The sequence below is a fragment of the Argiope bruennichi genome, chromosome 9, assembly GCF_947563725.1.
Source record: "Argiope bruennichi chromosome 9, qqArgBrue1.1, whole genome shotgun sequence".
Taxonomy (NCBI): domain Eukaryota; kingdom Metazoa; phylum Arthropoda; class Arachnida; order Araneae; family Araneidae; genus Argiope; species Argiope bruennichi.
The window spans coordinates 120,084,354-120,194,807 of NC_079159.1; the positions used below are offsets into that span (position 1 = coordinate 120,084,354).

The window sequence follows — 110,454 nt, forward strand, 5'->3', positions numbered from 1 at the left end:
GATAGATAGATAGATAGATAGATAGATAGATAGATAGATAGATAGATAGATAGATAGATAGATAGATAGATAGATAGATAGATAGATAGATAGATAGATAGATAGATAGATAGATAGATAGATAGATAGATAGATAGATAGATAGATAGATAGATAGATAGATAGATAGATAGATAGATAGATAGATAGATAGATAGATAGATAGATAGATAGATAGATAGATAGATAGATAGATAGATAGATAGATAGATAGATAGATAGATAGATAGATAGATAGATAGATAGATAGATAGATAGATAGATAGATAGATAGATAGATAGATAGATAGATAGATAGATAGATAGATAGATAGATAGATAGATAGATAGATAGATAGATAGATAGATAGATAGATAGATAGATAGATAGATAGATAGATAGATAGATAGATAGATAGATAGATAGATAGATAGATAGATAGATAGATAGATAGATAGATAGATAGATAGATAGATAGATAGATAGATAGATAGATAGATAGATAGATAGATAGATAGATAGATAGATAGATAGATAGATAGATAGATAGATAGATAGATAGATAGATAGATAGATAGATAGATAGATAGATAGATAGATAGATAGATAGATAGATAGATAGATAGATAGATAGATAGATAGATAGATAGATAGATAGATAGATAGATAGATAGATAGATAGATAGATAGATAGATAGATAGATAGATAGATAGATAGATAGATAGATAGATAGATAGATAGATAGATAGATAGATAGATAGATAGATAGATAGATAGATAGATAGATAGATAGATAGATAGATAGATAGATAGATAGATAGATAGATAGATAGATAGATAGATAGATAGATAGATAGATAGATAGATAGATAGATAGATAGATAGATAGATAGATAGATAGATAGATAGATAGATAGATAGATAGATAGATAGATAGATAGATAGATAGATAGATAGATAGATAGATAGATAGATAGATAGATAGATAGATAGATAGATAGATAGATAGATAGATAGATAGATAGATAGATAGATAGATAGATAGATAGATAGATAGATAGATAGATAGATAGATAGATAGATAGATAGATAGATAGATAGATAGATAGATAGATAGATAGATAGATAGATAGATAGATAGATAGATAGATAGATAGATAGATAGATAGATAGATAGATAGATAGATAGATAGATAGATAGATAGATAGATAGATAGATAGATAGATAGATAGATAGATAGATAGATAGATAGATAGATAGATAGATAGATAGATAGATAGATAGATAGATAGATAGATAGATAGATAGATAGATAGATAGATAGATAGATAGATAGATAGATAGATAGATAGATAGATAGATAGATAGATAGATAGATAGATAGATAGATAGATAGATAGATAGATAGATAGATAGATAGATAGATAGATAGATAGATAGATAGATAGATAGATAGATAGATAGATAGATAGATAGATAGATAGATAGATAGATAGATAGATAGATAGATAGATAGATAGATAGATAGATAGATAGATAGATAGATAGATAGATAGATAGATAGATAGATAGATAGATAGATAGATAGATAGATAGATAGATAGATAGATAGATAGATAGATAGATAGATAGATAGATAGATAGATAGATAGATAGATAGATAGATAGATAGATAGATAGATAGATAGATAGATAGATAGATAGATAGATAGATAGATAGATAGATAGATAGATAGATAGATAGATAGATAGATAGATAGATAGATAGATAGATAGATAGATAGATAGATAGATAGATAGATAGATAGATAGATAGATAGATAGATAGATAGATAGATAGATAGATAGATAGATAGATAGATAGATAGATAGATAGATAGATAGATAGATAGATAGATAGATAGATAGATAGATAGATAGATAGATAGATAGATAGATAGATAGATAGATAGATAGATAGATAGATAGATAGATAGATAGATAGATAGATAGATAGATAGATAGATAGATAGATAGATAGATAGATAGATAGATAGATAGATAGATAGATAGATAGATAGATAGATAGATAGATAGATAGATAGATAGATAGATAGATAGATAGATAGATAGATAGATAGATAGATAGATAGATAGATAGATAGATAGATAGATAGATAGATAGATAGATAGATAGATAGATAGATAGATAGATAGATAGATAGATAGATAGATAGATAGATAGATAGATAGATAGATAGATAGATAGATAGATAGATAGATAGATAGATAGATAGATAGATAGATAGATAGATAGATAGATAGATAGATAGATAGATAGATAGATAGATAGATAGATAGATAGATAGATAGATAGATAGATAGATAGATAGATAGATAGATAGATAGATAGATAGATAGATAGATAGATAGATAGATAGATAGATAGATAGATAGATAGATAGATAGATAGATAGATAGATAGATAGATAGATAGATAGATAGATAGATAGATAGATAGATAGATAGATAGATAGATAGATAGATAGATAGATAGATAGATAGATAGATAGATAGATAGATAGATAGATAGATAGATAGATAGATAGATAGATAGATAGATAGATAGATAGATAGATAGATAGATAGATAGATAGATAGATAGATAGATAGATAGATAGATAGATAGATAGATAGATAGATAGATAGATAGATAGATAGATAGATAGATAGATAGATAGATAGATAGATAGATAGATAGATAGATAGATAGATAGATAGATAGATAGATAGATAGATAGATAGATAGATAGATAGATAGATAGATAGATAGATAGATAGATAGATAGATAGATAGATAGATAGATAGATAGATAGATAGATAGATAGATAGATAGATAGATAGATAGATAGATAGATAGATAGATAGATAGATAGATAGATAGATAGATAGATAGATAGATAGATAGATAGATAGATAGATAGATAGATAGATAGATAGATAGATAGATAGATAGATAGATAGATAGATAGATAGATAGATAGATAGATAGATAGATAGATAGATAGATAGATAGATAGATAGATAGATAGATAGATAGATAGATAGATAGATAGATAGATAGATAGATAGATAGATAGATAGATAGATAGATAGATAGATAGATAGATAGATAGATAGATAGATAGATAGATAGATAGATAGATAGATAGATAGATAGATAGATAGATAGATAGATAGATAGATAGATAGATAGATAGATAGATAGATAGATAGATAGATAGATAGATAGATAGATAGATAGATAGATAGATAGATAGATAGATAGATAGATAGATAGATAGATAGATAGATAGATAGATAGATAGATAGATAGATAGATAGATAGATAGATAGATAGATAGATAGATAGATAGATAGATAGATAGATAGATAGATAGATAGATAGATAGATAGATAGATAGATAGATAGATAGATAGATAGATAGATAGATAGATAGATAGATAGATAGATAGATAGATAGATAGATAGATAGATAGATAGATAGATAGATAGATAGATAGATAGATAGATAGATAGATAGATAGATAGATAGATAGATAGATAGATAGATAGATAGATAGATAGATAGATAGATAGATAGATAGATAGATAGATAGATAGATAGATAGATAGATAGATAGATAGATAGATAGATAGATAGATAGATAGATAGATAGATAGATAGATAGATAGATAGATAGATAGATAGATAGATAGATAGATAGATAGATAGATAGATAGATAGATAGATAGATAGATAGATAGATAGATAGATAGATAGATAGATAGATAGATAGATAGATAGATAGATAGATAGATAGATAGATAGATAGATAGATAGATAGATAGATAGATAGATAGATAGATAGATAGATAGATAGATAGATAGATAGATAGATAGATAGATAGATAGATAGATAGATAGATAGATAGATAGATAGATAGATAGATAGATAGATAGATAGATAGATAGATAGATAGATAGATAGATAGATAGATAGATAGATAGATAGATAGATAGATAGATAGATAGATAGATAGATAGATAGATAGATAGATAGATAGATAGATAGATAGATAGATAGATAGATAGATAGATAGATAGATAGATAGATAGATAGATAGATAGATAGATAGATAGATAGATAGATAGATAGATAGATAGATAGATAGATAGATAGATAGATAGATAGATAGATAGATAGATAGATAGATAGATAGATAGATAGATAGATAGATAGATAGATAGATAGATAGATAGATAGATAGATAGATAGATAGATAGATAGATAGATAGATAGATAGATAGATAGATAGATAGATAGATAGATAGATAGATAGATAGATAGATAGATAGATAGATAGATAGATAGATAGATAGATAGATAGATAGATAGATAGATAGATAGATAGATAGATAGATAGATAGATAGATAGATAGATAGATAGATAGATAGATAGATAGATAGATAGATAGATAGATAGATAGATAGATAGATAGATAGATAGATAGATAGATAGATAGATAGATAGATAGATAGATAGATAGATAGATAGATAGATAGATAGATAGATAGATAGATAGATAGATAGATAGATAGATAGATAGATAGATAGATAGATAGATAGATAGATAGATAGATAGATACCAACTTGGGAAATCGGTTAGTTGCTATAATTTTTATAATTGTCATACTTCAATGAATATTGGGTATAATCTTTTTAATAATGAAATTACTGAAATTTTAAAAATAAACCTATGAAAATTTTGAAATGGGAAAAACTCTTCAAATCGATATTTTTAGGTTGGAGGTCTTCCGTCCTTGAATTATTTTGATAATCTTGCCCTCCACAACCAGAAGACTGACTACATTTACAACTCATTCTTCATGAATTGACGCAATTTATGTTGTATGCAGGAAACAGATGAAACCGAAATAGAAAAACAAATACGGTAAGTTTAATGCATTTTAATAACAAAACATGGTATTCTTAAATGTTTAATTTTATAGCTTTGAAAATAAGTTCTTCAAGCAAATTGAAGCCATAATTATTTGGAGACATTTATCCTGAAAGAGGCAGCATTTCCAATCGCTTTTCAATATAGGAATCAACGAATTGAAGCGCATTCATCGAGATTAACTTCTCTATATAGGGATAGAATTTACCAGCCACTTGAGAATGCCACAATCGTTTGCACGTCGTTGCCTTCTATAGGAAAATATCTAACAAAGTACTCTTCAGATGAAGAATTGTTAACGGGTGTAACTTTATTTCGTCTGTTTAGTCTTCCAGAAATTTTTCAGATAAATAAAATATTGTACTATTCATAATTAAAATTTTGTATTTACAATTCTTTTCTAATTGTAATAACTAGCAAATTTATATTCACCTATTGTAGGTTTTTCCAAGCGTCTCAATAGCAATCAAAATATTATATGGAACTCGGGGGTAACGAAAATAGTGCTCCTCCAATATTTTTTTCATTAAAAGTAATGATTTCTCTTTGGAAAGCACTTGAACTGTTGGCGAAGAAATCGTATCACAATGCTAACCCTTGCATTCTTGTGAAAACTCGTTTGTATTGTTTTTATAACCGTTAGATCCACATCAATCTTTTTAGGAATTGTAACAAATCGGAAAATGTTTCTAAGCCATCAAAAGGTTTCTTGTACTCGCATATGTATAATCTCATCACTTTTAGAATACAAAGGGTTGAGTTTAATCATTTTTGGATGATGGAAGATTATTAAAATAATTGGTAGCCTGTTCTTTATAGACTTAATGCACGCAGAACTCAGAAAATATGCAAGATCTGGCTCTTGAATGAAAACAAAAGGTCAGTTAGATAATATTTTTCAAATGAATTTCAAATACTGCGAATATTTTTGCTATTAGATAATTCAACTGTCGTGAGCTCTATTCATTTCCTAGTTAAAAAGTAGATTTAATTCCGTATATAACGTAATGAAGCGAATTCTATTTTAGAATAATCTACATAAGTTTAAAGAGCAAAATAAATTATGAATGCTCTCGCATTTCGTAATTTTCTTGACAGATGAAACTGTATTTAATTTGTATTATTTCAGATGCCTTTTAACAACCATTACAACGGAAGAATCGTGAACCTTCATCGAATGCATTTTTGAATTCGCCCACACTTCTCCTGGAGGAGCTTTGAAGATGCAGGTCATCCATTTGAGCTCTTGTAAAGCTTGCGATTAATTTCAAGCACTGTGTCATCAAAGATTAGCATAAAATTACAATCATCTGAACAGTCTGCACAGGAGAAATGTTATTGCGATCTGCGTTATTTCTGAATATCCATAATTCTTTAAAATGTTTGCTCCTGTATTAAGGTAAAAGATATTTCAATATTTACTTTTAGAAGAATTCTATTGGGAAATGCTGAAATTCTTGGTTTCAAATTTGATGTCACAGTTGTAACTTGCTTATGTTCTGTATTGCCATTATTTGACATTCAAAACAATTATTTGAAATATCAATCAATACTTGGCATTTAAATGATTGATAATGTTTTATTCAGATAAAACTAATTATGAATATTGAGATACCTATTCAGTACTTTCGAAGTGTATTTTCTATTCTTTCAAAAATAGGCCCAAGAAATGATGTTTAGATCGTAACAATTCCTGGTAATATATTTTGTTTCACCATTTTGATAGCATCTTAAATTTTTTCTTAAAGGATGAACACTTGCTGCATTTTTTTCGCTATAAAATGTAGAATATTAAACTGCATTTTATTCTTATGGTCATATCTATTAAAAGCTAGATATGTTGGTTAGCATATCATAATAAGCTCTGAATTAATAGAAAAGGGTTTTAGGGTTGAGAACTGGAGTTATCCCAGCTATTTTTACTCATAGTATTTCTTTGTTGCCTCTTTCGACATTAAACGGAATTTATCATTAATACTATGGTGTTAATGATTTGTTAATTTTAAATGACGGACTGCCATTGTATAATATTCAAAATTGAGCATTTCTATTCTCGAAATATTATTAATTTTAGTTATATCGGTAGAATATCTTGTCTATCACAAATTTTATAAATTGTTGCCCTTTTTACTGCAGTATCAAGTGAATTCCCTGATCTTCATTTCTAAACTTCATTTTGGTAATATAAAATGATTATCAAAGAATACTAAATACTTAAAATATAATATGTATGATTCTAGTATCTATATCGAACTTCGAATCTTTGTGAGAATCTTGACATTCTCATTTGTAATATTGACTTTTAACTTAGGCATTTGTTTATTTTCCGTTATTGAAAATTTTGATTTTTGAGAATAAGTGCTTTGTTCCGAAAGATCTCTAAAATATATGTGTATGTATATGTTTATATGCAATATGTTGTATAATATATTCATGTTTGTTTTTATATAATGCATGATTAGTCTTTCTCATTGGAAGAAAAATCAATGTACTGGGTATAGAAGACGAGGTAAAAAGATGCACTGCCAACGTTCAGGCTTGTTTTCCTGAAGATTGTTCAATACGAGATTGATCGAAATTACAAATATTCTGAATTGTATTAGGGAGCCGATAACAATGCTGAGTTTTGATATTAATATTTTTGCGATTATAGAATATTTGAATTATACTAAATATTAATTTCCCAATTTGAGAATATTTGACCAATTTTTATGTAATTATTTTAATATTGCAAATCTTTCGTGTGTTTCGACTTCCCTGTCTTAATCTTAATAATTTTATTTCTGGATGAACTTTTAAACTATGCTCATTCATTTACTTCTAATTTAATTGGTTTCAGAAATATTTTTAATGGTTCTCTAAATATTTAAATATCATTTTATTGCATCCATTTGCGAATACGTTTAATTTTTATGTTAAATTTAAAATGGTTAAACTTAGTAATATTTGTCTAATAATTAGTAACTGTCTAAATTCTTTTTATATACATTTCGGTTCTTAATTTATGTAAATGTTCATATTCGTGAGCGGATAAAGGATATTTTTGTTGGTTCGGCCGGCCAACCAATAAAAATATTCGTTAACTCTTAGGAAGCATTTGATCATCGTGCCTGATCAACGCGATGATTAACATGCCTTAAGAGTAAGTGATGTGCTCACATGATGAGCCTAACAATTTTAATTCATTTGGCAAGTTTTGGAAATAAAATATCTCGCTCGTTTTTTGAAAAATGGTGAATGGATGTGATGAAAAGTAAATGTAGAATAAACTGCTTTTTAATTTTATTTGAAAGTAATGATAAGAGGACAAAGGGGTTTAGAAAATAGTGAGGGGGGGGGGAAGTGAATTTATTTTAAGGAATATTTTTAATATATTAATGGAATATCTATTTCTGACTTGTACATTTAAATCATTACATTCTATATTAAATTCTACATTCAAGTAAGCACTAATTAAATGTATTAAATTAGTTTATGCTATGTATTAATATGATTGTAATTTTTTCTTTTCCATTGATGTGAAACTTTCTCTTTAAAATTCTTGTATGTAATAACATCCCATGATGAAATATGCAAGCTTCGCATAAACTGATTGATATTATGAAACTTAATTTAAAATCGTTAGATATATTTTGAATATTACATTGAATTCTTATTTCCAATACTTTCTTATGCTACTTGTGTTGTATTCATCTTGTAAACCAGTCGCTTTGTTTTATGCATGACAAACTTGCAAATAAAGTTCATTTATTTCAGATTCATGGTATATTTATTCGAGCATTCGTAATTACTCTATTTGCATGATTTCTATGAATTTATAGAAACTTATTTTTACACTGAATTTCTCCTCAGTGACTTTAATTCATTTAAGGATATTTTAATTTAAATTAAAAATAGAATTGCATTAGAATTTCTTTGAAACTTGTCATGCTATCTAGAAATTAACAAATTCATCCAATATTTTGTTCTTTGCACTTCCTTTTAACATAAGTTTAGAATATCATCTATTATTCTAATTTAAAATGAAAACATTTTAGGAAATATTTTAGTAGTTAAAGAACCTGAATCGGAAAAATCCTATCAACTTTGTATTCCACTTCAATTTGTCATAGTATTAAATTAGCTTCTCAACATGCCAAAAACCATTAAATTTCAATGAGCGTTAACTCGGATCTCTTTTTGATAGCCGATTATTGTAATTAAAGAAAATTGAGATACTTGAGCTTACAGTTTGGAGCCGAGATTTATCAAATATGAATCTTTATTTCAGCTTAATAATCTCGTTAGTCTCGCCTGTCATGATCATTAGGATATAAATATTCTGATCTTACTCGTATATTAATGCTTTCCCAAAATTGAATGTGTAGAAAACATTATGTTGCTTTAATATCGAGTTCGAAGCTTTTCTTCCGATACACAAAATAGTATCATGAATATTCATAACTAACTCTTCATGAAATTTTGCTAATATCTTCCCCAGTTCATTCCCAGATCTTCCGCAATTATTATAATTGCTTTCACTTACTGTTAATTCTTAAGAGACCAATAGAGGATATTTTACTGTTGAATATGAATAAATAGTAAAAATCTTACTGGAAGAGACGGCTAATTTTAGTGAAAATAGGAGGAATACTGTGTAAAATGGGGGGAAATATAAGAAAAAGAAACTTTTCGAGACTTAAAGGGCATATTTTACTGTCGAATATTAATAAACTGTAAAATTCTTACTGGAAGAGAGGGTTAATTTTCGTGAAAATATGAGAAATGCTGTGGAAAATGGGGGGAAATGTAAAGAGAGAATTTTGGAGACTAATAGGGGATATTTTACTGTCGAATATGAATAAACTGTAAAACTCTTATAGGAAGAGATTGCAAAGTTTGGTGAAATTAGGAGAAATACTGGGGAAAATGGGGGGGGAAATGGAAAGAAAAAGAGAAATATTTCAAGACTATTCTTATTCGACAGTAAATTATCCATTATTAAACTGGAAAAATCTTACTTTAAGAAAGGGCTAATTTTGGTGAAAATAGGAGGAATACTATTAAAAATGCGCGGAAATGTAAAAAAAAAAAAAAAAAAACGATAAAATTTTCGAGACTAATAGGGAATATTTTACTGTTGAAAATGAATAAATTGTAAAAATCTTACAGGAAGAGATTGCAAATTTTGATGAAAATAGAAGAAATGCTGGGGAAAACGAGAGGAAATGTAAAGAAAAAGAATTTAGAGACTAAAAGGGGATATTTTACTGTCGAATATGAATAAATTGTAAAAATCTTACAGGCAGAAGATTTCAAATTTTGGGGAAGATAGGAGATATGCTGGGGAAAATGAGTGGAAATGTAAAGAAAAAAAACGGAATTTTCGAGACTAATAGGGGATATTTTACTGTCAAATAGGAATAAATAGTAAAATTCTTAATGGTACAGAGGACAAATTTTTCGGAAAATTTTGAAATACTGCAAAAAATTGGCGAAATGTAAAGAAAAAAAGAGAAATGGGGAATATTTTACTGCCGAATATGAATAAACTGTAAAAAACGTACCAGAACAGGCACATTTTGGTGAAAAAAGGAGAAATGCCGGGAAAAACAGGGGGAAATGTAAAGAAAAAAAGAAGAGAAAATTTTAGAGACTCATAGGGGATATTTTACTGCCGAATATGAATAAATTATAAAACTCTTACTGGAAGAGAGGTCAAATTTTGGTGAAAATAGAAGAAATACTTGGAAAAATGGGGTGAAATGTAAAGAAAAAAAAAAAGAGAATTTTAGAGACTCGTAGGGGATATTTTACTGTCAAATATGAATAAATTGAAAAAATCATACTGGAAGAGAGTTCAAATTTTGGTGAAAATAGGAGAAATGCTGGGAAAAATATGGGGAAATGAAAAGAAAATAAAGAGAAAATTTAAGAGACTTATAGGACTTTCAAAGAATTCTTAAAACGCTTCAATTTGTCGCTGACTGACAGGTCTTCGTACTACAGTGGTACAGTCCAGGATGCCAAGCATCTGATATTTGAATGCACTAAATGTATTCCCTAAAGCCTTAAACTTAGGAATTACCTTCTAAAGAACAATATAATCTGAACTCTTCATCAATCTGCCTTTGTAAAGGTCAAATCATCTTTCATTTCCTTTTGTACATATATCAATAATTTTTTATCTGTATTATTTAGACTTTATTTCTGTATGTTTACCTGTATATATACTTTTTGTATTTGTATTTTGAATATTTTATTTTTATTTGATCCTGCTTCACCAATTGTATTATATCATTTAGTGTTTGTTTCCGTTAGTGTATGTGAGCAATTTTGTTTTATTTTTTGTTTGTATTTGTTATTTTCTTGTTTCCCCCAGTTTTTATTTACATTTGTGCCTGCGTCCTTTATATTCGAAATTTCCTCCGCTATCGGTTGTGTACTGTACATTTGTAAGTCTTCTGGCCTATTTGTTGGCACACCAGAAGTTTATACATTGAGAATAAAAAATTAAAATAAGCCCTGAAACCCATATTTCTAAGAGCTTACAATATTTTCTTAGAACTATCAGTTTGTTAAAATCTCGAGTTCGAATTTTTTACTCTATATGCCGTATAAGACATAGCAAAAAAATTATTATTGATATCTTTCCAAGTATGCTATTTATTGAGTAGCCTCTTAGCCACTTCTGACATAAGCCAGAGCGTTGCCCGAGGAACACCACGAGGAGGTGGGCTACCATCGTTCCTCGCCCCCCTCCCGTTTACCGAACCCCGCAGAAGAAATTTGGTAACCGATTATAATCTTGTTGTTTAATATCATCGTTGCAATAAATGGCGGTATATTTTTTTTAAAAATTCGGGAAGAATTTCTAATTTGCAAAAGAAATATGAGGTTTCATTACAGTTCTCTATTAGCGCATTTCAAAATTGTACTCTAAACATGAAAAAAAAAAATACATAGAAGCAATATTATTGATTAAAGTTGTTGAATTAGCCGTCTAAACAGGTGATTATATTTCAAACCAAATATTCGACGAATAAACTGCGGCAGAAATGTTGTAACATTGGTTTTCCACCCTTTAATAAAAGGCTATTAATCTACGAAGAAAAATTCAAATTCATAAGCTACAAATATTAAAATTATCCAATACGAAAAATTGAATACGAATTGTTAATTGAATACGGAAAGTTAAGATAAATTCAGTGGAAAATAACCAAAGTTTAATAAAGGATTTTTTGGGGGGAAATTTTGATTCTTTTATAATTGTTCTTACGCATAGAAAAAGGAAAACCTGGAAAAATTTTCAGCGCCATGTCCGCATTATTTTTTTAATGAATAACTTAAATATAAAATAACAGAGTAGTCAAATAATTCTTGTAAAATCTTTTCTACCTTCCGGACTTTAGAAATCGAAAAATAAATCTTTTTTTATAAATGTTGTTCCACAATTTCAAATGATAATACAATAGCCGTTTGTTTTTTAAGAACAAGTAGTCATGAAATAAGTTTTTTTTGTTCCATAAATTTAATTTTTATAATATTTTTGACATAGCCATTATTGGGGTACATAAAATTGTGGATTAACACTTTTAAGATGAAATCTTTCCTCTGTTGACGAGTTAACATTGACAACAAAGCACATATACGCCTTTGTAATTTTGTAAAAACTTGAATTTTTCAATAAACAATGCAGATATTGATTTGGAATTTTTTATAAATTATTTTTTTTCTGATTTACACTTACTCTTATGAGCAAGCTAAAAAAGATTTAAAATATTTTTATAAAATTATTTATTCTAAAAATTTACTCATCTGGTCTATAAGCTACATTAACTATTGTCAGCTGTACGTAAAAGTTTTATCGATAATTATAAATTTCCTATTTGATTTTTTTTCCTCTCATATTAATTCCTTTTCATTTAAGACCCCCCCCCCCAAAAAAAAAAACCGATGGCTCAAATTTTCCAAAGCCAACCGCCGTTATCCAGAAGCAAATATAGTCAGCGATTTTGGAAGGATAACTTAAGAAATTAAAAGAGTAAAATTTCAGCTCTATTTCAATTCAGCTATTTTTCAACGTTTTGATATCTTTTATGCCATTCGAATACAGTGATAAAGAAACTTTAAAGCAACAGATAAGTAGTTAATTTTAAAAAATTTATTCAGATCATAAAAAAATTAATTTCAAATAAATTATGCTTTCTACAATATAAAATAACTATATATTTTGAATGTTGTATTTCGTATAATTGCATAATGAATATCATAATAATCTTCAACAAATGAAATCTGCAAATTAGAAAAATCAATTATATATTATAAAAATTTTTGTGATGATATCTATTCAGGATAATTCTTAATATAGGATTTACTTAAAATATCAAACATAATTTTGAATTTTGAACAGAGTGGATTTAGATCAAACATTAATATCAGTTAAAAAATGCCTTTAGTTATAACATGAAAATAAAACTTTTTCTGGTTTTATAGGAATTTAAATTTTACAAAATGTCGTTTCATTATATTTATTATCAATTATGATTTTTAAATGACACTCTTGCAACAAATTTAGTATTTTCAAGGATTTTATAGGAAAAATAATGCTCTAATCTAACTAATGCTGGATACCAAGTTTTTTCTGCAAAAAATAATTATTTAATTGTCGTTTAGATTTATTTCTTTAAAAATCTTCTGAAAAGTGATTTTATATTTTGAAAATATGAAATCACTCTTCAAAAGCAACTTTTAATTCGACCCTGTACTAGAAGTGCAATCAATATCTATACAAACGCGGTCCCCCGTTTTTTTTTTTTGTTTTTTTTTTGTGGTGTGAGTAGGATAATTTATTTCAATGCTGGGTATACTTGCATGAAATTGCGCTTTGGATATTGAGCTTGATGGTATTTTACTTTGACAGATTTTTGCAGAGTCAGCGGCAGTGAGGTCGGGGATCTGGAAGTGGCATCGATGCGAAGATGGTAAGTTGCAGATGGCATTAGCGGCAGAGATGTGGAACAAAGAGTGGACACAGGGCAAGACGAAAGCTGGAGGAAGAGGCAGCAACGAAGACATGGAACTAGTGGAAGCTGAATCAGAACAAACGCTAAATAATTGGGAACGACAAATCTGCTTATAGAATAGAAATCACGAAGAAGGAAAGAAGTGGCAATGGAATCAGAAAAATATCCCATGAAAAATCGAATGAAAGAGCAATCTGAAAATGAGGAAACCATGGTGATGAATAAAGCGAAACTGGAATCAAAGATGAGAGAGGTGGATGAGGTACCAAAAGTAAAAGCATTCAGACATTTGAATTTGAAGTAGAATGGAAAAGAAGAAAAAAATAAAGATGGAATTATAAACGAATTATGATTTTGAGCGTTTGATGTGAGCTGACGTTATTTTCTGTAATTGCTAGATTGAGATGAAAGTATAATTAACGGAATAAAGTTAAATGTGCAATTTAATAATAATATTATTTATATATAAATAGAAAAAAAAGAAACTTAATATTATTTCGAAGCTAATAACTTATACATAATCTTAAATGTAAAATTCCTTAATAACTAAATATTCTTATAATCTAAATGTACTTAAATGTAAAGTCTGATTATCACGAATTTTGATTTCTTTCTTTTCCAAAACAGTTTGCTGCAGCGATATGTATAAATATATGATTAGCCAAAAAGAGTGCAGCAATGAAATTTCGCTTAAAAATTTAACTTAGATTCTAACTTAACTAATAAAATGAGTTCATAATAATAATAAAAGATATTGCCTGCTGTAGGTATCGTCTAGTGGGTAAACAGCTCTCCTATAAAAGAAAAGAAAAAAATTATTTATGTGTGCATTTTAAGAAACAAATTACTAAAGAAGATACAAATTTATATCCCTGTATGATTTGGATTTCAAATTTAAAAAATGTTTCGGATGAGAATTAAAAAAAAAATTTGGAAATGGAGCTGTTTATGAAGATAAGTATTTCCTTGTCTGCATTAATCAAAATTATTTAAAATACAAGAAAACTTCATAATCGATTTTTAGTCTTAGAAAAAAGTACGCTACAACATAAAAGTGAGAAGCATTCCGAATAAAGAGAATTTTATGTAGATGAAATCTTCGTAGTTGGAAAATAATTCAATCCTAAGAATTTTATATATTAAATTGATAAATATCTTAATTGATACTGATTTGAAATGAAAATTTCAATAACGTGGAAAAATAAAAAGATTTTTCTTTTTAATTTTAGCTAAAAAAAAATTCACTTGACAAATTTTTCGAACATTTATTAATTTTAATAAAATATTTTCTTCCACAAAGTAAATTTTTATTTTGATTTTTATAAACAATAAAATTTAATATAAAATACAGCCTAGAGCAAATGATAATTCAAAATTGTTCCATATTGCCATTGTTGACGATACTTCGGTAAAAAATTAAAACATTTGGTTTGAGTCATTGTTACTTTAAAATATTTAATCAAGTTAGGATATGATATTCATCGTGATTTTTTCCTTTAATTTTAATAAATAAGCGTATAATATATTCAGTTGATATAAAGCAGAAAATATGAAATATTTGCTTACGCTTATTAAAATAAATTTGCATTTCTTATTCAAACAGAGAAATGTTTCGCCTAAATTTTATTTTTAAAAAACTTAGAAGCTTTGCCTTTACACTGATACATGAGAAAATTCAGCTATTTTGAAATATTTTAATTGTGCGTTTTAGATTTTTTATTTCAAGAAGCAGTTAATTGCTTAGTTTTCCTGTTTTTGAAAATCAGTAATAATGCTTAACATCTAAATGATTATCTTATCAGAATTGTTCTTCAACAAAACTGGAACTTTCTAAAAAATCTGATAATTTTAAATTATTTCAACTCGCTTATGAAATCAAACATAAAAGGCTGGTTTTAAGAATGAAGCGATCCTGACGTAAACTTCAATTAAGTTCGCCATTTGTTTCACATTTGGAACTGTTGCATATCTCTGTAAGAAATTTTTATCGCCGATTGAGAAAAGTCAGTTGGCGTAGAAAATAAATAATTATGATCTTGAACTTCAAAAATTTAAATCTTTTTATTTTTTTAGATATTAAAAGTTGAGTAGATTTGAAACTTAATGACAGAAATTGAACCAAAATCATTGAAATCTCTCCTGTATTAATCTTTTCACTGAAGTAAAATACTGACAGGCAAATGATAAATAAAAATGTTAATATTATTTACCATTATACATAATCTTTTAAAATTTTAAGTTGTATTATGCCACGTTATTTTTAATTATCTGTTGAAACTGTAAGAATGTTGGAGTTTCCACTAAATGACAATTTCATATTTTATTATGGGAAAGCACGTCGATTTCTGATGTTTGCTGTCATCATGTTATAATAAAATTTTATAAATGCCGATGAAATCAAAATTCCTACATTTTTAAAAGTCTTTTTAGTCATAAGACTCCCAAGACGAATACGGGTGACAGCTCTGAACGCCTTTCAGTGATGACGCGATGACTATACATTCTTTTTTGTATTCTGCTATTGAATAAACAGATATGATGGTGACTCAAGCCAATATATATATATATAATATATCATCTCACGGGAGAGCGGCTTGACATTACAGCAAATATCAGACAGATCTGTTTTCTTCACTTTTGAAAATAATAAAAGCTTTGTTTTATTATTTCAGAAACAATGTCTTCGATAAAAAGCATCACAAATCCTACTTTTGTATAAAATGAATCGAAAGAGAGCACTTACGTTTTCTACACGAGAGTCTGTCTTTCCCACCGACCCTCCTGGACGTCGTACACGAAGAAGCTCCCCGGCCAGTAGGGATCCGGAATCTGTGAAAAGAACGAAATAAATCTCTGTGTTAGATTACTGCATCTGAGATGTCAACAAAAAATTTAATACTAAAAATTATCTATTATTGCACAGTTTCTCTTAAACCTGAATGTAATTAATTCATGTGTTTTATTTCGTATTTCTGTAGCAGATGAATATGCAATTTTTTTTATGAATCATCAGAAACCACAAACTATTTTAGTTACCAAGGGAGTGATGGATATAAAGTATCCTGCTGCCTAATCAGCTCGTTATGTTTTTCCAATTATATTAGTCGAAGTTCAAGTGCATAACCAAATATATTATTTTACTATACAGAGATAAATGGTAGTTTCGAGCCTCAGTCCTTTAAAATAAATAGAAGGACATCCGTTCATTTTCCATAAAAGGCGCTAGATATAATTTCTGTATTTAAACATTTTAATTTCTTTGACACAAAATATTTTCTGTTTATCATCCGTTTGCAATTTTGCGAGATTCATTAAAATTTAACTTTAAATAAAGCAGAATTGCCATCACGATCACCAGATCTGATTTTCTTGGGGAAACACCATAGAAATTATGATATCGGAGCCAAGATACTTCAGAAAGTGATTTAAAGGCTCGATTTCTTTCTTTTCTCGACAGTCTTATCATCTTTTGTCATTAGTATGATGCTTAATCGATTGCTAACAAATACTGCACGGCGCTCTCAGATACCAGAATATGTAAAATAATAATTTTGAATTGCCCTGACTTTAGCGCAGTATCATATTACATTACCACTGTTTCTGTCTTCATCAAAATCTCCTTTTTTTTTTTTTTTTTTTTTTTTGCTTTAGAAAGAGCATTTCATTTCTTGACTTTATCTCGGACGATACACAGCAAAATTGTACTGTTGGATCAATCGAAAAAGTTAATGAAAAGATACAGCTATACATCATTTAGATACTCAATTTTTTCTTTGCGCTCAAATTTGCTGGTGATATCTCAAAGAATACTTTGTAATAAGATACTATGTATTGAGGGTCAAGAAAAATATACTTACTCAGTGACTTGTGTATAAAATGAAATAATTTTTTGCGAAAATCACGACAAATACCTGAATACCAACTATGCATACTGGATACATTAGAGGAAACTGGAAGAATAATACTGGAAGAAAAAATCTTATAGGACAATGTATTATTAAATCCGTAGCCTGAAGACCATTATATTTACATGAAATCATTAAATATGTTACTCAAAATTATAACTCTATTGTTAAAGTATGTAATTATTTATTCTAACAATAATTTATTTTTAGAATTGAAGAATGAAAAAATTAAGTGAATATCTATTTTGCATCACAAAGCCTGTTCCAAGATCTATTTTTCCCACCAATTGGCAATAGAGCAAATGAAATAAAAAAAAACTGTATTGTTTTTTACAATTTTTTTTATTTCTATAATCTAAAACATATTAATTATGCAGTAAATATTGAAGTTACTTTATATCTCAAACATTTCGAATGCCTTTCTCCGATGGAAGCAATTATTGCCAAACATTACCGAACGACTATACTTATCAAGACCTGCTTTCCTAAGTAAATCCTTATAGAAAAACATCCGTTCAAATTTGTTTTTCGGCATCATGAAAAGGAAAAAGGCAATATGGATGCTCAGTATGCACACATAATGGCAATTTTCATAGTATACCTATGATTATTGCCGTGCACTAGTTTCAGTTATGTTTTTAAGTGCAATCTTATTTCTTCATTGTACTTGCAATAATAAAAATTCCCAATAGCTTCATGAATAAATTTGAGCTTTAGTTGATTGAAGTAATGCCAGTAAAAATATGCAGAAATTTTGCTTTTGTCTGTTAAATCTCAAAGAAATTCCCGATTCAATTTCATATAGTATTCAGTTCTGCGATTTATACCATCATTGAAAACTATACTTAAGATTACATTTAAATTAAACATATCGCCTTTTTTTAAATCTTTCTTTATAATAATAATTATTATTTTGCAGAAAACTAAATTCTAAACAAAATAATGTGAATCAAACACATTTTATTTTTTACGTTAATTTACATACAATTATTGCAGGAAAAATCACGATGATAAATGCATATGTTAGTATATATTTTTTTGAGCTCTTACCTCGTACATGAGGTGCTGATTTCGGTCGAAATCAGCAAAGTCTTCCTGGTGGAAGACCTCCTCCTTCTGCTGTCGGCGGAAACGGCGGCGTAGGTTCGACCTGCAAAACATTAAAGGGAAAGACGCCCGAAGACATGGTTAGCACATATTAATAGATGGTGACAGAATCGAACGATAGTTTTAAAGTAGAATATTAGTTTTGTTCACGCCCCACTGTATTAGTAAATGTAGAACAATGTCCAAACAAAAAAATTATAATTTGTAATAAAAATTAAGATAAAATATTCATTTTTTTTTACAGAAATTATTACTTTGTAAATCCCCTCTCCCCTTTGTTGTTAGTTTTCTGAAAATAAAATTGCGCTTTAAAAGTTATTGGAATTAAGGCAAAATCTATCGGAAACAGAATAAGCGAAAAAAGGTGTTCAACAAATATAGATATCTGAAGAGATGTTAATTGATTGGAAGAAACAATTGATTAATAAAAATTCATTGTAAAAATATTATTTTAATTTTGAAAATTCGGTATAGACTTGTAATAACTAATATCTCGATTGTGTTTCTCAAAAATGCATAAAAGTGACATTAATAATGAAGCTGAATAGTGAGCATTGGCTTAAACTGATTCTTCAGACTAACCAGCGGGAATCGCTTCCCCAAAACTTTATCTCCTACTTCTAATAAAGACGTTTTGCCAATGAACGCTTTCAATGGCATTGACGTACAGTAGTTGAGAAATATTAAACACTGAGGTGAATTAAGCATTTTTTTATTGAATCTATCTTGAGATAATTGTCGAATGCTGTGGGTGATAAATCCTTGCAAGGATAAAAAGCATAAAAAATATTGTTTCGGTTTTAGATGATCTCTTCTCACCCGTTTAAAACAAAAATTTGACTCAAAATGACAATTAAAGTTACAAAAACCACTAACCAAATTTTATATGCTTAAGTCATTGTGGTTTTGTGTTATCGCGTTTACGTGTTTCTGAAAATGCGGACCGACAGATGATCGACCACTCGTTGGATTTGGCTCAAAATAGGATGGGCGTCTACACTAATGGCGTAAATATGTATTCTGGATTTTATTTTTCTGGCTCGCTTCGTTTTGAAGTTATTGTATTAAAATTTATTCGAACAGCCGGAGAGAGGAGTTAGTTCAAAATTTGATAAGACCTATACCAAATTTCATCCGTCTTGTTCAAATAACGAGGCATTTTGAAACGAGCTACAGTTAATAAATCAGACCAATAAAGAGGAAAATATGGGACTTTAAAATTATTTCCTGTGCAAAATAAGAAAACAATGTTTTTAACGTGCATTTGGATTAATGTACAGCTGAACATATTAGATTATTCCTTTTACTCTAAATTACAATATCACAAAACTTTTCATGCAACTTAAAATACCTTTTTTTAAATCTTTGAACTTGATAGAAGCAAAATAATTTTTCTACTTACTTTCGTATTTCATAGTTATAGAAAGAAAGATAATTGAAAGCAATAATACTATGAAAGAAAAAGTTCATTTCAAAAGATATAATGAAGTGACTAGTTAAAAAATTATTTTAACATTGTAATTTATATTGATTACTCACAATTTTCAGTTCTTTATAACCGTTAAACTAGATACATTTTCACCATCAATATGACAGTAATATCATTTTATTGGAAATTATTTATCTAAGAGAGTTATAAAAACATTGTTGAAATGATTGAAAGATGATATGAAATACTAATAAAAAAATACACAAAAAAAGAAGCATCAAATTTCTATCGTTGTTTAAATTTGCCAAAATATTATTGTATTGGCTTTCTGTGTGTCAGGTTTATTACACAGGATACAGTTTCTTCTTAAATTTAATTTTTTAAAAAATTTTCATCTGACTTTTTAATACATTTTCGCATAAAGTCTTTTTCATATTGTTTAAGTATTAACGATAACGAAATAATTTTCAACTATAATGAGCATAGTCAAAATTATTTTTACTCGATAACATTTTCATTTGATCATTATTTTTTATATCCAATCAACATGAAGAGAAATTAAAGCTTCAAATAGTAAATGTAAAAAATAATCATTTCCATGTTTCCAAAAAAATTTATTTGGTCGCGAAACTTCAATTAATCCACTCAAATTGCTGTTGTACAAAAGGTGGAATAAGATTTAAATTTCCTAAATTAACAACAATTATGTAAACAAATGTAAATATTAAAAAAAATTTGAATATTTTCTTGTATTTAACTCAAGACAGCCAAATGAATAGATACAGAAAGTAAAATATGAAATAACTATTTTCAATTAATTCGAATGTATCGGTTAAAATAAATTTGTTTAAGTATCGTTCTTAAATACACATGAATCTTTGAAACTGAGATATTCGTGAGAAAAAGATCAATGTTTAGTTTAATCTATACTTATATATAAAGCTGTGTGTGTGTGTGTGTGTGTGTGTGTGTGTGTGTGTGTGTGTGTGTGTGTGTGTGTGTGTGTGTGTGTGTGTGTGTGTGTGTTGGCGCTCTACAGAAAAGACTATTTGACCTACAGCTACCAAATTTGGTACGTGTATACCTTGGAGGTCGGGAATGTGCACCTGGGGTCCCTTTTTTTGAAATTTTAATTATAATTTTAATTATTAATTAAAAACTAACTTTCCCGCCAAAAAAATCCGTTCATTTTCCCCACCGCCAAATGAGTAAGGCTTCAGTTTTTTTTTAGTTTTTTTTCCCAACAGCAATGAGGCTAGGGCTAACATTTTTTGGCCGATTATTTCAAACGATTCTGTTTATTTTCTTAATGTTTTAAAATTAAACATTGTTAATTAATCGATCTTTCAGATTCATTCTGAAGTACTTTTGAATTAAAATAAAACAGATTAAAGGAAATTAAAAATTTCTAATCTGCATAGCGTTACCCCAACTGGCGTAGAAAAATTCACGCATGCGCATTGTATTCTGATTGTTTACATTTCAACGGAAGTGGACTCGATTTAAATTATTTTTAGGTTAGTTGTATGCTTTTGTAATTAAATTGTATTTATGTCAGTTTAAGTTCATCGTTTTTTAAGTAATTTTTTAACCTGTTTTCGACCGATTATTTTAAACGATTCTGTTTATTTTCTTAGTGTTTGATGCATTTAAAATTAAACATTGTTAATTAATACACTTGCTCAAGATGAATCTGAAAAATTTTGTTGGCAAATTCTTGAGCTATTACATAAATTAAGAAAGATATTTTTTAGTGCCCATAAGGTCTAAATGCTCAGTGACTCTGTTTTCAGTAATCATATTACAAAAAAAATGCTTTGTTTCAGTAAAAAATATTATTATATTAATTGCAGATTGATCGTTTCCACTTTAGTTTAAAGCATAAATTCTACTGGAGCTAACAGGAAATTGTAGAGATACAGATTACGTTATGACTGAAGGCCTTTATAATATTCTGAGTGAATTGAAATTTGAAGTTTTAAAATATTTTAATGAAGAAGCTATTAAAGTAGGATTTACATAAAATAGTTAATTATTAAAATTTTAACGAGCAATAAGATTGGCGAACCGGCTGGTAACCAAAGGCGGCTAGTACTTAATATAGTATAGCAATTTTTATTTTTCTGTAATACGATATGGGCTTGAATCCTCAAAACAGAAGCCAATTTTGAAACTTTTCTAACTACATCTCGTCAAATTTAGTGACCAAAAAAGTTGCTTTTAAGACCTAAAGAGCTCGAAATCTACATAAATGTAGTTTGTAGACGGCAAAATAACCCACAATCAAGCATTTTCTACTGTTAGCACTTCTTTGAGAGCTATCACAGCATTATTACCTTAGCAGACATCTTGATCTTTTTCATATTAGTGATTTAACATCATTAATATTAACATATCAAATTTAAACCCTTAAAAAATTTTTGAAATCCTCCAACATAAACACTTGACAACGGACGAAAATTTTGAGATTTCGCATCTGGACAATATTGTTTTCTGAAATTTAACCTCGAATTAAAGTTACCGGATGTCTAAATAAAGTTCACTAGATGTCCAGTGATAGTAGTATTTTTATTTTGCAGCTCTCAGGACATTGTCAATAGATATTTCATATAAAATTGGGATTAAACATCGATAGCTCAGATACGGAAAGATCTTGCACAAAACATTCAGTTATTTACAGGATCTGCATTTTGAAAAAACAAAAGTATAGTATTTAAAAGTTTCTTACTGTACTTTTAAATCTTATTTATAAGAATGGATTTTAATCAAAACTATTTTAGTACAAATCTAGACGCGAGGGGTGAAATTTAGTCAGTTTCCAAAACAAAATAAGAACCAATATTAAATTACAGATGCTTTTTTTTAGTAGAGTGCCATAAAAAACTATCAAATTTAATAGTATTTTTAATGTGTAAATATTTAATAATCATTAGAATTTCATTTATAAAAATAGCTTTTGGTGCTTGTCAATTGTAACGGCGACCAAAAAGCGCCAAGAAAAAATTTCGCCAATTTGGCCGTTTCACTCATTAAACTACAGCATGTGATTATATAACTTAATATTTGAGTATATTTTTATAATTTGGCGAAATTTATTCTTGAAACTTTTTGGTCACCGTTATAACCAAATTGTACCAACTTTGAAATTGGCAGCTAATGTTTTGACTTTAAAGGATAAAACTATTAACAAGCGATTTCCGCTTTAATAAGAAATAACAATTATCTACAAGCAAATAATGTAATCATCAAGCGTAAATTGGTATACTTCATCTGACGGAGTCAATTGTTCAGTTTTGCCAAAGCAAAAGAACTTCATTCTATATCTTAAGCACCTCTATAGCGGTTAAAATGGTACATTAAATATAAAGAATCTTTAAAAATACTTATTAAACGCATGCCAATGATTAATCGCCAAAGATGGCTCGCTTGTAGATTCTTCCGTAATTAAATCTGACAGTGTCAAACAATAGATATCAACATCTTTTGGAAACTGGCGAGACAGATTTTACATCCCTAAATTAAATATTTCGATAGTAAAAATATATAAGATTTCCAGTAGCCCAGAATTCGACAATAGTAGAAAAAGCTTTTACCACTTTATATATGTAAATGTTCTCAAAATTGCCTTCGATAGGATTTGAGAATAAGCAAAGCATACCAAAATCGTGACAACTATCTGCTTCAGATATTCACCATTTTGAATATCCACAAAAATTTTAATAGACAGTTATAACTGCAATAAAATTTGACATATTTGGCTAAGAGTTTGTAAGCATCGGAGGTAATATATATGTACTCTCTTTTTTTTAATATCCAATAATATTAACAGTTTAATTCGATTCATTTCCGGTTTAAATATTTAGTAATGATATTAAAATTATTTCTGTTTAATTAATTCAAGATATATGCGAGAATTAATAATAAATTTATTATTAATTTAATAGTTAAATACGTGATAAACATTTGAATTTCATTTAAAAAAATCCTTTCCAATTAGCAACTAATGTTTTTGCTTGAAATGATAAAACTATTTGTCATCATTATTATCTGATATTCGTTTTTTGAGTGGACACACGAAATCTCTCACTTTTCAACACGGACGGAGGATCTTTGCTGAATGTCCTTGGTGCAAAGTAAATCAAGCTCCTCCAATCATATTCTTAAATGTTTAAATTTTATTATTTTTGAGATTTTAAGGGATCCGATTATGTTTTTGGACCTTTTAGAGATTTTTGGTTTCATAGAGGTGGTATAGCACAGCTATACCACCTGGGATCAGAAACAACAACATTATCTAATATTTTTAATCCTTATAAATGAGTGATATTCTTTTAATAAGAAATAGCAATTGGCTGCAAACAAATAATATAATCAGAAAATATATATTTTGCCATACTATCGGCGATGAGGAAAGTTGTACAGCTCTGCCAGAGTCGAAGAACTTGAATCTCAATTATTAGCATAACTATTGCGGTTAAAATTGTACATTAAATATAAACAATATTTTATAATACGTATTAAGTGTATGCCATGGATTAGTCGTCAAAGATGGCACGCATGTAGATTCCTTGGTAGTTAAAATCTGACAACAGCAAAACATAAAAGTGTACGTCTTTTGGAAATCGCAAGAGAAATTTTTATATCTAAACCATTCGATAACAGAGATGCATAATTAAAAAGGTTTTCAACAGCGTTCCTCGTCGGTGGTCGTAAAACCATGGGAAACTTATGTCTCTTTATAAATGTAAATTTTCTTCTAAATGGTATTTAATAAGAGTTAAGAATAAGCAAATTGTGCCAATATTGACACCGTCCGAAAATGCGCCAAATATGCGCTAATTTGAATATCGACAAAAGATATGACAAACTGTTGTAACTGTAATAAAAACTGACGGATTTTATGAAAAATCGCTGCACAAACGAAATTTTACTGCTTACGAATGCACATTACCTTTAAACTTCTCTGTTTTTAGTTTGAAAAACACATCAAAATCATCGCAATTGACCACTCAATGCAATGTTAAGAGCTCGTCAGGCTAAATCCTAGGGACGGGTACCGCCAAATTTGGCGTCAAACTTTAAAGATAAAGTCATAATATTGAGAAATAAAATTCTGAAGATTACAACGTCCGCGGGGCTTGGCGAGAAAAATTTGGCGGAAAATCTCCAAATGGTACCCGTCTCTAGAACTATCCCAAATTTCGCCAAATTATAGAAATATACTCAAATACATTATTATGTACTATGAAAATTTTTCAAGTTGGAAATCACATGCTATATAGTTTGATGATCGCAATCGCCAAATTGGCTAAATTTTTTCTTGGCGCTTTTTACAAACCGTTACAAACAACAAGTACCACAATGACAATCAAATCAAATAATTTAACATTTAGATTGAAATATATTAATATACTCCTCAATAAATATCTGAAATGAGATATAAAAACATGAAACCAATTAAAGCATGAAGATATTGGTTATTAAAATATGAAATGAAAGTTATAAATATACGAATGTGAATAAAAGGATGAAAAATATCCGTAATTTTATTCATATAGTTTTATTTTTTACAAGATGAAATCTTATTCAAAACGTAATAGATTTAAAAGTTTTGAATTACTTACAATTTCTTCCTGATCCACTGTAGACCCATGTCCTAATTCTATCTGAAAATACACTTAAAACAACTAACAATAAATAATAAATCAAAGTAATAAGATCAAGAAAGTAAAATAAGTTTTAAAAAATCAGTCTTTCACCACAAAATTTGTCGCTTTCTCAGAGCACACAGCACAAGTAGTGAAAATTTTTAAAATGGCGGATTTTATGATTGAAAAGAACATTCTAGAGGGGAAAACGTCATGCATGACGTCATAATATCATGCGTCAACAGTACGAAACTATAGTTTATTAGACTGATAAACAATAACATTAACAATAGTACTAACAGTTAAGTTTGTATTGTTACTTTTCAAATTAGCCTTTGAATACTGACTGATTATTTATGTTAATATATTTCCCTTTCACTTAATTTTAAAATAAGAAAATAAATGTTGCAATAAATTAGATTTTTTTGTATTAGCTTTATTAGGACTAAGGCAGAGATAATTTTAATATCTTATCCTCACACTTTGCTTAAATATTGAATACATGAACACATATAGTTTATCCATATACATGATAAACTATATGTGTTTATGTAGAAGAAAAGTACATTCATGCAGATATAGAAACTTTTCATACTACATACTCGGGCTCGAAAACTCATCACAAAATAAAAACACAACAAACCAAAAGAAAAAATGGTGAAGTAACTGCGAGGTTAACCAATATTTTTGTGTTAGTGTATTCATTGTGCAAAAGTTCTGTTTCTGCAGTGTGCTTCAGGTATCATCGAAAAATTTATTACGCCAAGGATTATAAGAAGTTCATGGATGATAAGTGTAGTTTAAAATAGTGTAATGTCTTGATCTAGATTGATCAAATAACGAAGCAGAATTTCCAGACAATTTTTTTATTTTACAGCCCTATATATACAAAAAAACAACTTGTTCTAATCTTGGTTAAATAAATAGTTATTTACACCTGTAGTAGGAGACACAACAGTCGAAGGTTTATCTTGAAACTCAGTTCTCCATCAATACGGAGAAACAACACCACAGGGGACTAACAGGTTGCTAGTCAACACGACCACTCCAGGGGTAGTTCTCGGACTCCGAACTCGTGGGCGTAGTCCAACAGTTTGCCTGCAATTAGTTTCTTCTCCTCTCCCTAAAAAAAAAAAAAATATCCGCACTTCATTTCGGCGCAATCTCCGCCTCTTAATTTACATTGGTCATTTGAGCTCTCTTTCGGCCAATCGGGGTTCAGAAATAGGCTCCCTCAGCGGCACCAGTCGGTCGTGGGAAGGTCCTTTTAGTGATGTACCTTTCATAACTGACTATTCTGGAACGCGGAGTCCTTTCACAATGAGAAACATTTAGCATCCAGATGTCTGTACACCCCTTTCTCTTTGAAGGTACTATCAATATCTCTTGAACGAGTAATTCCCACATGTGGTCTTTCACTGCAGTCGCTAATGAACAGATGCGAAACCACCCAGGGGAAAAGATCCACCATCTAACTATCTCGAGGAGTTTAGTAATTAACAATGATGACACAGCTGGCTGTAAATGTCTTATCAGTACTGGGAAACGAGGAATGTTACAATAGCTTCAGGTAATGGACTTGAGCATTGTGCAAAGATAAGATATCAAAAGTATTCTACTTGATCAGATCCAGTCACTACTCTTGCTACATTGATCCGTAAACCAGACTGCTGCAATTTCTCCAACATCAAGCATAGATACCGTTTTATGCTCGTCTTCTGTAAATTATGCTAAGAACACATCATCCGGATTTGGAGAAACAAAATCCATTCCTCATAATACATGCATTATGAAATGTTGAAGGTTGAATGCAGTATATTTCAAGCCAAAATGCAAAATTTTAAATCCAGAAAGCTCAAATGTTGTATTAAGTCATTTTGGTTTGACATCTGTTATAGCCATTATGAAGTAATTAAAATTGAGCAATGAACTTTAAACAATTCATTAATATTAGGGCACAATTGGGCCTACAATTCATTTTGCAGTTTGAAGGAGGATTTATTAAAAAAAAAACTGTGCAATTATTTTATTCTGAACGATAAATAGAAAATACAGACCTTAATCAAAAATATAAATTAAAATAACAGTACATTTTTAAAATGAAAATGTTTATGCCGGGTTTACACTAGGCCAGTTATAAGACGGCAAATAGGCAGCGCATTCGTAGAAAGGTTGAAAAATGTTGTTCGGTCGATGGCAAGCAATTGTCTCGACGGGATAACTACAAGCCACTGTATTATATTCTTTTATACTGAGCATGCGTTTTAGAATTTGGCGGGGGATTTTTGGTGTGAAAAAATTAATCACTTATCGTAGATTATTTCGGACATTTTTTGCTCTTTGTTCTTTCTGAGGATTAATTGTGTTTTTTTTTGTGTGTGTGTGTTTTATTTGCCACTAGTTTTCTATAGTTTCCCTAATTTAATTAATTTAGGTATGTTGACCTTTTGTTTTACAATGTTTCTTTGTGTAAATACCCATCATTTTAATACGATACACAGTGAAATAGAAAAATTCAGAGATGCCAAAATGGCAGTTTATACCCAAGCATGGAATGCCTGAATCTATCTTATGAAGTTGTGGCAAACATAAATCAGTCCCTTTCTACACATGCGCTGCCTACTTATAACTGGCCGGGTGTAAACCCAACATTACATTTAATAGACATCATATAAGTCACGAATGAGCTCACGAGAACTGGAAATCAGGTTTGTTTTTGCTATAAAATAAAAATTATAAGTTTTTAAAATAGACAATACTTTTTTTACCATGACACATTTTTAATTATTACTAATTTAGTGCATTATATTTGATATTAAATTGTTTTCTATTTCAAACAAATGTATTTCTATTATCCTGAATTTTAAATTTAGGAAAATGTTGTATCTTTACATATTGAGCAATTACCACTTTTTTAATATAAATTCAATTCATTTCTTGTGTTTATAACAGTTAACAAACGCCTCATAGAAGAATTATCTGCAGAAGGCAGTAAAATAGAATATCACATCTACGTCACATCTTCCTTTCAAATAATGAAATAAAGGCTGTAAAACAAAAATGTGATTTTATTTTTAAATCTGGCATAGCAGTTGTAAATTTTTTAAAAGAAGGGAGGGGCCGAGTGAAAACTCCTTAGGAAAACTGCGACATCTTAAACTATGATTTTTACGATTTAAAAGGCTACAATAGAAAAAAGAATTAGAACTCTAACGAAAAATTCGAAAAGCTCCCTTAAATTTTAGCATGGGATTTTGAAGAAGGACTGGGCAAGGTAGAGGAATATTTTTAAATTCCAGCAATTCAGGAACATATTTTATTCAGGAAAAATCATATGATGCTCAGTTCAATATAATTTCATTCCATTTTCTCTCACCATCATACAAAGAAGTAAATGGGATTTACCAGCTTGCATATGTCACATCTTCTAATGATTTAGTCACTGCACCTCTTTGGAAATTCAGAATTGAACCCCTTTGGAAATTGAGAATTGCACATTTTCCACCCTGCGAAAAACAAATGCCACTAATGACCATATCAGAAGAACAAACTTGTAACTTTATTAATTATATAGATATATTTAGGTAAAATTTTATTCAAGGTGTAAAAAAACAAATTTTTTTTTTTGTCATAGTAACTTTAGAATTCATCTAGATTAGGGATGACGAACCATTGGCACGCGTGATATTGATGGCAGGGGACACAATATTTTGGGCACGCCGCCGATCAAAACGGTTTGCATTTTAGTTCAAAATAACAAAGTTCACTATGAAGTATTACAAACAAACGCGAGTGTTTCTATTCCATTTAAAAAAAAAAGGCCCAGATATTCGTACAGCTGTTAAAATGCGCTTGCTGAGAAAGAAATTCATTTGAAAAGAATTGTTTCAATAACTGATGGTGCTCCAAATATGGTGGGCAAAAAAAAAAAAAAATGGTTTCATTAATTTATTTCAAACAGACGTAGGACATTCAATTATTGAATTCCACTGCATTATTCACCACCAAGCCTTGTGCTCTAAAAGTGGTTTAACATCTCTTGATAATGTAATGGCGTTAGTCACAAAAATAGTCAACCTAATATCGTCGCAGGCTTTAAATAAGCGAAAGTTTGAGGCTTTGTTGGATGAAATCAACTAGATGAAAAATGACTTTTTAATGTATAATAATGTTCGCTGGTTGTCAGCGGGAACATACTTCAAAGATTTGTTGACTGCTTGGAAGAAATCAGACTGTTTTTCAAAATGTGTGTGGGGGGGAGGCGGGATTGAACAGTATCCACAGTTGTTGGATGTTATGTGGCTCTCAAAATGGATGTTTTTTACGGACATATGCCAACATTTCAATGAATTAAACGTAAAGCTACAAGACACAAATAAAACAATTATCGTTATGATGGATCACATTCGCGCCTTTGACGCTGAATTGCATGTTTTAGGAACAATATTATTAAAAAATTACAGGTACTTTCTAAATGTGAAAAAAAAAAAATCAAAGTTTTAGATGCACATGAGAAACCAGACAAAGAAAAAGTTATTGAAGAATTTATTTCCGTAATTAATTCATCAATCAAGGAATTTTCAACCAGATTTTCTCAGTTCAAAGAATTATCGGAAACGCTCAAGTTTATTATGCACTATGGTGCGATTTCATTTGATAAACTGAACTTGTCCAAATTCGATTAGTTGCAAATTGAAATGCAACTGATTTATTTCCAGTCTAGTTCAATATGGATTCAAAAATTTACTGAAACAAGAAAAAAGGTGGGATTGATTGAAACAAAAAGATTATCAAGCAATAGAAGCAAAAATGTCAGGAACGAAATTTTGGAAACTCATTGTTGATGCTATTTTAAACATATTTTCATCTATCTGTGCCTATGAGTCATTATTTTCAAGATGAATAACATTAAAGATTCTCTTAGAAACCGTTTGGCAGATGACTCCAATTCAGCATGCATTCTGCCAAAAGTAACATCTTGCAATCCTAATATAAGTTATTTGTCATCTAATCTGCAACAAAAGACGTCACACTAATGTTACTTTAATTTGAACTACACGTATAACTAAAACCTTTACTACTTTACTACTTTAAATTTAGATCAGTTATCTAAAGAAACTGTAAAAACTTTAGGTGTTTTGTGGAATAGTTCCTCAGACACCTTTTGTTTCAAAGTTTCTCTTCCTACCAGTTTGATCTTCACGAAGAGAAATGTCTTTTCTCAGATCGCACGCCTATTTGACCCTCTTGATCTTTGAGGACCTGTAATAAGTAAAGCCAAATTCTTCATGCAAAAATTATGGCTATTTAAATTAGATTGGCATGAGAAACTACCTATAGCAGTTTCCAATGAATGGACTTCATTTGTCCAATCCTTACCGGATTTAGAAAAACTTAAAATCCCAGGATTTGTCCTATTAGAGCATCCTGAAAGAATTGCACTTCTTGGATTCGCCGGTGCCTCGGAAAAGTGATTTGCAGCTGTTGTATATGTTCTGTTCACGCAAAGACTGGTAACAAAAACTGTCACCTTCTTTGTAGTAAATCCAGAGTAGCACCGCTCAAGACTCTATCCATTCCCTGGTTAGAGCTTTCGGCCTGCCTCCTGCTATCCAAGCTACTAAACAAAGTTGTGACTACATTTAAGACTGATCTTAAGGAAATAACCTTGTATTCTGATTCCACAATGTCCTTAAGTTGGATAAGGACTTCTCCTCATCTTCTCAAGAAATTTGTAGCTAAAAAAGTGGCAAAAATACAAGAATTAACTAAAAATTTAACGTGGCAACATATATCGTCTGAAAATAATCCAGCTAACTTCCTTTCCAGAGGTTTGAATTCCTCAGACTTGGTCAAGAGTGAACTGTGGTGGAAGGGTCCCGATCCTTCAAAGCTTATACATGCTGAATATTCTCAGAACTGTACTGATACTGATGACATTAAGAAGGAATTTAAGACTTCTGTAGCGACGACGTGATGGGTGTTTCAGCGGAGCACCTGGACTCATAGGTCCTTAATCTCCGAAACCTTATGACATTTTAAAATTTAACCTGGGAATTATGATTTGAACCTAAATGTTTAAATGCCTGGATAACTATTGATCTGTATGGGAATTGGTTAATAGAAAAAAAAGGATAACATACATAAAAATATTAAATACAATATAAAACTAATTAAATTTTGATTAGGCAATGGTATGATATGATTAATTTCTTTGTTTAGGTGTGTGGGTGATATTTTTTAGCTGCTGTTGGCACGCCTTCGTCGTATCTGTCCGGTCCGGTTCGGTCCGGTCCGGTAAAGTAGTTCCAGGGTAAATGATCATGACTTTCCTTATTAGCCCTAATAAGGGCATGCACGGTCAATGATCATTAAATATCATCAAGGAGGAATGTCCTTGGCCTTCTCTTCTTCCTAGGGTTTCTTGGGTTGTATGTAGGTATATTTGCTATTGCTGGGTTGTTATGATTATCTATTGTATGGGAAAAGTTTATTGCTAATTTTTTAAAGTAATCGGTTATTGTTTGCATATGGAGTTCCTTGAGGATTTGCTTGTTTCTGATGTACCATGGTGCTTGGGCTATTTGTCTGGCTATTTTGTTTTGGGTTGTTTCAAGTTTATTTATGTGTGATTTTGCTGCAGCCCCCCAAACTGGTGAGGCGTTGCACAAAATTCACCTTATGTCAGCTGAAATTGATTTACTTTATAAGATTGTTTCTGTAACTTTTTTTTGTCCCTATCAGACTTTTGTAAATTAATTCGTATTCTTAGTTATATTTTCAGATTCATCAAAAATGCCAAGTCACCAAGTGACATACGCATCACTGGGCCTTTAACTCACAAGGAGCTTACTGGAGCAGAGATATGGTTATTACATACTGTTCAAAAAATAGAATTTCCTAATGAATTTAAAAATTTATTCAAAGGTGAACCTGTACCTTGTAATAGCAAACTTGCTTCTTTAAATTGTTTTATTGATGAAAATTATATTATTCGTGTTAGAGGTAGATTACAAATCTCTTCTTTGTCTTTCAATGAAAAATGTCCTATAGTGTTACTAAGTAAGAATGCTATAACTTTAATGATCATAAGATATTATCATAATAAATACTTTCATGTTGGTACTAACAATTTGCTATATCATGTTCGTCGTAAATATTGACCACTTAATGGTAGAAATCTGACACGCCAAATTGTTCACGATTGTATAATTCGTTTTAAAAATAATCCTGTGATATCAAATCAATGAATGAATAATTTACCCAAAGAAAGAGTAACTCCCACTTTTCCTTTTAACAACTGTGGAGTAGATTTCTGTGGTTCATTTTTGGTAAAATACAAAAACCATTTTAAAGGTGTGGTGAATAAAATTTATGTCTGCATATTTGTATGCATGGTTACGAAAGCGATCCATTTGGAATTTGTGTCTGATCTTACTTCGCAACATTCATTACCTAAATAATTTACAAGAAAGGAGCAAATGGAAATTTAATAATAATAATGTTGAAATAGACCTCTTGTTTTAGTTAAAAATGAATCCCTTCCAGGTACCAAATGGATCACTGGTAGAATTACAGACGTTTTTCCTGGGAAAGATAATAAAATTAGAGTTGTGAATATTAAACTTCCTGATAGAAAAATGATTAAAAGAAATATCACAGATGTTTACCTACTGCATAAAAAATGTGTTTTTGCTTATATTTCATTTGATTTAACATGTAATATTGTATTTTTTTGTTCTCAAATTTGTATTCCTTTATCTGTCGAAATTAGTATTTCAACGGGGGCCCGGATGTTCGTACCACCTGCCACTTCCTGCTTCAATGTATGGTGTCGCCCCCTATATCCTGTTAAAAAATACTTCACTCTACCAGTCCTACTCATACTGAGTAGACCTGTTTTTGCTTTCCTTGTAATTGTTGATCCTTTATTATGCGCGTTAATAGGAATAAATTTATTTTTATAACTAAGATGGATTAAGTCCATTATTCTCAAATAGTTCACTATCGACGAATTTATTACTTGCTGGCATACCGCCAGAATTAGGCCTATCGCCGCCATAACAAGCGGCGTATCATCCATTATACAACCATTTCTTGCCACCCTTTCTGGTATAAGTTTCGAAATATTATTAATTATTCCTAGTTAAAATACGCATAATTTCAATCTACAGTCACAATTCTGTGAATTGGAGAGATTTCTGCGCATGTGCAAGATCTTGACATCTCGAAATTGTATTAATTATATAGATATATTTAGATAAAATTTTATTCAAAGAAGAAAAACAAGATTTATTTGTCTTAGTAAATGTAGGTTTCATATGAATAATAAAATTCATTTTTTTAAAAGAAAATTTGAAGAATATTTCAAATTATAAAATAGCTCCGAGATTCGATTTGAAAACCTGCAAAACACTGTAATAACATGCAGCGGCGTTTTATCTATTAGAGCATAATTCCTCGACTCTCAATCGCACGTATAGGTTTCTAAATATTATTAAGCATTCCTGGTTAGAAATACGTGGGTTTACAGTCTAAAAGCCCAATGTTGTGGATTAGAGCTACTCCTGCGCATGTGTAAGCTCTTGACTAAGGTAAAATCTTATTCAAAGGGGGGGAAAAAAAGAAGAAGTTTTATTTTCATAATAACTTTAGAATTCATCTGGATAGTAAAATTGAATATTTATTTTTTTAAAAATCGCAAACTATAAAATGAATCCAAGGATTGAGCTGAAGATCCTCAAACCACATTAGTATATGAAGCGTCGTTTTATCCATTAGACCACTATTCCTTGCCACATCTTCAGGTATATGCCTTGTTTAAAATAGGTTGATTTTCAGTCTAACAGCACAATGTTGCGAATTGGAGCGACTCCTGCACATGTGTAAGTTCTTGATATTTCGAAATTGTATTAATTATATAGCTATATTGAAATAAAATTTTATCCAAAGAATAAAAACAAGTTTATTTGTTGTAGAAACATTAGAATTGACCTCGATAATAAAATTCAATAATTATTCAAAAAAAGTTTTAAAAAATTTTATACTATAAAGGGGTTTCGAGGATCTAACTAAAGTCCAGCAAAACAATGTAACACACAGCGCCGTTTTATCCATTAGAACACTATTCCTCGAATGTCTTCGCACGTATTTTGATTTATTCTGATGATTAGGCATGTGCCAAAAGTGACGTTACACCAGTAAAAAGCTCATAATTAAAATTAAAAAATTAAACAGCTATCAGTGGACTAGCTATTCAAACAAATCTTTCATATATCATGTGTACAATAAAAGGTCAAGCCGAAGGCACTAGGGTATAGTGTCATCGAGAGGTTTAGAGTATGATAGTGAGTCAACGGCGGAATAGTTGGATCAGTCCAGCGAAGGGAAGGCGTTGAGCGAAGCTCAAGCATTTGCTGAATTAACCTGTGTACCGTATCCTAGAATTTATTATACAAGCAGCATCGAATCTGAGGAATAGCCAGTCGTGTAGTAGTGAATCGGCAGCTGGATAAAGTTAGAGCGAGGAGACAGTGGAGAATTGTAGGTACATTGTACCTACAGTTGTACACGTGTGAATGAATTTACAGCCCATATGAGCAAAAAAGTTTTCAATGTAACAAAAAGTGCATTTTTTTTTTTTTTTTTTTTATCAAATCTCGCCGTTATTTTAGCCAAAAGTGTGCTTTCATTTATTTAGTTCGAATTTAAAGAAAGCAGTAAAACAACCTGATAGTATTATATAGGAGGTAAAAATAAAGTTCATCCATTCGGGCTAACAGATTGCAAATTATAAAAATTCTTCAGAAGACTTCGAAGAATTTTGCATAAAAAAAAGAAGAAAAGGAAGTTTATAGCGCTTGCAGCGAAATTCGAAATTATGACCAAAAAAATTAAAAAGCTCATTCGGCATTCTACCCATTATATAAAATTCATCCCTAGTTTGGTAAAATACCCAACAACAACTTATTTCTTATATTCCAGATTGGATCTTGAGTATAGTCGCAATTTAATATTTTGGAGAAGAGTTTAATGGAATCGGAATTCTCAGAGGTTTCTCCACAAATAGCGATTCCTACTTAAACATTCAAAATAAATAAATAATCCTTTTGAAAAGACAAAGACTTTTATAGTTAAAATAATAATTTTTTTTTTTTTTATGTCTGAAGCCGAACTTGATAACGGACTGAAAAATTTGGACTGACTTCTAATATAAGGAATTCTAATATAACATTTTGGTGCACTACTGCTTAAGATTGACATATAACATAGAACTGACTTTCAAATACTACTCGCGATGTTTTCGTATTATTTATCCTTCCATTTGAAGGAAATCTTCAAACTAATTAATAATATTATAAAAGAAATGAAAATACACTTATTAATGAAGCTGCAGCTCATTTGCTCTTTCAAACTTCAATACAGCAGAAGGTAAGTTTTTTTTTTTTTTTTACGGATTGCGCCATGTTTTGACTAAAATTGCCCTTTTTTTAGTATTTTTCAAATTTTTTAAAGTTAAAATCGCTTGATATAATAGGTTAAGTTATACACATTTTTTAGCTTAATTGGTCTTATAAATGACAAGATTGTGAAAGGTTTATTTCAGATCTCACAGTGTGATGGAGAAATTTGGAATTTTCTTTAATAATCTTCCATTTTGAAAACAACGTACAAACACCTTAATTAAAGAAGATAAAAAAATACTTACCGTAGAAGATTCGGCTAATTCACTTCTATAAATTTTTAAGAAAATAAAAGATGTTTATTTCTCTCTGTGAAGTGACAAAAACTTGTCTATTTCTTTAGTATCCTTCCAATTTAAAGATTAAAAAAAAAAAAAAAAAAGTGAGACAGCATGGTATAGAAGATTAAAATATGCATATTTTAAAGGTTCAGCCTAATCAGAATTATAGGTTACAAGATAATAAAAGATTCATTTTTCGATGCACATCTTACAGAATTCTGGCCGAAATTGGGTCTCATTAATATTTCCCATTTTGACGAAAACCTTCAAACAGCTTATTAAGATGTACTAGAAATAAGCATCTAAACACGTTTCGGCTCATTCGTTCTAATGGATTCAAAAAAAAAAGATTATTACGCTATTCTATGACTTAAATTGGCCTTTTCTCTAATATCTCTAATTTAAGGACAAATTTGAAACAATTTGATTGTATGTCTGGGTATGCTATGGATAGTATACTATCAGATATTAATGTTCAATAAATTTCATTTTATATGGATGTATTTGGAATGTAGAGTTTGGGAAACCACAAAGATTTTTATATACAAAAAAAAAATGGTACTTATTGCGTAGTTTAAATCTAAGGAAGAAACTGAGCTTAAAAAAAAAATGAGGAATGAAACTGAGCTGTCCATTGAAGAACTGAGCTTAAACAAAAAAGTAGTTTAAACAATTCTTTGCTTAGATATCATTTCTTCATGTCACTGTTTCATTTTTTTATTGCACATTCTTCAGCTTGCTGTTCCTCCACATTCCTTACTACAAAAACAGCATTCGGGTAAAGCTAATCCTTGTGATATTTGTAATGACACCAATGGTTTAATAATTTTCAGACAGGTTAGGTTTCCCTATATACCAGAAGAAACTATCAGTAGTAATATTAGAAAATAGGGATAAAGGTTAAAACTTTTATTATAATGTTATATTGTGTTGACCTCAGCCATCAAATTTGTGGGAGTAACCATAAGCAGGATCAGATTAGAGTCGGATTATGCCTGGCCTGTGTTCATGTTTTAGATTTTTAACACTACAGATATAATATAAAATGCAATATATAAGAAATGTATTTATTGAAAAATTAATAGTTTTGTGCAGAAAAAAGTTTACTATTTTATGTATAAATTTTATATGAAAAGTAAATAAGAGAAAAACCAACAACAAGTTATGTTAAATTTTCTTTAATTTAAAATTGGATTTCTATATAAAATACAACTTACATGCATGAAAAAAAGCATTTATATATTAAGATAATTTTTTCCACTCCACCTGACTTCCTGTTTCTTTCTGAATACTTAAAAAAAGAAGAAGAAGAAGAAGTGACAAATAATTTAGAATCTAAATAATCTCATATGTACATTTAGATTCTAAATTATTTGTCACTTCTTATGTGCTGGAAGATCTATAAGGATTTTTTAATACATTCTAAATTAATTATAATACATATTTCATTAAGCACTTCAGAATTTTCATTTTTTTTAAATCCTATTTTCTGTGAAAGTTGTTATCTCAAAGATTTCATTCATTTCAAACATTAATCAGAAGTTTTATTTCATCATATGAGCAATGAATGTAATGATATTGCAAAGAATGTAATGACATTGCAAAGAGATTCAAAATAGAGCTATTCAAAAAGAAAAATACAAATAAGTATATTTAAAAAAAAGAAATAATATAAATTATTTTAATGCATTTGTGTAAAACAATTTTAAATGCACATTTATCACACACAGCAGAAAAATACCCATGAAAATTTTTTTTACAAAACTACATAATAACAAGCAAAGCTATAAACAAACTCAATATATAACAAATATCTACACATTTCAAAGATGAAATATAAAAAATGATTTACAAAAAAATTCTTCAGGCTGCATTTCATACATTTCTTTCATGTGGCTCCTTGTAAGGATAGTTTATATAATCAAATATGTCTTTCTCTGATGTAACTTCTAATGGTTCCCCAGGAGTTCCTAAGAATCAAATAAGCAGACATAAGTTAAAATTTAAGGCAATAAAATAAAACTTTCAAAACACACAAATTTCTTAATTTACACTAAATTTTAATAAATAGACAGTTTAGAATTATTATGTTGAATCCATGCCTAAAAGTATCCAACCACCATCAAGCAAGTACAGAGTTTTAGCAATGACAGCATTTCCTGCAATAGGCTTCTCTGATCAAGCAGAATTCGCATTATCCTCTCAATTTTCGTAGGTACATTTTTATTAATTATAAAAAATAATGTACATGGTGCATGTTTGCTCTATAGGAAAGACGAAGAGTTGAGGAATTTGGCACAAATATATGTTGGCAATTTGTGAAGTTAGAAATGTGAAATTCGGTGCAATTCTTTTTATTTGAAATATTAATTAAAAATTAAAAGAGATTTTAATAGTTTTTCTGACTCTAGTTTTTAATTAAAGCTTTGAAGCATTTTTTATTTTATTTTATTGTATTATATTGCATTTTAAAAGCAGTTACATGTTTATAAATCGACGGAAAAAAATAATTTTAAACTTGTATTTTTTAATGAGAAAAGGTCTAAGTTATAAATCTCAATGTCAGCTCACTCCCACCCCCTCTCCTTTTTTAATGATTATAACTTTTTTCTCTTTCTTTATTTGTATAAAAGAAGGAAAAATAAATTCATTCTTTATAAAGCACTGATTTTTAAAACATTCATTACATACATACATTATTACATTACATTCATTATATAATATCTTTAACCAGTTTCCATAAATGTACACAGATTTATTATTAAAGACAGAACTGGCTTAAAAAAGATTGGACTATGTAATGGCTACTGTGAAGCCAGGAAACCTTAATGAAAAAGAAACAGTAGAATAGTATCAGAAAATGAGATCTTACAATGAGGTACAATAAAGTAGTCTTACATTTAAGGCCATTTATGGAGTTTCTTAAAACACCTTCTATTAGAATTTACTATTTTAAGTATTTATATTAATTCCAATTGGAAATAATTGTTATAACAATGAGTGCATATCAGTTTCATACTTTTTAAACAGGTTAGTTATTCAGTTCTTGAGTAGTGAAAAAAAATGTCCTAGATAGACAAATCTCCCCTATATATTTCTTCGATAACATTCCTAAAATAGAATCAAATGTAATTACCTCTAGATCCAATTGGGCGAATGCTATATTCATTTATTGTGAAATTATGTTCTACGGCATGCTGTCGCATCTGCTGATTGAACAAACCACTGCCAGTAAAATACAGTGTGGCACAATAATACTGATCATGAGGAAAAACCCTGAAGAAAAAAATTGCTCAGATCATTATATTTAATCGACGGTCATCATTATATTAACGGCTAATCTTTATATTAATTGGTTGATTATATAAATGGCTAATATTATCTCACTTCTATTAAGAAAAACAGACCTGATATCAATTCTTCGAAACGGATATCCTTCTTTAAGGCGGCACACTCCCTAAAAAATTACTCAATTCATTAAAAAGACTGTAAAAAAAGTACTTTTTTCTAAGAGAAAAATACATTACTACAAACATTTATTATTATAATGAAATGAGTAAGTTGGATTTACATTTGGAAAATATTTCAGGAATTATAAAAAAATAGGTAGGGAAAAAACATCTTTTTGGAAGAAAAGTATATAATAAAGAATGAAGTTTCCATACATCTATAAAATGAATTAACAAATTACAAAATCATAAATTTTTCAAGAAATTGTGGTGAAGGAGTAAATTTTTTAAAATAATATATTGATAAACATAAGTAATTCAAAAATATGGACAAGTAATGAACTAGTTAGTTGATCTCAAAATTAGATGTGACATAAACTAGAAACATAACAGCTATGTTTAGAACTGAAAACACTGTAATTCAAAATTTCTTCTCAATTACAGCTTTGATGGTCTTACAGTTTTTATTTGGTATTTTCAGTAAATTTAAATATACATATCCTGCCATTTGAGGAAGAAATGCGGAGGAACTCCATTACTGACTTTTAATAAATTATTGGTTTTCTTTTATTTTTATTTCACTTATGAAAAAAAAAATTCATAGAATTGTCATATCTGATACAAATTATCAATACAGAAAAAAACATAGTAAAAGAATAAATTTCTCAAACTTTTCCCTTATTCTCCCTATCTTCCAGGATTTCCTGACTGCATTCGACTTTCCCAACTAGCTGGCCAAGCAATTTCTAACAATTTCTGTAGCAAAAAATGCAATCTGAAAGCTCATTTTAATCGTTTTTATATGTTACAGCTAGGGATTGCAATACCGGACCAAAAGTTCAATACCGGTATTCGGTATTTTTTAAATCTTAATACCGGGATACCGGTTTTAATACGGTATTAGAAATTTTTGAAAAAGAAAGAAAACACAGGTGTTTCTTTGTTTTATTTGCCTGTTTTATTAGAGAGTGTAAATATCACAAAAAATAATTTGTAACTTATAAATTATAACAGTATATAATCACAAAAAAGTAAAGAAACATTTTATTTATTTAAATCACAAAAAAGTGTAAATATCACTATTCAGTCTGGGGTACTATTACAACTTTTTGAAATGTGATTTAAAAAAACATAATGCATCCATTGTACTGTCATTAAACCTGAAAAGTAATTTTGTGTAAAAATGACCAGCTGTCGAAAACGCTCTTTCGGTATCTACGCTAGTTGGTGGTACTGTTAGCAATGCGCGATATACTTTTTTTCCAAGTATTTACCTCTAAATTCCTGATCTTCAAATAAATCGATTTTCCGTCGGATGGTTTTGGATATAGCTGATTTCTGTATTGTATTTTGGTTCGTTGAAATTTTTTTATTTATCGCTAGTTCTAATTTTTGTTCAAGAGACAATTCCTTTTCACTATCGACAGTAGTGACATCATAATCTTCGATAATTGAATTCGAATTGATAATTAATTAGCTAATTAATTGCCCCCGTTATGGAGACATAAAAACAAAAACGCATACTATTTTGCTATGTTCGCGATACCTGAACATATAGTGGAGAAATTTTTAAAATTTCCAGTAAATACCGAAAAACCGGTTTTTAAATTTGTGAATACCGGTATTACAAAATTGTGCAAATGGCTCAAAATACCGGTATTCGGTATCCCGGTATACCGGTATTGCAATCCCTAGTTACAGCTTTTATTACTCCACATTTAGGATTGAATGCATCACAGAAAGGAAATTTAGAAATGCAAGAGAGATCATTTAAAAAAACTGAAAAACAACTCTATCCACTTCACTTTTTTATCATTAATAGCCAATGCTCTGCTTACCAGAGGAGAAAATCTTGAGATAATTATACTGGTCTAAATAAAATGACTAAAGCAAAAACACCTTATAATTTTTTTTAAGATTAAGCTTTTCAGTACTGGCCTATGCCAAGAAGCTAAAACATAATTTTTGTCATTAGCACAATCCCCAAACATGGGAAGAGTCTAGAAGAATGCCAGGGACTTCTGAGATATCATTTATAATAACATAAACAATATTCAGTGAAAAAAATCTAAAGAAAAAAATGGGTTTAAATTATTCCAAAAAAAAATGCTAAAATCACTGAACTATACAAAAAAAAAAAAAAAAAAAAAAAAAAAAGGAAATTTATTCTTAGAATATTTATTTTTCATACAAAAATATTGTTAATTTTGATACATGTGGCATCAGGTAATAAATAATAAATGGAGAATCAGAAATACCTATGGCAATTGTTATCAGAAAGTTAAAATATCAATACCATATACTTAGCTTCTCCGAGAGATAATGTATCAGTTATCAATCCTTCTTTCTCAAGCTTTGAGATAACTTGCTTCAAAAGATGAGGCTGAAAAAAATGTAAGAATGAATAACTCATAAATACTGGATAAAACTAATTCATAACTAAGGATAGTAAAAATAGTAAATATTGTGCATACCTGCTTCGGATCAGTTGATGAATAAGTGGGATGTGTCAGCAAAATATCGATATCGCCACTTTCTAATGCTCCTTTTAAAATAAAACTAATGTTTTATACTTGAATATTGATTTAAAATTACAAATACTGCATTTCTTATTTCATATTTGAGGTAGAACCTGCTTCATCTTTATTTCAATACCTACAAATCACAACATTAAATACAAACAAGCCTACATACAGATATAACACAAAAATCGTTCTCATTATTTAATATCGAATGAAACAGTGGAATATAAACAAACCACTGTAAGAATTTCAAACAGTTTCATTGAACATTTTTATAGTTGCATTTAATGCAACATTTCCCTTAGCTAAATAATGAGATACAAAATACTCCATTCATTCAGAAAAAAGATGTAAAAGAGCAAGAAATAGATGTTAAACAGAAAGTTTAATCCAATATAAAAATACACTTAACCATTGTCAGATGGATAATCACTATGACTTGTCAATGAAAATTGATGTTCATATCTTCCAAAATTATTAACTCACAAAAAAGTGATTTTTTTTTTTTTTTTACTTATTTTAAAACTTAAAAAAAATTATCTTTTTAATGATATAGTTAGTTTATTATACAATTTTTTCTTCATTTTAACAGATTTTTAAGATTTAATTTGTTACACAATCTAATCTGCAACAATGTTTATAATGTGATGATAAAAGTCAAATACATCTATCAAAAAATTCAATCTCTTATTTTTGTTAATCATTAACTCTCATTGTCAATCAAGTAGTTGATCAATCAATTTCACTTCTGCTCTTACTTTGTAAAATATACACCTTTTAAGTTGCACATGCAGTAATTTGCAGTTAGCCTGATTCAATTAAATTCATATTTTTTAGTCATATGAAAAAAGCAAGATGAAATTTAAAAAATAAGAATACATTCTCTCTATATATAATTTATCATTTTAAAAAGATTTTAATTTGGATGAACAAGATGATAGCTAAAAGTGGCTAGTTTTTACTTTTATACATATGAAAAATCAGAAAAATACAAAATGATAAGCAAAGTATAAAATTTAATCATAACAATATAAATACAGTCAGACCTTGCTTAATGAGTAACTCTCGTTGCAAATGATTCACATAAGGAGCAAAACAAATATAAAAGAGTGGCTCACTTTACAAGCAGTGAGGAGATATCGTGACATCATATGCTAGCTTGGCCTTCATCAGCTGTTAATGAAAGCTTGTTTGAACAGAATCCTTATATCCTTATTCTTATTACATTATCCTTATTATCTGTAAAGCCAGCATTGTCAAACATGCCTCCAAGGATTTTCAGCAAGTGTCTGAGGAGCTTTAATTGAGGAGAAAATGTTTCTGGCAAATATTATAAGGATAAAAGAAGGTTGCAGTGACAAAGATGATTTTTTGGGGAAAAAGATAGCCAGAACTACCAAAGAACTTATCGATCTGCATTCTATGTCACAGCATAAAGCTGCAGAGAAGATTTAATCAAGAGAGGAGGAAATAGCAGATTCAATGGAGCAATAGCTTTCTAGTAAAATACAACACATGCTGAAGGCATGGAAAATCATTACCCCAATCGTTGAGAACATCCTACTAACCAAGCAGTAATTATGTTCACATCAAAATCATTTAACAAAAGAGATGTTTCTCATATTCATCAAAATTTGAAGCATAGTCAAAGACAAATAAATGTCTTTAAACAATTTTCTTGTAAAAAAAAGCATGCTTTATAAATGAATTACATAACTATAAATTTGAATATTATTTTTTTTTTTAGAATGGAACACATTGTTCTTCTTTACATGGATTCTTATGGGGAGAAAATTGTTTTGCTAACAGAATATTTATATTATGAGTTAAATTCAAGAACAAATTATGCTCATTAAGCAAGGTTCCACTGCATAAAATATAAATTAATGAACTGTCTGAATATTATAGAAATATAAATTATTGAATTTTTTCATGAAACTTTACTTACAAATACTATAAAATTTTATTTTTAGAGAATATATTAAACAGTTATTTTTCAATTATTAAATAATTATTTTTACTAATAAAAATGCATTTGAAGTTTCAATTAAAAATATTTAATTAAATTTTCTCATTTTTCAAAGTATAATTAATTTATGCAAAAAATTAGTTTTCAGCAGTTTTTTTTTTAAATTTTATTATTATTATTATTTAGTTCAACAGAAATTCTTTTTAAATTAAAAATCAAAATTTAAATCAAAAAATAAATGAAAAGAAGGAATTAAAACAATGAAAAATAAATTTACCTCTTCTATAACTTCCACAAATTGTAACTATGTATTTTTCATCAATACCATGACAAATATTCACTATTTTTTTCTAAAATGAAATTCAAGTTTATAAATAATGTACACATAAATTTCAAGTTTTTAGACAACATACAACATATTTTTACATACGTATCATAACAATAAACAGTAAACATACCTCAAATTCTTCCATTTCTGCATGAGGTATCTTTTTCTCAAAATCATCAAAGTATCTGAAATGCGTAAGTCTATAATATAATCTATTTACACATTATTATTTCTAAGAGAGTTTGTGCATTGATCGTACAGAATATCGGTTCTTCCAACTTTTTTTAGAGTATGAATAAACTTATTAATTTATATTATTTTTCACATAATATTTAAATGTATCAATAATTTAACATAATTTTTTTTTGAAATTTCCATATTGAAGCATACAAAAGGGGAAATGGTATGCCTCTTTTCATAGAGAAAAACTTTTTTTGAACTTTACTTTAAATAATTCATATGTTAAATATCAATGCTTATTTTCCCATCTTAAACTTCTCTCCTAAAATAGAATCTGCCATTATGTAAGCTGTCAAAGCTGTGCATAAGTCAGACACAAGACTATGATATATATTACCCACTTTTTCTTTCGTACGAATGAGATATCTTTTGACGATCTTCATGTGTGTACCAGGGGGTGTTTGTGGGACCCCAAAAAATCCCCTGAAACTTTTACGGACTTACTACCGACATTTTGGAGTTTCGAGAAGGCGGGGGGGGGGGAATGAAAAATTACGATTATGAAGTATTGAATGACCTAATTATAAAAGTTCAATGAATTACTTTTTTTGCAAAATTAAGACCTTTGAACCCAGGTCACGTGATCGCACATCTGGTCGAACGAAGTCTCTCCCTTTTTTTTCTGCCGCGCCTAATTGCCGAAAAGAATCCAGAAGAGAATGTCCGAGAACCGGGGGAATGAGTCATAACTCGCAATAAGGAAAGAACAAAAGAGAAGTTTTTCCCCCCTTTTCACGCATTATCACTGCCTTTGGAGAAAGAAAGGAAAAGTTTTCACCACACACACTGACCTTGCATTTTCTGCTTTCAAAGCAAACAAAATTACCCAGATCAAAATAAATAATTCATTATTATTCCTACTTCCTTTTGAACGACGATCCCCGGAATTTCCGGGTATCGAAGCTCAAAATCCCCGGAATTCCGGGGTTTCCCCGGAGCACAAACACCCCTGGTGTACTGCTGTATAAAATAAATGCTTCTAATGTTTTGCAATATTTATAGAGATTACATATATGATTATCTCCAACATCACATAGTTATTTAATTTAAGTAATTTATTGCAAAATTTAAAAAAAAACATCTACATTTTTTGAAGAGATGAGGGTATGTTTAGAGATGAAATTGTAGTCAAAAATACAATTTTAATACAACACAAGATATGTTACAAACAGGATCTGAAACTTTTTTTTTTTTCAGCATGGAAAAATGATTTGCAAACCTAAAATTTGAAAACAAATAAAAAAAATGAATAATTAATAATAAATAAAATTTAACTCTAAATAAATATAAAAATAGCACATCAACACAAACTTCCTCTCACAGATAATTTAGTCCAACTACTAGGGTTAAGTTACAACTACATTGCTACTGCCACTGCCACCACATCTGCCACTGATAATTATTTCATCTTATTATTGGCAGTATCATTATTGTCAGTCTTAAGTATTGACAAAAATTTTAAGCAAGTCTGAAAGTAATGAAACAAATGTACTAACTTAAGACCAATTTTCTGCTGGTGATTTAGTTTATCCACATTTTTCTTCAGATCTGAAAAAGAAATAATAATAATAATAATAATTCTATAAAAATAATAAAGTGCAGAACATCAAATACAATAATTGTATTCAGGAATTTAATTAATAATAATAAATAATTAATAAAATAAATTTATAGTCCCTGCTTCCCATGAAGAGGAATAAAATTACTAGTAAAGAGACTATTGTTTATTTATAACTGCATATATCAATAAAAACATTTTAAGATGCCTGGGATTTTTTCAATTAATTTCGATTATCTTTAGTCCATAGATTGTATTAGAATCAAATTTCTGCTTCAGCTTTACTTTTATTAGCAAGTGCAGCTAACTATGAAATATTTTAAAATTTCAAGAACAAATTATGCCTTAAATAAATGAGGCACATGAAATCATCTTGAATCCATTGCAAACAAATAAATAAAATTAATGAAGCAGTTTCATTAATTGCTATTCAAAATTTATTAAATAAAAGTTTTTCTTAATTATGTAAAATAATATGATTACATAAATAAATGCAACTGTTATATGTCATGAAAAAAGCTCAAAGATTAAAAAAAAAATGAGCATGATGCTTGTTTCTAGAATAAGAATTGTGCATAAAATTAGCTTTAAAAAATCTTGGCATCAAAATATATGTCAGACTGTCTTATTAATAACCACAAATTAATAATATATTGCAAAGAAAGTCAAATAAAATGCACTTTAAAGAAAATCTTTCATAAAACGAACCTTTCTCATCATTATTTTTATTGGACTTTTTAAAATCATGGTCAAGTAAATTTAAAAATTTTATATCTGCATAAACCTTTATAATTTGTTACTTTAAATGAATATCTGTAACAAAATGACTAAGCAGATACCCTTCGATTACAGGAAAAAATTTGACTCTTTCATAAACTTGCAAAGCACTTCATCATTTTATAAACAAGTGATGAAAATTTAAAAATCTCTATTTTATATGCAAATTTAAAATTCCTTATTTTCTTTCCTACTTTGAGAATTTCACATCATGATTGAAAATACAGATTTCAGAAAAACATATATAGAAATAAAAAGAAAATGTATCTATTCTTTTTTAAGAAATTTATTAAATCCTCATATAATAAAAGGAGTAATTGATCTCAAAAGGTATTTTCAATCACTATTCCCTATTACAATTTGGTCTTCCCTTTTTTCAAAAAAATAACTAGCAAGCCTTTTTAATTTGACAAATTACTTTCATCAACCTGATACAACTGTCATTTAGCAAAACTTAACTATTCTTTCAACATTAGTACATAAACATAGTTTGCAATGTCTGCCTCTCTTTATTGATGGAATGGAACCAAGATCACAATTGGTTGGATTTTGTCTGTAGATCTAACATAAAAATTTGTTTGCACAAAATGTGCGGCTTACAGAATTGATTAATTGCAACCTATTATTGATTTTATTACACTTGTGAGGGTCTAATAATTTAATGACACAAAATCATAACTGAAGATTCATGCAAAAAAGGTCAAAAAGTTGTGAAAGAAAAATCCAGCAAGCATTTTTAAATTAGATATGCATCATTTTGTAATGATATATATGAAAACTACATTCTTTATTAGGTACCTTTTAACGATACATTTGCTTTCATAGTTAATTAAAAATTCAAATGCATGTATGTATTAAGTTCAGATAATAAATATAAATTACCTTGCTATTTCTCCAAAATAACAATGTCAAACAGGACTATTATCAACTAGGCTAAGGACACAAATTAAAATGCATTTGAGAAACAAAATTATACATTAAAAAACTAATAAAATTTTTACTCATAACATTACCCCTAAATTTTATTTTTTTTGTTATAAACAGATTTTTCTTCACATTTAAAAAAATACGAGGCTTTGATACCATATGGCAGAATCAAAATGTAATTAAATTGATAGACAGATTAACAATTAAATTATGAAATCTTCAACTGCACTGTTTTGTAATCAAGAAGTGATAAATGCAGAAAATTTCACAAATCTAGCATAACAGAAAGTGAATGAAAAAATGATTACAAAAATCCATCTTTACAAACAAGCAAAATTTAAATTTAAAAAACCAAAAGTGAAAAAATAAAAGAGTAGGCATTTAATTTCATTATTAAAAAAAAATATTACTAAGATCAAATCTGAAGCATGAAAGTGTTTTAATACACGTATATAAACTAAAATGTAGCATATTGAGTAATGTTAACAAAACAAATTATTTCAATATCATACCTTCAATAGTTGTTATTCCTTCTTTAACAAATTTCTGAGCAGCAGCTGGTCTATATAAAACAAGATTAAAATCATTTGTAAATCATAATTCAATAAATCATATTAGAACTATTCAGTAAGATAGGACGCTACTTACAGCCAAGCTTAAATACGGTCATTTCTTTGTATTAAGCTAATAATGAATTGCAAAATAGTTGAATGTTGCTCTAAAATTTGATGAATTATCTAAAAAAAATGTAGATTTTTGTCTAGAAACCTAATGATGGAACTGTATCATCACATTAATTTAAAAGTATTCATAAATATCTGTATAGTTACATTTGCATACTTTACTGGGAACCAAATGAGATTTTGCATACTTTACTGGGAACCAAATGAGATATTGTAATATAATTTGGTTTGTAGAAGGTCATAAATACTATATCATTTCAGCTTCTACATTATTTCAGGGAGGAAATAAAAATGCCTCAGCTTAAAAAAACTCATTGAAAATTACTTGGGAGCGCACAAGCGACAATTTGTATACTTGAAACACAAAAGCTTTTCAATAAAATGCATAGTTTTGTTTCTTTATGTACAATTTTTTTTTTCTTTCTTTTGTTCTTTCCTATTGTCCAACTTAAAGTTAAATATTACTCATTTTTTTTCTTTCCACATTTCCTTTTTGTAACAATTTAAAGTTACAATCTACATATTACAATTGATCACTATTTGTATAAACAATTACTATTTGTTTTGTATAGACATAAAATAAGATAAGATATATAGTGCATCTAAAAAAATTAATATTAAATGTGTAATCTCATGTTTTGATCTTCCTGAATTTAATTTTATTTATAATTATATATAATGAGAATTAAAATAACGGCATATTAATTTAATAGCATTTGAGACTTTTGCAAGAAATTACACAATTAAAATACAAGAAAATATAACTTGAAAACATAAAACAAATAATAAATACTAAATAAATAGAAATGGTCTTTTTCTTTTTATAAGATATAAAATATGTTATGCATTAATTATAACAAAAAAGTATAAAGTTTGAAGTTTGTTTTTATTTCAATATATGGATGGTCCCTTATGAAATTTTTGATTCAAAAATATTTAAGAATAAATTCATTCTTTTTTTTAATACATTTTTATAATGATATATAATGAACTATTCTAGAGTAAAGCTGAGTCATTCTGTCTTTTCTTGTGACTGTAGGATTCATTATGACATTAATAACAATTAAAAAATGCCTATGTGAACATGTCTGAATTGCATATTAATTGGTTTGAAAGATGCTGATAAAAAAATTAGAGAATAATAGATATAAACTTTCAGCTTATAAGATATAGAATTTAAATCTTGGAGTATTATATTAACAAATTCTACAAAATATTTGATGAGATAAAATTTAAAAAAATTTATTATGGCGTTGTCAAAAATTATGAAAAACTAGATAGAACTTTCATTTTTTAGTTTTAAAAAAATAGAAGAAAAATGTGACTAACTATATTTGTAGAAAAAAAAAAGGAAAACCAATTGAAATTCATTACTGCAATGAAAAGGATTGCTGCAGATTATGCATACAAATATTTTATCAAAATTTTCAAAACTAAATAAAAACTGCAAGACTCTTAAACTGAAAAAAAAAAAGTTGAATTTTATGACTATGAAAATAATTTTTGTATGATAATATTTCTAAGCAAAAAATTGGGAAAAGACCAAAATTTTGCTTTAATTAAAATCCTAATTCATACGTAAAAGAAAAATCTTTTCCAAATGTGCACTCCATTATATTTACATTATATCCGAAAATATATTGGAGCTAAATCTGATATTTCTAAGTCCAAAAACTCCTTAGAATAAAATAATATCATACACATCTGCATGAGAAGGGCAAGCAAACTTGCTGATTAGGAAAATTTATTACATTTCATGATCAATTAAAGAAATATTGTACTTCTAAGTTGTTTGAGCAAGGTTTTTGAAAGTTCAGGCTGTGATAGGTATTTAAAATGTATGCTAATTTTACAGTCTTTGTGGCTTTTCTATTCATTGTATCCATGCACATGTCTAAATTTTGATTATGTAACTTCTAAAATTTGAGTTTTGATATAAAAGTAAAAACAATATAAAATTCAAACAGTGTAACAGCTGTTAGTTTAGTGTAAACATGCTCATAAAAATATTAGAATAGTGTCTTGATTTCAGATATTTTTCATCATTTAATTAGTATTTTTCAAGAGTTTGAATTATTTAGACAATAAAAAAAGTCAATTAAAAATTATAAGAATGTGATACATTAGGTTGAAAGAGAGCTGAATATTTTGATACATCACATTGGGCAGGAACAGTGACAACTTTCATTTCAATTAAATTAAACCTTTACATGATTATTTAACCACAATCATGTATTTTATTTTAGGAGATATGATGGAATTTCAAAGCCATAAGATTTGAACTTAAATTTAAAACTAAAAATTCAGTGACGTTCCTTTTAATACAAATTCAATTCATTCAAAAACAAGTTAGTTTGTAAAAAATTATGAAGAATGTAATATATGCTTTTTAATTTAAATATTAAAAAGCATATCTGAAGTGTTTTTTTTTTTTTTTTTTTTTGTTGTTGTTCAGTTAAAAGAACATAAAATATAATGGTCTGTTAATTGGTGTACATGATTTAAACTATTTGACTATTTGTAAACATAAATGTCATCTATCTTGAAAGTCTTGTCATAATAAAGCATAATATTTTGTCTCCTCATATAGAATAACAATGTAAATATGTGAGGATAACAAAATAGCAACAGCTTGCTTTACTGCAGAAAATCTCATTGGAAAGAAAAGTCTTAAAATTGAAAAAGATATACTAATCAGAGAAGACAATTCTAGGCAATGGGGAACAAAGTAAATAAATATTTTTTAATTAAAGTCTTCCATAAGTCATTTTGTCACAGCAGGTCATACAGGAAGAGATTTAATAATGATTTTATTAAATATTATTTGAACCAATTATAAAACATTTTATTGCTACCTTCCATAATTATGATGTATCTGTCTTGCAGATAATTCCAACTAATCCATATTCATGGGCACTTTTATAATTACAGTGCAGATGTAACATATAGTTACAGAATCTTAATTTTCAGATAATACATCTAATTCTGAGTGTCATAATTGTTATATTAATTAATAAATAAACTTATTTTTAAAAAATTCCTGGAATAATTATGAAATGTAGAATAAAAAAAACTAAAAACAACTTTACCATAATAATCATGCACAAAATTAATAATTATATGAAAAGCCTTACCCAATTCCAATAACTTTAGTCAGCAAATTTATTGCTTGAGAGGTATCATCTTTTCTAATCTAAATTACAACAAAGATTAAATGAAAATTTTTTGTCTACTTAATGTAAAACAAATTTGTTCAAAACCAAAATATTGAACTGTTTACTTTTTCAAGCTTTTCAAGTTTCCCTGTGTCAATGAATTCATCAATTTTGTCAGCAATTTTCTTTCCAACACCCTTCTAAAAAATAAAGCATTTTTTTTTTTTGTTAGAATTGTAAAAACATGTATGCCATAAATTTAAGCTTTGGGAATACAAATGCATTAATAAAATTGCAGCTGCCACCAAGTATGATCTTGGTGTTAATGTGAGTAAATTAGTACCTTTCCATAAAAAAGTTATCACTACAATTTGATGACATATTATATGAGAATTGAGATTTTGTGAAAACTGAAGAATTTTTACATTAAAAATCCATCATACCAATGCCTGAGCTTCTTTACCACTTTTTATTCTCACAGGATGTCGAGCCAATGAGCTTGCTGCAGTACTATAAGCATTGTATTTATGGATATTTCTATTGACATTCTTTTCATAATCAGCAAGCTCTAAAAAAAAAAAAAAAAAAAAAAAAAAAGAGAGAGAGAGAGAGAGAGAGAGATAGAAAAAATATTATATATATTTATGCATATATATGTGTAAACATTTTTTTTTAAATGTAAATATATTTTTTTAGCAGTTTCACGGCCAAAAAGAAGAAACTTATTAAATTTAAAACTTCTATTTATTTCACCACAAGAGGTATAATTTATGTACAAAAAATAAGTGGTAAGAAATATGTCAGTCTACATCATAGTACAAGAACAAAATGTTTCCTTTCAGTGATTTTACAATGATATTTTAATAGGGATTTCTTTGACATGCATAGACTTAAGAAAGGGAATTTTAGGTATCTTTAAAAGAACATTGTACGCATTAAGGATTTTTATCCCTTCACTCGGAATGGTAGAAAATGCTGAAGTGAACAGTTTTATAGAGAGCATGTATAATTAATTAAATAAAAAGTGGAAATTGGATCAGAAAGAGACCATTTTAGAATGAAGTTAATATAAGGAAAATTAAGATAAATATTTGGAAATGAATTAAAAAATCAAATAAACCAAATAAAAAAGAATCCGGAAAAGATTTTCGGGTCACAAGGAATCATTATTAGACCTTTGTCTGGATTTCCTCACAGAAAAAAATCCCTTTCTTTGAATCCCTGCCTGAGGGTGACCCTTGAAAAAGTCTTCAGGCCGGATTCTTTTTTATTTGGTTTAATTTTATTTGGTTTATTTGATTTTCCTATTAACTTGATTTTTATACTTTTGTATCAATTCATCTGTGTTTTAGAAGTAGCTGCAGTTGCGCTCTCTAAATACTATGAAGTTTCTTTCCTTTTCCGGTTTTAGTTTGAATAGGTAATAATTTTTAATTGTAATTTCGAAACTGTTTTGTTTCCTTTTCAAACTATTCTTACTTTAGATTGGTTATATATATATATATATATATATATATATATATATATATATATATATATATATATATATATATATATATATATATACATACTTAAAACTATACCACTAATTGTTGACCAAAATTATTTTGGCAACATTCACTTATTATTGATTTATTATCACTATTAACAAAGCAGCAGGAAAATAAGGAAGTCATTCCAAATAAGGAAGTGTATATATTCATTGACTCTACAAACCTTAATAAACCCCAGATAGATGGTGTTACAATTACATAGGCATATAAAAGTTGCTACTATCTTACCCTAAAATTCCGAGGGACGGGATTTCACTGAAGAGATCTATAGTCTATTTAAACCACAGAACTTATATTCCTTTCGTACATTATGTCAGTGAGTACTTTTTCTAAATATTTTAAATTAATTTGGAGGACATTCACAACTGATTAATAAGATTTAATATGAAAATTTTATGACTATACATGTTTTAATATAAATAATTTTGGGTAAATAAAAAAAAATATATATACACACATTTTTGACTTACAAATAAATCACATTATATTCAGAAGTATATGGTAGTTATTTCTGATCTTTGTCACATGCAATCATAAAACACCTGTCATTCCAAAAATTATACCTTAAGTATGTGTTGAAAAACCAAATATTTTATACTGATTATGATATGGTAATAAACAATTTGATTATACAGTAAGACATGTTTCAATTCTAAAAGACCACTAAATAATTCATTTCAGTTATAATTTATCTTTCTTTATTATATAAGAAAAACTTTCAAGACATGATATTTTTTATGGCCAATGACAATTTAGGATAACATAATGAACAAAGAAATTTATTGTAGTGGCTAGTTAAAGAGTCCCAAATAAAATCTCAATGAATTTAAAAGTATCTGGATAATTTAAATTTCCTTAAATTAATAAAATTGATATTTTTATAAAAACATTTAAAATAAACAGTTTTAATGTCCTTTATCATTTACTTTATAGATACATGCATCAAGACATTCAAAAGCAATACAGCACTGTATATATTTTATAAACTATCACCAACCACAAATATACAAAGATAGTTTTTCATTGCTTTTCCGCCATTAATTAAAATGTTCAGGAATGCAAGAAATGATATGAAACATTAGTGGGATTGCTGCTATGGCTAATGCCAGTTATCTTGGTATAATTATTCAAGAACCTGAGTTAAAATAGAAAGTTATGTTAGCTAAGCAAAAAGAAAAAAAAATCCCATCCCATTAAGCAAAAGCTTTTTTAGCCACAATTTATAGAAAAAAAGCTGATTTTCTTTAAAAATTTTGGTAAAAGTAAAGTTTAAGGTACGGACCCTCGCCAAATTCTACAAAATTCGCCAATTGTCCTCCATCTTAGATTGCTCCAAAATGGCGCTATTTTTACTTAAAAAATGATTCTAATGGGGGGGCCAGTCCCCCCAACCCAACCCCCCCCCCCCGACACAGAATAATTAAAATATCATTAAAAAGACTAACTAAAGCAATTTTTACTTAAAAAATGATAAAACAGATAAAAAATTTAAACTTTTAACGATTCTAATGGAGGGGCAGCCCCCACCAATCCCCCGATTAGCAAATATTAAACATATTTAAAGCACAAAAAGAAAACATAAAAATGGTCAAGAAATCCATCCATCATTCGAATCAATCCTTTCAACCAAATTCATCTTTTTCCCACATTTACAACACACATACTCATTAGCAATCAATTTCTCATTCATACACCATTTGAAAATTTTAAGGAGAACTAGTCCACATTTGTGTTGCCCAAACTTAGAAGAAAACTTCCAACTGTCAATCTTACAACAGTGAACAATATGTGAGTTAATAGAAGACATTTATCTACCAGTTTCTAAATAATGTTGATTGAAAACATAATTTGAAAATAGAACTAATCTTCATATTATAATTCTTCAATCATGGAATGCTTGACTACTGATGAAGAAATTGTGTGATAGTTAAGAGGACATTAAATCTTTATTTGTGTATGTGTACTGTTTAATGTTTATTTGCTGACTACAAGATACGACAACAAAATACAGCATGAAATTTTTTAAAATGTAATGATATTTATTCTTGGATAAATGGATTTAAATTCAATTGCAACAACACAAACCTTATAAAACATGTCATAATATGTAAACTTAATGGTTTATATATAGTTAAAGTAAATATTTGACAATAAATAGAATTAACAGAGGATATATCATTTAACTTTTTATTAAAACATTGAATAAAATTAAAAAATTAGAAGCTTGGAAGACAAAGAAAAAAATTACTGTTCACCTTATTATTGACATGACAGGATAGCACAAATGGTTAACTTGAAAGCACTATGTGACATCATTAACCTTTTGGTTATTTTTTTAACTGTTATATGGCTACCATCATAAAAATACCAATTTTTTACCTGATACCTAATTTTAATGCCAATTTTGGCAAGTTATCCTTTGAAAAAACAATTAATATTTAGCAATGATATGATGTTAAAAAGTCTAACCAGTTAACACATTATTTTTAAAAAATGAAAATTAAACAAAAAAGTTTTCTGTACGCAATAAGTGTTTTTATGAATATGCCTCTAATTGGCAATAACAAGAGTTATTATTATTTTTTTAATCTTTGAATTGCTACATGTTCTGGTCCATTATTTTCTTAAGTAACAGTGCTACATAAAATCTTATAAGCAAAAAATTATTTTTAATGAAAAAGTTTCGCACTACGTAGTTATTCCAAAAAGTATTAATTCTCATGTATTACCAATTACAATTTTATATAGTATTCCATGTACCTTGCAGAAATTCGCAAAAATCACTGTTGGGGCCTTTAGATTCTGCAGCTTTTCTTTTACTAGTCATTATCAGAAGATAAAGGTCACAACAAAAATTTAATTTTACAGGTAAGAATATTCCTGTGCCAATTAGCTAAAAAAGAATTCAAAATTTATTCAACTAATGTTCCTTTACTCTACAAATAAATAATTTTAAAAGAGAAATTTTTAAATCGTGCCGCACTTTGTAAATAAACAAATTTATAATAGTTGTTGCCAATTATATAATTACATATTTTAAAATAAAAACAATTTTGTTTAACATTATTTGTTTTAATTCTAAATAAAAACTATTTTTGGAGGAGATCAGAAAGTTTAACTTAATAAAATTTAGACAGCCGATGTTCAGAATGCAACAAAAATTAAATTTCAATAATTCATACATTTCTCCCCGGACAGCAAAACGGAAGTAGCCCAAAATACCGGACGTTACGAAAGTGAGCCACGCAGCAACAAACAGTACTTACATTTTCAGTTTGTTTGTTTGTTTGCTTGGATATGGAGTATTTTAAGAGTGGGTTGAAGTCCGTCTTAGGTGGCCCTCAAGATGCCCAACAACCTACTGCTGCAGAAACTGTATGTAAAATCTGATATTATTACTTACTAATTGAAGCTAAATAGTGAAATACTATCATATTTTTTGCTTAATTAATTAGAAGCAGAATTAGCTTCAATGTTCCATTTTTTATAATACAAAATTACGTCTTTACTTACGAATAATTAAATCATATTTGATTAGAACAATGAAAGAATTAGACGTATCAATTAATACCTGAGTTTGTATTCTGTATGTGATGCAATATACCGGCTCTTAATTCACCACGTTCTAAAGTGACGTGTTCAAACGTTGAAAACATTTAGATGATAGCAACTGTCACCCTTGCATTTTTTTAAAATATTTTTTTTATTAACTGCTGATGAATTCTTTGATTTAAAGTCCGAAGTAATTTCAAAATGCACATCTAAGCATTCAGACTCGTTTTGCGATTGCAAGACGGTCTTTAATTTTATTTATTTGATTGTTTTAGCCACAATCTATCCTTATCAGAACCGAAAATTTTTTATTGCTTGTATAAATGTCAGTTTTAATCTTATGTAACATTGCGCAGAATTGTTTTAAATTATATAATTTAGGCTGATATTTACTTCCAACATAAATGGCAGAACTGAAAGGTTTTATACACAGAGAAAGATTTAAGTATGCATATATTACCATTTTTTTAATAAAGGTTTTTTTTAAAAATCATTTAAAGAAACAGAATTTGATTTAAAAATCATTTAAAGAAACAAAATTTGATGAATTTAGTATAGTAAAGATTACTTTATATTCAGTTACTAAAAGGCCTATTTTTATTTACTTTAAACTTGTCAAATATATGATCTTTATAATGTTTAATCTATAGAATTCAAATTGAAAAGCATTTAATTATTTCTCTTTCATAAAGAAATTCTTGCTATTTTTTTCTCTGTTTACTCTGTTCTATTGACCATTTGCATTTCAAAAGGACCTATTAAATTTTCTTCAAATAAATCCATTTATTTTATTTTGATAATTATAGATTGATTTTAAGTATTTGAATAAAATATTCTTAGTGAGATACAAAAGTTTTCTGAAGGGGGGGGGGATCCAGAAAGCTTACTTCAAATCCTAATAAGAATTTTGGTTATTTACTATTAATCCTAAAGTTTGATGTTTTGCATACAAAGTATTGCGATCATCAAAAAGTTTGATAAATTTCTAGATTTCAAACCTTTTATAAATATGAAAAATTTATTTTTGGCGTTATGTCTGTTTGTGTATTAGATAACTCAAAAGTGTTTTAAACTTGGCAAAATGAAACTTGGATAACTATAAGACAGATGAACTCAATAACTATAAGACATAAAAACCTAGATAGATAAAATTTGTTACACAAATTTTGAATCTAAAATGTAGATTTTTTATAAAATTTGGAACTAAATTTGTCAAGTTGACCATCTGTTAAATCTATACTTTTGGATACTTTAATGTATATGCAATAACTCGCAAAGTATTAAATTTTGCCTTTTTTTACCATGTCAACTTTTTGTTTCAATCAGTGAGGAAAATGGTGTCCATTAGTATGATAAATTCAGTAAACATGCTTGCTACATTGCTAAAATTTATATTCATAAATATTGTTTGCGAATGTCATACAAGACATTCACAGCTTTATCCAAGATCTAAAATTTATTTGTAAGGAGGATCAGACCTTTATTGGAAAGTGTGCAAAATTTTTTTAAAGGAGACTACTTCAGTTGTTTCTTTTTGGTATTCTTTGCTTGGATTGATTTTCAGTTTCTTTTTTAATTGTACTATTTTATTTTAATTTAACTTGTGGAATGTTTTTGAATATGTTTAGTAAAAAAAAAAATCTGAATGTTTTTTTACCCACATACTGTATAAAATCAAAACTGGCTTATGTCTATTTAAAGGATTTCCACGTCTGAAAGTAGACTACACAGAAAGCTGGAATTTTATATCTTTGTCTTCATAGCATAAAAACAAAATCTTATATTCATTTGAAAATTATAGATGTATTGTTAGGTTCCGAGATTCTCCACACTTTTGTGCATGTTTTAGGAGATATTTATTTCACCAAAACAGAAGTAAAATGTAAGAAAATGCATCAAATGCCAGGGAAATTAAGGTAAAAGAATTCTAAAAATGTGCATATCTTAACCTTTTGCATAGTTAAACTGTCTGAAAGTTTTGGAATCACTAATGAATATGTCTCGTTATATATCATTTCTACTGTAATCATTAATAATTATAATCATAAATTTCTGTAGTATGAACTGCTGTGAACATATTCCAAAGTTTCCAAGAATAATCTTATGATAACTTTATAACATAAGTAAGACAAACAATTTTTAAAGTTTTAATGTCTGTAAAATCTTAAGAAATGTGGATTAAAACGCAAGATTTAAATATAGTTTAAATTATAATAAATACAGATTTTGTAAAAAGTTACTTTTTAAAAACTGAAATCTTTCCCCTCTCCTTTCAAAATTTTGAATTTTTTTTTTTAATCTAAAGCTACAAGATCATATCAAAATACAAATTTGTCGCTCGTATCATTTATATTTTTTCATCATTGTTCAGGCATTTTTAAATCGTACAGCTAAAAATTAGTTATTTAATGTTATATATAAATTCTATAATTTTAGATAACAGCGCCATGTATGATTATTGATTTAAGCAACCGAAATTCAGCAGTTTGGAATCATTTAAAACCTTATTTCCATAGTATTCAATTTTGGTACATCAGGAAATAACTGCAAATATTCTTACTAATCACATGAGTGTCTGCTAGCTTCACTATATATCTGATTCTCTTTCTATAGACAGCTATTTCCCAGCTTTTACATGTTAAGAAAATCATTTACATTTTGTTATACATAAAAGGAAAATTAATCCCAGGAATGTCATTAACTTTTGCTGTTTCCGGTTATTTGCAGTTAGTCTGTTTTTTCTGTATAAAGATATATGGCTTTTATATATCCTAACAGTAGTGATTTATTACCCATTAGAACATACACCTGTGTTTAGAATATGAAGATATAATGGTGTCATTTTGATCTCATAAATGGATTGAATAAAAAAGACAGTTATTATTTATGTTATCAGCTTTTCTCAGAAAGAAATATTGACAATAATATATTAACTTTTTTCAAACAGATAAGTTGAATGGAAAATAGTTGTAATTTTTAACAGGAATAAAGGAACTGGAAGAATTCCATGCCTTTGCTTTTCTATGTGTTTTCTTATATTCATTCCTTTCTTAACCATTCCATTCATTAATTCTATTTTAAAAAATATTTTTAATATTTCTTATCCATTTTATCCAATTTTTAAAAATATTTTTTAGTATTTTACAAATAAATGCAAATTATTACAATTAATAAATAGAAATATTTTTTTATATCTTTGTAGCTAAAAATCCTAAATTTCTCTTCAGTCTATTTGTTTTTCAATTTTTTTTTTTTTTTTTTTTTTTTTATACATATAGACTATTCAGAATTTGAAATCCTAGCCTTTTCATGAGGTTGAGTCCAGTCACCCAGTTTTCTCTGTTTTTACTGGTCTAGTCCCTTTTTTCTAGACCATCCATGAAGAAACAAGAAGTACCTGGAGTAGTTTTTAGAAATTCCTATAATTTATTAGCAAAACGGAAATAGTGGGATACAAAAAGGCCCAATAAGTTTGTGCAAGTTTATGATTCAAAGATGTCATGTTATTTTTAATTTTCATTCATGTTTATCTAAAAATGCATAAGAAAGAAAAAGAAATATGCCTGTGTATCTTTATTAATTCTTTTCCAGAACTTATATTAAATAATTTTTTTCATGAGACTTCATTCCAATCTTTTTGCCTATATTTATAAATTTTATATTCTTCCAGATTGAAAAATTGGTTGATAGGGTACAAACATCAACTCTTCTCGATGATAGGAGAGATGCTTGCCGAGCCCTCAAGGCTCTTTCTAATGTAAGTAGCATCTGTAACTTAATTCTGCTTTGTTTATTTTTCCATGACTTACCCTAAAAAATGTAGCAAATATAACTTTAGGCCTCTAAACAAGCAGCTTAAATGACATTTATAAACAAAGTTACAGTATTTAGCACACATGTTTTGATGACTGAATTTAATATAAAAGTAATATTTTATATAAGTATATATGCTCAGGTGTAGAAGCTGTGGATGGGAAGAAAGGTATCCTTCTTTTTCTACACTTTTATTTCAGATATGTAGAATTTTGTTTGTAGAATGAGGGTTTTTTTTTTTTTTTTTTTTTTACTTCTTGATATACTGGTTTTGTATTTTTGTTTGCTTGGTTTTGCCAAAAATAATATACTATTTTTTAAATGATTCATTATATAATTATTAATTATTTGGTAATTTAAATAAAATCTAATTCTTTATGAACTTTCTTATGATTGATTTGAAAATTCCATAATATTTATAATAATGAACTCTTAATATGGTGGATAATCAGTAACTAGCCATTCACCCACTGTATGAAGAGTATTAATTAATATCAACCAACTTTAACCTACGTCTTATCGCACCAAATGAAAATATTTTAAATTATGTACGCACACTAACACATAAAGCATTCTGATTGATTAGCTGTGCATGTAAAGTTGTTAAAAGCTTGAAACTTCTCCTTATTTTCATTTTGTGATATCTTGCAAAAATGGAGAGAGCAGGAAGCTATTGATGATATATTTAGAATTCGTGAACTTGCATTTACAATAAAAATTGGTAAAAATTAAGTTTAATTGATCAATAAAAAAAATTTCTGAAATCAAACCAATGGTTGGGATTGGTCAAATAGTTCTTCCATTCTTGTAATTTTTTAAAATATATAGATTATAAATTAAAGACTAAATAAATGAAAGTATTTAAAATAAAATTAATTATATTGTGGGATAATAAAAGAAAACTTGTAGACAAAAAGTATTTCAGTAACTGTTTGTATATTTTGCATAAATTTTCTTGTATTCATTTTTTTTTCAATATGCTAATTCTAATATTTATTAATAGGGTCTACATAATAGTGTAATATATCTTAGTGCAATTATTGCAAGCAATTACTATAAAAAAATTTTGTTGACAGAATATAAAAATAATGCCAGCATTGATAGCAGTTCAGACCTGTTAGTGGAATAATATTTAATATGCAGTTGAAAATATTTCCATATTGTTTTTAAGTATATATATATATTAGTAATATGCATTTTTTAAAACTCTCAACATTAACTTTTGTAGAAATTCCGCTTGGAGATTGGAGCTCAAGCAATGGATGCTCTTATTAGAGTCTTGGAATGTGACAGATCTGATAATGAAATATTAGGTTATGCTCTGGAAGCGATTTGTAATGTTATCAATGGACCAAGAGATGATGAAGGTATTTTTTTTTCCCCCTCTTTCTGCTCCTTTTCTTATATTTTTTCTCCTGTCCACTTTAGCTCCTATCACTCGTTATTGTTGAATTTTAATTATACATTTGCCTTTTCCTCCTCTTTTTTAAAATAGAAAAAAAAAGTTGTAAAAATTGCCATTTTTTTTTAAATTTAAAAATATGGAAATATGCAGAATTAAATTCATCAGTATTATAGTGCATATAAACTTCAAAATTATATGCACTGATAGTTATTGGAAAAGGTTTTAATACCAATGAAGAATTATAAAATAATAACTGGATGAGATGCCAGAGGGATACTAAGGCATTACTGTTCTGCATAATTGCCAAATTAGTAAGATATTTATCATAGTATAAAACAAACTTCTTAATTCTGGCTTGGCAAAAACTATGTCCTTGCTTCATTTAGTCTCTTCTTGGCTTGATTTCCATGGTCTAAAAAAAAAAGTATTTCTGACAAATGTTCTTTTATTTGTGGGGGAAAAGGGACTAATCTGAAATCAAATCAGAGCTATATAGAGGATGTTATCCTATCTCTCATGAAGCTTTGCATCACAGCTTGAGTACAACTGACAGTATGAACCTTAGCACAACTCTGCCCAATCCTAAGTGCATTTCATTGCTTGTTGTCATGATTTTTATTATATATCTATCGTAACTCATATGGAGAAATGTTTAACCCATAAAAACCCTGTTATGCTTCAATGAGAGACCAATTTTCAAGAAATTGTAATATTTCCAATTGCTAAAACTCATCCAAATTCATGAATGAATTTTTTTAAGAAATTTATTGGGATAATTTATACCATATAATTTTATGCACCAAAATTACGTCATTGAATCAGTATGTCTAATAGCCTTTTTTTTATTGATCAACACTTTTAATTATACCAATGATACATTATTTTTTAACACCAAGTCACAAAGTATTACTGAAGAAAACTGACTATATTTTTAAAAATTATTTTTACTATGCTAGGCAATTTGTGCTGTCTCCATCGTCTTTCCCAATTTCATTTTTGCATAAATATGGTAAGGAAAACTGCAGATTATTATTCACTGTTTAAGCTAGTAGCTCTATAAAATCTTCTCATACTTGACAAAAAATGAGGACAAAAATCATGTATGAAATATGATTTGCTATTTAGAAATATTTCAGAGTTTTATTTATATATTTAAAAGTGCATGGTCAACTATTTAAACCAATGTTACCTAAATTAGTATTTTTCTTAGTTTGGACTGAAATTGTATATTAATAATATTTGGCAAATGTAGTGCTAATGAATATCAATATTCTTATCATCAATGTTCTTATAGTGATTTAGCATGCTTACTGTTATATATTTTGATAGTGATGTGAATGTTAATTATGATGTAATCATTATCATAAAATTACTAATTAGAGGGAAGAAATTATCCTTGATATGAAATTCTTGATATAATTTCATTATTCAGGTCCAGAATATGTTAATGGCAATAGAGATGATCTTGGATTGCAGTTCACAGAAATTTTCATTAAAAAGAGTGAAAATGTTTCTTTGCTGTTGGAACTGATTGAGGTAACTTTTCTCTTTTTTTTTTTTTTTTTTTTCTGAATAAACAATTGGATATCTTTATTTTCCCTGTGAATGGTGTGTTGTAATTTTAAAGTTTATATTTGAAAAGAACTGTTAAAATATTTTTTTTTAAAAGAAATAGAGCATTCATTATATAAAATGCATTAAAAATTAAGATTAGAAATAAAACAAATAATAGCATTTGAAGGAAATAGCAGAAAATGTCCATTTCTAAAATTAAAATCATATTGTATAATTTAAACAAAAAATTACATTGGACCTTTTTAATCTAATTTGTCGCTGATTTCAAGATTTCATAAAATTTTAAATTACTTGAATATTTTGATAAAGTTCTGTTGAAAACTCAGTTAACTTTAAATATTTTTGGCTCTTGTTGTTATCACATTCACATGCATTTGGATTTATGGAGACATGCTTTGTTTTAATTTTTGTGTTACATTTATAAAATGCTAGATTAAGAGAAAGACTAATTGTTATTGCTTACTATTTGTTTCAGGAATCCAAACGATGACTTTAATTTTATTATAGGAAATTATAATTGAGAGGGGAGGGGACTGATAATGCAGTGAATAAATAAGATGCATATTTTTTTTTTCTTTCTTTTTGTTAGGCTTTAACTTCTGTTCCATTAAAATGTACTTTCTTTCAATTTTTTTTTCTGTGCTAGTCATTTTTAATTGTACTATTTTATTTTGAAATTTATAACTTAATTCATATGGCTAATTCAATTTTTTTTTGATTAATTGTAGTTACTATGCTACCTAATTCCATCGATAATTGGGATTTACAATATTACTAAATAAATCTAAACAAATCCTCCATCTTTCATTTTATTCCTGTTTTAAGAAAATCTTAGCTTTATCATGTGTGCGTAACCACAATGAATTTCCACATCTGAAAAAAAGAAAATATATATAAATTTTTGTAAGTCATCTAAGTGTGGTTGAAGCTGGTTTTCTACATTACTAAAGGCAGACAAATCAATCTGGAAATTTCATGATTGCAGTCATTGTTAATTTTATAAAAGTAATGATATTTTGAAATTGTATTTATAAAATTTTAAAATGAGACGAGGCATTTACATTATTTCTATATGTTTTCTTTTAGTTTAAATATATAAATATAGTAAGTTTATAATGTGGCTGATTCTATAAATTTGCTTTCAATATGGCAGGAATATGATTTCAAAGTGCGTTGGCCAATTGTTCGCCTCCTTAGTGGACTTTTAAGCCATAGGCCTAAAGAATTGCAGGAATGCATTTTGGTGAGCCCAATGGGAGTGTCAAGATTAATGGATTTGTTGTCAGACACAAGAGAAATCATAAGGAATGATGTAAGTTACCAATCTTCTTAACAATCATATGTCTATGTAATTATAGGCAGTAGGCTGTGTAATTATAAAAAAAGCAGTAAGGCAATAAAAAAAAGCTCATTACCTAAACAAACAACTTGTATTGAATGACAAGAAAGGGGGAAAAATCTTTTTAACATTTTGATTATTTACATTTAAGAAAATCAGCATTTTGAACATGATATATCTGTCAAATCACCTGTTGCTCCAATCTACCTGGCAGTAGCTCGGAAATTGTTCATCTAATCAGTTTTTTGTTACGAGTGCTTAATTTTGTTGATATATGTTTTAATTTCAAAGTATAGTTTCCATTTATGTAAGCATTTATTATGTACCAGAAAAAAAAAGAAATTGGAATGCATAAAAATTCTTTTGAATAAAAAGTGTGATGTCTGTCTCAGAAGGAATTCAATGCACTAAGGATTAAGTGTGTTGCTGTAAATTCGATTTCTAAAATGTGGATTGCAGTATTTAAAAGTTTAGGAACTCCTCCGCTATGGAATAATGGGAATTAACACAAGTTAATTTTGCTTAGACTATCAAACAAAGAAAAAGATGAAATATTATAATAAATTCGTTTTAAATTATAAAATTGTATTTGATATTTTAATTAAAAAAAGGTTTTTGTAATTAATATATACATACTGTCATCAAAAATTTATTTCCATGCCTGTAGAAGTTTATTAAAGTTAAATATTTTGAGTGTTATCGAGATATCTACTAAAAAAATAAATTTTGATCAAATTAAATTCATAGAAATTTAATTATTGAATTCTCTATTGTATTGAATTTACCAATAAATTAGCAATTCTTTAATTGCATAGTTCTTATGATAATTTACAAATTAACATTCCAATCAAAAATTTTGTTTGTAAAATATGCAACAATCTTTTTCATGTAGACATTATTACTGCTGGAACATTTGACAAAAAGCAATGCCAATATTCAGAAAATAGTAGCATTTGAAAATGGTTTCGATAAACTTCTCCATGTTATTTCAGAAGAAGGATACAGTGATGGCGGTAAGTTAGTTTTTATTTTTTGTTAAGTGACATTACATTTGATGACTTTTTGCTCTCAACTTTATTTATTGCTTGTTTGCGAAATCATCAATAAGAAAGTTCATTACAATTTTGATGCAGAATTTTTATTCTGTATGTTTGTCATCCCCATGTGAACAAATGTCCTTCTGACTATAAAAATTTAATATTTATGAACATGAACATTTTTAAATTTCAGTTTTAATTTGCTAAATGTAATATTTTCTGGTTTTATTCTGATACATTTAAAGTTTTGTTTGTTATAAGTGGTAGATTAGATAAGTTTTGACTTCATTTTTTTCATTGTAGTTCATTGATATCCAGGCATTAATTATTACTCCATGAAATGACTTTATTAATTTGTTTATTTTTAGAGATTGATGAATATTTTGATGATTTCTTTATTTCTTGAATTATTGCTTTACCATTTTATTCAATATTTATATTCATTATTTCATATTGTTTCCAGGTGTCATAGTTGGAGATTGCTTACGAGTGATGCTAACTTTGCTGAAAAATAATACTTCTAATCAAACATTTTTTAAGGAGGGTTCCTACATCAAACATCTCACACCATTTTTTGACTTGCAAGATTCTTCTGAAAGAGGCTGGACTCAGCAAAAAGCTGTAAATACTCTGATGATGTTGCAGGTACATACTAATAAATGTATAAAAATTTAATACATTTTGCATTTACTTTATTAGAATTGCTCCCTTTAAAGGTTTGTATACAAATAGTATTAATCATGGTAGAAACTTTGATTTAATAATGGAACTTATTTAATTTTAAGTAATCTGAATTCATTAATTGATATAAAGCTGAAAAATGAATTGGAAAGTACAAAAAGGAAAGCAATGTAAATGTACTAATATTTTAATTAAATTTTGGTTCATAAATATCATAGAAATATCATTTTTCTAGTGATTTTTTAAATATGTAGTACTAAATATTTTAGAAAATATAAAAAATCAAAAATAATTTGAATTGATACACTTTCAAAATATATCGTATGCTGATTATAATCCTAAAATGTAAATTGTCATGTAATCATGATGCATGAATAGAAAAAGAAAAAAAATTGTGAAACTTCTGGCCTAAAAAGATATTTGAAATGTAACATGTATATATTTTTTTTTATTATTAGAGTATTTAAAGTATGCAATTATTTAGAAAAAGTATACTTTAGCTAATTATAATATATAAGTGAACAGATTTATTGTTGATGGTATGGCATTACACTGCTGTCCAAAATTGAGATCACAATCATGTCATTCCTCCAATGTAAGGAAAATCGGCATTTTGATGGAACATTAGGCAACATACGCAACTGCATATCTTTGATCTCATACTTATTATGCTATAAGGCATTATTAATGCGAGATCCTTGAAACCTGTGCAAGTCTTTTCCAGCTCTCTGTGGGCCTTGACTTCTATTCTGTGGATGATAGTGTGAAGCCATACAGATTATATTTTTGATGGTTTTCTTGAAAATGAGAATATTTGCCATATGGACTGGTCTATGATGTTTCTGAATCTCAGTCCTATAGTACGTGCTTCAGTTGATTTATGCCATTACACAATGCCATTCCCATTGGATCCTTCAGATATTAAAAGCTGTTCTTTTAGAAGAATGGTATTTATTGCTACAAGCATTTCTCATTATTCTCATTAACAGTATGATGGCTTGTTGTGAGCCTTGTATAAATGTGCATGGTAGCCACACTCCATATTACATACACCTTTCCTGAGATATAATGCATTATGATACTTTTTAAAAATATATAACTTGTATCCCAACTATCAATTGCCTTTTTTTCCCCATATATTACTATATGCTCTCTCTCCTAGTAATATCTTTCTGTGCCAAATTTCATTACTATAAACCATATGCTTCTCCAGTTTTGATATTGTATTCTTGGTTTTAATTTTGAAATGCAATATATATTATTTTTTAGTTACATTATGATTGTCAAATTGCTTTGATAATAATTATTTTTATTTTTAGATTGTAAGAGTTTTAGCATCTCCAAATAATCCTCAGCAAGTTACTTTGGCTGCACAAAAAGCAATGTATCAGTGTGGTGAGTAATTAAGTTTCTTAATGTTTCATCAGTAGATATTTTGTTAACTCATCATCTTTAATGCTTATACATTTAATATTATATATTCGAAAAACACTATTTTTTTTTAATGTGTAGAAGATTTATTCCTTAAGCAGAAAATAAATTTCTTTTGGTTTTTAGTTTGTGTACTTACAGTAATAAAGAAAGATGTGTTTGCAATCAATAGGACAGACTATTATATCTGCAGCTACAAAATTTGGAATAGATATACTTTTAAGGGTGCATTTTTTGTTGTTATTATTCAAAATATTATATTGTTGTAAGAAATAATTTTCATTGTTGCTATTCATATTTCAGCCTATATTTTCTTTCCTTCACTGATAATGAAAATTATGATCTTTTTCCTTTTTTGAGCAAGTTTTCTGTTTAAAGCATGCTTTTAATAAAATTGGAAATTTTATTATGTTACTGTTAAATTGCAAATGAAAGACTAAATTTATTTTGAATTAGAACTTTAATATGATTTATTGTAATCTCATTTGAAAGCTAATGGAATGGGCAAGCTTTTGAAAAATTGGACATATTATAACTAGGAAAGTATTTGCTATATTTGTTAAAGATTTTAGCGACAATTCACTTTTGCATTTAGCTACGTTTTCGGCCCTTATAGCTTGACTTTAACTCCAGGTGTTTTAATATTAATGATGTCATTTTTAGGACTTTTTCTCAAAGTATGCATTTGTGTAGGTTTCTCAGAAACTGTAAATTAGTATGATTTCATGATTGATAGCATAATTACTCTATCGGCCATAATTTACAAATAGTAAGAGATGGGATAGGCCTGCTACAGTGATGGGCAGCTCTTCTAACACCCTCTTTGTTTGGCTAATTAGGTCAAAATCATAATGTATATTTATGATTATTCAAAACATACATCTTAATAACTAAATTTTAAAATTTTTATTTTAACATTTCTAATTTTTGAATCCTGCTATTTAAATAAGGAATTGTGTGACATGTTAATATTTTGGATGCAATTACAATCTTTTTCTAGTTTCCACTTTAATGAAATTAATCAAATATTGATGTTCCTGTGAGAAGAGTAAGCAAAACAGAACTTCTTCTAGTCTTGCAGTAATTTATGACAAGTTATCTTACCATAAAACCATGTATATTGCTATTGCTTTCTTTGTATGAAAATATTGAGTTATATTAATTTCTGTTAACAAAAATCAAATTTACTATTATTAATTTAGTAATAATAATGATATTAATTTTTGTTAATAATAAACATTTTTTTGTAATGAAATGTTAAAAAATGATCTATTTTGTTTTAGGTTTGCTTGAGCAATTATGTTCGATTTTAATGGCATCAGGTGTGCCAGCTGATGTTTTAACAGAGGTATACTTTTAGATACTGTCTTATATTGATTTCAGTCTTTTATTTGACTAATCATATTTTTCTTATCTTGCTGTTTTAAGATATCTGTTCATTATTTTGAATGATTGAATTGTGACATTGTAAACAAAGTGTCATGTGAGTCTAACAGACTAGGCTGTACAACTAACAAAAAAACAAAAAAAAAAAAAAGTAATTATAAAATGGGTATATTTAATTTTAAAAAATACTGTACAACATACGATATTCTAATTTGAAACTGTTATTAAATTTATTTCTGGACTTATTAAATCATTTATTGACTGAATTAATGAAAAAATTGAAAACAGGTTTGTTTAAATATTTGCTCTGCATTTTATCTAAATACATCAGCTTTCTTTTTTTTTTTCCTACAGGCTTTTATTTACATAAGGATTCTAAAGTTGGAATTTTGTAATCAATTTTTGATACTCCCATCCTACTATACAAGAATTTTGAAATTTTCTACACTGTTTTCTCGGTGACAATATACTGTTTTAATATGGTTCAAAATTTAATTATCTCTACTAATAATAAAGATATGTGTTTGTACATGCTTATATTGATAAGATTGATTGTTAGACCTAGAGCTACCAAATTTGGCACAAATACACTTTAGAAAATGAGAATATGCACTGTAGAGTGCTTTTTTTGAAATTTTAATTAATTACAACTAAGTAAGCCTTTTTTTTTTAATAAGAACTTCCAAAAATGTTAAAGCACCAAAATGATTAAAATTCAAAAAATTATCTTTCAATTATACTAATTTAGTTTCACTATAATATTAATTTAAGCATATTTTTAACACTATATTTTACAATTCTAAAAAAAAAAAGTTTTTACTTTGCAAAAAATATTTCCTCCTAGATTTTGATTCTGTCGTTGGTATTTTAGATAAAAAATTGCCGCTTATTTTTCCATATTGAGTAGACTTGTATCTAAATTATGTTTTTAATATACTTTTTTAAATTAACAAGTAAGCAAATTTTTTAAAGTATATCTAATTTTAAACACTGGTGCTCTTTAATGTGATGTAATTGGATATATAAAAATATATCTTTTAAAATTTGATTTATAAAAATATGTTTTTATCGCTTGAAAATTGCTTTCTTATTGTAATACACAGAAGTTTTTGAATTGTTCTCTGAGTTATTTCACAAATTATGGAAAATATATTGTAGCTCGCATAAAACTTCAGTGCCAAAAAATTATCTATTTTTCCATGAAAGTTTTTGTATTAGCTGAAAGTTAACCAATTCTAAATTTCGAATTCAAATTTTTGAAATAATGAAAAATTAGGAAAATACATTACACAGTAAACAGAACTATGTAAGAATTTTAAGATATCATGTATCTTAATATGAAGTTTAAAAATTGTTTGCTTAGGAGTGCATTAAGAGGAAACTTCATAAAATATTTAAATGAAAAATTTACCAATCCTTAATCCTGGCAAACCTGCTGATTGTCAAAGACAGCTAACTGATTAATTTAATTGAATTTTAATTCCGTATAAGTAGCATGCAGTGAATTTTAAAAAAATATAGCAAAACTTAAATCACTGTTTCATTTTGTTTTTAACAATGAATTATAAATAAGAGTAATTTTAAAAATTGCATTTTAATACATTTAGGAACTTGTTTCATTAAATTTATTTCATTCATACACTCATTTACCACATCATATGAGATATATATGAATTACTACATCAAGACTAAATAACTTTCACTATAGAAAGAGGATATAATTAACATATATTGCAGTATACAGAATAACGAAGAATAGAGTTTATAACTGAAACCTCTAACTTAATTCTAAAATTTTGGAAAATGAATGTGGTTTTAGTTGTTTCCTGTTCAAATATTGGAAGTTCTCTTGTGAACAGATAAAATGATTGGAAAACAATTCATGACTGAAATAAAGAGAAAGAAAGTGTTATTCTTTGAAAGTACTGAAATATCTTGTGGTCTTTAAGATCAAAACTAATCATGATAAAAATGGTAGTTTTAATAAAATTTAGATTAAATTGTTTCGCATTATCAAATTATGATACAATTGGTAAAGTTTTATAAATTAGCAGACATATCTTTTAGCTGTGGCTTTAATTAGATATTTCAGTACATGCATATTGTTTTTAATTGGAAAAGGAATTATGAAATGAATGTTCAATTTAATTGTAGAGTTTTTATGAAGTATTTCATTCATTTTAAATAATAAGAATGTTAAGTTCTCACTCTTTTAATTATATAAATTAAAAATTCAAATTATATTCCTTTATTTGGTTAATAGAAATATGTAAGAAATCGTCAATATATTACATTAGACCAATGTGAATTTGTAATTATTATAATAATATATAATCTGACATGTCCAGATTATATGTGATAATAATTAACTGCATAATATTTTGTAATGATTGTGTAATAATAATTATTATATAATCTAACTTTCCTAATTAATTATTAATCAATGCAATTTCATTTTTAGACAATTAATACTGTTGGAGAGCTAATCAGAGGTAACCATAGTAACCAAGAATATTTTTCTACTGTTTGTGCTCCAACCACTCCGCCAAAGTATGTTTTTATTATAAGTATAATAAATTAATTTTTATGCTCATGTAGTAATAATGTTTATATTCCTAATATCATTATAGAGTGATGTTTTTAATTTTGGTATAAATTCATGCAGCTCTCTTATTACAAATATATTTTTTCAATTGTTGATCTATTAACATTGATCTATCATAAATTATGAACTTTGTATCAGCATAAATTCATTCATTCTCAAAATCAGATATGTAAATAATATTTTTGTAATATTGGAGTTGTATTGTTAGATCAATCTTAAATTAATATTTTGATTCTATCTGTTGTCATAACTTCATCTTATTCTTAGAATCAGTTTTTAATAATACCTTAATTTTTATAGAAAAACATAAATCTATCACCTAAACTTACAGTAAATACCATCAAATTGGTAAACTTGCTCTTCTTTTCACTTATATGAATTGTAGAAAGTATATATTTAATTCACAAAAGAACATGTGTCCCTAATAAAAAAGCTTTTAATGACATTAAAAGAACTTCCTTACCATTATTTTATTTATATATCATGACATCTGAAAGATTCCTGAGTTATTGATCTGGATGATTTAAAAAATTTAATTTGAACATTTATAAAGTATACCAGTTTCCTTAGTCAAACAAATTTATTATTTTAAAAAAATGCAAGAACTTTGGCAAAACATAACATAATATAACATAATATGAAAATTGTTTACCCTGACAGATATCAAGATATATATAGAATTTCTGAGTTTGAGATTTCATGTGTTTCAACTAAAAATTGGTTTCCTAATAATAAGGAAGATTTTGTTACAGTAGAGATAATCTGGTAAACTTAAGAAATTTAGGATAAATCTTTTCTTGAAGGTATCAGAAAATTCAGATTAACGAGTAGGTAGCTATTATTTTTTCTGGATAAAATAGTTTAATAAAATTCCTTTGACCTTCATAGTCATCACATAAGCATGCTAAAATGATAAATAATGTAATATTTAAGACTAATAATTGCTAATCTGCAGTATCTTCTGGAAAATCAATAAATGGTAAATTGTCTCTTAAACACCAGAACTTGTTTCCTGAATATTTTTTGATAGTAAAACATAATTTGCTAATAGTTTTCATTTCTTTAGTTCAGAATACTCATACATTTTAAGTTTGTAAAATCATTTTTTTAAGGTATTGATTTTTTAAAAAATTGAAAGAAATTATTTTTCATTTCCAGAGGGTTGGGAATGATATTTTCATGATGGCTTCTTTCAACATATAATAAAGTTTATTGAATATAATGGAAAATTTCATCAAATATTTTGTCAAATAATAAAAATCATTAAACAATTTCATTGCATGTAATATAGTCTTGTTATTTATATTTTTTCTGACTATTTTGAGTTTAGCCCTTTTAAATTGTAGGATTAATGTCATGGTATTTTTTTATTATTATTATTATTCAATGCATTTTTTATAAGCTTTCTAAATGTAGTGATTTTTCTTTTTATGATAGACCTGCAATTGTTGTTCTTTTGATGTCTATGGTAAATGACAAACAACCCTTCAACTTAAGATGTGCTGTTTTATATTGTTTCCAGTGTTTTTTGTACAGAAATGAATTAGGTCAAGCACAAATTGTTCAGACTTTGTTACCTTCCACTACAGATGGTTAGTACTTAATTTTTTTTATAGGAAAAAGAATAAGATAGTCAAACTAACAGCATATCCAGTTTTTTTTTTTTTTTTCATGTTTTTTCATTCTATAAAAGCAAATATTTGAAAGATTTTAAAAAGTTTTAAAAATCCAAACTTTTGTATTGAAAAAAAGTTGCTTTTGAATTAAATATGCAGAATGTATATAATAAACATGCAAAACATAAATATATTGTGGGATATATACTGCAACCTGATTACAATTTAATTGATAAATTATGTTTAAAAACATATAAGTAAGGTTTATAATTGCTGCAATTGTATATAATTAAGTTGGTAATTTTAGGGTTCCGTATGATGTATCTAAATTGAAAATAAAATTTATTGCAGCTTAATTCAAAACTATTAAAAAACTCACTTTCTGATTTTGTATGAAACAAATTTCCACACTTATTTAACTTAACCTGTTTACTTTCTATAAAATTAGAATTTTTTTTTATTCTGCTTACTACTTTGTGCTAGTTTTGAATTATTATATGCATAAGTGTTCTCAAGATGAGGCACTATTTTATTATTATAAGAATTTAACTCTCAGTTAGGTAATAATATAATTTGATTTTAATTCTATATGCATGGTGCTACTTAGATTGATTTCAAGATTCCATAATATTTTTAGTAATTAGTTATAAACTGAAGACTGAACAGTAGAAAACAACTTAAATAAGATTATTGCCAATGAATAAGATTCTGTAGATAAGATGCAATAAATATGATTCTTTATAGTCTTTAAATAAAAAGATATTTTAAAAAATTGCTTTTATTCACTTAATTGTAAAATGCATTTGTAAAAGTTGCTTTATTAAACGTTTTTAATTTGTTTATCAAAATATTTATCTCTAAAATTTTCTTTTCTTACTATAGTAAATACAGTTACTGTGGGGCAACTTCTGTGTGGCGGCCTTTTCAGTATGGATTCTGTATCAAACTGGTTTGCTGCAGTTGCCTTATCTCATGCTCTTGTTGATAACCCAACACAAAAAGAGCAGCTATTGAGAGTACAACTTGCAACTAATGTTGGAAACCCTGCAATCTCTCTTATAAACCAATGTGCCATGATGTTACAACAAGTAACTATATGTGAAGAAAATACTTCACACATTATTTTTAGTAATTGAATTTTTTTATACAGGAGGAATTATCAGCCACATATTTTACTTTTCGAAACCTAGAATTTTCAATTTTTTTACTGAAACTGTCTTTCTCAAAATTTTTCTGGTTTAAGATTTCTTTATAATCGTCAAATTAGAATTTTTATTTGAAATAATAACTTGCCAAATGTGTCAGTTTGGACATTTTGTTGCAACTCTAACAAATGATAATTAAATGTTTCTTTTGTGAAACCTTTTTTATTATTTTTTTTTACCACTAGCCAAAATGGTGAACTTGGCAACCACGCCTTAGTTTAATTCTGTCTAGAACAAATGTCATTATGGCATCTAATTAATTTTGTGAGTTTGTATTCAAAATATTGAGAATTATATTTCTGACAGTTTAATTTTTAAAAATTTATTAAAATAAATCTAGTTATTATAAAAATATTAATTTTTTTAAGGTGTCTATTTAAAGTCAGATTAGAAAAAGAAACTAAATGCTTCCTCAGAAGGATATGCATTAATTAAACTAATTGTATGTTGGAAAAAAAAATGCCTCTAAAAAAAGTATCATTAAGTTTAACAGTTTGAAATCTGTTCTTTGTAAAACAACTACTTTTGTATTTTTTTAAATAAAAAAAAATATTGGTCAGATATTTCTATAAAACTTAGTTAGTCAAAATTTTATGTAAAATTTTTTAACGTCTTGCCCTTAATACAACTTTTTAAGAATGCATCTTGGTCATTGCTTGATAAAATTTCACATCAAAGTAATACGAGTTGCCATTGAAAAAACCATCATGCACTCAATTAAATTTACCTTTCTTCCTATTAACCATTCTCTAGCTGGTTTCAGTTCCTTTCAGTGTCTATTGTTATGGACATTGGAATATTTTTATATTTAATGACATTTAAGATTCTAATGAAGTATTGGGAGATTTAAATATAAAACCATCGTCCTGATAAAACTGGACATTCTTTTATTAGCCCCCAAAAAAAAATGGAAAAATCAGAATTCTCAGAAAAAAATGTCAAAAATATTAAGAAAAGAGAATGCTGAGTAATATTTTGAAATAGTGTAGTGAATATTTGCTTTCAAAATTGCACTTTGTTGAGTGAAATTGTTTGAAGATTTAGACACCACAAGGTTATTGAAAATCATGTTCAATTGTAAAATGTTTATTTTTCATAATTTTTTCAAAATTTTTCTTTTTGTTTTAAAATATAATTACTTTACATTAACATTCCGATTCCTTTAAAATTATGTCGGATCATATTATTTTCAGGGTTTTTGATATGGAATTGCAATTACTTCTAGTTTATAGTAGGTTGAATTTGTGGGAAAGTATCTTTGTAAAATATGAATTAATTTTTACTTTGTTGTATAAGAGTAACATAATTTGTCACCTAAAAATTTTAATGAATCTTCATGCAACTATGTTCTCTCTTTATATATATATATAAGAGGGGGAGAGAAACACTGTGATTGTAGTTTCATTACCAGACTTCTGAAATTGTATCAAATCTACTGAAGAGTTACATGTCAAGCAATCTATTCATTTTGTATATTTAAAGGCATTTACTCAGAAATGAAACAAGTCATTATGTTCATACACAATAAAACTTGACACTTGAATAAAATTTAATACAGTTTAGGGATTAATCAGTTCAGCATTACTTATGTTGTCAAGGGAGTGGAGAAACTGCTTATTTTTTGAGAAAAATCACTATTTGGCTTCTTCAAATTCAAATGTAATAGAAAAGTCATTCAGAATTCATTCTGTATATATTTTCTCCTTCTATTTCAAAATTGATTATTTTCAAGGTGAATAAATGCATTTTCATCCACTTTTATTTATCTTTTCACTAGGGTGGAAAACTTCAGACCAGATTGGGACTTTTGATGTTAATGAGCACTTGGCTGGCTCACTGTACAATAGCTGTTATGCAGTTTCTTAGCATACCAACAAACATTCCATTTGTATCCTTTATATTAATATATTGAAATAGAAATATTTTTATAATTCTTCTGGTAATAAATAAATTTTCCTTGTTGCATACAGCTGCATAGAATATTTTTTACTTTCCACTAATTTGACTTTTAACAAAGAAAATGAGCTTTCTTCAAAGTAGCATTCAAACATCTGCATTAATGTTTCTATATAAAAATAGAGGGAAATATTGGGAAAGAAATGAAATTGAAATATTTTTGAAAAGTTATTAAATATATAATTTTAAAACATAATGCTTTGTTAAAAAAAAATATAAGTTATGTTGAGATACAAGTTTATTTTCAAAATTTTAGCATTAATAAATCATAGATTTGAGCTAATGATTCAAGAATACTGGTTTAGGTTAACACACACATTTGCATTCTAAGAAAATGCTGCTTCACAGTACTCAAAATAAACAACTAAATTTCATCTTATTGTTTTAAAATCAAAAGTCATTTTCAATGCTGAAGTTACAACTGTATTAAGATTCTCTGGTGCTTACTTTCCAACCTTGGTATCAGAAGCTGAAATTACATTGTTTTTCATTAATAATGCCATGATGACTCCTTCTATATAAATCTAGTTCATAATTTCAAGGCTTCTCTTCGTTGGCATTAAGCATAATTGATTATCTGAGTAGAGTGTAGTGTTTCATGATCTGTGTGGATTACATCTCTGTAAATAAAAGTGAGAATTCATTAACAGTTTAATTTTAAATTTTCTTCAAATTTTGCTCACAAATATTATCAAGCATATTGAATGGGGCAAATAATTAATTAGTTTATTCTTTACCGATTTATATTTCATATTCACAAATTTTATTTTTTTATGTAGTATTGCTATTATTATTGAATGAAATTATTTTAGATATTTCAAATCATTTTATTTGTTTGCATCCAAATTGCCTCTTCCAAAATTTTCTCGAAATTTGTATCATCTTTAAAAATTATTAGAAACTGATATAGGAAAATTAATTTTTGGTGTGTTTTAATATAATGCCAATGAGAAACTATCAGATTTAAAGATCATTTGGAGCAATTTATATTCTCAACTGAATTAAATATTAAATTGCTGGCTGTAAAAGAATATTTAATATTGTATAAAATATTTTAAATAAAGATATTTTTGTATTAAAAATCTTATATATAATTTAATATATAATAATACGCTATGTATTTTATTTTATATATAATAATGCTATTAAGAAATAAATTCCTTTCATCTGAAATAGCAAATTAATAAGAAAATTTGAAAACTTTTGAGATTTTTGATAAAGAAAGAGGAAAAATATTTTTCTTTTTAATTAGAAAATAAAACTTAGTATACCTCAAGTTTTTCGCAAGAGTTTCTATTCTTTCTGTTATGATACTTTTATTAACAGTCACTAGCAAATGGAACAGTTAAGTGATTAGAACAGACAAATGAGTTTTTCAGGAAAATGAAATCTTGATTTTTTTTTTTTTTTTTTTTTTTTTTACTGGACAGCAATTGCATCGGAAAATTCTACTGCTATATCATTTATATTGCTTATGATGAAAAGGTTGTAAATAAGTTATAATTTAGAACAAGAAAATGTTTAAAATATGAAATAATATTTGGATAAAATTGCCAGAAGTATTTGTAGAATTTAATTATAGTATTAAGTTAATATTATTTTACCATTTTCTTAACTGCAAATTCAGTTGACTTCCCAAGTAAATCTTGCTGAAGGTGATGAACATGAAGATTTAGTGCAAGGGATATGTGCTTTTCTTCTTGGTATATGTATTGAATTCAATGATAACTCTCAACCCAGTTTTACTAAGTAAGATTTATCTATTGTTTCCAAACTGTAACTTTTAATTTTATAAACTTTTTTATCATTTCTCATTCATGCTTCAATTTCAGAGATGATTTATGTCAGCTCATTGTCAAACGCATAGGACTTGAAACATTTTTAGACAAACTTGTTGCTGTAACAAAGAATGAGTATTACAGTCGAGCTGCTCAAAATCCTCATCTTAAATTCAAACAGCCATCTGAAGTCTTATTTGACTTTGAATTTTGTAGATTATTTAAATCATTAGAAGGTATGTTTCATTTCCGTCTAAATTTGTTTTGTTGTATTTATAATTTTTATTGGCAGTAAACACTGGATCAAAAACTATGTTCGTTTGGTTGGTTGGTTTGTGTGGTTTATTGGTGCAAAAGCTACATTTGGCCATACTGCGCCAATCAAATCAAAAACTGTTACAATTACTTTTTAGTTTTTTAAAAATAAAAATATTTTTCATCAGTGTTTAATAAATTTAAAACTCAATATTTGTGACTGTAATGTTGTAATAACCTTGAGATTTTGAAGAATTTCTGTATTTTAGTTTTCTCCAAGTAGGGAAATAAAATCGGAACTATGTCTGTCTGTAAATGTGAAGTACGAAATTTTATAAATAGGTCCAAAATTTTAGATATGTTATTACATTTTGAACAAAATCTGTCAACAAGAAGCCTGTATTTACATCACAATTGTAAATTCATTCCAAATTTTGGGCCTAGCTGGCTAAAAGGAAAAGGTTCAAATGCATGCTTCACTTCCTTCATCATGCTGTATTGTAAATTTATAAAAATGTTGATAAATAAAAGCCTTTTTTAAAAATAAATTATGGATTATCAGTTATAAAATTTGAACATATTAATCATCCAGTATCTATGAAATATTTCAGTATTTGTTTCAAAAGTTTTAACAAAGTTCCTGTTAGTTGATTGAATATTTAATTAATTTTAATTTCCATCAACTTTTTTATTTATTTACTTATTTTTGCTTTCTGTATTATTTCACCAATTTTGTCTTAGTTTGAAGCATGCATAATGATATTTTGATGTGCATTTTATTTTAAAATATATTTTTAATCTATTTTTCAGTTTTCTTTCTCTCACCGTTCTTTGCATAACTTAAAGTTTTGTTTGGAACCCTATTTAGATATTTAATGCTTTCCAAAATGAAAGTGGAACTGATAGCATTATTCCACTAGATAATTTTTTAAAATGCTTTTGTAAGGAAGGGAGTTATGTCAGAAAAAATATTGTGTAAAATGATCAATGGGATGTGCTCTTGAGTGAAATAGAAATAATAAGGCAAGCAACATCAGTATACAATAATGAAATTATGATCAACATAGGATATGGGAATCAGCATTTTCAAATGTATTTGGAACTAAGTATTTCTTCATATTATACATTTTCCAGATATAATCATTTGTTTTAATCATAGGTATGTTGACATAACTGGTATGCTTTGAATTGTATGTTACACTTTGTTCTTAGCATAAAATCATTTTAATATTGCAATATATAATGTATACTCAATCTTGTGTAATTTGATTTCTAATTTTGGTTTGACTTAGGACATAAATTGGACTGCTGCATATTAAACCTGTTTGAAGGAATCTGTGATATGGAATGGCTTATTTTGTCCCTTCTATTTGACTCAGTAACTCGCCTGTAACTATTTTATATCTAGTATCTTCTAACATATGGAGGCATCTGCCTGAGAAATCTCAAATTTCTGCCATGGGAAATTATGCTATTAGAACTATAGTCCTTCTTTAATTTGGGTGTATGTAAAATAATGATTACAGAAGCAAATTATTCTTAACTTTTATTGAACATCTAGCAACTTATACGCCTTCTTAAAATAAAAATAATGGATTTGATAATATTTATTGAAATTGCTCATAATGGGCTTATCTTTTAAAATATGATTTCTTTATTATATTTATTAACCATAATTTAAAACTCTTATTTGAAAATGAGATAAATTTAAAGTGGCAGAAATTATCAAAACATTACCCTATGGCTGCTTGGGAATACAAACTCTTTAGTTGGAAAAAAAAATGTGATTTACCACTTCAGAATGGTATGAATTTATGTTCATAGAAAGAATTAAAATAGCAATTTCTGATCGTAGCAAGGATACAAAGCATATTACTAATCTGTTCAAAAATATAAAACATCCAAGATTTTTTTTTTAATTATAAGAATATGAGGCTACATATAATATATAAAATGCATATAAATATAAAATACATGAATAGAATTTAGTTTGCTCTTAAAAATTTTCTAAACAGGAAGATTCTGTAATAAATGTTTCATTTATATAGGAACTGTCATCAAAGCTGTCCAGCCTAAGCCCAAACTGTTAAATGGCCCTGAATCATCTATGACTCCTGAACAACAGGAGTTGCTGAAGCAGTATAAAGATGTTATTAGGGATCAGGTAGGGTGATCATAAACCTATTTTAGTTTGAAAAAAAAATCTAAAGTAAATTATCCATCTTTTTTTCTATAGATTGTCCTGTCTTCCTATGCAGTAATTTTGCAAAAAGTTTTATAGTTTATGCAGCCTTTTATTGCAATTTGATGGAAATAATTTATGATGTGTTTCCTTCTACTGTTTGCATCTTACTTTTTTTGCTGTAGCCAAATATAATTATTAGATTGAGTAGTCAATAATGTAATAATTTTCAGCATTTGTTATTAGTTTTCAATTTCAAAGTAGTAAAAATGAACCATTTTAGGGGTGACAATGTATGCTAGGATTCACTTTTGAAATGAACAATGTGAAAATGAATTTTTCAGTAACTGGTTTAAAATATTTTTTTATTATTATTATTAATTATTTGATAGCCATCATCTAAATGATTTGTCGACTCTTGATATTTTCAAAACAATAAAAACATTTTCATATCTGAAGTAATTTTTTGTTATAGCATCTTTATTATTACAACTTAAATTGCAATATCAAAATGTAGAATTTTGATCTTTTGCATAATGTTTTTTTTTTTTTATAAAACTCTCTTCAATGGCCATTCTCTATTTCTCATTATGAAAGGTGTTCGTTTTTTAAAGTTAAAATATTTCTTAACTTATTTAAAGTATTTAACCTAATTCATTTGCATGGCAGATTTTAAGAATTGTTATCTTAAAAAAAAAATAATTTAATAGAAAATTTCTTAGTTGTTTTGCAAAAAAAAGATACAACTTGTGTTAGCTTGACTTTTAATTTTTCAGATATAACTTTTTAAATTTCATTTTTTAGTTCAAGATTACTGTTTCTTCATTTTTATTGCTGTTTCTTTTTCTTAGAAATGTTGCATAAAATATTCCTTTACTATTATGGTACTGCTGATAAATATTTTTATTTTTTCTTATTTTGATTTTTTTCTTTTTCTTTTGATACCTCTGGAATCTGGTAAATTTTAATTTTAAACTGCTGTTTCTAATTACTTGAATTTTTCTGCTTTTGTTAATTTAATAATACACTTAGTTTGATGCAATAACTGAATGAAGTGCAATAGTTAAAATGTGTAACTTTTGAGATGTCTCTAACTTATTTTATGAATTTTCTTTAAAATTGGAAACTATTAAATTACTTGCAGGTTGTTTTCACATATTTTATGCTTGCCTCGATTCTTTTGATTAATTCTTATAAAATATTTTAATTTAAAAAGAGAATTCAGCGTACTAAAATTTTTAGCTTGTTTAAAATTGTAATTAATATAAATTTTGTCTTAGGAAAAAACTTCACTCCCTCCTCTCCTTTCTGCAGTGTAATTTTAATGAAATTTAATCTGTTGTTCTTTGTTACATTTTATAGGATCAGCAACTGCATGAATTAAGAAGTCAATTCAGTGAACTAAAATCTCAGTATGAATTATCAAAAACACAAGTGGAAGATATGTCAAGCACAATTCAACAACTTAAAGATCAAAATGCATTATTGAAAGCTCAAAGATGTATGTTGTTTAATAATTTATAAATATTTAATTACATTGCACAAACAGTATTCTGATTTTGTTTTTGGTATGTAAATTGGTATTACATGCTAAATTGTTATTTATGTTATTTTGCATATCTTATTATATAATATGATTAAGTATCATGAAAATATTCCTGAATGATTTTTTCAACCTTAATTAGTGTTTCAAAACTTTGTTACTGGTGGATATATATTATGTAATGCCATGCACCATATGCCGATTGTGAAACCTCATATTTCCTAAACAAGTATTTAATTGCAAAAAAGACTTTAAGCCCAAGCTCTGTAACAATATTTTATTAACTCACTAGCTGTCTTTGGCAATCTGCTAGTTTGTCTAAAATATTGGTTGAAATTTCAAATAAATATCTTGGGCATAATGTCATTGTTAAAGATCCCATCAACTAATTATTTTTCAGCATTAAAATTGCCATAAGCCTTAAAGTCATGTTATTTTATTGGTTTCACTTGGTATGTTCAGTATTAACAAAATCATCTTAACAGAGTCAAGTCCTTTGACATCATAGTGCTATTAAAAATGTAGCTATCTGGTTTAATTTATTTCTTAACTTTTATAATGCTGTAACTTCTCTGTGTTATTCCTCTTGGAAAATACTCAGATGTTGAACTAAATCTTTCTTCTTTAGCTTCAACTATGTTAGAAAATCACAAGACCAAATACTTGATGAGACAATGAGAATAGTTTCAATTTCAATGCAATAATGAAACCTGTTGTGGATTATAAATAAAAAATTAACTGCCAACATTTTTTTAAATATTACATGACAATTAAACCATTTATACCATTGAAAGGGCATTTTTTTAAAATGGTGTAAAAATCAATTTTGGGCAATAATATTTTCAAGAAATATTCTGAGAAAAAATCCCAAGATCTCTTCTCAAATTAATGAAAACTCTAAAAAAAATACACTCTGAGGCTGGCTTTCTCACTATGTATACGACAGATTTGATTACTGTAAATTAAACACTCTGTCCTATCATATTACAGTTGTGCAAATAAAAATTCTTTTTTTATTAGTAGTAAAGATGATAATTGTAAAGATCATGAAAAATTTAACATTTTTTATACATAATCTATTTGATAGATTTACCTATAAAACTAAAAATTTCTATTCACTCTTTAATTTTTTTCTTTTTTTGCCTACATACCTAATCAACAACTATAACTATCTATATGAAGATTTTGTATTTTTTATATTTAGAATTAATAATCAAGTAATTTTAGAAGCACACAACCATTATTTGAATATCTGTTGGGCTAAAACATAGGACAATAAATATGAGCATAGTTAAAATGAATGCTTTGGTTTTAAAGCTATACTCTGCAACAGTTATTTATTCAAAAAATATTCTCTTCAAGTTATATATTATAGAACCATTTTGATTAATAGAATCAAACATGGTTAAAAAGCTTTACTTCCAATGATACTTTCTTATTATTACATAGCAAAGATCAAGTTTTTAATGCAACTCTCATTTAATCTACTGTAACATGTCTCTGATAATGCTAACAATAACAGTTTTGAAATCGGTATACATATTTGGATCTGGTGACCCATGCATGTGCTTAATCTTTTGCAACTCCACAAAAAAAAAAAAAACACCATGAAATTTGATTGAGTTACGTGATGACCAAAATGACAGATCTATCTTGTGAGCAGAATGACAAGTACACAAGTATGATTACTCGTTGATGAGATAGATTTTTTTTAATTTAAAAATATATATCACTGATTTGAAAGAACTGCTATTTTCAGCATTGATGAAGTCGCATTCCACCACATGTTTGGCAAGAATTGCTTTACAGACACGATTTCTGCCATTTAACAAGGAGTGTATATTAAATATCAATGATGCTTGCATTCAAAACTCAAATGTATTATCTTTTGAAGCATATGTATTGCAAATAAATACAGCAATGTTACCTGTTATATAATAAAGCTTTGAAATGAATCATTCATTTTGGCTTATCTTCATATAAATTTGTATAATAAGTTGATTTCCTAAAAAGTTTGGTCATGAATTTCTTATTGCTAAGTATGGCTATTTAAAATAAATTTTCATCTTTAGAAGAATTTTATATTAGAAGCTTTCAATAATTTTTCTTGAGTTATTAAAAAATTAATATTCAAATTACTAATTTTTTAGTTCATTGCTTATTTTTCGTTGAATTTTTTCAGCTGTTTCAGGAAATAATTCTAGTCAAGAGGTGTTGCAATTAAAACAAGAAATTGAGCAGCTGAAACTTAAATGTGATCAACAACAACTTGAGATAAGTGCTAAAAGTGAAGCAGTAAACCAAGAAGTAAATAAAAACCCATTTCATTTTTCTTTCTAGATTTTTATATGCATTTTAATTGTGATTTGGACTGTTTTTAGAATGTGTTTTTCAAATGATTTACATACCATATGAAAGGTATGCACATCCAAAATCAGTTGGAAAGAATGGCATGTAGATCAGGTTTGCCACAGCATTGGGAGAGCCTGAAAAATTGGGAAAATACAGGGAATTTGGAAATCTTGTAAAAAAAAAACAGAAAAGATGCAGAAGAATTCAAAAATTCCTTAAAAACTGAGAAAATATAGGGAATTTTAGTTCCTTTCTTTATTACATCAAAAAAAAATTCTGGTCTGTGAACATAGCAGGAATCTTTTGTATAGATCAGTCTAATTTCGATTTTAAAAACACTTATTCTCTTTTTATGAGATTCCTGGATTGTAAGCTGCTGAAGATACATAAGATTGCTATAACTGTGTGTGAGAATAGAATAAATTTCTCTAGCGGGAATAGCAACATTTAATTTGCGGAATCATCGTAGTGGTGTTTAGTTACTCACATTTGAGTGTATTGAATGTTTTGTTTATTAGTTGAGAACTTTTGAACTGAATCAGAGTACATTAGACAACTTTTTGAATAATGAACTGCTTAAAATCTGTATTTAATATATATTGAATGGATAAAAATATAAATCTCGACTTCGCCGAATTGGTTAGAGAAATTTCATAAAATCTGTTTGATGTGTACTGCTCGCTTTGTAAGAAACTAATAAGCTTAAGTTATATTGGAAAATAAACATTTACTAGTCATAACAAAAGAGGAAAACGAGGAAATTTATGTGCCAGTTAAAAATAGTCATCGTTGATACCAAACCAAAATGAATGCAGGAGAAGATGACTTGTTAAGTCCAGAAACATGAAGTTTGAAAATAAGTCGATTTCAAACTTTTTAGTTCAATAACAATAATTGAAAATAGAACTAAAGTGGACATTAAAATTCGTTGCTCCACATTCGTCCTTGAAATACATTCAATGATATATCGGAAATATTTTCACATTTGTTCTCTGATAATGAAATAGTCAAAAAATTTACTTTAAATCATACAAATATTTCATACACTATTTTGTTATGGATGTTTTCAACAATGTATTTTGTTACAGATTTTTTTCAGTATCTAGTTGAACAATAGTGAGAAATACTATCAAAAGAGGCATGATCTAAGTAGCAACAATATTAGACAGCTTATTTTTTATAGAGTTTGATGATCCTAAAAATATAAGGCTGAGAAAAAATGATACTGGAATAATGGCTGCAAGTTACTTTATTACTATTAAAGCTACTGAAATTGCGAAAATATATATATATATATACTTTTAGCAGAGTGTTTTATATTTGGGAAGAATTCTATAAAAAAATTTTGAATGCATGTCCAAAATTTTACTGTTTTAAAAACTTATAATTAAATTATAATTACTTTAAAATTTTACTGTTTAAATCCATATTTATTGAATAATCTTGCTTTTCTACTCATTAAAACTATGCAGTATTGTTATTCCATTATTACTAGCACATGAGTGCTGTTTACACAATTCTTTTATTACATATACTAACAGGGAAAACACAAGGAATTCTTTTTCCAAGTGTCAATACTGGTGTGTGTATATATATACAAAGTTTTTACTTTAAAATGCTTGAGATTTAGGATAATACTCTTTAACTTAAAAATTAAATGGAAGTCTTAAATCTTATATTTTGCTGATGATTTTCTTTCCTATTGCTAATTGAATTCATTTGGTAGTCCACAGAAATAAAGAAGCATTTTTAAAAAAAAATCTACTTTTGTCCATAATTTTATTTTATGGGCAAGGTTAGAAATTTCCTTTGTCTTTTAATAAATATATAAAAAAAATGAAATTTTTTTGAAGTGAATTTAACTCTCTTCCTCAATTATTCGATTTTACTATATTAATAAATTATCTGAAACTGTACCTTATTTTATGAAAACTTTTTATTGCATGAAAGGTTTGATTGAAAAAGGAAAAAATCATAAAATGAAATTATAAATGAAAGTTTATAGAGAAAAATACTCTTATTTAAAGATTAAATTAGAATTCTAACTGTAAGGATTTCATTTTGTTTTCAATTGTAGCTCTTTGGTTAATTTTATATGAGGATTAAAATAAAATGATATTTTAGAAAATGTTCCTTGTGTCTTATTTTATACAAGCATGATGTCATTTTTATGATTGAATATAGGTTACTACAAGTTTGCCCACAGAATCTAAAGAAAAATCATCTCAATGTGATGAAGAAAAAAACCATATTGTGTCTGATTTAGAAAAGCAACTTGAAAGCTGTCATGCAGAAATCAGCAACCTAAAAGAGCAGCTTAAAGAATATGAAGAGAAACTTCAAAACTCATCAACATCAGAAACAACTTCTTTGGTAATTTTTTTTCTCACTAAAGTTTATAATTTATACACATTTAAAGTGTTGTGAAAAAAAGTAAATTTTAATTAAATTCTATGGAAATAGCTAAATTCGGTACTATTTTTTCTCCCATTAAACATTTAAGGTTGTGTTAAACAAGATTTGGCTATAATAGATCTAATTATAATAATAATAAATACTTCTAGGTTTAATTTATGTTGCAGTTGAAAAATTTGTACTATTTGAATTTCAGCAAAATTATTTAAGTAAGAAAATGGGCAAACAAATTTTACTTAAAATATTTTTAATATGAAAAACACAGAACGAATTATAAGTTTTAGCAGTTTAGTCCTTATGCTTTTGCAATCTTAATATTATTGAAATACCAAAAATAATTTTATTCATAAAAAAATTATTTAAGAAAGCTGTTATTTTTTTTCAGCTGGTTGGTATATAAACCATTAATAAAGATGAGTGAGGAAAGGAAGGTTTTCAACAAAAACAAGAGTTTCAACTATATATTATTGCAGTTAAAATGTTTAAGAGCTAATTGATGATGACAATTATAATAAATATTCCTTGATGCTAATATCTTTTTAAAGGGTTTTTTTTTATATAATTTTTGTCATAAAATTATTGACATGGCAATAAAACTTTCTTTTGCCTTATTTGTGTATGTACATAATGTCAATATAAAATATTTTTCATTGCTTTTTTTTTTAATATTATTTTTGAGGTTTTTAACTGCTGAACAAACTTGTTTAATAAATTATCCATTCTCTCTGCCAGGCTCTTGAAGAAGTTAACAAACAACTTACTGAAGAATGTGCTTCATTAAAAGAACAGTTGACTTTAGTGAAGAAGGAACAAGAAGATATCCTAATTTTACTGACAGAACAGAGTGAAAAGATTACAGATTATAAAAACAGACTGAGAAATTTAGGACAAACGGTTAGTATAATTTTTTTTTTTTTTTAACTTTATAAAGTTATAAAAAATCTAGCTTTTTCTTAATATGGAAATATATTTTATTATGTTGTGATATGATTTAAAATGAAAAATCAGAATCAACAATAAAACAACAATCAGTTTTTTTTTTTAATTTTATTTTACTTTAATGAAAACCTACATATTACAAATAATTATATATATTGAATAAAAATTGAAGTGAGTATTTATAAATATTTTATATATTGAAGAAATTTTAAATTGTGGAATAGATTTTTTCAAATTTTATTTACAGATTCCTTGAAGCATAAGGAAGGTTTTATTGTTCTGAAAATTTGGAACAGCTCATTTAAATAGCTCATTAATTAAAAAGGAACTATGTAATTAGCTGTTTCAAATGGTCTCTAAAACAAAATATTCCTTGTGTATGTTTCTACATGAATAAAAAGTTATTTTGTCATTAATATTGTTATTCTTACTTAATAAAAATATTATAGAATTTTTAAAGCTTTTATTTGCCTTCAGTATCTTTATACAACATATTAAAAAAAATTAACTAATAGAGACATTAATTGATTGATTAATTAGTTGATTAATGACAAAGACAAAATGCCTGACATGTTATAATAAATGTAATCTTTGTTGTCTGGAATGTGGAAATAATTTTAATATTATTGCATTGTGTGCTGAAATATGATATATTCTTCATATGGTAGTATAAAACGGATCTTGATTTAAAAATATTGCTTCAGATTTTCTATAAAGAAATTCTAATGTAAATTGTCTTCATCAATATACTTTTTGAACCATTAAAATATATATATATATATATATATATATATATATATATATATATATATATATATATATATATATATATATATAAGACATTTTGAAGCTGCAACAAAATACGAAACTGTATCTTGAAAGATTAAACATGTTTGAAATTTTGAATGATTAATTTTAAATTCTTTAATGAAAAATTATGTTTTCCTATCCATAATCGATTTTAAGAAGATATAATAGTGCAGAATGAAATGTTCAAGTATATAATGAAGCAGTTAGCAATACTTTCAAAACTATTATCTCAGAAGAATTCCCTTATTTACGAATGAGACTAAAGAATTACTGTATCAACAAATTATTGGGTGATAGTTAAAGTTATAATTATTAGATTTTTAGAAATGCTGGTTAGAAAAAATTTATTTTAATAGCATAATAAATTTAATACATTGAAGCTATTGTTTATGCATAAATTTCTTTCTAAAATATAAATATACAAGCTTTCCTAATAAATCTTTATTTCTTTCTTCTTTCCTCAGGTTGAAGATGATGATGATGACTCTTTGAACGATGAATCAGATGACTTTGGAAATGACCTTAATGATTTAAAGGATGATTTACCAGATGAATAAATGATTATGGATATATTAGTGATAAATTTGAGTTGAACATTTCATACTCATTAAAGACTGTTGTTCATTAGATGGACCAAGGATTGAAAAGAGGTGATAATGCAAAAAAACTTTAATTTATTTTTAAAAATATTACTTAAAATTTCGTTACTTTAAAGCTTTATAAACTGTAAATTCTTATATATTAAGTATAAACTAATTAAAAATGGCATGCATTATTTATACATAAAGAAAAGAATTTTTCATGTAATTACATTTATTGATAAGTTCCATGGGAAAAAGTTATTTTGCTATATGTCTAAGATTTTACGTCACAGTTTTGTTAAAAAAAAAAAAGTAAATGGATTTATTTTAGTTGTAGTAACATTGATGGTAAATGCTAAAAACTCTTTTTACAAATGGGATTCTTTTAAATCTCTAATTTCGTTTTTAGTATATAAATTTTGTTACTTAAAGTTATGAAGTTGCTTTTTTTTATTTTAGTCAGTCAGGATTTAAAGGGAAAACAGTTATTTCAAAATATTCAGTGCAGAAAAATACTTTATTTATTAATTAAAATTTGCTGAATTTTCTTAAAATTGTTTCTTGTTTATTCAAATCGGGCTTAAAACTGATAAAATTTAATTGCCTTGCCTCTTGGAATGAAAACAAAATTATAAATTGAAACTGATATATAATATGTAGTGATGATGAACCTTTATAGTTATTAGTTCATTTCTAATTCCTTGCTGGATATAAATTTTAGAATTTATTTATTTAGAATAAAAAAAAAAGAAAGAAAGAAAGAAAATGTTCTTTCTAGACATTTGCTTAATGCATTAATAATTTATTATTTATTTCATTTGATGAATATGAAAACTTCAGTATTACTCACTTTCAACTGAATGCTAACAGTTATGCATTTAAATTGCAAAAACTGCTTGCAAATATCATTAACAATTATTCTCTGCTTTTTCTAAGTTGTGTTACGATTAAAGCTACATTAGTCATGTGCATTGTTTTCCCTAATATTTTCTGCTCTTTTCTATCCTTGTTTTACTTTGAATTATTTATTAAATATATAAATATTGGCCATTTTTAAATTTATTCAAATTATTAGGCATTTGTGCAATTAACAGAAATCTTTAATACTTACCTTCCAGTTAAATATATGCATTTATAACTTTCTGGCATGAATTAGTTTCAGAAATTTTATTTCTAATTCAAAATCTTTTATACAAATGAAATGTTTGATATTTCCCTAATTCATAAAATGCAAGTCATAACTTTGTATTTTCGAATATGTTGTGTGTTTTATAACTGTACAGTCAAAATAAAATATGTTTTCCATAATTATTTGTTTCTAATAATTTCTTATAATTTATACAAATCTATTCAGTGGAACAATTTCTGTTCTTTCACTGAAAATAATGGTTTTTAATAAGTTGCTATGTTTAATATTACTGGTTTAATAATAAGAATGTGCTTGTAAAAAGCACTATATATAAATGAAAATGTAAGAAATTTAATTTTCATATATTTTATTAGAATTATCCTCAACATGTAATATCATCAATCTTCTTTTCTAACTCATGTAAGAAAAATAAATAAATATTAAAGTGACTAAAAAATAGCTATTATTCATAGAAATAAATTTTATTGTAGAAATTCTTTGAGCAAAACAATATATTTACATCTAAATTGGTATAAATTTTTAAAATCGGTTACTTGAGAAAATTATACAGTTTCAGTACTTATTATTATTAAGTTTTCTCTAAATATTTTTACCTGTGATCTTGTGCTGGGTTCAGGTTTCTTGATGAATCCTTTGTTATGCTATTTAACTTGGAAGATTGTAGATTGAACTGCAAAGAAATATAGCTAATTTAAAAAACGACTGTTACAGTTAAAAGAAAATGATGCAAGTAGCTGTAAAATATCCTTGCTATTTGATACTTTCCATTTTCAGGAGACTAATTTTAATTACGAGAATGTGGAGTTAATGTATAAATCAAGATATTCTTTGATTCCTTGGCAACATAATAATGGTGGTATTGACTAGTTGAAGATCTCATTGTTGATAATTGGACCTACTTTCTCATGGTCATATGCTGTATTTTGTCATAATACTGTCATATGCTGATATTTTGCATGAATTTGAGATGTATAGAAAATTTTCAAATTGCTAGGAATTTTGTTGCCAATTCGAGGGTTTAATTCATGAAAAATATTAATTTTGTTAAGGCAGATAAATTTATTTACTTTTATTCATTCTTGCAAGGTGCAACTTTTGTTTTCATCATGTATTTTTTAAAGTAATTACAGTATTACTGAAATTAGAAAAATACTACTTGCCTCTTCATACACACATTCATTGAAAAATTTCTGCCACCACCTCTGTGGTTTGGTAAGGTGAGCTCCATTTTTCAACAGAAAAATAATAAAGAAATGCAGTGTATAATAAATTAATATATATATGTACAGGGGTGTTTGTGCTCCGGGGAAACCCCGGAATTCCGGGGATTTTGAACTTCGATCCCCGGAATTTCCGGGGATCGTCGTTCAAAAGGAAGTAGGAATAATAATGAATTATTTCTTTTGATCTGGGTAATTTTGTTTGCTTTTAAAGTAGAAAACGCAAGGTCAGTGTGTGTGGTGAAAACTTTTCCTTTCTTTCTCCAAAGGCAGTGATAATGCGTGAAAAGGGGGAAAAAACTTCTTTTTTGTTCTTTCCTTATTGCGAGTTATGACTCATTCCCCCGGTTCTCGGACATTCTCTTCTGGATTCTTTTCGGCAAGTAGGCGCGGCAGAAAAAAAAGGGGGAGATTTCGTTCGACCAGATGTGCGATAACGTGACTCTGGGTTCAAAGGTCTTATCTCTACTGGCGTGGCGCCAATAAGTAGAGAAGGGGGATTTTTCGCCGTATTAGCTATTTGTCATTGATCGCTTCGGAACTTTTTTTTCTTCGCTGTGTAAAATTTTCGTTTCATTTATTGATGCACGTGTAAATTTTTCGTTTCGCTTATTGAAATATTTTTTTATTTATGTACGCAAGAGAATTTCATTTAGAAATTTCAGCATATGAAACAGAAATTACCCCTTAAAAATTCATATCTAATTAGTTTTACAGCATTAGATCCAGAGCTAAGAGGTAAAACCAGTACAATATTAGCTTTTGAAAAATTATCATCTTTTATGTCCCATATTTTTAGTGATAATGAAAAGTCAAAAGTAGAAGCTGAAATAAGGTTATACCAGAGTGATATTGATATCAAAAAAGAAATGCTCTACACATCTGATGAAAGTGGAAATCAAGTCAAGTGTACAATTGATAAATATTGGTCTAAAGTTTTTAATTTAAAAGATGATTTCACAAATGATTATAAGTATCCTACATTGGCTAAATTGGTCAAAGCCTGCCTTAGCTGCTTCCATGGCCCATTAGTGGAAAGTGCATTCAACTTAATGGATACACTTGTCACTGACTATAGAACCTCTCTTAAGATTGATTCCCTAGATGCAGTGCAGACTATTAAATATGATTTAATGGCTTCTAAAGAAACCTCATGTGAAAAATATGGCTCAAAAAATCCAATGACTGATCCAATTCACAAAGATCTCTTACTGAATATGAACAGAAGTTGGAAAACATATCAAGAGGACTTAAAAACATGTATTTCAGATGAGTCACCTATAAAAGTCTCTGAAAAACCTTCTACATTAGCAGAAAAGCAAACTGCTTCTACCTCTGCATGTGCAGTTCTCGAGGAAATTTCTTCAACTGTAAATGAGGAAAATAAAAGTCAACCTTCCTGCAATTATGAAGTTCACCACAAAAGAAAGACAAGCCCACAAACATCAGAAAATAAAAAAAAAGCAGCAGAAATTAGATAATTTTTTTTAAAAGAATTAATTCAGGTAATTTAAAAGATTTGCATAAAATGTAGTAGTTTATATGTTTGAAAATTTATGGTTATTAATTTTGCAAAAAAAGTAATTCATTGAACTTTTATAATTAGGTCATTCAATACTTCATAATTGTAATTTTTCATTTCTCCCCCCCCCCCTTCTCGAAACTCCAAAATGCCGGTAGTAAGTCCGTAAAAGTTTCCGGGGATTTTTTGGGGTCCCACAAACACCCCTGTATGTATAAAAGGAAAATAATTTAAGAGTCGCCCTATTTAAACGTGATTAAAGGAGTAAATAGCATATATGTAGCTTCCAACATTGGTTACCCAGTCATCAGTATATTATATATAATGTATTATCAACAAATTATTAAAAAAATAAATATTTTCAAAGTTAATTAGTTGAAACAAATATTTTCAAAGTTAATTAGTTGAAACAAATATTTTCAAAGTTAATTAGTTGAAACAAATATTTTCAAACATTATTCAAAATGATTTAAGACATTTATTATTGATTAAATATATAAGTGCATTAATTTTTTTTAAAAAACTGCAAAATGCTTTTTTAATGATCAAATAAATTGAAACTATTTATTAGACATTTACAATTTTATTTCATCATATAGCAAGCACTTTTGCTTTAGTTATAGTTGCTCAGTTTAGCATCAGAACAAACTCCCATGTTAATTTTTGTTATGAGGAGCAACTCCAGTGTCTTTGTATTCATACTGGAACTAGATTCCGTCCCCCTTCCCTCCCCTACTTAATCATGGTAAAAAATACTTTCACTAACCACATTACTGTGAGCAAAGATTCAGAAAAAGGGCATTTTCTGCATATTTTCTAGTTTTTTAAATATATATATGTAATGATATTTTTAAAACTAAATTAAACCCTAGTTAATTTCCTAATCCAATTCTACCTTTTTTATTTATTAATACAGCAAAAGCTCTTTAAAATTGCTGAAATCGACTTCCCACATTCCAAGTCGAGAGAAAAAAATTTGTTGATCAAAACGCATTCTTTTAAAAGATCCCTATAATTTTCTTATCGCAATCGATACGTGTAAAGAAAGACCTATCAGAATCTCAATATATAAATTTCATAATCATGGGGATAAATATTTCGTTCGCTCTTGTGTCATTCTGTGTTGACATGCCTCGTCGCTTCTGCTTGTACATAAATTATGCTTCCCAGGATGGAATAAAAGCGAAGTTTAAAAATTAAAGTGTTTTCTCCCTCTTCGGCCACGAAATTGCTTTTATATATATATATATATATAGTTGTTGTTGCTTTTGTAGTTTTTCATTGTATGATTGAAGGGTATTCATTTATTTAATAAAATGAATACATGATTAGAAACCAATGGAGACACCAAAAGAAATGTACTCAAAAACAACAGCTGAAGCTATCAATGATAGATACATGCTGATTAACGATGCAAGTACAACTTCGGTAGACGTGCAATCGTATTTGTCATGTGATTCTTACATCACATGAAATGCTGCACCCCATCCGTATTATTACAAATTATTCAACTATATCATAATATGCCTTTCTTTTTGGAATAGTAGCACTAAACTTTAGAGGATTATTTATTTTATCTCTGTGCATACATAAAACTTTAGAAATACACTTTAGAATTAAGTGTTATATATTGCATTGAGAAAGCTACTCTTCAGAATAACAACCAAAGAAATTAAGCAGAAAAATTATCTCCCGTCTCTGGAGGTGGGCACCCGTATTCTTTGTTTTCAAGATATCATTCTTGATGATTGTGTCAAACATTTTCTCAAACATCGCCAATACTGGTTAAATATTGCAAAAGGCACTGTACAATATCATAAAGATAATATAGAGTATGTTGTACTATCATTAGGATGAATTAGTAGTGGTGACTCGAATTCTGTATTTGTGATTTCTGATACGGAACTAAAAAAACAAACTTAGACAAAAGGATAGTAAAAAGAAATGACGATTTTTTTAAACTTTTTTTTTCAAAAGGCTTTAAGTATTGCAACGAAGCTAGCCACATGTCTCCGTGGCTCATTGATAAGACATCGGACTGCGGGCAAAGAGATTGCTGGTTCGATCCTCAGGAAAAAAATTTGTTACTTATTAATTTATTTTCCTTTCAGTTCTTCCAGAAGTTTCTGGAATATTCAATTATTATAATTTCCTTAATCCTTGTACGTCATTTCCTCTTCAGTTAGTTCTAGGAATGTTCTAGAACATTCTACATGTATATATAAGAGCTTGATTTGTAGTAGCCAAGGTCTTTGGTTTACTTTAAATAAAGTGATATTGTTCAAAAGTGTTCTCTTCTTAAGCCTATAAACGTGACAAGTTTGGTGGAGGAGCCGGGTAACTTCTCAGTCTGGAAGCGGAAGAAATACGGCGAAGCCGCAGACTCTTAAATCTTCCTCCGGAATTTGGACCTTTCGTTGTTGCCCCACGAAAACTACCCAATCGCACGGAAATGCCGGAAGGAGAAGAAAAACCTCAACCTATTCTGATTTCTCCTGCCCTAATTAGGGAGCCTAAAAAGCCAACAATTTTTACAGGGGATCCTGGACAAGATCCGACCAAATGGATGAAAGAATACCATAGAGTATCGAAATTTAATCAATGGGATGACACACTTTGCTTAGCTAATGTATATTTTTTCCTGGATGGGACCGCCCGGACTTGGTTTGATAATAACGAAGATAAACTGAACTCGTGGGCCGAATTTCAAGAAGAACTGACAAAAACCTTTGGTGACACCCAACTGTATATAAGGCGAGCAAAAGATCGTCTGAAAGGCCGAGCGCAAAATACTGGTGAAGCTACACAATCCTACATTCAAGACGTACTAGGACTTTGCAACCAAATAGATCCAAACATGTCCGACGAAGAAAAAGTGTCCCACCTAATGAAAGGAGTCGCAGAAGATGTGTACCAGGCACTGTTACCTAAAGAGGTAAAAACGACAGTCGATTTCATTAAATGTTGCCAGTACATCGAGGAAATGCAACAAAAAAGAATTAGACGTCAGAAGTTTTCTCGTTTACCCAATGTTATTCCCATAGCTTCCGTGGACGAGGAGCAACCGTTAACATCGCTGATACGCAAAATTGTTCGGGAAGAAATACAAAGAATGACTGCACCACAAGTCGAAAGCCAATATTCCGAACTACAATCCATCGAAAGCATCGTACGAGAGGAAATCGAGCAATCGTTGGCTCCTATATCTCGTGAAAACTTGGGAAGAGTCGCTCAAGCACCTAAACGCCGCATGCAACCAATATATGGTAGGCCTGCCCAGACTTCATGGCCTCAGCAGAACCAGATGCCGAGGAAAACCGCCGTATGGCGTACCACCGACAATCGGCCAGTCTGTTTCCATTGCGGCCGCCCAGGTCACGTAGTGCGCTATTGCAGAGATAAAAGATCTTCATTTGTTGACCAATTCAGGAACGACAGACGTGACGCTACATCTTACCGGACATACAATCGTACCGCTGACATCAATCGGGAAATGGGCAGAAATCCTTCCCCAAGTCCGAGTCGAGGACGATCGCCTACCCGCCGTTATAGATCGCCGTCTCCCTACCGAAGATATAGCCAGTCGCCGAAATGAGGAAAACTAAGTTCCGCGACCTGTGTAAATAAAATTGTACTCTTTAATTAATACGTTGTAAAACTCGTAAAAATTCCATAATTAGAAAATCATCTTTAAAAAGTTGCTGTGTAAGATGCTTACTATCAAAAAGAACCCCGACTTGTCCCGCTCCCCAAATAAAAACACTATGTGAAAATTTTCTGGCTGGATGAGGAAAGCAAGTTTATTTCTGAAAAACCACTAAACCCATTAATAAGTGTGCACTATAAGCAGCAAATAATAAAAAGCTAACAAAACATTTAATTGCAAAACAGACTAGGTTAAATTATCATCTGCATAAAAATACTCACAATAAAATTTTTAAAGTAATTAATTTTTAACAAAATAACAAATAAGGAAACTTTTATTGCTTAAATTAAATATTCTTTGAGTTATAGGATTGGGCATTTTTAAATAATAAACTAACATGTTTTAATGCTATAACAAAAAGCAACTACCTGAAGAAGTAATACTATTGTTTTGAGGAATACTATTGGTTTTTTTAAAAAAACAATTTATCTTAAGAAAAATTACCAATGCGTTTTATTTAATATTTATGAAAAATATTTTTAATTTATAAGGAATATGCAAAAAACATTCGTTTTAATACAGGATAAACGTTTGAGCATAGAATATAATAGCAAAATGCATGCTGTGTTATGGTTGACAGTACTTAGTATTAAAAATTTATTTGTAAAATAGTAATAGGAACCTAATATGCTGTTTCTGTAATTCATTTTATTGGAACAATATAATTTTCTTTAAAATATTCTACATTATAACACAACATTATAGAAAAGCGGGAGATCGTATTTGAGACATTTAAATTTCCTCTAAAATAAATGCGTATAATATTTAAACTATGACATTTAACAGATTTGAGCATAAGAGAAGTATATGTGTTTTACAAATTAAACTTTACTAAAACTGGGTTATTATCAGTTCTAAATCTATTTTGCCAAACATACACTCTCTGACACTGCTGATATGAACGACATTTTACTCTTTACAAAAAAAAAAAAAAAAGATTCATGAAAAAACATCTTTATTATTCTTCCTTTTTACGAAACTTAATATATGTCCTGGCGTTTTGAAGCTTGATTTCTGGTTTACTGTGGGTAATAAAAATAGTTTTCATTACCGGAAAGGATATGATTGATATCTTTTTTCACTTAAAAATAAGCTTATTTTTAATAATTACAAATATATTTTTGTTCAAAATTCTTTTAGCAATAAATTTTTTTTCTAGTCAATGTTATTTATTTTGTTTAATGTAATGCATTTGGAGCAGCAGTCTTAGTTTCAGAAAAATGTATTGGATTCTTTTAATATAGAATAACTAGTGCTGATTAAAATACTATTTTTCAATAATGTGGAAAGTTTTTATTTGATAACGTTTTACTAATCCACTTTCAAGAAAGAATGAACTAGACACTGAAACTGATCAATTTCAAATTAATCTCTGAAAATGACATAAGAAGAATGAATAAGACTGTTATATGCTCAGATAAGTAGAGTATAAAAATTACGAATTAAAATGATTTGCAAATAGGTGTTAAAATATGGGTTTCCGGATTTTAATTTGAACAATATTTTTCATCTAAAAATTATAAAGTTAATTTTTAGAAATCTATTCTTTTTTATGGAAAATGAATTGAAGCAATTTAGTTTCAGACGTGACGATTTTTGCACTATACATAAATGAGTGAAAAAATTTTACTTCGATTTTTTTAATACTGAACTGTATATCTATTTCACAAAAATTGGTAAGAATCAATATCTTTGGCAAATCTAGCAATTTTAACTAAAAAAAAAGTACAACCCTCAAAGCATTACTAGTTTTTATATGCCGTGTAAATATTTAGTATTGAATGTTTTCAAATCATAAACATAAATAAGAAATAAATTAAAGCTGAGATAATTTCTCTTTATTTAAAAGAATACATAGATGCTGACTAAGAAATTTATAATTTCCTAAATCGTCACAGAAATGAAAAACTAAAGCACAAATATTAAATATTTTCGTGGCACTTAAAAGTTTAAAATATTATAATGAGTATTAATATAATATCATGCTACGAAAATTATAAATTACCATCCATTTAAAAAAAATGGCATATCGGGAAAAAATTATAGCGAATGAGGGGAATTTATTTTTTGAGTCCAAAAAGAGAGATTTCTGTCAAAAAAATTCAATAGCTCACGTATACATTTATGTAATAGTTACATTTCTTTAAACAGTTTATTCCAATCCTAAATAAATGTGAAAATTTCTAAAAATGCATCACGTATTACATATCTCTCAATTCCTTCCCACGTTACATTTGCATTAATTTTTTATTCTAATAAAAAATACTTTATATTATTTATTTTAATTTCTCAATACTATTTCTGAAATTTTAAATGGCTATTTCAATTCCATGTTTGTCTTAGGTCCAATGAACGAATTTTTTATATTGTCACATATGTTGGCGCATGCGTGCTCCCAACCGGTCATGTGATCATGAGTGTAAACAAGGGGAGACGCCGACAGGATTTCGGCAATAACTGACGTGGGTAATCACTGTGCTAAAGTATGAATCGAAGCCCACAATAACAAAATTTACTGTCATTTATATTAATGTTTTGTGTTGTCTTGTGTGATGTCAATAAATAATTTAGAAAAAGGCAACACTGGTCCGTCGTTATTTTATCAAATGGAATCTGGATTTTAAGCCAGACCAACATATTCACAATTATGTGACTTAAAATTAATTTTCATAGGTATACCTTCAAGAAAAACTTTTTTTTTTTAAAGTCTCATATCGAAGCAACATAAATTATCGGAAAAGATAAGTCATATAATCAGGTCAACTGCAATAAAATTATTTTAAATTATATAGATAGAAAAAAAATTCTCTACAAGACTTTTAAATAAAAAAATTATATTGAAGTACAATATAAAATTTTTTATACTTATAATAGTTATAAATTCTTAATTTAAAAGGTCATGTGTATTCTATTTCGCTTACAAAAGATTCTGCTTTACTTGGTGTTTAAGACAGTTAGATTTCAAACTCTTACATGTTTTTTCTTTCAAAATTAGGTGTACAATTTTTTTTTAAAATACTTCATTTTTGTTTGAAAGAACTGGTAAAACAAAATATAGAAAAGTACAGTCTTTTCGTATATTTAGCCAAATAGTATTTATATTTTTATCTTTCAAGTTTGGCAGATCGTTTCAATGTATTTGAATAAAAAAAATCACATGTAACTAATATATTTATGTAAAACAAACCGCCTCTGCCGACCCTCCTATTAGCACAAACTACCGAAAACCGTAGTTACGATATCTTCCCGACATTCAGAACATCGAACAACATTGTGGAATCTTACAATATCTTGTGCTATTAGGGCAGCTTGTTCGCTGGGGATATTGGTCATATTTAATTTCAATTAAATCGTTCAAATATAACACCCTGACCATGAGTCTACCAAAATGTTAGATAATCGTCTTTTATATGTGTTTATTCGGTGCGTACAGGGACTTTTCCAATTGAGATTAATCCCATGACATCTTACTACGAAAAGCATAAATGTGCGGTTCATCCATCTTCTAAATTTTTCGAAATTCTAACTTTACACTTTTATTTGTCTTGTAAACTATACAGATTTGAACAGAACTTTTTTCTTTAGCTTTCAACTATGGGAAAAAAACCAAGCGATTAAATATTTGAAGAAACAATGAAAATAGTTCAAATTTAAAGGTCACAATGTAATCTATTGTCGGAAATTGACTTCAAAAAAATTTTTTTTAATTGCCAAAATTCAGAAAAAGTTTGTACGACTATTAAATTGATATCACTAAAAAAATAAAACGGTTAAAATTTATTTTTGTTCAATTTTAATTTTAGAACTTATTGCGGAAATGCAACAAAATTCAGCTTAATTTTTAATTAATCAAAACTAGTCAAAATTTTTTCAAAAAAAAAAAAATCGTTCTGCTTTGCACATTTCCGCTCTCTAAGATATTTCGTGGCTGTAAATTAAGCTTGATGAGCATCAACACATACATTTACGCATACATGCACGCACACACATACATACTTTATTATTAGGAAAGATATATTATTACGGGAAAGCTATGCCAGATATATGTTTTAATCTAATGTAATAATATGTAGAATAATTAAATTAATTACTTTTATTTATGAAAAATTAAAATTTAATTTTGTTTTATAAGCAAAACCATTTCAATTTTTCAGATGAGGAGTAAGGGGGAAAGTTTCCTCCTCACCGGTGGGAACTTTCCAATTCTCAATTTCCGAAGGTAAAAGAATATATGACCAAAGTTTAAAAATTAAACAAAAAAAATTTCTCCTATTCGTTACTATATCGTCACCTCCGATAGATAAGGAAGCCTCACATCAGAAGGACTGGCATCATGTAGACCAACACAAAGAACATTGGATAGTGACTTCGCGACGGATGTAGTCTGCCATATTAGCTTTGATGAATGACATTTATCATGACAATTAACAATTTCAACTTAAAAAGTAAATTGCGTAAATACAATAAATAAACTCGATCTTCGTGTATGCTTTCCATTCATTTTCTTGAGAAAGAAACAAGGTGCATTTTGCAACATAAAAGTATTTTCAAAGTATTTAAGTTGTGACTGATTATATATTAGAACCATTTTCTGAATTTCTTGTGTTTAAAAAAATAATAAAGCGCTGAATGTAGGGAGGGGAAAGAAGAATTTCAAACTAAAATTTTATTTTATTTTAAGGCACAATTTAATATCAATAATTCGATATACATATAATCAACACTTAAGACAAAGAAAAAAGAAATTCGAAAAAAGTATTTTTTAAATACAATCTTTCTTAAGTAATTAATCAATATTTACAAATGACAATGGGAAGATAAATCCATACAAAATATTTTAGTGGAACAATCATTTTTATGCAAAAAAATATTTAGTTAGTTATGCTTTACAACAATATGTATTAGGATATGAGCCGTTTATTTTGAAAATGGGGCAAGTCCATTTTTTGTTATTGCGAGATATTTAAAGGTTTGCGTTCCAATAAATTTAAAAATATTGGTAAGTATTAATAGATATATCTTTTGTATTTTGTGGTACCAGATAATGTAGGTTTATAATCCAATAGTGTTTACAGTGCTGACTAAAAAAATAAGAGTTCCATTATAACTAAATGAACTGTCCTCACTTTCAAAATTAAAGAATTATCGCAATCATTTATTTAGTTGGGAAATAATATTTCAGATGCATCAGCCTTTTTGTAAGAATAAAAACAAAATACTATTCAAATTTTTATAAATATTTATTCATTTGATAAAAAGGGAAACAAAACCAAGAATATTCCAGTTGAAAATATAACATAACAACAAACAATTCAGTTTTATTAAGAATTTCAATGAAATTATATATTTCAGTTTATGCGTAGGTATAATCAATTTGAATTTTATTCAAGATTTAGCTATTTAAAAAATTCATGATGAAAGGGAGGTATATATGGTAATGAATCTATCATATCCTTGTATTTTTCAGATTCTTTCAGATAAATCTCCTTTTTTTTTTTCTTACATAAAAGATAATTTTATATTTCTGACATATTCCTTGTATTTACCTTCCTCGCTGTGTTGACAAATCGATAATTTTAAATTCAAAATCTCGTTCTATCGAAGTTTTGTTGAATACAGTAGACTCCCGATTATCCGCGGGCGGGTTATCCGCGATGCGGATTATCCGCGCCTGCAGCACTAAATTTTTTTTTTTTTTTTTTTTTTTTTTTTGCTTCCAAGCAAAGAGAAAATGTTTCCAAAGCAAGAAGCAAACACAAATGACTGATTTTTTTAAAAATGTGTAGTTTTACAGTTATGCTTTTGTAATTACATAATACATTATAGTATTAAAACAATATATATGTATTAATTTTTCTGTGTATCCTTGACTCCTCTCGTAAGTACAAAGCACTTTTCTGTTTTCATTAACAAAATGCATTTTAGGTTAGTTTTGAGTGATATACTAAAATATGAAGCGTTAGTTAAACATTTCCTGCTGTTTATTTTACGTTTTATTGAACACTAAACGATTTTTCAAAGTTGGAATGACTGTTTTCTCTTTTGCTATACCCGTTTTTAGCTTTTTTCGGATTATCCGCGATTTTTGTTATCCGCGGCGGCCGCGCCACCCAATTCCGCGGATAATCGGGAGTCTACTGTATTTTGTATGGTGCATCCCTTGTAAATCTGATCCAGCATATAGTTATTCAATTCACGGTTTCTCCATCGGTATTTTTCTTTCTTTTTAAAACCGCTTTTTCCATAGGATAATTTGAAATTAAATTTCCATGTTTAATTTCATGTACTAAAAATTTATTATGTTTTCGACAATTTTGTGTTATTTTATAGTAATCCTGGGGAATATGCAAGGAACTGGTTTCTGGATTGAATAGTTACTGGATAGTTCCACTCCAAAATCACGATCTTTCGGTAGAAATGAATGTCCTGACAATAAAAATTTGTGATCAATGATATTTATTTAGTTGTCACTGGCCTGAATAATCAGTGATGGAAGTAAACATTATTATCGACACACATATTTACACACATTTTTTTAATTTTGCCGTAATATATTCGGTCAAAAATAATTTCAATCTAAGATGGACTTGCACCACTTTCAAAATAAACAGATTTTCAATACTGTTAAGAGCTAAAACTTCCATCTCCAAAATACTAGAATCTAAATATTTTTTTACTATAAATTGTTTACTCATAAAAAGATCATAACAAGTTTTATCTATAACTGCCATTATCTCAATTTTTTTCAAAAATGGATTTGCCCCACTTTCAAATTAAACGGCTCATATGTATTAGGATCCAAATATATATTTTTTTATTCCAAGAGTAGAATCTATTTATAAACATGCAATATCATTTAAACAGCATTCAGATTCATAATTTCCACTTCTTGTTTTGTGGTACAGTAAATCATTGATCGCCAATCACTTTTTTTTACAATAATAACAAAAGATATACAATAAATTTTTAGAATTATATAAACATAAAATAATTTTAAAGGTATGAAATGAATTTTTTACAAATTTTATTTGATAAGTAAGCAGATGCAGAAGAAATAAAAAACTAACCACAACAAATACTTGCAAGGGAAAGACAAATACATATAAAATATTTGAGTGAATCGGTCTATCTTGAGAATTATACAAGGTAATGGAAATTATGTATTACTAGCTGACCCGGGAAACGTTATTCTGCCATATAAATTATTTCTAGTGAATATTCTGGTTGTTAATTAAAAAATAACGAATGTATTGTAAGTGTGTGGAGATGGGATCTATGACAGAAAGAGGAATGGAGCGCTGTAGACGATGATCGCCGATAAAAAAAAAAAAAAAAAAAAAAAAAAAAAAACCACCAACCATTTATTTTCTAAATACAATGTATTTTATTAACGTAATGAACACATACATTGTTTGATCTCTTAGAAGTTAAACGTAAAGTGAAAAAAGTAATATATGTTTTTATCCTAAAGTATAAAAATGAAATAAAGAAAATCAATATTCATTTCGAAGAGCAACTGAGTGTACGATATTTTTTGTCTGTCCGTATTTAGCCAACACAAATAAGCTCGACGGTTTGCCAACTCGAAAACATACCACGTATAATTGTCCGTGAGAAAAACAACGTTCCCAAATCTAAGTCTCAAACAGACATCGTATGGCCTTGCGACTTATTGATTGTCATTGCGAATGCCAATATAATAGGAAATTGAACGCTTTTAAATTCAATTGGCACGTCTGTGAGAATCATTGGAATTTCTGGCAGCAAAACATTTTCGGCACGGAATTTGCCATTCAAAATGATGGCTTCAATAACGTTTTCATCAATTTTTTAATGCCATTGCACAGCCATTGTGGGTTCAAATTCCGAAGTAAAATAACCGGATCCAACTTTCAGTCTCAGAAAGTGTGGTGACATGCCTGGCAAATTCACTGAGTTCAAAAACTCTGTTGGATAATTTACAGCTTCGTTAGCATCGAAAACTGTATCGATGATGGATGTCTCAGCTGGAAGTGTTTTTGTACACTTAGTAGTGGAACTTGCTTCTTGCTTGGCCGAAGGTATACTGGAACACTCAGGAGGAATTATAAAAGCAGGTTTCAGACGGTCTATAGAGATGGTATGGGCTGACTAGAACTTTGTACGGTCCATCATATGGTGCTTGTAGGGGTTTGCGTACACCGTCATGTCTCACAAATACATGTGAGCACACGTTGAGGTGAGGATGTACAAAGATTGTTCTTTGGCCATGACAGGACGTTGGAACTGGTCTCATCGTTGCAAAATGACGTTTTAAGTCCTCCACGAGTTGCTTGGGTGATGCGTCTCCAGGTGTTGGATCGAAAAATTCTCCTGGTAGTCGCAGAGACTTTCCATATACCAGCTCAGCTGTCGTCGCTTGCAGATCCTCTTTGAAGACGGACCGGAATCCTAGTAACAAGGTGGGCAGTGCTGCAGACCACTGATCTGTGTTGTAGGCTTTCAAAGCTGCCTTTAATGGGCGGTGGAACTCTTCGATCAGGCCATTGGCCTGAGGATGATAAGGAGAAGATCTTATCCTTTTAATTCCTAGTAGTTGAGAGAGAGCACGGAACAAATCACTCTCAAACTGTCTGCCTTGGTCAGTAGTAATTCTTACAGGACAACCAAATCTGGCTATCCAGTGCTTAAAAAAATTTTGTGCTACTGTTTGTGCTGTCATGTCTGGAATTGGTACGGATTCTGGCCATCTCGTGAACCTATCTATCATTGTCAAACAATAATAGTTTCCTTGAGAAGGAGGTAGAGGACCAACAAGGTCCAGGTGTACATGTTCGAACCTCTGTGATTGGTCTACAAATTTTCCTACTGGGGTTTTAGTATGGCAAATTACCTTCGATTTTTGACACGGTATGCAATGTTTAGCCCAATTGTTACAATCTTTTCGAATGGAAGGCCAAATAAAACGCGATCGAATTAATTTTGAAGTTCTGCGAATGCTAGGATGAAATAAATTATGTATAGTGATGCAAAAATTTGTTGACGAAATGATTCAGGAATATAAGGTCGAGCTGTACCTGTTGATACATCACAATAAATGGGAGTTTCACAATTTGGAAAACCAATTCTTTTAAATTGTAATGTTTCAGAATTATCGATTAAATTTTTTAATTCGGAATCAATTTGTTGTGCTTGTGCAATTTCGTTATAATCTATGGGATTTGGCATGTTTATTGCATTTATTCTCGAAAGTGCATCTGCTAATATATTCTCAGAGTCTTTTATGTGGTGAATATCGGTGGTAAACTAAGATATAAAATCTAATTGTCTAGCCTGTCTCGGAGAGCATTTGTCCAAGCCCTGTTGGAAAGCGTAAGTTAACGGCTTATGATCAGTAAACAAAGAAAAATTTCTAGCTTCAAGCATATGCCTAAAGTGTTTGATGGCAGCATAAGCTGCTAATAACTCTCTGTCGTAAGCGCTATAGTTTCTTTCAGCTGGGGAGAGTTTCCGAGAAAAGAATGCGAGTGGTTGCAATTCTTCATCAACTAATTGAGACAATGACCCACCGATTGCAAAGTCTGAAGCGTCGACTTGTAAAATTAATGTGGCATCTGGTTTTGGATTTGCCAATAAAACAGCATTTGCAATTAATTGTTTACAATTTTGGAATTCTTCTTCCGCTTTATCTGACCAGTCCAATTTCGTTTTATCATTCTTTTTATCTCCTTTTAAATACGAAGTTAAATGTACCTGATGTTTTGCTATATTCGGTAAAAATCTACGGAAGAAATTTAAAAAACCTAAAAATCTTTGAAGATCTTTTACTGTTTTTGGTTGTGGATATTTGAGAATCGGTTCAACTTTATGGGGTAAAGGTTTAGTTCCCGAACTAGTAATTAAATGACCTAAGAAAGGAATTTCTGAGACGCCAAATATGCATTTGAAACATTTATGGTTAGTCCATATGTGTTTAATCTCTCCAGTACGATTCGTAAATGAGCTTCATGCTCTTCTTGACTGGAACTAAATATTAAAATATCATCCAAATAGACATAGCAAAATTTAATATCTCCCAGGATTTCATTCATGAATCGCTGAAAAGTTTGTGCTGCCCCACATAGTCTAAAATTTAAGAATGGGAATTCAAACAGTCCAAATGGTGTACAAACTGCGGTTTTTTGTATATGATCCGGATGCACTGGTATGTGAAAATAAGCACGGACTATATCAAGTTTTGAAAAAATATTTTTCCCGTGGAGTGCATTGGAAAAATCCTGGATATGGGGTATGGGATAACGGTCCGGTACCGTACAGGCATTTGATCTCCTATAGTCACCCACAGGTCGAATGCTGCCTGAGCTTTTGGTAACGACATGAAGGGGAGATGACCAAGGTGATTTTGATGGCCGGCATATGCCTTGGTCCATCATGAACTGAAACTCTTTTTTGACGGCGTCATACATTTCTGGATTTAGCCTTCTAGGTTTACTATGGAAAGGCGGACCTGTTGTTTCAATGAAATGCACTGTATTATGTTTAACAGGTTTTAACCCAAATGTTAATTTTGTTCATTCTGTGAATTCTTCCAAAATTTTATGGTATGCTGATTCACCAGAAATAAGTTTTAGAGACGCATAATCTGTTGATTTTGAAATTATTCCGGATTGGGTAAATTTAGTTACATTATCAATAAGTTTGCGCCCTTTGAGATCTATTAATAGGTTAAAGGTTTGTAAAAAATCGGCCCCTATTATTGGAACAGGCACATTAGCAATTAAAAATTTCCATGGAAAATTTCGCCTGAGACCTAAGTCCACATTTAATAATTTAGATCCATAAGTATAAATTTTGGAGTTGTTAGCTGCAAAAAGTTGCAGAGAATCAGGTTTTAGATTTTTTTGATTTTTATTGAGTGGTATGCATGAAACATCAGAGCCAGAATCGATCAAAAATTTGAAATGTGATCTCTTATCAAAAACATGCAAACGATACGATTGCGCGGCTGCCGTCGATGTAGGTTGATCGACAGCCGCTATTGCGAGTTTTCCGGATCCGCGTTAGTTGAGTACGCACATGGCGGTACGCACTTCAGTGCCTTTTCTCCGAAACGCGCATGATAATAACAGAATTTTCTCCCACGATCACCGGAACGCCCACGCGAAAAACTGCGCTGTTTGTTTTTCCGATGGAAAGGGCCTCTGCTTCTGTCGCGGGAAAGCCGCTGTACCTGTTTACTTAAAGCGGCGATTTCGCTTCGGAGTGCAGTAAACTCATCCAGAGTGGAAGCTTTCCGCATGGCATTACTTTCCGCGCTTCGGCTTACGGCAAAGACGCTACTATCTGTTGAGGAAATACGGACCTCGGCAATTTTGTCAGACATGTTGGCCAAATTATCCAGGGGTTCAGAACTTATTGATAAAATTGCCTGCATTTCTGACGGTAGTCTTTGCAGCCATAAAGTTTTGAGAAAATCGTCTTTTATGCCTGTGCCACCACCGAGTTCGCGCATCTTTCGAAGTAACTGCGATGGTTTATCGGCGCCTAAATGTAGTTCAGAAAGCAGTCGACGGATCTGTTCATTTTCCGAAGCGGAAAATTCTGCTATAAGTCGAGCCTTTAATGCATCATATTTGTTGGTGTCGGGGGGTGCGAGTACAATATCAGCAACCGCTGATAAAGTTTCCGGATCAATAGTTGCAATCAAATGATTGTATTTTGTAAGGTCATTCGTTATTTTTGCTAGAGCGAAATTGCTTTCTACTTGGATAAACCACAATTTTATATTGTTCTTCCACAGCGGTGGTATTTTCACCGAAAGATGGGACACCTGCGACTCTGTCGGAGCGTCAGCATTGACAGTTTCGTTTTCAGAATTAAGCATTTTTGGTTTCTCGTTGTGGAAAACTAATAATTTTTACAATATTTACGAATATCAGAAAAATTTATGATTATATAAATACACGTGTTTTTAAAAAAATTTGTGAGTTAAGAATCATAATAAACATGGTAGCCAAAACGAAAGTAATAAGAAATTAATACTTCGAATATGAATAATACGATTTCTTCGCCAAAATAATGGGAAAATGAAATATTGACCAATCACAGATAAATGAAAATAATATTCGAACACATACCTGATCCTTGATGCATTACTTCTCGGCATCATAATCCAAAATAATCCATAACGAAAAGTAATTGAGAAAGTACCGGGTCACCAGTTTGGTGCGTGGTTTAACACGCATTGCCAAATTTACTTTAAATTAATTAAAACATTTTTACTTAATGAAAACTGCCAGCCATTTAAATAACAAAAATAAATTTTAATTACAAATTAAATTAACAAATATAGAATATGATACATTGGCCGTAATTCCATCGATCAGCACGAGGCAGAAGCTCTAAGCCAGCTGGCGAA

General features: G+C 28.2%; 3 protein-coding genes across 3 annotated transcripts; 2 read left to right on the forward strand and 1 right to left on the reverse strand.

Moving 5' to 3' along the window:
• Positions 1–38,062: 38,062 nt before the first annotated feature.
• Positions 38,063–57,017, reverse strand: LOC129984724 (DNA polymerase beta-like). Its single transcript, XM_056094668.1, has 13 exons — positions 56,764–57,017; positions 52,894–53,018; positions 52,576–52,650; positions 52,430–52,488; positions 49,125–49,174; positions 46,847–46,898; positions 45,241–45,295; positions 45,060–45,132; positions 42,766–42,836; positions 42,588–42,674; positions 40,250–40,299; positions 39,979–40,118; positions 38,063–38,812 (listed from the first exon to the last, which is right to left on the reverse strand). The coding sequence occupies exons 1-13, from the start codon at positions 56,828–56,830 to the stop codon at positions 38,718–38,720; spliced, it is 999 nt and encodes a 332-aa protein (XP_055950643.1). The 5' UTR covers positions 56,831–57,017; the 3' UTR covers positions 38,063–38,717.
• A 223-nt stretch (positions 57,018–57,240) lies between these two features.
• LOC129984116 (general vesicular transport factor p115-like) lies at positions 57,241–91,696 on the forward strand. Its single transcript, XM_056093898.1, has 21 exons — positions 57,241–57,378; positions 61,226–61,312; positions 62,597–62,735; positions 64,206–64,309; positions 65,502–65,660; positions 66,580–66,700; positions 67,188–67,369; positions 68,725–68,800; positions 70,120–70,184; positions 72,684–72,772; positions 74,265–74,419; positions 75,326–75,531; positions 77,426–77,536; positions 79,232–79,353; positions 79,437–79,618; positions 81,686–81,801; positions 83,182–83,320; positions 85,545–85,669; positions 87,899–88,087; positions 88,862–89,023; positions 90,343–91,696. The coding sequence occupies exons 1-21, from the start codon at positions 57,301–57,303 to the stop codon at positions 90,433–90,435; spliced, it is 2,700 nt and encodes an 899-aa protein (XP_055949873.1). The 5' UTR covers positions 57,241–57,300; the 3' UTR covers positions 90,436–91,696.
• Positions 91,697–96,803: 5,107 nt separating this feature from the next.
• LOC129985071 (uncharacterized) lies at positions 96,804–97,946 on the forward strand. Its single transcript, XM_056094991.1, has one exon. The coding sequence runs from the start codon at positions 96,804–96,806 to the stop codon at positions 97,944–97,946; it is 1,143 nt and encodes a 380-aa protein (XP_055950966.1).
• The last annotated feature ends 12,508 nt before the right edge of the window (positions 97,947–110,454 follow it).

What these genes read in the sequence shown, in the direction of transcription:
- LOC129984724 (XM_056094668.1), bottom strand. Translation starts at nt 56,830, where the DNA reads ATGACTAGTAAAAGAAAAGCTGCAGAATCTAAAGGCCCCAACAGTGAT. An exon ending in TTTTTGCGAATTTCTGCAAG is followed by an intron (nt 53,019 to 56,763) that starts GTACATGGAATA and finishes TTTTTTTTTTAG; the next exon opens with AGCTTGCTGATTATGAAAAG. An exon ending in TCGGAGAAGCTAAGTATATG is followed by an intron (nt 40,300 to 42,587) that starts GTATTGATATTT and finishes GTAATTTTTTAG; the next exon opens with GGAGTGTGCCGCCTTAAAGA.
- LOC129984116 (XM_056093898.1), top strand. Translation starts at nt 57,301, where the DNA reads ATGGAGTATTTTAAGAGTGGGTTGAAGTCCGTCTTAGGTGGCCCTCAA. An exon ending in CAGCTGATGTTTTAACAGAG is followed by an intron (nt 70,185 to 72,683) that starts GTATACTTTTAG and finishes TTTCATTTTTAG; the next exon opens with ACAATTAATACTGTTGGAGA. An exon ending in TCTCAACCCAGTTTTACTAA is followed by an intron (nt 79,354 to 79,436) that starts GTAAGATTTATC and finishes CTTCAATTTCAG; the next exon opens with AGATGATTTATGTCAGCTCA.
- LOC129985071 (XM_056094991.1), top strand. Translation starts at nt 96,804, where the DNA reads ATGCCGGAAGGAGAAGAAAAACCTCAACCTATTCTGATTTCTCCTGCC.